General features: G+C 44.9%; 5 protein-coding genes across 16 annotated transcripts; 2 read left to right on the top strand and 3 right to left on the bottom strand.

The window, feature by feature from the left end:
• Positions 1–82,042: 82,042 nt before the first annotated feature.
• On the bottom strand, positions 82,043–99,295 carry LOC102915134 (uncharacterized). 9 transcript variants are annotated; one of them, XM_042273358.2, is made up of 6 exons: positions 99,157–99,251; positions 94,623–94,731; positions 93,268–93,319; positions 92,210–92,336; positions 89,701–89,799; positions 82,043–85,958 (listed from the first exon to the last, which is right to left on the bottom strand). In XM_042273358.2, the coding sequence occupies exons 3-6, from the start codon at positions 93,298–93,300 to the stop codon at positions 84,094–84,096; spliced, it is 2,124 nt and encodes a 707-aa protein (XP_042129292.1). In that variant the 5' UTR covers positions 93,301–93,319; positions 94,623–94,731; positions 99,157–99,251; the 3' UTR covers positions 82,043–84,093. The 9 variants fall into 9 exon arrangements, with proteins under 9 accessions (XP_042129292.1, XP_076430975.1, XP_042129289.1 ...); XM_076574860.1 differs by having other exon boundaries at positions 99,198–99,224; XM_042273355.2 differs by lacking the exon at positions 99,157–99,251 and adding an exon at positions 98,560–98,699.
• Positions 99,296–99,472: 177 nt separating this feature from the next.
• LOC143273971 (uncharacterized) lies at positions 99,473–119,504 on the bottom strand. 2 transcript variants are annotated; one of them, XM_076574900.1, is made up of 2 exons: positions 118,707–119,504; positions 99,473–99,576 (listed from the first exon to the last, which is right to left on the bottom strand). In XM_076574900.1, exon 1 carries the CDS (start codon positions 119,276–119,278, stop codon positions 118,784–118,786), a length of 495 nt encoding a protein of 164 aa, XP_076431015.1. In that variant the 5' UTR covers positions 119,279–119,504; the 3' UTR covers positions 99,473–99,576; positions 118,707–118,783. The 2 variants fall into 2 exon arrangements, with proteins under 2 accessions (XP_076431015.1, XP_076431011.1); XM_076574896.1 differs by lacking the exon at positions 99,473–99,576 and adding an exon at positions 101,862–103,922.
• On the top strand, positions 114,314–118,445 carry LOC143273977 (uncharacterized). The gene is made up of 2 exons (XM_076574904.1): positions 114,314–115,787; positions 116,489–118,445. Exons 1-2 carry the CDS (start codon positions 115,723–115,725, stop codon positions 116,742–116,744), a joined length of 321 nt encoding a protein of 106 aa, XP_076431019.1. The 5' UTR covers positions 114,314–115,722; the 3' UTR covers positions 116,745–118,445.
• A 38-nt stretch (positions 119,505–119,542) lies between the features above and the next one.
• Positions 119,543–136,069, top strand: Map3k10 (mitogen-activated protein kinase kinase kinase 10). 3 transcript variants are annotated; one of them, XR_013052309.1, is made up of 11 exons: positions 119,543–120,227; positions 123,575–123,755; positions 127,229–127,377; positions 127,716–127,891; positions 128,659–128,905; positions 130,900–131,016; positions 132,918–133,049; positions 133,322–133,475; positions 133,555–133,667; positions 133,938–134,618; positions 135,466–136,069. XR_013052309.1 is itself a non-coding variant. In XM_006995814.4 (10 exons), exons 1-10 carry the CDS (start codon positions 119,543–119,545, stop codon positions 135,786–135,788), a joined length of 2,826 nt encoding a protein of 941 aa, XP_006995876.1. In that variant the 3' UTR covers positions 135,789–136,069. The 3 variants fall into 3 exon arrangements, 2 of the variants coding, with proteins under 2 accessions (XP_006995876.1, XP_042129271.1); XM_006995814.4 differs by lacking the exon at positions 132,918–133,049; XM_042273337.2 differs by lacking the exon at positions 132,918–133,049 and having other exon boundaries at positions 130,900–131,031.
• Positions 136,070–136,180: 111 nt separating this feature from the next.
• On the bottom strand, positions 136,181–138,539 carry Ttc9b (tetratricopeptide repeat domain 9B). Its single transcript, XM_006995815.4, has 3 exons — positions 137,983–138,539; positions 137,267–137,449; positions 136,181–136,429 (listed from the first exon to the last, which is right to left on the bottom strand). The coding sequence occupies exons 1-3, from the start codon at positions 138,401–138,403 to the stop codon at positions 136,311–136,313; spliced, it is 723 nt and encodes a 240-aa protein (XP_006995877.1). The 5' UTR covers positions 138,404–138,539; the 3' UTR covers positions 136,181–136,310.
• Between the last annotated feature and the right edge of the window lie 3,414 nt (positions 138,540–141,953).

Genomic DNA, 141,953 nt, shown 5'->3' with positions numbered 1-141,953 from the left:
CTAGGTTGTTTCCAGGTTCTGGCTATTACAAATAGTGCTGCTATGAACATAGCTGAGCATGCATCTTTATGGTATGAATCAGCATTCCTTGGGTATATACCCAAGAGTGGGATGGCTGGATCTTGAGGTAGTTCAATTCCTAATTTTCTGAGAAACCGCCATACTGATTTCCACAGTGGTTGTACAAGTTTGCATTCCCACCAACAGTGGAGGAGTGTTCCCTTTGCTCCACATCCTCTCCAACATTTGACTGTCATTGGTGTTTTTGATCATAGCCATTCTGACAGGTGTAAGGTGGTATCTCAGAGTCATTTTGATTTGCATTTCTCTGATGATTAAGGATGTTGAACATTTCTTTAAATGTCTTTCAGCCATTTGTGATTCTTGTTTTGTGAATTCTCTGTTAGCTCTTTAGCCCATTTTTTAATTGGACTGTTCAGTATTTTGATGTCTAGTTTCTTGAGTTCTTTATATACTGTGGAGATCAATCCTCTGTCAGATGTGGGGTTGGTGAAGATCTTTTCCCATTCTGTTGGCTGTCTTTTTGTCTTATTGACTGTGTCTTTTGCCCTGCAAAAGCTTCTCAATTTTGAGAGGTCCCATTTATTAATTGTTGTGCTCAGGGTCTGTGCTGTTGGTGTTTTATTTAGGAAATGGTCTCCGGTGCCAATGCGTTCAAGAGTACTTCCTACTTTCTTTTCTATTAAGTTTAGTGTAGCTGGATTTATGTTGAGGTCTTTGATCCACTTGGACTTGAGTTTTGTGCATGGTGACAGATATGGATCTATTTGTAATCTTTTACATATTGAGATCCAGTTATGCCAGCACCATTTGTTGAAGATACTTTCTTTTTTCCATTGTATAGTTTTGGCTCCTTTGTCAAAAACCAGGTGTTCATATGTGCATGGATTAATGTCAGGGTCTTCAATTCGATTCCATTGGTCCGTATGTCGGTTTTTATACCAGTACCAAGCTGTTTATATTACTATAGCTCTATAGTAGAGTTTGAGGTCAGGGATGGTGATGCCTCCAGAGGTTGCTTTATCGTATAGGATTCATTTAGCTATCCTGGGTCTTTTGTTTTTCCATATGAAGTTGAATATTTTTCTTTCCAAGTCTGTGAAGAATTGTGTTGGGATTTTGATGGGGATTGCATTGAGTCTGTAGATTGCTTTTGGTAAGATTGCCATTTTTACTATGTTAATCCTACCTATCCATGAGCATGGGAGATCCTTCCATTTTCTGATATCTTCTTCAATTTCTTTCTTTAGAGATTTAAAGTTCTTGTCAAAAAGGTCCTTCACTTGTTTAGTTAGTGTTATCCCAAGGTATTTTATATTATTTGTGGCTATTGTAAATGGTGTTGTTTCTATGATTTCTTTCTCAGCCATTTTATCATTTGTGTATAGGAGGGCTACTGATTTTTTTGAGTTGATCTTGTATCCTGCTACTTTACTGAAGGAGTTTATCAGCTGTAGGAGTTCCCTGGTAGAGTTTTTGGGGTCACTTGTGTATACTATCATATCATCTGCAAATAGTGAAAGTTTGACTTCTTCCTTGCCAATTTGTATCCCTTTGATCTCCTTTTGTTGTCTTGTTGCTCTAGCTAGAACTTCTAGTACTATATTGAATAAATATGGGGAGAGTGGACAGCCTTGTCTTGTTCCTGATTTTAGTGGTATCGCTTTGAGTTTCTCTCCATTTAATTTGATGTTTGCTGTTGGCTTGCTATAAATTGCTTTTATTATGTTTAGAAATGTTCCTTGTATTCCTGATCTTTCTAAGACCTTTATCATGAAGGGGTGTTGGATTTGTCAAAGGCTTTTTCAGCATCTAAGGAGATGATCATGTGGTTTTTTTCTTTCAGTTTGTTTATATGGTGTGTTACATTGACTGATTTCCGTATGTTGAACCATCCTTGCATCCCTGGGATGAATCCTACTTGGTCGTGATGGATGATTGTTTTGATGTATTCTTGGATTCGGTTTGCCAATATTTTGTTGAGTATTTTTGCATCAATGTTCATGAGGGAGATTGGCCTGTAGTTCTCTTTCTTTATTGCATCTTTGTGTGGTTTGGGTATCAGGGTAATTGTAGCCTCATAAAAAGAGTTTGTTAGTGTTCCTTCTGTTTCTATTGTGTGGAACACTTTGAAGAGTATTGGTATTAGTTCTTCTTTGAAAGTCGGGTAGAATTCTGCACTGAAACCATCTGGTCCTGGACTTTTTTTTGGTTGGGAGAATTTTGATGACTGTTTCTATTTCTTTAGGGGTTATTGGCCTATTTAAATGGTTTATCTGGTCTTGATTTAATTTTGGTATGTGGTATTTATCCAGAAAATTGTCCATTTCTTCCTGGTTTTCCATTTTTGTGGAGTACAGGTTTTTGAAGTATGATCTGATGATTCTCTGGAGTTCCTCATTGTCTGTTGTTATGTCTCCATTTTCATTTCTGATTTTGTTAATTTGGGTGCTCTCTCTTTGCCTTTTGGTTAATTTGGTTAGGGGTTTGTCTATCTTGTTGATTTTTTCAAAGAACCAACTCTTTGTTTCATTGATTTTTTGTATTGTTCTCTTGTTTTCTATTTCGTTGATTTCAGCCCTCAATTTGATTATTTCCTGGTATCTATTTCTCCTGGGTGAATTTGTTTCTTTTTGTTCTTGAGCTTTCAGTTGTGCTGTTAATTCATTGGTATGGGATTGCTCCATCTTCTTTATGTGTGCATTTAGAGCTATGAATTTTCCTCTTAGCTCTGCTTTCATAGTGTCCCATAAGTTTGGGTATGTTGTACTTTCATTTTCATTGAATTCTAGGAAATCTTTAATTTCTTTCTTTATTTCTTCTTTGACCCATTGATGTTTCATGTGGGCATTATTCAGTTTCCATGAGTTTGTGGGTTTCTATAATTTTTGTAGTTGTTGAGGTCTAACTTTAAGGCATGGTGGTCTGATAAGATACAGGAAGTTATTCCAATTTTTTTGTATCTGTTGAGATTTGTTTTGTGGCCAAGCATGTGGTCAATTTTTGAGAAGGTTCCATGGGGTGCTGAGAAGAAGGTATATTCTTTTGTGTTAGGATGGAATGTTCTGTAGATATCTATTAAGTTCATTTGAGTCATAACATCTGTTAGGTCCTTTATTTCTTTGTTAAGTTTCAGTCTGGTAGATCTATCTTTTGGTGAGAGTGGTGTGTTAAAAATCTCCCACTACTAATGTGTGGGGTTTGATGTGCGTTTTAAACTTTAGAAGTGTTTCTTTTATGAATGTGGGTACTTTTTTATTTGGAGCATAAATGTTTAGAATCGAGACTTCATCTTGGTGGATTTTTCCTGTGATAAATATGTAATGTCCATCCTGATCTCTTTTGATTGATTTTAGTTTGAAGTCTATTTTATTAGATATTATGATAGCTACACCAGCTTGATTCTTAGGTCCATTTGCTTGGAAAGCCTTTTCCCAGCCCTTTACTCGGAGGTAGTGTCTGTCTTTGAAGTTAAGGTGTGTTTCTTGTATGCAGCAGATGGATGGTTCCTGTTTTCTTATCCATTCTGTTAGCCTGTGTCTTTTTATAGGTGAGTTGAGACCATTGATATTGATGGATTTTAATGTCCAGTGATTGTTAATTCCTGTTATTTTTTGTGGTTGTGTTGTGTTGTCCTTCTTTGGTGTATGTTGGTGTGGGATTATCTATTGCTTGATTTTTCATGGACGTGTTTAGCTTCTTTGGGTTGGATTTTCCCTTCTAGTGCTTTCTGTAGGGCTGGGTTTGTGGACAGGTATTGATTAAATCTGGTTTTATCCTGGAATATTTTGTTTACTCTGCCTGTGGTGATTGAGAGTTTTGCTGGGTATAATAATCTGGGTTGGCATCTGTGGTCTCTTAGTGTCTGCATCAGATTTGTCCAGGATCTTCTAGCTTTCATAGTCTCTATTGAGAAGTCTGGTGTTATTCTGATGGGTTTGCCTTTATATGTTACTTGGTCTTTTTCCTTTGCGGCTCCTAATATTTTTTCTTTGTTCTGTGTGTTTAGTGTTTTGATTATTATGTGGCGAGGGGATTTTTTTTTTTTTGATCCAGCCTATTCGGTGTTCTGTAAGCTTCTTATATCTTCATAGGTATTTCTTTCTTTAGGTTAGGAAAGTTTTGTTCTATGATTTTGTTGAATATATTTTCTGTGCCTTTGAGTTGGTATTCTTCTCCTTCTTCTATCCCTATTATTCTTAGGTTTGGTCTTTTCATGGTGTCCCAAATTTCCTGGATGTTTTGTGTTATGACTTTTTTGTCTTTAGTGTTTTCTTTGACTGATGAATCTATTTTCTCTATTGTGTCTTCAGTGTCAGAGATTCTCTGTTCCATCTCTTGCAATCGGTTGGTTATGCTTGTTTCTGTAGTTCCTGTTTGTTTAGTCAGAATTTCTATTTCCAGCATTCCCTCAGCATGTGTTTTCTTTATTGTCTCAAATTCATTTTTCAGATCTTGGAATGTTTCTTTCATCTGTTTAATTGCTTTTTCTTGGCTTTCTTTGATTTCTTACCATATTTTGTTCGTTTTTTCTTCCATTTCTTTAAGGGAGTTTTTTATTTCCTCTTTAAGGGAGTTTTTCATTACCTCTTTAAGGGAATGTTTTATTTCTTCTTTAAGGGCCTCTATCATCTTCTTAAAGTCGTTTTTTAGGGTTGATTTCTTCTGTTTCTTCTGTCATGGTATGTTCAGGTCTTGCAGGTGTAGAGTCACTAGGTTCTGATGTTGCCATATAGGTCTTTATGTTGTTGCCTGTATTTTTGCACTGGCGTCTACTCATGTCTTCCTCTGCTCAGTGCAGGTGGTGTCTGTGTCTGAGAGTGCCTCCCTTGTTCTAATTTTTAGTCTTGGTTCAGTAGGAGTTCTTGGTTAAATTGGTGCTATTGGGCTGTTTCTTCAGGGGCAGCTGATCTCAGTCAGTGAAGTATATACTTATGATTCTGGTGATCTGGTTTGGTGGCTGGGCAGCGCCTTCTTCTGTGTTCTCGGGTCACATTTTGTTCATTCGTTAACTCCTCAGCTGATCTTGTTTCTTCAGACATCAAACTGTAGGGATCTGAATCCTCTCCTGGATGCATTTTAGCTGAGCGGGGTGGTCTCACCAATACCTCCAAGTTGTTGGGTTTTGCAGGATCAGCAGCTGGGCTCTGGGTTGTCCTCAGACGGAGTGTTCAGATTTGTTCTGGTTCCGTCCCATGGAGATAGCTTCTTCCCTGGGTGTTGGGATTAAAGTCATCCCTGTTCCAAGCTCTTGATTAAGAGCTTGTTTTCACTAGCTCTTCAGCAGGTAATAGCTCAGTTTCTGGTCTTTATTGCAACTGTGTTTCGGCCACTGCCTGCTCAGCCTGCCTTCCTCTGCACCGGGCTTGTCTGCCTCTGCCCAGCCTTCCTGCCTCTGCGGGCTGCCACCGGGCCTGTCTACCTCTGAGGGCCGCCCCCGGGTCTACCTGCCCCTGCTGGCCGCCGCCGGGTCTACCTGCCTCTGCGGACTACCACCAGGCCTATCTGCCTCTGTGGGCTTCAGCCGGGCCTGTCTGTCTCTGCCGGCCGCCGCCGCGCCTGTCTGTCTCTGCTGGCCGCCGCCAGGCCTGTATGTTTCTGCCGGCCGCTGCTGCACCTGTCTACATCTGCGGGCCACCGCTCGGCCTGTATGTCTCTGCCGGCTGCCACTGGTTTAGGATTTATTCTGTCTCTTATGTAGTTTCTTGACTTGAATGCTTAACTTTTTAAAACTATGTCAATTACTCATGTACTGGGGACAGTGCTTTTATATTTGGGGCTAAAGTGCCAACAAAAACAAGGTTCCATTCAAAATGGTCTTGACTTCCTGCTTTCACTGAAGGGTATTATAACTGAGTCCAGCATCAGTTACACCACACAACTTGAATTCTGTTGACATTATTATGCTTTTCACTCAGAATTTCAATTTTTGCTAATGTTTGACCCAGTATGTAGTAGGTAGCTGTTCCAGCTTTGACCTGGAAGTACTACCCCCATTGAGGCTTCCGGTAACTGTCATGCCTATGAGGCGGGCCTGAGATGGGAGTCCTTAAGACCCGAGATCTGGATGTATGGCTCTCTTGGTTCCTGGACCCTGGATGCTGGATGTAGACCGAGCAGAGTTCTCGAGAGAACACCACTAGACTGCACTTCACCTCTCCTGGACCCTGTAATCTATCTCTTTACTTGTAAGTTACCCCACAAAATAAGCCTCCCTTTTAAGTATGTGGAGTTGCCTTAATACTCCCACCAGTACCAGTATTTAAGTATCCATATGTATAAATATTTGGAAGTAATAGAATCTCCATGTAGATTACTTATGCACAACAAACTAGACCTTTCCTTTCAGTGGACCTCTGGCAGTCACCACTTTACCCAAATGACCAAGCTTAATTTTATCGATAATGTGATAGCTGCCACCTAAACATTTCTGGACATGGTGCAACAAGATACACAATCTGCAATGACAAGATTGCTTTTGGTAAGATTGCCATTTTTACTATTAATCCTACCTATGTGTGAACATGGGAGATCTTTCCATTTTTCTGGTATCTTCTTCAATTTCTTTCTTCAAAGACTTAAAGTTCTTGTCATATAGATCTTTTATTTGTTTAATTAGAGTTACCCCCAAGATATTTTATATTATCAGTGGCTATTGTAAAGGTGATGTTTCTGTAATTTCTTTCTCAGTTTATTTATTATTTATATATATAGGAGGGTAACTGGTTTTTTTTATTCTTTTGCTGTGTTTGGGTGAAATGTTCTATAGATGTCTGTTAAGTCCATTTGAGTCGTAACATCTGTCAGTTCCCTTACTTCTCTGTTAAGTTTCTGTCTTGCAGACCTGTCCATTGGTGAGAGTGGGGTGTTGAAGTCTCTCACTATTAATGTATGGGGTTTGATATGTGATTTAAGCTTTATTAATGTTTCTTTTACAAATGTGGATGCCCTTGTATTTGGGACATAAATGTTCAGAATTGAGACTTTATCTTGATGAATTTTTTTCTGTGAGGAATATGAAATGTCCTTCTCCATCTCTTGTGAGTAATTTTAAGTTTGAAGTCTATTTTGTTACGTTTTAGGATAACTATACCAGCTTGCTTCTTAGGTCCATTTTATTGGAAAATCTTCCCAACCCTTTATTCTGAGGTAATATCTTTGAAGTTGAGCTGTGTTTCCTGTATGCAGTAGAAGGATAGATCCTGTTTTTTTATCCATTCTGTTAGCCTGTGTCTTTTTGTAGGTGAATTGAGTCCATTGATACATTGATATTAATGACCAGTGATTGTTAATGCCTAATATTTTATTGGTTTTGTTGGTGGTGGTGGTAATGTGTGTATTTTCCTTCTTTGGGTTTTGCTGGTATAAGATTATCTATTGCCAGTATTTTCATGGGTGGAGCTAACTTCCTTGGGTTGGAGTTTTCCTTCTGGTACTTTCTATCAGGCTGGATTTGTGGATAGGTATTGTTTAAAATTGTTTTTGTCATGGAATATCTTGTTTTCTCTGTCTATGGTGATTGAAAATTTTGTTGGGTATAGTAGTCTGAGCTAGCATCTGTGGTCTCTTAGTGTCTGCAAAATATCTGTCCTTCTGGCTTTCAGAGTCTCCATTGAGAAATCAGGTATCTGATAGGCCTGCCCTTATATGTTACTTCACCTTTTTCCTTTGCAATGCTTAATATTCATTCTTTATTCTGGATGCTTAATGTTTTGATTATTATGTGGTGAGGAGACTTTTTTTCTGATCCAGTCTGTAAGCTTCTTGTTTCTTCACAGGCATGTCCTTCTTTAGTTTGGAAAATTTTTCTTCTGTGATTTTGTTGAATATATTTTCTGTGCCTTTGAGCTGGTATTCTTCTCCTTCTTCTATCCCTATTATTCTTAGATTTGGTCTTTTCATGGTGTTCCAATTTTCCTAGATGTTATGTATTAAGAATTTTTTGGATTTACCATTTTCTTTCACTGATGAATCTATTTCCTCTATTGTATCTTCAACACTTTAGATTCTCTCTTCCATCTCTTGAATTCTGCTGGAGATTCTTGCATCTGCAGTTCCTTTTCACTTACCCAGATTTTTTTTTTAATATTTTATTTATTTATTATGTATACAGAAGAGGGCGCCAGATCTCATTACAGATGGTTGTGAGCCACCATGTGGGTGCTGGGAATTGAACTCGGAACCTCTGGAAGAGCAGCTGGTGCTCTTAACCTCTGAGCCATCTCTCCAGTCCCCCGGTACCCAGATTTTTAATTTTCAGAATTCCCTTGGTTTGTGTTTTCTTTATTACATCTATTTCAATTTTCAAGTCTTGAACTGTTTTCTTTACCTGTTTGATTGTTTTTTTTTCTTGGCTTTCTTGGCTTTCTCTAAGGGGTTTATTGATTTATTTCTTCCAAATTTTGTTTGTCTTTTCCTCTTTAAGGGCCTCTATCATCTTCATAAGGTTATTTTTAAGGTTGTTTTCTTCTGCCTCATCTGCACTGGGATGTTCAGGTCTTGCTGTTGTAGTTCCACTGGGTTCTGGTGGCACAATATTGCCCTTTACATTGTTGAATGTATTCTTACACGGGATGTACCCATCTCTTCTTACAACTGGTGTAGGTGGTGCTTGTGCCTATAAGATCTGCTGATGTTGCCAGAGAGTGCTGTTCACAGGGAGGAACTGGGGTAAGTGTGGTTGGGCAAAGAGGGGGTCTTGTGTGGAAGGAGTCCAGTGGGTGGCAGCAGTGGTGGTGCAGCTGCCTGCAGGTCTCTCATCTGCTGGCCTGCTGCTGCGGTCTGCACCAGAGTTGGGGCTGAGATGGGAGGAGGAGGAACACTGCCTCTGCCCTGTGTTATTAAAACATCTTAAATGCCATATTCTGTAGATCTCTGAAGTGTTTGAAGATAACATGTCTATCTAAAATATATTTCTGTTTGACCTTGAAAACATACCTAATATGACTACAAGTTTGATTGTAATAAGTGACTAACTATTAACTTGTATTTCTTTATATCCCAATTAGTTGATAATAATAATTTGCAAGGACTAGTAATTTGCATTACATTGTTAAATGAACTGTATAGATACAATACCTTGAACAAGATTAAAAATATATAGTATTTTCTAACAAATCAATCTCAAATTTGTATCAATATACAAAATTTGTATATAATATACAAAAATCCAATCCAATGTAAAATATTTAAGACTAATAGTTGCTTTTTAACATTAGATTCAGAAATTTACATTTTTATCTTATCACACCCATATCCTCCCCTTTCTCTTTCAGAGTAGATTCAATAATCTACCTCTTATCTATATCCTTTTTTCTTCTCTTTTTTTTCAAACAAGAACCCTGAATCTAATTTCCTTTCTTTAGATTTTTTTTTCCTGAACATTCACAATTAACAACTTGTAAACAACCATCCTAAACAATCACAACTATCGATACATAACCCACTGAATGACCAAAAACCACCCAACCCCACCTCTTGGGAATGTGGGCATCATGCTCTTAAAATTACTTCCTGCTGTCTGGGGGTGAAAGCATTTTTAGGGGATCCTGAAAAGAAATTTTTGGATTAAATGTCAAGTCCTGGGGGAGACAGCTGTATCATTTATTGTCAGGTCTCTGCATAATGGGAAAGTGCAGGGCTTGTCTCAACTCCTTGCTTGAATAGTCTGTGAGGCTGGATCATCTTGAAATTGTCCTGAGCAGTTCGTAATCCAGAGCTGATCTTTAGGTTGTGTTCATCAGCTTAATGGCATTATCATAGACCATGTGGAATCATCATTGTGGGATCCAAAAATCTTTTTAGAGACTTCAAAGATCGGATTGGATCAGATTATTCCTTTTCTTGGTAATTTTTCCAGGTAGTTCTTTCTTCTTTGATGATTATTCATCCAAAGGTCTTTAAATTCCTCAAGATGGTTGTTTTTATTTTCCTGAAAAGACAAAACCAAAACCCTTCCCCAACCCTAACTTTGGGGAGTTGATTCATGGTTTCTCTTTAAATTTTTGTTTGATTTTCTAAAGCTGTTCTATCATCCAGAGCAGTCTGGGTTTTTGTTTTTTTTTTTTTTTACAATAGGCATTGGGTACTTTAATTGCTCTAGGAAGGGGTTTCTTCCATCATGGCAGGAAAGGACTGAACCAAATTTGTCATGGGGGCCTCCAAGAGGCCCCTCAGGGAATTTCCTTATGGCAAAGGCAAAGGATTACCTTGTCTGTCCCTTGTTGATCTACATTCATTAGACCAGTGTCTGTCTTTGCCACACCTTCTGCATAATCCAGAAAAGAGGGGTGTTCTGTTGCCTTGTTCCTTGAAAAAACATTGTTTCTAGAAACATACTGTTTACAGTTCCTTTTTAGGTGAACTTGTTTACTGAAATTGAAACATCTGACATTACTATTTTTCTTCAAACTTCTGGAAATCATCTCTCATCAAGCATCATCATGGTCATGAGATTCAATATTCATTGTATCTCAGATCCATTCATCCAAGGGTGCTGATCTTGCCTTTAATGGCCTAATTACCCTTTTGCATTGTGCATTAGTATTTTCAAAAGCCAGAGATTCAATTATTATCTGTCTAGCTTCTGAATTTGGTATCACTGTTTATTGCTGAAGACAGCCTTTGTAAGAAATCCATGAAGGTTTATTTTGGGCCCTGTATAACTTTTATAAATGACTCAGTTTTCTTTCCTACTTCTTCAATTCTGTCCCAAGCATTCAAGGCTGCCATTTGGCATAAAGTCAGGCTGTGGTCATCATATAGAGATTGCCTTTCTACATTAGTGTAATCTCCCTCTCCAAGAAGTTGATCTTGGGAGATTTCCATACCTCTAGGCCTACTTCATTGTTGTTCAGTGGTCTTATCCTCATCGTTCCACCAGTCCTCCACTGAAATTGAGGGTCGGGCTCCCAGAGTGCTGTAATCAAGTCTCCCCAGTGTTGAGGGATGATTCTACTACAAGTTGACCACGAGTTTAACATCTGCTTCACAAACAGGGAATGCCTACCATATAAGACTATAGCATCTTCGAATCTCCTCAAATCTAGCATTGCACAGGAGTCTAGTCAGCTCTTACAGCGCCTTGAACATTTGGCATTTCCTGTAAGGTTACTGGATAGATTAAGGTTGGCTATTTGAAAGCCTTAGGCTGTTTCTCTGTAACCATATAATGCAATGTTGAGATTGGTTCACCTTTAAATTCCTCTGTCTGGGTCTGAATAGCCCCATGATCTGTTTTAACAGGTTTTTCTACAACTTTTATCTTAGCACTCATATTAACCAACTTTTTAAATGACAAAACAAAAATGATCAAACAAATAATATTTATAATTGACATTACATAAATCCCATCTACATTAATTATCCTCTCATTTAATTTTTCCATTTTCAGACTGTCAGTTGTATTATCAAACAGAGACCAAATTCCTTCCATTGTAAAAATGTTTCCCATTTTTTAATGTGGGAAAAAAAATCTCTTAACTAATTTCTTCCTTTAAGAAATCCCAGTTGTTGCCGGGCGGTGGTGGCGCACGCCTTTAATCCCAGCACTCGGGAGGCAGAGCCAGGCGGATCTCTGTGAGTTCGAGGCCAGCCTGGTCTCCAAAGTGAGTTCCAGGAAAGGCGCAAAGCTACACAGAGAAACCCTGTCTCGAAAAACCAAAAAAAAAAAAAAGAAATCCCAGTTGTTTCACCAAATCTGCCAACAATGGTGACTCAGATGTGAAACTGACTGCTTCTGCATAGAACAGTAGAAGTCCCAGCAGGTTTCAAGGCAGCTACCTACTAGCAGCCTGAGATGGGGATCCAGAGAGAGCCCACAACCCACCAGGCGAGAAGAAGCCAAAGATGCAGCCTCTGCATGGGGGAAGTGTGTGAAAGTGGCTAGCTCCTCTGCTTTGGGGACCCAAAAAATCCTATGGAATTTGCTACGGAGAGAAACTGTTCTTGCTATTTTCAGTCAGACAGACTCCTGACACAGCAGACAGACCGCTCACCTTGCAACCAGAGTTGCTGACCAGATGTCATGAGCCCATCATAAAAAGATTGCTGTATCAATTTAAAGTACACTGAACCACATCTGGAATTCCCCTAAGCAGGCTTAAAAGGGGCTGCTTTACCCTCTCCTGGGGTCAAAGCCGTTTTGGGGGGCCCCAAGCATGCTGGTTTTTCTTGAGAATAAATCTGCTTTCTGCAATTGCATATTGGGTATCTTCTGGTCATTTGGAGTGATCTAAGGACCCTACACTAGCCCCAATCAAATGTTTCCTTTATAAGAGTTGCTGTGGTCATCGTGTATCTTCACAGCAATAAAATCCTTAATGAAGACAAGAATTCTACATCTTGATCCAAAGGCAACAGAAAGTGAACTGAGACACTGGGGTGTGGCTTGAGCACATATGAGACCTCAAAGCCCACCTCCACAGTGACACACTTCCTCCAACAAGGCCACGCCCACTCCAGTAAAGCCACACCTCCTAATAGTGCCACTCTCTCTGTTTGCCATTTTCTTTCAAACCACCACACCATCAAAGCCCAGTTTACTAAATCAAGGAGTTTTATTGGGATTACTTACAGGAACAAAAATGACTCACAGACAGCTGCATCACCAAAGCCACCCCAGCACCAATGACAGCTCACAAAAGCTGGGAACCTGGAGCACACTGCACAGCCTGCAGGCAGCTCAGCAGGTTGGAGAATGTTCTTTCCAAGTGACTTAGTTGGGCAGATCAGCTGGATTCTGCTTCTTCTAGGCAGCTGGTCTTGTCTGAGTTTTCTTTGCAGCTTGGCTTGACTGAGAATGTCTCTTAACAGCTTAGCTTGTTTACTTTGGGAGGGAGGAAACCTAGTGAATCTGGTCGGTTTCAGGGACTTCCTGAAACCATTTTGAGTTGTTTACCTTCCTGCTTAAGGAGCTTCCCTACAGACTGAGATGTTTCTCCCAGCCTCTCTAACACTCCTTAACACCCAGTCACTCCCTTCTTTCCTGGACATTCTGCAGTGTCCTTAGACCCATGTAGGGCTACTCTGACCACTCCAGAAAGCCCCTCCCCACTTCCTCCACCACTGGTTCCAGCTGTGCCTCTCCAATAGCCCCTCCCTCATTCCTTACTCCAAAAAGCCCCCTCCTTTCAGCCCAGTGCTACCCCCCCCCCCTTCCTAGAGCCAAATTCTCCACTGTTTATAACCAAGTAAACTACAGTACAATTTAGGGCCTTGTGATAACACCTCCCTCCACCAACTGCCTTCAGTTAAACCTAATCATACAAGAACTGCAATATTCTGTAATGACAAAAACTTACCACATTTGTGGTCTATGGTTTATTTTCATGCTAAAAGATCTCCAATTAAATCTTCAACTTACACTTCAAGACTCAAACTTAACAGAGATAAAGCTACCAGTCCTACTCTTATAAAAGCTGCATTAGCTGGACCGTGGTAGCGCATGCCTTTAATCCTAGCACTCGGGAGGCAGAGCCAGGCGGATCTCTGTGAGTTCGAGGCCAGCCTGGACTACCAAGTGAGTTCCAGGAAAGGCACAAAGCTACACAGAGAAACCCTGTCTCAAAAAAAAAAAAGCTGCATTAACTTATTATAAATTGTTAAAGATAATTAAAACACAAAAATTAGTAATCAGTTACCTCATAAATAATTATATTCTTTAATATGTTCATAACTATACTTATAGTCATAGTTAATTATATAAAAGAGCTTTATTTGGCCATATATATATATATATTTTTCTTTTTCAAAATTAAGCCTTTTAAAACAAGCAACTAAAAACAAGCAAAATTTGTCTACTTTAGATTATACTTAATCGATAATGGTTCTCAAAATCCTCATAGATCTGATAAATATGGCATTTAAGATGTTCAATAAAAACTCACAGCTGGGTGGTGGTGCATGCCTTTAATGCCAGCACTTGGGAGACACAGGCAGATAGATCTCTAATTTGAGGCCATCCTGGTCTACAGAGCAAGTTTCAGGGCAGCCGGGGCTATACACAGAGAAACATTGTCTCAAAAACCAAACCAAACCAAAAACAAAAACTTCCCATAATAAGCAGAGCCACCTCCTAATAAGGAACTTTAAGATCTCCAAAAAAGACAGATGGAACCCTGTTCAGACAACTCCCCCTGGACTGTGGTAACGCTAGCCACTGGGAAAAACTGCCCCATGCCTCACCTGCCACCAGGAACCTGCACAAACTGTGGACATTTTAGATTAACTGCTGTACTTTACCTCGTCAAAGTAAGGTCAGTTTTCCCAAATTCTTCCTCTAAGGAAAAATTCACACCTGAGGCTGACCAGCCTAAGGCATGCAGCTCTTGGGAAAACTAAAGACTGACTACTGCTTCTGCAAAGAACCACGTAAGCCTCAAATGACTGTCTCAGTAAGTTGATGTCATTTTAATTGATATAACAATTAAATTATACTTCCTACTCAAACTTATCCTTCTCAGATCTCCGAGGCAATTGATGACTAACTGTAGCTTTAAAAGCAAACACCCAGCTGCCTGGTCAGTCTGATTCATACGTACAGTTTGCCTTGCTGACAGGCTTCACACTAACCAAAGATTGGAGTTTCCGAAGGTTATGACAGACAGACAAGTACATTATATAGGTCAAGAAGAGTAAATGGTACACGTTATGACAGTTCAAAAAAATGGGTTAAGGTCTAGAGATATAAAAGTTTAAGTAAGTTATGAAGGTTTGAGAAAGTCATTTATGGGTCTGAGAAAGTAATTTAAGGTATAAACATTTTTTCAGATTTCTTTCCTTCTCTCTATGCTACTGTTGGGGTCCCACTCACCCTCACCCATAGTCAGAAAACATAAACAGCCCTCCAGAGCCTTCCGGACTCCTCCTTTGCTCCCTTGTTCTCTCAGACTTCTCCCTTTTCCCTTACTAGGAAAGGATGCCCTCTTGAGAACTGACATGATTTCCAGAGGCTTGAAGAAAAATAAAAACATCAGGTGTTTTAATTGTGGCAAACAAGGTCACCTAAAAAGGGATTGTAAACAGGGCATTCCTAGAAATAATGTTTTTTTTTTCCCTAGGAATAATCCAAACAAAAGGTGTAGATTTAACCGTCTTGTTAAATAAGAAACACAGAGCCAAATATAGAGTTAAAAGCCAAGAGGTCAGAGCAATAGCTAAGAGCTAAAAACCTTATCATTCACTGCTGCTGCTATCCTACCTCTCTGCAAGAGAGCTACTTCCTGTGTGTTTGTCCTTTTTATTGACTTTCTATTCTGCCTTCTCATTGGTTGTAAACCCAACCACATGACCTCCTTGTCACTGCCTGTCTGTACAGACCTCCAGGTCTTCTATGGTTGGTATTGAGATTAAAGGCGTGTGTCTCCATGATGGCTGTATCCTTGACCACACAGAGATCCGCCTAGCTCTGCTTCCCAAGTGCTGGGATTAAAGATGTGCACCACCGCCACACAGCTTCTGCTAAGGATTGCTATTAGCTCTGACCCCCAGGCAACCTTTTTTTTATTAACATACAAATAAAAATCACATTTCAGTACAAATAAAATATCACCATAAAAAGGCCCCTCCCTTCTGGAGTACGCAATAGGTGTGGCAAAGGCAGACATTGGACCAGTGAATGCAGATCAACAAGGGACAAAAAGGGTAGCCCTTTATGTTAAGGAAATGCCTTGGGGGGGTTCTCTCACAGGCTCCCATGTCAAACGTGGTTCAATCATTCCCTATCACCATGGGGAAATTCCTCCCCAGACTAACTAAAAGATTAGATTTGAACAAGAGAGACCTCTTGATTAGAAGGGGTGGTAGTCTATCAGCCAGCATGACCATTCAATCTACACTAATTTATAAGACTAACAATTGCTTTTCACTTGATCAGATATAACCTGCCAAAAAGGAAACTCCCAAAAGTTAGGGTTGGGGCAGGGTTTTGTTTTTGTCTTTCCAGGAAAATAAAAACAACCATCTGGAGGAATTTAAAGACCTTTGGACAAATAAGCATCCAAAGAAGGGAGAACTATCCAGAAAAAACTTACCAACAAAAGGAATAATTTGACCTAATAAGATTTCTGAAGTCTCCAAAAAGATGATGGGATCCCATAATCATGATTCCACCTAGACTATGGTAAAACCACTAAGCTGACAAACACCACCTAAGGATCAGCTTTGGACTACAAACTGCTCTGGACAAATTCAAGGCGGCTGGTAGAGATGATCCAGCCTCATAAACTACTTCAGCCAGGACTTGAGACAAGCCTTACACTTTCTCATTACACAGAGACTGGACAACAATGATACAGCTAGCTCTCCCAGGACTTGACAATTAACCCATTTCCTTCAGGGTTCCCTAAAGATGCCATTGCCCCCAGACAGCAGGGAGTAGTTTTAAGAACATGACACCCACATTCCCAAGAGGTGAGGTGGGTGGCTTTTGGTCATTCAGTGGGTTATGGATATTTGTCATCATTTAGAGTGGTTGATTACAAGTTGTTATTGGTAATGGTCAGGAAAAAGATGAACAAAGGAGATTATATTCAGGGATCTTTTTCTAAAAAGACAAAGGGGGATATAGACATAGGATAAAAAGGCAGATTACTGAATCTACTTTTAAAAAGCAACTATTAGTTTAAAATATTTTACATTGACTTGGATTTTTGTATATTGGTACAAACTTGAGATTATTTTGTTATACTGCATATATGTTATGGAAATGATAGGATAAAAAGGGTAGATTATTGAATCTACTTTTAAAGCAAAAAAAAACACCAATTACTAGTTTTAAATATTTTACATTGGTATGGATTTTTGTATAATGATACAAATTTAAGTTTATTTTTGTTAGAACATACTATGTATACATTTCTACTCTTGTTCAAGGTATTGTACCTATTCAACAATGTAATATAAAATTCTAGTCCTTGAAAGTTATTATTACAAACTAGGATAATAAAGAAATACAGGTTAGTAGTTAGTCATCTATTACAATCAAACTTGTAGTCGGGTTAGGTATGAAACCTTTGTTTCAAAGTCAAGCAAAGATATATTTTAGATAGACAGGTGGTCTTCAACACTTCAGAGGTCTACAGAATATGGCATTTAAGGTGTTTTAATAACATAAGGTTCTTTTTTTTATGACAATGAGACATGTCTGCTCCTGGCAGCATTAATCTACTTCAAAGAAGACGATGGACATTGAAGAAACTCTATATGGAGTTTACTTTCTTTGTGGCAAATGTTAATCACTGGGCAAGAAACTGTCCTTGCCACAACTACTGTCCAAATTGGACAGGCAGGACAGAAAAGAAAGTGACTGCAGAACCTTGCCAAGTGGTACAGTCCTTCAAATTTCCTGCTTCACAGAAAAGTCTATCAGATATTCTAGGCCTTAGGCCAAAGATGGATGCCCCAACATTGCAGCAGAACCTTGGATGACTGTCCAGGCAGCCAGCAGTTTCTGTCATTTCTTATTTTTGAAAGTTGTTTGCTCTATACTTCCTGTTTACTCAGGTAATATTATATCCTTCTCAGGTCTCTGTTTTCCTTTTTAACAAATTCAGAAAAGACACTCACAAAAGAGGTGTAAATTGTATAAGGTTGAGAGACATAAAAAGATAGTTTTAGATTGGTAATGCAAGTTAGGATAGAAAGTGAATTAGGTACAACACTTTGGACTCACCAAGATAGAATAGCTAATGGAGTATTTTCTCTGAATTTGTCAAATGCTAATGGACTAGATATTGTTATTGTGATTACTGCCCATATATATTTGTATATAGTTGTACTTACTGTATATAGTTTTTCTATGTTAGTTAACAACTTTGCTTTTTGTTTAGACAAAAAGGGGGAAATGTGTGATATTTTGTTTGTGTTCTGACAAATAAAGGTTGCCTGGAGATCAGAGAGCAGTGCTAGCCACTAGTTAACCAAAGAGGTCAGGCAGTAGTGGCACACACCTTTAATCCCAGCACTTGGGAGGAGGAAGCAGGAAGATCAGGAGTTCAAAACCACCCTGGTCTACACGAGATTGAATCAGTCTAAAAGAGAAACAGAGCAGGAGGTGGTGACTCACACCTTTAATCTCAGCACTGGGGAGGTGGAGACAGGAATATAAGACATGTAGAGATAGGATCTGCCTTATTCTGTCTGAGGATTTGTAGAGACAGGATGCCCCCTTTGGTCTGAGATTTCATAGAAGTAAGAACTCTCTAGTGGCTGGCTGCTCTCCTTCTCTGATCTTTCGGCTTTCACCCTCAATATCTGACTCTAGGTTTTGATTGTTAAGGCTAATTAGGATCTTGTTCCATATGCTGGGAACTGAACCTGGGTCCTCTGCCAGAGCATGTCTTCTGTATCCCTCTCCCTCCCTCTCCACTCTCTTCCTCTCTCTCTCTCTCTCTTTGTTTTTCGAGACAGGGTTTCTCTGTGTAGCCTTGGCTGTCCTGGAACTTGCTCTGTAGATCAGGCTGGCCTTGAACTCAGAGAGATCCGCCTGGCTCTGCCTCCCGAGTGCTGGGATTAATGGCTTCCGGCACCTCTCAACAGCAGAACCATTGCTCCAGCCCTTCCCTGTTACTTGGAAGCAGAGAACCAGACTCATGCCAGTCACCAGTCGGCACCACGGACAGCACCACAGAGCGTGCTCGCTTTGGAGGGTGGGGCTGCAAGCTTGGCATATTGTCACAGAGCAGAGCTCACTTCAGGTTGTCCTTCTGACCTTCATGTGTGTACACGCTCACACACACTCATGAACACTGGGTGCTGGAGTCAGTAGCTCAGACTTCTTTGTTGTTTTTGAGACAGGACTTCTCTATATAGTCCTGATTTTCCTGGAACTTTCTGTGTTAACTATGTTAACTCACAGAGATCCGCCTGGCTCTGCCTCCCGAGTGCTGGGATTAAAGGCGTGTGCCACCACCACCCAGCCCACCTTATTTTTTTAAATTAACATCGTATTTGCAATTGTAACCATTTTTAAGTTCACAATTCAGTGGCATGAATTACATTCAATCTTTAGAAGAGTTGGTAGAAGAACAGTTAAATGCTCAGCATATTGAACAGTCAACCAGCCCTTGGAATTCTCCTGTATTTGTTATTAAAAAGAAATCTGGTAAATGGAGAATGGTAACAGACCTTAGAGCAGTTAACAAAGTAATTCAGCCAATGGGCTCTCTACAATCTGGAATTCCTTTGCCTACTCTGTTACCAAAAGGATGGCCTCTCATAGTTATTGATTTAAAAGACTGTTTCTTTTCAATACCCTTACAAGAAAAAGACAACTCTCTCTCGGGGAAGTTAGGAGCACTGCAGGAGGTAAGATTTTATCTCTGAGCTCTGACCTCTTGGCTTTCTCTTTTACATTGGCTCTGTGTTTCTTATTTTAACAAGATGATTGGTTACATCTACATTCAATATATTAATTACACTCATGATATTCATTAATTACACTCATGATATTAATTACATTTGTAGTATTCATTGATTACATTCACAGTATTCATTCAATAACTATATTTATAATATTCATTAATTACATTAATTGTATTGATTTATTACATTCATGATACTATGTCCTGATACAAAGTCCGTTTGTGGGGATTTTCCATCACACAAAACAGAAACTCTGTACTCTCTATATTCCTTACTTCTCCATCTTGAGGTAATGTCTAATCTTTCTGTCTCTATGAATTTGTATATTCTATATATTTCTTTTCTTTCTTTTTTTCCCCTCTGAGACAGGGTTTCTTCATGTAGTTTTGGTCCCTGTTCTGGATCTCGCTGGACCAGGCTGGCCTCGAACTCACAGAGATATACCTGCCTCTGCCTCCCAAGTCTGCCTCCCTCCTTTTAAAATCTGCTTTTATTTCCAATATATGTATCATATGTGTGTGTCTGTGTTGCTATGTGCTTGTGGCTGTGAATGTCTATGGACTCCAGAAGAAGGTGTTGGACAGTGCTCTTGAAGGACCCTAACCCTTCAGGCTTACACCCCCAAGCCTCAGGAAAAGAGAAACTTCAAGCACCAGGAAATGAGAAACTAAAAATCTAGTTCCAAGAGCAACCTGACTTAGCCATTGTTCAATCTCCCCTGCAACCATATAACAATGTAAAGCGATTTCTGTTAAGAGATGTGCTCAACTGTGACTGGGATAGTTGCAGGTGTTCCAGGAAGGACCACAGTGACCTGTGTGTAAACTCCACTCCTGCCCTGACACCCCCCTTGAGGTTTCAGGAAAAATGTACCTGTTGACGTAACTGTACCCCCTCTGTGATCACTCTGTACCCAGCCCATGATCTTGTGAAACGAAATTGTATGGGAATTGTAATCTTGTGGGTTTTGTGGGTTTTTCCATTATAAGCTCTCATGGGGCTGCAGTAAGATGCGGCTCTTGCTCTTGGGAGCAGGGTTTGCCCTTCTATACAGAAGCTTAATAAATCCTCATGCTATTGCATCAACTGGACTGGAGTCTGGGTTCTTGAGGCGCCCACTTGAGACCCTAAATTTTGGGGTCCAACACTCTTACTGAGCCTTCTTTCCAGCCCGCTGCCAGTCGACTTTGCAGTGGTCCCATGACCCTCAGTGGTAAAGGGATGCTTTGATAAACAAATAGTTCTTCAGCTGGATCTCCACATGAGGTCTAGCGGTCGTTCTTCCAAGCGTCTTCACAGACCAGTCCTGCCAGCTGGCAGGAGACCACCGTGGCTAGAGCCCATCAGAGTGGACCTATTGACAGTGCTCAGGCTTCCTCAGAGAATGAGGGGTTGGGGAAGACAGTGGACGCACCCTTGAGATGGCACCCGGTCCTCCCAGACAGTTGCCTGCCATTCTGCCCTAATTGTGGGTCCTCTGGGTCTCAGCAGGTCTAGGGTATACAGTGCCAAGTTAGTGGAAGTGAACTCCATCCATGGAGATCGGGGAAGCCATCATCCAGCTCGGCAAGACTTGGCCACGCTGCAGCTTCTGAAAGTGGCCCCTCACCCATCCTCTGTGCACATGCCTAATAAACTCACAGATTCCCCAGGTTGAATTCTGTTGGAATTGTAATTCGGTTCATTGCTGGGACCCTGCAGGTGGAATATCATAATGAGAAGCAAGCAGACCTCATAGCGGCCTGAAGGAATCAGGCTATGCCCTTCGCCACTCTCTCCCTGGGACAGGTGGTGCGCTGCCTTAATCCCAACACTTGGAGGCAGAGGCAAGCAGATCTCTGGGTTCCAGATGGTGGTCTACAGAGTGAGTTCCAGGTCACAGAGAAACCCTGACTCAAAAAAGAAACAAACAAAAAAAGTAACCTTCCTGTGGCTCACGGCTCATAATTTGTGATACCTAGTTCTCCATGCTTTATGTTGTGTATACTATGTTGAATTAAATCATATATGAAAAACCTCCCACCAGGCTCCCCAAAACTTAAAAAAGCCAGGTATTTCCTTTGGGGGAATCTCTGAGATGGCACTTTCCCCCATTCCTCTCACGTTGGCACACATGCTTTCTTATTTTCTTTTCTTTTCTTTTTCTTTCTTTTTTTTTTTTTTTTTCGAGACAGGGTTTCTATGTAGCTTTGCGCCTTTCCTAGATCTTGCTCCTTAGACTAGGCTGTCCTTGAACTCACAGAGATCCGCCTGCCTCTGCCTCCCGAGTGCTGGGATGAAAGGCGTGCGCCGCCACTGCCCGGCTTCCTATTGTCACTTTTAAAATATTATTATTATTTTTGTTTTGTTTTCAAGACCAGGTTCTCTGTATAGATTGGCTGTCCTGGAAGTCCCTCTGTAGACTGGGCTTGTGCACGAATCTCTAGATGGTCTTATTAGATACAAAACAAACCCAGAGCCAGGTATTGGGGTGAATGCTGAAAGACCAGAGACAGAACAAGACACAGGTAAAACTCAGCTTGCCAGCTCCTCAGCCGATCTTGTTTTCTCAAACTGGAAGCCTCTGTGTCCTCATCCAAATGGATCTCAGCTGAACTGCTGCTCAAAGCTTAGCAAGCCTAGTTCCTGGTCCTCACACGTTATATACCTTTCTGCTTTCTGCCATTGCTTCCTGGAATTAAAGGTGTATGTCACCATGCCTGGCGGTGTGCTACCATTTTCTGGCCTCTATGGTCTTTCTAGACTGTCCAGTGGCTGTTCTGTTCTCTGAACCCAGATAAATTTATTAGGGTGCACAGTATATTGGAGGACACGCTATCACCACACAGGCTGGCTTCGAAGACAGAGATCTGCCTGTCTCTGTCTCCCAAGTCCTAGGTTTAAAGTCAGGCACCACCACTGCCCAGCACTCTTGAGCACAGTGACTTTAAACTTTTAAACGTAAAGTTAGTCACCAACATACTGTTAGCCGTCGCTGTGGCTTTTTGCGGCCTGGATTTGTAACACTGGGTGTGGTTTCTTAGCTACATCACTAAGCTCTGAGGGTGGGGGGAGCTGGGGTGGGACAGGGGTGGTGCTGGAGAGGCAGAGGCAGGCAGAGCTCTGTGAGTTCAAGGCCAGCCTGATCCTCAGAACAAGTTCCAGGACAGCCAGGGCTACACAAAGAAGTCCTGTCTCCAAAACAAAACAGAAAGCAAAATGAAAAGATACGTCACTAAGCACACTGGAAACAAGAGAAAACAAACAAAAACCAGACAAACTGAGCCTCAAAGAAACTTTTTAAAAATGTACATGATACCAGACAGTGTTGCACACACCTTTAATCCCTTTAACCCCAGCGCTCTAGAGGCAGAGGCAGGCAGATCTCCGAATTTGAGATCAACTTGGGCTACAAGGAGAGTTCCAGGTCAGATAGGCTGCAAGGTGGGTCCCTGTCCCCAGTGAAGTTTTTTTCCTTTTTTTGAATATTTATTTGTTTCTTAACATCTTCTGCATTTAATCAGTCGTTTTTGGGAAAGGATTTCTCCACGTAACTCTGCTGGATCAAGCAGAGATCCATTCGCCTCTGCCTCCTGGATGTTGGGATTACGCGTGTGTCGCCCCGCCCACCTCTTTCTTTGAGAGGTCCTCACAGTATAAGAGCTCAGGCTACCTCACTCTGTAGGGCAGTCGCTCCTTGACCTTCCGTTTCTTGCCTCGGCGTCCCCAGTACAGCGATCACAGGCTGCCGCGCAAGGTTGTAGCTTGCTTTTGTGACTACCATTCTGGTTCTTCCCCAGTTTGAATTAATTTAGAGTTTACGTTTGTTTGACCGGCGTCCTGCTGAATAACCCAAGCGAAAGGAGTTCTGCAGAGCTTGCGCCCGAAAGGATTATCCCTCCCGGGTTAGAGAGAGTTTTGGAAGATGATTTTTTTTAAATTTCAATCCACTCCATCGCCGATGGCACAGTCTGGGATGGAATCTGCTGCTCCGAGGAACTGGATGTCAGGTGAGCCAAGTGCGGGGGCCTGGATTGGAACTAGGGTGCTGACGGCTATGGATGCTCCAAACGGGAGGTGTCCAACTTGGGGTCCACAGCTAGATCCCATCGGGGCCACGGATTCCTGTTTCTCCACGCCTTTCGTAACCTCTGCTTTCGTTGCCTCCTTTTATTTCTTTTGCCTTCTGAGGCACCCAGGGCGCGGCCCGTGCAAAGCCAGGGTTCTGCTGTGGAGCCACATACCCCAGCGTCGGTTCAAACATTTTAGTTAATTACAAGCATGTATCTGTGTGGGGGCGGTTTCAAGTGTTCCTGGAGGTCAGAAGAGGGTGAGGGAATCCCTTGTGAGCCAGAGGTCGTCAAACTGGACTCATTTGCAAGAGTAAAATGTGATCTATGCCGGTACCCTTAAAGTTAAAGGTAGTTGTGAACTGGCTGATGTGGTCGCTGGGAACAGAACTTGGGTCCTCTGTAAGAGCAGCAAGTGCTCTTAACCAAAGAGCCATCTTACAGCCCCATAAAATATTTTAAAAACACGTTTATTTAAAAATATATATTTATTTTTCCATTTCCTACACTACAATTTTAAAAACAATAGTAATATCCATTAGTATTGTACAAAATAACTAGTTTCATATTTTATACACATTGGATCATATTTATTTCCCTACTATGGTCTCCAAGACCCCTTACACCTCTTTCCTGTGGTGTCCCTGTTTCTTTCTTTCTTTCTTTCTTTCTTTCTTTCTTTCTTTCTTTCTTTCTTTCTTTCTTTCTTTCTTTCTCTCTCTCTCTCTCTCTCTCTCTCTCTCTCTCTCTCTCTCTCTCTCTCTCTCTTTCTTACTTTCTTTCTTTCTTTCTTTCTTTCTTTCTTTCTTTCTTTCTGTTATTCGAATCAGGGTTTCTCTGTGTAGCTTTGTGCTTTTCCTGGAACTCACTCTGCAGTCCAGGCTGGCCTGAAACTCACAGAGATCCACCTCCCGTTGTGCTGGGATGAAAGGCGTGCGCCACCACCGCCAGCTCTTCTTTCTTCTTTTTTCTAGCTTTTTTGTTTTGTTTAGTTTTTTTGTTTTTGTTTTTGTTTTTGTTCTGTTTTGTTTTTGAAGACAGGGTTTCTCTGTGTAGCTTTGCGCCTTCCCTGGATCTTGCTCTGTAGCCCAGGCTGGCCTGGAACTCACAGAAATCCCCTTGCCTCTACCTCCGGAGTGCTGGGATTAAAGGCGTGCGCCACCACCGCCCTGCTTTTCCGGTTTTTTGAGACGGGGGTTTCTCTGAGCAGTTAGGCTGGCCTCAAACTCCTAGAGACCCCCGTCTGCCTCCACTTCTCCAATTCTGAACTCAGGGGCCTGGGGATTTAGCTCAGTGGTAGAGAGCTTGCTTAGCAAGCACAAGGCCCTGGGTTCGATTCTCAGCTCAAAAAAAAAAAAAAATTCTGGATTCAAAGGCGTGTACCGTCACAGCAAAGCCTCTTTTTCTCTCTCATTTTTTCTTTTTCTTTTCTTCCTTCCTTTCTTTATTTCTTTCTTTCTTTATTTTTTTTTTAATTTGAGAGATGGTCTTTATGTAACAGTGGCTGTTCTGAAACTTGCTATGTAGACCAGGCTGGCCTCAAACTCACAGAGATCTGCCTACTTCTGTTTCCCCAGGGATTAACGGTGTGCACCACCACTGCCCACTTATTGATTATTACTTTTAGTTTAGTTTTTATCTTTACTTTCTCTAAGATATTTTTATTTTTAGTTTCTCTCTTCTGAGAGAAATGGTGTTTTTGTGCGTCTGGCTTATTTAGCTTAACCAAATCTTCTCTAGTTCCACTCAGTTGCCTGCACATGACACACTTCCCTCTCCCTTGTTCCCAAATAAAACTTCCCAATTTTTATTCAGTGTGATCAAGTTGAAAACCCAGCCTCATTTTCTTCATGCACCGACTAACTGATAGATCTAAGCTGATTCCAAGTCTTGGCTCAGTCAACAGGATGTTCAGGTAACTCTCTAGCATTCTGATGTAGATCCCTTCGGTGTATGCTGAGGAACGGCATGGCTGGATCATGTGGAAAGTCTAATACTGGGTCTATGGTGGTCACACTAATTTCCATTTCCATTGAGAATGACCCTTCTCAGAGTCCGCACCAGGATTTGTTCTCTCTCTGTCTCTCTCTCTCTCTGTGTCTCTCTCTGTCTCTCTCTCTGTCTCTCCCCCACCCCTTTCATTATTAGCTGATCCTGGTGACACACACCTTTAATTCCAATGTTTGGGAGGCAGAGGCAGGCAGATCTCTATGAATTCCAGGTCCTCCTGGTCTACAGTGGACCTGCCTCAAAAAACAACAAAAACTTGGAGTCTCAATATGTAACTTTCCTGACCTGGAACTCTGCTCTGTGTAGACTAGGCTGGCCTCAAACTCAGAGATCTACCTGCCTCTGCCTCCTGAGTGCTGGGGTTAAAGGCGTGCACCAGCACATGCCTGGCCAGATGGGTTTTCTAACCTCAAATGAATTGGATCTAGAGTGGGTCTTGTATCTCTAATAATCTAATTTAAAACTAAAAAATCCCTCACAGATGTGCCCATCTGCTTGAATTTTAGTTAATTCCAGATATAATCCAGTTGAAAACCAAGATGACCAGGCAGGGGGTCTCTGTAAGTTTGAGTCCAGCCTGGTCTACAGATCAAGTTCTAGGACAGCCAGAGTTACACAGAGAAACCATGTCCTGGAAAACAAAACAAACAAAAACCAACCAAAGGAAAAGTTTTAAAACCGAAGTGTTCTCGTCTCTTCCCCGTGCAGGACAGCCCCAGCGCGATCACCAGTACTGCACCATATTCACTCTGCAACAGATCAGGGGGCTGCAAGAAGCCTTCCGCAGCAACATGTTCCCGTCAGACGAGGAGACCCGGGAACTGGCTTTAAGGCTGCAGCTCAAGGAAGTGTTGGTGAAGGTTTGTGTGTCACGTGTGGCTCACCGAACTGAGGAGGAAGGGCTGTGTGAGGGCATTGGTGTCGTCACTTAAAGTTTAAAAAGTATTTTATTAATGTGTGTGTATGCATGCTTGTCTGTGTGTGCACCGAGTGTATGCCTGGTGCCTGAGGAGGCCACTTCAAAGAAGTTGCCGTATCCCATGGAGCCAGAGTTACAGGCGGTGAGTGCTGGGACCTGAACCTGAGTCCTCCGCAAGAGCACAAGTGCTGCCGTCTCTCCCGTCCCAGCCCTCTCTTTCCAGTTTGTTCGTTTGGTTGGTTAGTTTTGGTTTTTCAAGATTGTGTTTCTCTGTGTAGTCCTGGCTGTCCTGAAACTCTCTCTGTAGATCAGGCTGGTCACGAACAGAGATCTGCCTGCCTCTGCCTCCCCAGTGCTGGGATTAATGGAATGTGCTATCACCCCCTGGTGATGACCTTACCCTTTGGTGAAAGGACATCTCTCACATCTAAGGCTAGTCTCGACCTCCCGATCTTCCTGCCTCCACCTCCCAAAGTGCTGGGATTGATTATGGACATATGCCCCCCATGCCTGGTTTTCAAGCATACATTGGTATTACTTTATTCTTGAGACAGGGTCTCACTGGCTGACCTGGAACTTGCTGTTTAGCTCAGGCTGGTCCCAAATTTACAGAGTTACCTTTGCCTCCCAAATCCTGGGATTAAAGGTGAGGGCCTCCCTGCCTCATCTTCAATATATATATGATTTCTCTGTGGAACAGTCCTAGCTGTCCTAGGATTCACTTTGTAGACCAGGCTGGCCTGGAACTCACAGAGATCCACCTGCCTCTGCCTCCAAAGTACTGGGATTAAAGGCCTGTGCACCACCACTGCCCCTCTTACCTTCAATGTTTCTAATAGTTCCTGTTTATTGACAGTGGTATTATGCCGACATGGATGCTACTAGACACTGGGTGGTTTAATTTCCATGACTACTCACTTTATTTAGGTACGCTAAAGCTCCCCTACAAGAATGTAAATATAGCCGGGCGGTGGTGGCGCACGCCTTTAATCCCAGCACTTGGGAGGCAGAGCCAGGTGAATCTTTGTGAGTTCGAGGCCAGCCTGGGCTACCAAGTGAGCTCCAGGAAAGGCGCAAAGCTACACAGAGAAACCCTGTCTCGAAAAACCAAAAAAAAAAAAAAAAAAAAAAAAAAAAAGAATGTAAATATAATATCTGCAGTTTGAACCCAACCTTTCAGACTCCAGACCACGGGGCTAAATAAGGCAGATGCAAGTGGATCTCTGTGAATTCCAGGATAGCCTGATCTACACAGTGCCAGGACAGCACAGAGAAATCCTGTCTCAAAAAAATAAAATAAAGTAAAACCATATATATATATATGTATATATATATATATATATATAATGATGTATAGTATTATATATATGTATGTATTTAAAATACCTTTTAAGAAGATGAATTGTTTTTAAAAAGATCCCAAACCATCCTTTCTTCTTCTCAGATGTGGTTTAAAAAGGAGCAAGATGAACTTCAGACACAGCAGGAAAACCATCAGTGGAGTTCATCTCTGGCAGCATCCAGTCAGATCAAGCCAGAGAGAAGCACATCATCCAGCCAGCCAGTGAGAGAGATGTGTGCATCATCTAACCAGGCAATGAGAGAGATGAATGTGACATCCAACCAGGTAATGATAAAGTTGCCTTCATCATCCAGTCAGGCACCAATGGAGATGGCTGTGTCATCCAATCAGAGAACTACAGAGATGGGTGAGTCATCCAACCAGGCCATGACAGTGAGAAGAGCAGCATCCAACCAGGCCAAGACAGTGAGAAGCACATCATCCAGTCAGCCAATGAGAGAGATGTGTGCATCATCTAACCAGGCAATGAGAGAGATGAATGTGACATCCAACCAGGTAATGATAAAGTTGCCTTCATCATCCAGTCAGGCACCAATGGAGATGGCTGTGTCATCCAATCAGAGAACTACAGAGATGGGTGAGTCATCCAACCAGGCCATGACAGTGAGAAGAGCAGCATCCAACCAGGCCAAGACAGTGAGAAGCACATCATCCAGTCAGCCAATGAGAGAGATGTGTGCATCATCTAACCAGGCAATGAGAGAGATGAATGTGACATCCAACCAAGTAATGATAAAGTTGCCTTCATCATCCAGTCAGGCACCAATGGAGATGGCTGTGTCATCCAATCAGAGAACTACAGAGATGGGTGAGTCATCCAACCAGGCCAAGACAGTGAGAAGAGCAGCATCCAACCAGGCCAAGACAGTGAGAAGAGCAGCTTCCAACCAGGTCAAGAGAGTGAGAAGAGCAGCATCCAAGCAGACAATAATAGAGTCGGCTGCATCATCCAATCAGGCAACATTAGAGGTGGCTGCGTCATCCAACCAGGCCAAGAGAGTGAGAGGAGCATCATCCAAACAGTCCAAGAGAGTGGGAGGAGCATCATCCAACCAGGAAACTATGGAGATGGCTGCAACATCCAACCAGGGAACTATGGAGATGGCTGCAACATCCAACCAGGGAACTATGGAAATGGCTGCAACATCCAACCAGGCCAAGAGAGTGAGAGGAGCATCATCCAAACATTCCAAGAGAGTGAGAGGAGTATCATCCAACCAGGCCAAGAGAGTGAGAGGAGGATCATCCAACCAGGAAACTATGGAGATGGCTGCAACATCCAACCAGGGAACTATGGAGTTGGCTGCAACATCCATCCAGGCCAAGCCAGTAAGAGGAGTACCATGCAAGCAGGTGAAATCCCTGAAAGATGGTGAGATCTTGGCACCCAAGACTGACTATGCTCAGCTACTGAGTACCAGAGGCTCAGACAACAGTCACCAGGAATCACAGAAGAATTTTGGGCCAAAGCAACCAGAAGAGGTTGATATCTCTGAAGTGAAGTCCCTGGAGCATTCTGATCTTTTGGAGATCTACCAAACGTGCCTGGGGCTGGTCCAGCCTCCTTGGGCATCCAAAGACTTTGACATAGACACATTAGTGAAAATATATTCATTGCCTGGGGATGATGACCCCAAAAGCTTTGATAAGTATCTCTACCCAGGATTACCTGACTGAGGCAGAGGGGCTGGTATGACCTACAAACCCATCCATAGCTTTGAAGAAAGACCTGATATATATGTATACATATATACATTTTAAACTTTTTTAAGACATTAATGTTCGTATAGAGTACTAACTAATTCTAGAAAAAAAAAGGCTTCAATTATCTGCCTATACATGTCTTTGTGTTTGAGTCTTTTATCAGTTTTCTGCAGGAAATCAATACCAGGCCTAGCATCAACTGAAGTCTCCAGGAAGAAGATGGGGCTCCACAACAATAACAATTCCACTAGGACAGTAATAATACCACTAAACCGACAAACATCGTCTACAGATCAGCTTTGGACTACAAAGTGCTCAGAGCAATTTTGAGAGGGCTAGCTGAAAGGATCCAGTTTCAAAGACTACTTGAATAAAAACTTGAGATAAACTCTGAACTTTGGCATTATGCTCAAACTGGACAATGAAGGATATAGCAGCTACCTTTCCTTGAATTTGACAATTAACCCAAAATTTTTCTTTTCAGAATAAAGATTCCTTTGCCCATACCCAGTAGGAAGTAATTTTAAGAAAATGACGCCCACATTCCCAAGAGGTGGGATGGGAGGTTTTTGGTCATTTAATGAGTTTTGGATATTGTCATTATTTACAATGATTGATTACAAGTTGTTAATTGTTATTGGTCAGGAAAAAAGCTGAACAAGGAGATTAGATTCAGAGGTTTTGTTTAAAAAAAAAAAAGGAAAAAGGAGAATATAGATATGAGGTAGATCACTAAATCTACCCTGAGAAAAAAAGATAAAGAAATAATAAGATGAATGAGTAGATAATTGAATCTATTCTAAAAAGAAAAAGGGGAAGATATAAAAATGACAAAAGGTAGATTACTGAATCTATTATGAAAAGAAAAAAAGAATATGGATATGATAAGATAGAAAGGAAGATTATGGAATCTACTTTTAAAAAGGAATTACTTGTTTTAAATAGGATAAGTAATGAAAATTTTTTTGTCTGAGTTTATCAAATGTTACTGGACTGGACATTGTTAATATATTAATGGAGTTTTTGTCTGAAACTGTCAAATGTTAATGGACTAGACATCTTTAATGTAATCTTGACTGTGTATATTGTATATACTTACTGGATATAGTTTTCTTGTATTAGCTATAAGCATTTTTCAATTTTAGACAAAAAAAAAGGGGGGGAATGTGGTGGTATTGTGTTCCCTGAAATATTGTGCACGCTAATTAACTTATTGGGGTCAGAGACTGGAACAGCCACAATATTAAACAGAGAAGGACAGGCAGTGGTAACACAAGCCTTTAATCCTAACATTCCAGAGGCAGAAATCCCTCTGGATCTCTGAGTTCAAGGCCACATTGGAAACAGCCAGGCAGGGTGACACACGCCTTTAATCACAAGAAGTGAGCCTTTAATCCCAGGGAGTGATGGCAAAAACAGAAAGGCGTGAAGACCAGGAACTAGAAGCATTTGGCTGGTTAAGCATTCAGGCTTTCTAGCAGCAGTTCAGCTGAGAGCCATTGGGATGAGGACACAGAAGCTTCTGGTCTGAAGAAACAGGATCAGCTGAGGAACTGGCGAGGTGAGGTAGATGTGGCTTATTCTGCTTCTCTGATCTCCCAGGTCTCGGGAGGCAGAGGCAGGCAGATCTCTGTGAGTTCAAGGCCAGCCTGGGCTACAGAGTGAGTTCCAGGAAAGGCACAAAGCTACACAGAGAAACCCTGTCTTGAAAAAAAAAAAATGTTATTCCTGCCAGGCAGCGGTGGCGTATGCCTTTAGTGACAGAAGGCACCTGTGAGAACAACCAGATGTCACATGGAATGCTCAAACAAAGCCTTTGCAATAGCCACTAGACACCTGTTCAAATGGGTCAGGCTTGTCAATCGTAACTATAATCTCAACACTCAGGAGGAATTGCCAAGAGTCTGAGGCCATCCTGGGATAAACAGTGAATCCCTGTCTCAAATGAAGCAAAATAAATATGTACAAATAGCCAGATGCAGAAGTACACACCTGTAATGCCAGCACTCAGAAGGCTAGAGAAGGCTGAAAAAGTAAAGGCCAGCCTGGGCTACATGGTGAGACCCTGTCTCTCTCTCACACACACACAATTAGAAATAAAACAAATCTAAAAATATAATAAACTTTTAAAAATAGAACAAAATTGCAAATGTGGAGCTGAAAAGATAAAACTGAATCAAATGTTCTGGAGTTTGTGAACCCCTGGGAAAATTCAACCCAATTATAATTAAAGATTAATTGATTAGCTGCTAGCAGGATGAACCATCTCTGAGTCAAATTTGAGATTGCCATGAAGGAGGGGTATGGGGAAGGACTTTAAAAAGGGGAAACCACACAAAGACCTTCAATATCTGCAAGCAAGAAAAACTGTTCCATTCTGCCAAGTTAAGTGGTTAAGGCAACTCAAAACAACCTTTGGGTATCTGCATAAGCAAGTTACAGAAGGAAAAAAAGCAGTTAGTCATACTATAACAAGTAGCTAGTCATGGCTGTATATTTTTGGGTGCGGGCATTGGAGTCAGGGTTACCGGGAACTTACCTTCCAGGGACTGGAGTCAGAGACATGGTTGGTGGGTACCACCATAGATGCTTAGCATAAAATGGAACTTCTTTAGCCATAACTCAAGTTCTCTAGAGGAACCAATAGTAGAAATAACAAGAAAACGTTATTCAAACTTCAGGATAGCAATTACATAGTCTAAAAAGCCGAAGAGAAAAGAATGAGAAAAAATGAGCAAAGCCCCAAGCCTCCCCCGAAAAGTGTGGATATCATTTTGGAGAGCACATTCCATTATGGAGAGGAGAGGGAGAAATGAGCAACCCTAGCAATTTCAGAGACTGAAGCAGGAGGATTGCCCTGAGTTCAAGGTCAGTGTGGACTACATAGCAAGACCCCATCTCCCGGCCAGGCGGTGACTTTAATCCCAGCACTCGGATGGCAGAGGCAGGCAGATCTCTGTTAGTTCGAGGCCAGCCTGGGCTACAGAGTGAGTTCCAGGACAGGCTCCAAAGCTACACAGAGAAACCCTGTCTTGAGAAACCAAAACCAAAACAAACAAAGAGACCTCATCTCCCAAAGCATGATTTTAGAAGGTACAGTTGAAAATGCCCCTGATGGATGGAAGAGCTAATGGTTACAGCTACCTGCGAAGACCAAAGAGCTCCCCGCAGGAAGGCAACGGGGGGGGGGGGGGGGGGAGAGTGGGGATGGCTCAGGGGCTAGAGGCACTCGCTACTCTGGCAGAAGAACTGGGTTCGACTTCCTGTACTCTCGTGGTGTCTAAAAACTGTCTATAACTCCACTTCTAGGGCATCTGGTGCCCTCTTCTGGCCTCTGCAGCTACTCTGGAAGAGCAGCCTGTGCTCGTAGTCACTGAGCCATCTCTCCAGGCCCAGAATTGTGCAGATTTATCACATGTAATTGAGAAAATGCTCGTATCTGAAGTAAACATTTTAGCGGCAAACTGAGACATAATTCATCTGCTGTGACCTTCACTTTCGTAAGTCAGGCATAGTGCCCTATGTCTGTACTCCCAGCACTTGGGAAGCTGGTACAGGATGATTGTCATGAGTTCCAGATCAACTGGGATACAGAATGAAACCCCGTCTTACACACACACACACACACACACACACACACACACACACACACACACACACCACTGTGTATGTAGTTTTATCAGACAAGATTTCTCTGTGCAGCCCTGACTGTCCTGGAACTCACTCTGTAGACCAGGCTAGCCTCAAACTCAGAGATCCTCCTGCCTCTGCAGACGTTCATCACCACAGCCCAGCCTACAGCATACTTTTAAAATATGCAACTCAGTGGATGGAGAATGCCTCCATGGTAATAAGCATGAAGATTCAATTTCCATTTCCAGGACCCACATGAGGCAGCTCACAGCAGCTCACAACTCCAGCTCCGGGAGAGCTGATGCCTCTGGCCGCTGTGAGGTCACTGCTCCGTACCCACAAGCTACACACAAACATATACACATGACCAAATTAAAATAGATATTTTAAATGAAAGTGTACAGTTCAGGGCTGGGGCGGTGGTTTGGTATGTAGACTTCTTTCCATGCAAGCGTGAAGACCTGGGTTTGGACCCCCAGCTCCCCTATAAAATGTCAGACAGGCCTATAACCCCAGCACTGAGGAGGGGGAGGGTGAAGACAAAAAGAACCCAGAGGCTTGCTGCTTAGCCAGCCTAGCTGAGAGGGTGAGCTCCAGGTTCAGTGAGGACCATCTCCTGTCTACAAAAAAAAAGGGAGAGAGAAATAGGTACTCAATGTCAATTCAGTGCCAGCGTCCACATGCATACATACATCACACACACACACACAGAGAGAGAGAGAGAGAGAGAGAGAGAGAGAGAGAGAGAGAGAGAGAGAGAGAGAGACAGAGAGAGAGAGAGAGAGAGAGAGAGTAAATTCCAGATGTCCCAGAGTCTTGCAGCTGTCAGCAGTAATTCCAGATGTTGTCATCCTCTCCCACCACCCCCCACTTACCCAAAACAAACCCTGGATTCACTGAAGCAGTGACTCCCAACCCCCCAGCCTCAAAGCCACACATCCCTGTCTGGGTGGTTCTCCCCTGCCCTGCACATTTCACCTCAGTGAAACCACACAGTCTAGAGCTAGAGCATAAAATCCAATGACTTTATATGTGACACTTGCCAAGCCATAACCACCATGAACATCATGACTACTGTGGACATCTGAGAACTTTCTGGAACCTAAAGGTTTATATGTAGGTAATTCTCCCAAGAAGGAACCTCCAACTTCTGATATGGTGTCTGTTTTTAGCATTTTGTGAGACCTGTAACCAGCACTGGTGGAGCAGAGCTACAGCATAGGTCGTCTCTAACACCATCTATGCCAGAGAAAAGATGTGAAGAACCAAGTTCTAAAGCCATGAGCAAACACTTTTGTTCTCAAAAAGCTCCTGGAATCTTCTAGATCTCAAGTTTCATTGTGGAGAAACTATAAGAGATCAAACTTCAGATAATAATGTTTTTTCTTTTCTCCCCCCACAACTCAACCCAGTGGTTCTAAGGATGGAACCTACATTCTTTGTGCATGTAGGCAGGGGCTCTACCACTGAGCTACACCCCAGCCCCTCACTGGGGGATTCTAGGCAGGGGCTCTACCACTGAGCCACACCCCAGCCCCTCACTGGGGGATTCTAGGCAGGGGCTCTACCACTGAGCCACACCCCAGCCCCTCACTGGGGGATTCTAGGCAGGGGCTCTTCCACTGACCCACACCCCTGGCTCCTCACTGGGGGATTCTAGGCAGGGGCTCTACCATGAGGCAGAAGGATCATGAGTTGGAGGCCATATTAGACTTACACAGTATGATATTGTCCCAAGAAGGGCGGGATGGAGCTGAACATTCTCTGCAAACCTCCCAGCCTGCCCCCAGGCCAGGAAGCAATGTCAGCCAGCTGGGTGGAGTGGAAAACTGAAGATTAATTAATTGCCCTGTTTTTAAAAATGCCTTTAGGAATCCTTCATCATTTTTCTGTCTAATAACCAGGGCTGCCTAGGACCTTGGACAAGACCTTGGACAAGATGGCTGGGACGGGCCATCTTCTTAGGTGTCCATTTGCTCCCAGCCTCCATAAGTATGCGGAACATATGGTGCCATTGACAATCTCTGAAATGATCCCCCCCCTCTGTGTGTGTATGTGTGTGTGTGTGTGTACATGGTGAGCAAAAAATAAACATGTATGTCCATGTAAGTTCAGGCTAAGGTTCAGCCTGGGCTGAATCTTCCTCTTCAATAGCTCTCGATGCTGTCATTCGAGGCGAGGTCTCTCACTGAATCTAAAGGTCACCAATGCAGTTAGCCTAGCTTGCCAGCGGGCCTCAGATGTCCTCCTGACCCTACCCCCAAGCCGTGAGACCGCAGGCACAAGCCACACCTGGCTTTTTATAAGGGCCCTGGTACTTCAAACTCACATGCTCATGCTTGCAGAGCAAATTACCAAACAAGCCATTTCTCGGACCCTAGACATGGCATTCTGTTGTATTTTGTTTTGAGCTGTGGTGAGGACAGGACCCAGGGTCAGGCACTGCTACTGAATTACATATCCAGCCCTGATTTTTTGTTTTGTTTTGTTTGCTTGCTTGCTTGTTTGTTTTTGAGAATCAGTATCCCTGGCTTTTCTGTCTGGAACTCATGGTGATTCCTCTGCCTCAGCCTCCCAAGAGCTAAGATCATAAATATGCACCACCTGGCTCCCAGCCCTTGGACTGGTGGAGGGGGGGGGGGGTGTTAAAGGATTTATTTATTTTGTGTGCATGGGTCTTTTGCCTGCATGTATGTCTGAGCATCATGTGCATCCAGTGCCCTCAGAGTCCAGAAAAGAGAGTCAGATCTGGAGTTACAAATGCTTGTGAACTGCTATGTGTGTGCTGGGAATCCAACCAGGGTCTTCTACAAGAGCCAACAGTGCTCTTAACCACTGAACCATCTCTCCAGCCTAGAGAAACACCATCTGGCTTTGTAGCTCAAGTTGGCCTCAAACTGGTAATCCCACCTCCACTCCACATGCTAGGATTACAGCCAAGCTCCAGTCAGGTGTGATTGTCCTCATTCCGAAATCCTAATGGATCCCAAACAGCCCACAGACACCTAGCAGTATCTCAAGTCCCTCTTTTTCACTGCCCTTTGCTGGGGATGTCTTTTTGTATGCTGTGAATGTGTTGCTCTGATTGATAAAATGCTGATTGGCCAGTAGCCAGACAGGAAGTATAGTATAGGCAGGAGAAGAGAGAGGAGAATTCTGAGAACAGGAAGGCTGAGTCAGGAGACACTGCCAGCTGCCACCACCATGAGAAGCAAAATGTAAGGATACCAGTAAGCCACGAGCCACGTGGCAAGGTATAGATTTATAGAAATGGGTTAATTTAAGATATAACAACTTGATAGCAAGAAGCCTGCCACGACCATACAGTTTATAAGTAATATAAGTCTCTGTGTGTTTACTTGGGTCTGAGCGGCTGCAGGAGCCAGGTGGACACAGAAAAACTCCAACTACAGCCCTTAGATTATTATGGAACATTAAGAGGTGCTCTAGGGACATTTGGGGGAGCTCATCCTATTTCCTGGACCAGTGTTGCCCTTTGTCGCCTCCCAGTGGCTGCTTTTGCACACTGCAGATTTTCTAGCCCCATTCACTGAATGGTGATCATGGGTTCCCAAAACTAGCTAAGGAATCAGGACCAAGGTTAAGAATTTCAAAGAGAGAGAAGATGGATTCTATGAGCAAGTGCATCAGGATCATGATGGAGAAATCTGCAGAGTCGACCAAACAAAACTAGTGTGAACTCATGAAAGTTGGATCAATGGCTGTGGAGTCTGCATGGGACTGGACTAGGCCCTCTGCATGGAGAGACAATTGTGTAGCTTGATCTGTCCCCTGGCGATAGGATCAGAACCCATCCCTGGTGCATGAGCGGGCCCTTTGGAGCCCACTACCTATGATGGGACATCCCGTGCATGCAGCCTTGAGGCAGGGGGAAGGGCTTGGAATTGCCTCTACTGGATGTGCCTCCCCAAGGGAGGCTTTGACTTCTTGTAGGGGAGAATGGAGAGTTGGGTTGAAAGAGGGAGGGGGGGAGGGGGGAGGAGGGGAGAGGGGGTGTGTAAAATGAAAAATTTTTTTTTACTTTTTTTTTAATTACGCTCATGATATTCATTAATTACACTCATGATATTAATTACATTTGTAGTATTCATTGATTACATTCGTAGTATTCATTCAATAATTATATTTATGATATTCATTAATTGCATTAATTGTATTGATTTATTACACTCATGATATTATGTCCTGATACTACTGTCTGTTTGTGGGACTTTTCAATCACACAAAACAGAGATTCTGTACTTAGGAAATCACTGTTCTATATTCCTTTCTTCTCTGTCTTGAGATAATGTCTAATCTTTCTGTCTCTTTTAATTTGTATATTCTATATATTTCATGTAATACATTTCTATAGTATTTGTCCTTTTTTAATGTAAAAACATTTTTTGTACAACTGCAGGAGAAATAATACACAGATATCTTGAACATACTCCCAGTTTATAATTCAAAAGTCCAGGGTTATTTGAAACTGGAAAATATTTTCTCTGTAGAAAATAGTAAAAATGATAACATTTCCCAATAAGCCCTTTTAAGCCAAATGATAGCTGAATTATACATATAAATATTGATTAGATTCTGGGATACAGAAGAAACCTATCTTCATTTGTTCACAGAGCTATGTTTTACTTAAGTTGTGTAAGTGAGATTCCTATTCATTTTCCCCTTCACTGTTTGCTTTAGAGCAGACATTTTTCTATAGGCTAATCCATAATCTAAAAAGATTTTAGCTTCCTCTCCTGAAAGTATGGCCAGCATTTTCTTTCATTAGCTTGATACAGTACAAATTTTTATCCTAATAGTGAAATGTTTCACTAAAGCTTGTCCAGTGATTGGGCAAAACCAAAACTTATTATAAGCCACTGTCATCCTAGAGTTCCCCCTACTAGGTAGCCTCTCTGGATCTGTGGGTCGCAGTCTGATTGTCCTTTGCTTTATATCTAGTATCCACTTATGAGTGAGTACATACCATGTTTGTCCTTCTGAGTCTGGGTTACCTCACTCAGGATGATATTTTCTAGTTCCATCCATTTGCCTGCAAATTTCATGCTGTCATTGTTTTTTTCTGCTGAGTAGTACTCCATTGTGTATATGTACCATATTTTCTTAATCCATTCTTCAGGTGATGGACATTTAGGTTGTTTCCAGGTCCTGGCTATTACAAATAGTGCTGCTATGAACATAGTTGAGCATGCATCTTTGTGGTATGAATCAGCGTTCCTAGGGTATATGCCCAAGAGTAGTATGGCTGGGGTCTTTACGTAGATCGATTTTCTGAGAAACCGCCATACTGATTTCCACAGTGGTTGTACAAGTTTGCATTCCCACCAACAGTGGAGGAGTGTTCCCTTTGCTCCACATCCTCTCCAACATTGACTGTCATTAGTGTTTTTGATCATAGCCATTCTGACAGGTGTAAGGTGGTATCTCAGAGTCGTTTTGATTTGCATTTCTCTGATGACTAATGATGTTGAGCATTTCCTTAAATGTCTTTCAGCCGTTTGAGATTCTTGTTTTGTGAATTCTCTGTTTAGTTCTGTAGCCCATTTTTAATTGGATTGTTCTGTATTTTGATGTCTAGTTCCTTGAGTTCTTTATATACTGTGGAGATCATTCCTCTGTCAGATGTGGGGTTGGTGAAGATCTTTTCCCATTCTGTTGGCTGTCTTTTTGTCTTATTGTCCGTGTCTTTTGCCCTGCAAAAGCTTCTCAGTTTCAAGAGGTCCCATTTATTAATTGTTGCTCTCAGTGTCTGTGCTGCTGGTGTTATATTTAGGAAGTGATCTCCTGTGCCAATGCGTTCAAGAGTACTTCCTACTTTCTCTTCTATTAAGTTTAGTGTAACTGGATTTATGTTTAGGTCTTTGATCCACTTGGACTTGAGTTTTGTGCATGGTGACAGATATGGATCTATTTGTAATCTTTTACATATTGAGATCCAGTTATGCCAGCACCATTTGTATAGTTTTGGCTTCTTTGTCAAAAACCAGGTGTTCATATGTGCATGGATCAATGTCAGGGTCTTCAGTTCGATTCCATTGGTCTGTATGTCGGTTTTTATACCAGTACCAAGCTGCTTTTATTACTATAGCTCTATAGTAGAGCTTGAGGTCAGGGATGGTGATGCCTCCAAAGGTTGCTTTATCATACAGGACTCTTTTAGCTATCTTGGGTTTTTTGTTTTTCCATATGAAGTTGAGTATTTTTCTTTCCAAGTCTGTGAAGAATTGTGTTGGGATTTTGATGGGGATTGCATTGAGTCTGTAGATTGCTTTTGGTAAGATTGCCATTTTTACTATGTTAATCCTACCTATCCATGAGCATGGGAGATCCTTCCATTTTCTGATATCTTCTTCAATTTCTTTCTTTAGAGATTTAAAGTTCTTATCAAAAAGGTCCTTCACTTGTTTAGTTAGTGTTACCCCAAGGTATTTTATATTATTTGTGGCTATTGTAAAGGGTGATGTTTCTCTGACTTCTTTCTCAGCCCTTTTATCATTTGTGTATAGGAGAGCTACTGATTTTTTTGAGTTGATCTTGTATCCTGCCACTTTACTGAAGGAGTTTATTAGCTGTAAGAGTTCCCTCGTGGAATTTTTGGGGTCACTTGTGTATACTATCATATCATCTGCAAATAGTGAAAGTTTGACTTCTTCCTTTCCAATTTGTATCCCTTTGATCTCCTTTTGTTGTCTTGTTGCTCTAGCTAGAACTTCAAGTACTATATTGAATAAATATGGGGAGAGTGGACAGCCTTGTCTTGTTCCTGATTTTAGTGGTATCACTTTGAGTTTCTGTTTAATTTGATGGTGACTGTTGGCTTGCTGTAAATTGCCTTTATTATGTTTAGGTATATTCCCTGTATTCCTGATATCTCTAAGACCTTTATTATGAAGTGGTGTTGGATTTTGTCAAAGGCTTTTTCAGCATCTAATGAGATGATCATGTGGTTTTTTGGAAAGAATGATTTTAACCACTGGAGTCTTTAAAAAATGTTATTTAATAGATGATATCAGGAGTTAATGGGAACAGTCTAGGAACAGGGAATGAAGTAGAAGCATAGAAACCTGCAGCTCCCTCATTTCTAACTGTGCCAATACCCTAAGAAGTTAAGGGAGATGGATGTAAGGACAAGGGACAAACAGTGCCAACTATTAAAAGTAAGTTTCTGAGTTACGTTGCCTATAGGATAAATGGAAAAACCTGATATCTCCTCAGAGGAGATAGAGTAGTACAGAATGTAGAATGGATTAATCCAGCTTTTGCTGGTGAGTTGATTGTGAGAACCCAGACCCTACTAGACGTAAATATTAACCACAAGAGACAAAACTGTCTTTCACCCTGCATGATGCTGTATCCACATGTGCTACCCACTGGGCACACTGCTGTACCTGTAGGTGTGCCTAATTAGAGAACTGCCTTTGTAGCTTGCAAGATGGCTTATGCTTCTAACAGTAGAGAAATAGACAAAAAAGGTAATGGCTGCCAGTGGGAGAATTGGGGGATGGAAGAGGAAAGAAGCTAGGAACTAACTGGTAATTATTGTAACCATTTTTAGACACTTAGGGAAGCAAAAATGATTATAAAACTGTTCAAGCAAACCACTGAAACTGTCTAAGTAAAGACAGCCCAGGCTACCTGGGGCCACTGCTTGAACAACAGGTGTGCTGGGAGCGATCTCGGTCGGTGGATGGGTCCTGCAGAGGATGCATGGGGTCGGCGGGAGAAGGAAGTGGGCCAGGCCATGGTGCTCGGGAGAATCTTGCAGCCTGACTGACTAGGAGTCAGAGTGTTTATTTATACAGAATTTAGTTAGCAGGGATACATTCATGATGTTCCAAAACATAGATCATATCATTTTTGATTTGGACATGTGTTTCACTTCCTTTTGCTCATCTTTTAGTCATCATTAATAAACTATCACAAAACAGAGTTATCATTTCCAATCATTTCCCCTCAAGTTTTGACATCATTAATAAACAGAGTTATCATCCTTACTCATAAACCCCATAGCCCAATTTTTGAGAATCTAGAGGCATATGACAGCCTGTGCTCAGGCTGGTTGCTTTGGTTGCTTCAAGGACACTAAACCAAAACAAAATCCTCAACCACCCTGGGCATTTTGCCATGTCTCAATCAGTGTATTATTAACTCTTAGTGGTCAGAGTGCCCAGGAAAAATCCTCAGGCTAAAGCTGCTGAAGTTATTACTCAAATTCTGCCATAATATAATAAATGTTCACATTTATATCTTTATAGAAATTGTCTATATGTTTAATTCTGACATTCTGTTGTTCCTTGGTCATATGACATTATAGTGGCTCTGCATGAGCTAACTTCTAAGAGACGGAGGTCCTGATACCTCATACTTTTATCATCTTTCCACTCCATACTTCGCTCTTCAGTACATCTCTGTGTAGGGCAGAGTTGTATGCCACGTAATTGTCTGAGTGTACAGTGGGAAGAGGCTTGTAATCTGAACTGTGGGCAATTCCTCTAGCCCACTGAATCTTGTTGACCTTTTTAAGTTTACTTTGTTTTGAATGCTAGTGAGCTGTCTCAAAGTCTGAGTGCTTCCAGCTCTGGAAGAGGGCCCTGGTACACTTCGCGGCATCCACAAGATGGCTCACAGTTGCCTATAAATTCAATTCCAGAGGATCTGATGGCCTCTGTGGACACTGGAACACACAGGCACATTCACAGACACAGAGACAATAACTGCTAGCTAGCTGTCAGGGCTTTTGTCTGAGGAGAACCATTGCGGGCCTCCGTTTTCTCAGGTAAAAGCTCTTGGGGCTGGCTGTGTCCATCCCGTGGCTGTGTCCAGTAGAGTAAGAGCAATGTCTCAGCAATAACTGACCTGTGCCCACAGGGAGTCTTGGAAGCATCCTAATTTCCTATCCCCATCATTATTCTCATGGAGATATTAGTCACCATCACCAAGGTCTGGACCAGAGGGACCCCCCACATGTCCTGTTTGCAAGGCTGCTGAGCTCACTTACCCAGCACCTTCCTGTCGCTTGTGGCTTAGCTCTTGGGACAGAGGACAGCTTGGAACACAATTTCAAATTTCAGAAACCTCAATTATCAGGGCTCCTAGTTGTATAGCTGATATCTATTTATTTAAATAGGGTCTCATTATGTAGCCCTGGCTGTCCTGGAACTTTGTAAGTAGACCAAACTGGCTTGGAATGCACAGAGATTCCTGTGTCTCTGCCTCTCAAGTGCTGGGATTAGGAGTGTGTGCTTCCATGCTTGGCTATCAGATTTAATTTTGAGACATGGTAGCATGTATTGCAGGCTGACTTAAAAATTTCAATGTTGGTGAGGCTGGCCTGAAACTATTTCTCCTATATCCACCCCCAAAATACTGGGATGGGAGGCACACACCACCATACCCAGTTTTGTGGCTTTCCTTGGGTTCATTGCCACTGTCAACAATGGCCAAATATGAGCCCAATCTTCCAGAACTGTCTGTTCCTAGGTGTTCTCAGCAGCCGGGTTGTTGCATTTCAGCAGCTCCTGGTTCTCATGACTCCTGACTTCTCAGTACAAACCAACACCTGTAGTGTGGTGAGCATCAGTGTCAAATGCTTAATTCATGTGCTGCTTTCACCTTGAATACCAGATCTTCCTGGCTAAGAGTGGTTCTTCTGGTTTCACTAGGGTCAGGAGCAACCAAAAACTTTTTTTTATTAAAGAACAACACTCAACTTCATATGGAAAAACAAAAAACCCAGGATAGCTAAAAGAATCCTGTACAATAAAGCAACCTCTGGAGTCATTGCCATCCCTGACTTCAAGCTCTTAAAATTACTTCCTGCTGGGTATGGGCAAAGGTATCTTTATTCTGAAAAGAAAAATTTTGGGTTAATTGTCAAATTCAAGGAAAGGTAGCTATATCCTTCGTCCAGTTTGAGCATAATGCCAAAGTTCAGGGTTTATCTCAAGTCCTTATTCATCTCAATTAGCCCTCTCAAAATTGCTCTGAGCACTTTGTAGTCCAAAGCTGATCTGTAGACGATGTTTGTCAGTTTAGTGGTATTATTATTGTCCAAGTGGAATTGTTGTTGTTGTGGGGCCCCATCTTCTTCCTGGAGACTTCAGTTGATGCTAGGCCTGGTCGTGATTTCCTGCAGAAAACTGATAAAAGACTCAAACACAAAGACATGTATAGGCAGATAATTGAAGCCTTTTTTTCTAGAATTAGTTAGTACTCTATACGACCATTAATGTCTTAACAAAGTTTAAAATGTATATATCAGGTCTTTCTTCAAAGCTATGGATGGGTTTGTAGGTCATCCCAGCCCCTCTGCCTCAGTCAGGTAATCCTGGATAGAGATACTTATCAAAGCTTTTGGGGTCATCATCCCCAGGCAATGCATACATTTTCACTAATGTGTCTGTGTCAAAGTCTTTGGATGCCCAAGGAGGCTGGACCGGCCCCAGGCACGTTTGGTAGATCTCCAAAAGCTCAGAATGCTCCAGGGACTTCACTGCTGAGATACCAGCCTCTTTTGGTTGCTTTGGCCCAAAATTCTTCTGTGATTCCTGGCGACTGTTGTCTGAGCCTCTGGTACTCAGTAGCTGATCATAGTCAGTCTTGGGTGCCAAGATCTCACCATCTTTCAGGGATTTCACCTGCTTGCATGGTGCTCCTCTTACTGGCTTGGCCTGGATGGATGTTGCAGCCAACTCCATAGTTCCCTGGTTGGATGATGCAGCCATCTCCATAGTTCCCTGCTTGGATTCTGCTCTTCTCACTGTCTTGACCTGGTTGGATGATGCTCCTCTCACTCTCTTGGCCTGGTTGGATGATGCAGCCACCTCTAATGTTGCCTGATTGGATAATGCAGCCACCTCTAATGTTGCCTGATTGGATGATGCAGCCACCTCTAATGTTGCCTGATTGGATGATGCAGCCGACTCTATTATTGTCTGCTTGGATGCTGCTCTTCTCACTGTCTTGACTTGGTTGGATGCTGCTCTTCTCACTGTCTTGGCCTGGTTGGATGACTCACCCATCTCTGTAGTTCTCTGATTGGATGACACAGCCATCTCCACTGGTGCCTGACTGGATGATGAAGGCAACTTTATCATTACCTGGTTGGATGTCACATTCATCTCTCTCATTGCCTGGTTAGATGATGCACACATCTCTCTCATTGGCTGACTGGATGATGTGCTTCTCTCTGGCTTGATCTGCCTGGATGATATGCTTCTCTCTGGCTTGATCTGACTGGATGATGTGCTTCTCTCTGGCTTGATCTGCCTGGATGATGTGCTTCTCTCTGGCTTGATCTGACTGGATGATGTGCTTCTCTCTGGCTTGATCTGACTGGATGATGTGCTTCTCTCTGGCTTGATCTGCCTGGATGATGTGCTTCTCTCTGGCTTGATCTGCCTGGATGATGTGCTTCTCTCTGGCTTGATCTGCCTGGATGATGTGCTTCTCTCTGGCTTGATCTGACTGGATGATGTGCTTCTCTCTGGCTTGATCTGACTGGATGATGTGCTTCTCTCTGGCTTGATCTGACTGGATGATGTGCTTCTCTCTGGCTTGATCTGACTGGATGATGTGCTTCTCTCTGGCTTGATCTGACTGGATGATGTGCTTCTCTCTGGCTTGATCTGACTGGATGATGTGCTTCTCTCTGGCTTGATCTGACTGGATGATGTGCTTCTCTCTGGCTTGATCTGACTGGATGCTGCCAGAGATGAACTCCACTGATGGTTTTCCTGCTGTGTCTGAAATTTGTCTTGCTCCTTTTTAAACCATATCTTAGAAGAAGAAGGGATGGTTTGGGATCTTTTTAAAAACAATTCATCTTTTTAAAATATTTTAAATATATATATTACACTATACATCATAATATATATATTGTGTTTTATTTTCTTTTATTTTTTTGAGACAGGATTTCTCTGTGCTGTCCTGGCACTGTGTAGATCAGGCTATCCTGGAATTCACAGAGATCCACTTGCATCTGCCTTATTTAGCCCCGTGTGGTCTGGAGTCTGAAAGGCTTGGGTTCAAACTGCAGATATTATATTTACATTCTTGTAAGGGAGCCTTAGTGTACCTAAATAAAGTGAGTAGTCATGAAAATTAAACCACCCAGTGTCTAGCATCCATGTCTGGATAATACCACTGTCAATAAACAGGAACTATTAGAAACATTGAAGGTAAGAGGGGCAGTGGTGGTGCACAGGCCTTTAATCCCAGTACTTTGGAGGCAGAGGCAGGTGGATCTCTGTGAGTTCCAGGCCAGCCTGGTCTACAAAGAGAATCCCAGGACAGCTAGGACTGTTCCACAGAGAAATCATATATATATTGAAGATGAGGCAGGGAGGCCCTCACCTTTAATCCCAGGATTTGGGAGGCAAAGGTAACTCTGTAAATTTGGGACCAGCCTGAGCTAAACAGCAAGTTCCAGGTCAGCCAGTGAGACCCTGTCTCAAGAATAAAGTAATACCAATGTATGCTTGAAAACCAGGCATGGGGGGCATATGTCCATAATCAATCCCAGCACTTTGGGAGGTGGAGGCAGGAAGATCGGGAGGTCGAGACTAGCCTTAGATGTGAGAGATGTCCTTTCACCAAAGGGTAAGGTCATCACCAGGGGGTGATAGCACATTCCATTAATCCCAGCACTGGGGAGGCAGAGGCAGGCAGATCTCTGTTCAAGACCAGCCTGATCTACAGAGAGAGTTTCAGGACAGCCAGGACTACACAGAGAAACACAATCTTGAAAAACCAAAACTAACCAACCAAACGAACAAACTGGAAAGAGAGGGCTGGGACGGGAGAGACGGCAGCACTTGTGCTCTTGCGGAGGACTCAGGTTCAGGTCCCAGCACTCACCGCCTGTAACTCTGGCTCCATGGGATACGGCAACTTCTTTGAAGTGGCCTCCTCAGGCACCAGGCATACACTCGGTGCACACACAGACAAGCATGCATACACACACATTAATAAAATACTTTTTAAACTTTAAGTGACAACACCAATGCCCTCATGCAGCCCTTCCTCCTCAGTTCGGTGAGCCACACGTGACACACAAACCTTCACCAACACTTCCTTGAGCTGCAGCCTTAAAGCCAGTTCCCGGGTCTCCTCGTCTGACGGGAACATGTTGCTGCGGAAGGCTTCTTGCAGCCCCCTGATCTGTTGCAGAGTGAATATGGTGCAGTACTGGTGATCGCGCTGGGGCTGTCCTGCATGGGAAGAGACGAGAACACTTCGGTTTTAAAACTTTTCCTTTGGTTGGTTTTTGTTTGTTTGTCTGTTTTGTTTCCAGGACATGGTTTCTCTGTGTAACTCTGGCTGTCCTAGAACTTGATCTGTAGACCAGGCTGGAATCAAACTTACAGAGACCTGTGGTGATATTGTGTTCCCCAAAATATTGTGTACCTTAATAAACTTATCTGGGGTCAGAGAACAGAAAAGCCACTAGTTAGGCAGTGATAGCACACACCTTTAATCCTAGCACTCCAGAGGCAGAAATCCCTCTGGATCTCTGTGAGTTCAAGGCCACATTGGAAAAAGCCAAGCATGGTGACACACGCCTTTAATCCCAGGGAGTGATGGTAGAAAGCAGAAAGATATATAAGGCGTGAGGACCAGAAACTAGCAGCATTTGGCTGGTTAAGCATGTGGCTGGTTAAGCTTCAGGCTTTCCAGCAGCACAGTTCAGCTGAGACCCATTGGGATGAGGACACAGAAGCTTCCAGTCTGAGGAAACAAGACCACCTGAGAAGTTGACCAGGTGAGGTTAGCTGTGGCTTGTTCTGTCTCTCTGATCTACCAGCATGGACCCCAATAACTCACCTCGGGTTTGATTTTATTAATAAGAACTTTTAAGATTCCTGCTATATCTGGCGCCCAACGTTCGTCTTATGAATTCATGAAAAAGCTGTTTGCCTGTGACCTTGTGAGCCCCAGCTCAGGCCCAAGCTACACTCAGCCAGTTGTGGCACACGCCGGTAGGATTTGCTGAAGGAGGCAGAGGCAGTGGGATCCCGAGTTTGAGCCAGCCTAGGAGGCTTGGGAGAAGCTTTGGCCCAGACTGAACCACAAACAGTGGTGTAACCATGGAAACAGTGGCTACTGCTCCACATTGCCAGCTCCTTCTCATCCTGTTGTGACTGCGGTGATGCTGCTACCTGGGACGAAGGATTTACTGCTGCTGGTTCAGAGAAGAATTGCCAGGACCATCGTGTTACAAGAAAGCGTCGACAAAGGTCAGTTTGGAAAAGTTTGGCAAGAAAAATGGTGGGGAGAAATTGCTGTGAAGATTTTCTGTTCTAGGGAAGAACGTTCATGGTTCCAGAGACAGAAATTTATCAGACTGTGATTGCTCCAAACCACAGAGGAGGCAAAAAAAAAAAAAAGTCTGCATGGAACCATGACCACACCTAACAGCAACTTTGAAATCTTCAAAAGGACTATGGTAAAGCCATTAAGCTGATTAACACCACGGAAAGATCTGCTTTGGACTACAAACTGCTTAGGCCAATTTTGAGATGACTAGCTGAGATGATCCAGCCTGACAGACTACTTGAACAAAGACTTGAAACAAGCTCTGAACTTTCCTTTTATGCAGAGACTGGACAAATGATACAGGACTTGACAATTAACCCAAAAATTTTCTTTTCAAGATTCCCTAAAGATATCTTCACCCCTAGAAATCAAAAAGAAAAAGAGAATAAGATATGAGATAGATCATTGAATCTACTCTGAGAAAAAAGGTAAAGAAATAATAGGATAAATAGGTAGATCATTGAATCTACACTGAAGAAAAAGAGGAAGATATAAAAATGACAAAAGGTAGACTACTGAATGTATTATGAAAAGAAAAAAGAGAATATGGATATGACAAGATAAAAAGGGAGATTATGGAATCTACTTTTAAAAAGGAACTACTTGTTTTAAATAAGATAAGTAATGAAAATTTTTTGGTCTGAGATTATCAGATGTTACTGGACTGGACATTGTTAATATATATAATGGAGTTTTTATCTGAATCTGTCAAATGTTAATGGACTAGACATCATTAATGTAATTTTTGGCTGTATATATTGTATATACTTATTGGATAGTTTTTCTTGTATTAGTTATAAGCTTTCTTTAATTTTGGACAAAAAGAGAGGAAATGTGGTGATATTTTGTTCCCCAAAATATCGTGTACCTTAATAAACTTATCTGGGGTCAGAGAACAGAAAAGCCACTAGTTAGGTAGTGATAGCATACACCTTTAATCCTAGCATTCCAGAGACAGAAATCCCTCTGAATCTCTGTGAGTTCAAGGACACATTGGAAAAAGCCAAGCATGGTGACACACGCCTTTAATCCCAGGGAGTGATGGTAGAAAGCAGAAAGATATATAAGGCGTGAGGACCAGAAACTAGCAGCATTTGGCTGGTTAAGCATGTAGCTGGTTAAGCTTCAGGCTTTCCAGCAGCAGTTCAGCTGAGAGCCATTGAAATGAGGACACAGAAGCTTCCAGTCTGAGGAAACAAGACCACCTGAGAAGTTGACCAGGTGAGGTTAGCTGTGGCTTGTTCTGTCTCTCTGATCTACCAGCATGGACCCCAATAACTCACCTCGGGTTTGATTTTATTAATAAGAACTTTTAAGATTCCTGCTACAGAGACCCCCTGCCTCTGCCTCCTCCTCCCAAGTGCTGGGATCAAAGGCAAGCATCACCACCACCAAGCACATTTTAAAAATTCTTAAATTATAGTTATTTATTTGTCCTATGTGTGTGCATACACATACCACGGCACACACGTAGAGGTCAGGAGACACGACGCAGGAGTTGGTTCTCTGTCAACCATGTGAGTCCCAAGGACTGAACTTGGCTCACCAGGCTTGGTGGCAGCACATTGACTCACACGCTGTCTCGGCAGAGCATGGTGATACATGCCAATAACCTCAGCACTTGGGAGGCCAGGCAGGCATATCAAAGGATATATATGACCAATAATCCAATGAAAAAGTATTCAACATCTCTAGCCATCAGAAAAACACAAATAAAAACTGCAACAATGGGATGGAGAGATGGCCCGGTGGTTACCAATGCCTACTTGTCCTTGTGGAGGACCAGAGTTCAGTTTGTAGCCCTGACTGGGTAACTCCTACTGTCTGCCTTTTTCCAGCCTCCGAGATCACCTGCACAAACACACTTATGTACAGACATGCATATTAACATAGTTAAAAAATAAAGAAGCAGAGCCGCAGAGAGGTAAACACTGTGCCAACTGAGCTATTTTCTGCTCTCGCATAGGACCCCAGTTTGGATCCTTGCACTGACATGGTGGCTCCCAATCATCCATGGCTCTGGGTGCAGAGGATCTGATGTGCCCTATGGTGATATTTTATTTGTGCTGAAATGTGATTTTACTTGTATGTTAATAAACGAAGTTACCTGGGGGTCAGAGCTAATAGCAAGCCATAGCAGAAGTCTGGTTGTGGTAGCACACACCCTTAATCCCTGATCACATGACAGGCAGATCTCTGTGTGTTCAAGGATACAGCCAGTATGGAGACACACACCTTTAATCTCAATACCAGCCATAGAAGACCTGGAGGTCTGTATAGACAGGCAGTGACGAGGACGTCATGTGGTTAGTTTTACAACCAATGAGATGGCAGAACAGAAAGTCAATAAAAAGACAGATACACAGGAAGTAGGTCTCTTTCTCAGGGGAAGGACAGCAGCGGCAGTGAAGGGTAAGAATGGGTTTTTAGTCTCAGCTCTTAGCTACTGCTCTGACCTCTTGGGCTTTTAACTCTGCATTTGGCTCTGTGTTTCTTATTTAAGAAGACCATTACAGCTACAGCGCCCTGATCTCCTTGAGCATTTCACAAACACAGGTGTAGGCAAACACTCTGTACAGAAAGGTGACTGGTCATCTTGGTTTTCAACTGGATTATATCTGGAATTAACTAAAATTCAAGCAGATGGGCACATCTGTGAGGGATTTTTTAGTTTTAAATTAGATTATTAGAGATACAAGACCCACTCTAGATCCAATTCATTTGAGGTTAGAAAACCCATCTGGCCAGGCATGTGCTGGCGCACGCCTTTAACCCCAGCACTCAGGAGGCAGAGGCAGGTAGATCTCTGAGTTTGAGGCCAGCCTAGTCTACACAGAGCAGAGTTCCAGGTCAGGAAAGTTACATATTGAGACTCCAAGTTTTTGTTGTTTTTTGAGGCAGGTCCACTGTAGACCAGGAGGACCTGGAATTCATAGAGATCTGCCTGCCTCTGCCTCCCAAACATTGGAATTAAAGGTGTGTGTCACCAGGATCAGCTAATAATGAAAGGGGTGGGGGAGAGACAGAGAGAGAGACAGAGAGAGACACAGAGAGAGAGAGAGACAGAGAGAGAACAAATCCTGGTGCGGACTCTGAGAAGGGTCATTCTCAATAGAAATGGAAATTAGTGTGACCACCATAGACCCAGTATTAGACTTTCCACATGATCCAGCCATGCCGTTCCTCAGCATACACCGAAGGGATCTACATCAGAATGCTAGAGAGTTACCTGAACATCCTGTTGACTGAGCCAAGACTTGGAATTAGCTTAGATCTATCAGTTAGTCGGTGCATGAAGAAAATGAGGCTGGGTTTTCAACTTGATCACACTGAATAAAAACTGGGAAGTTTTATTTGGGAACAAGGGAGAGGGAAGTGTGTCATGTGCAGGCAACTGAGTGGAACTAGAGAAGATTTGGTTCAGCTAAATAAGCCAGACGCACAAAAACACCATTTCTCTCAGAAGAGAGAAACTAAAAATAAAAATATCTGGCCGGGCGGTGGTGGCACACGCCCTTAATCCCAGCACTCGGGAGGCAGAGGCAGGCGGATCTCTGTGAGTTCGAGGCCAGCCTGGGCTACAGAGTGAGTTCCAGGAAAGGCGCAAAGCTACACAGAGAAACCCTGTCTTGAAAAACCAAAAATAAAATAAAATAAATAAAATAAAATAAAAATATCTTAGAGAAAGTAAAGATAAAAACTAAACTAAAAGTAATGATCAATAAGTGGGCAGTGGTGGTGCACGCCTTTAATCCCAGCACTCGGGAAACAGAAGTAGGCACATCTCTGTGAGTTTGAGGCCAGCCTGGTCTACATAGCAAGTTTCAGAACAGCCACTGTTACATAAAGACCATCTCTCAAATTAAAAAAAAAAAAATAAAGAAAGAAATAAAGAAAGGAAGGAAGAAAAGAAAAAGAAAAAATGAGAGAGAGAAAAAGAGGCTTTGTTGTGATGGTATTCGCCTTTGAATCCAGAATTTTTTTGGAGCTGAGGATCTAACCCAGGGCCTCGCGCTTGCTAGGCAAGCTCTCTACCACTGAACTAAATCCCCAAGCCCCTGAGTCCAGAATTGGAGAAGCGGAGGCAGACGGGGGTCTCTAGGAGTTTGAGGCCAGCCTGACTACTCAGAGAAACCCTGTCTCAAAAAACCGGAAAAGCCGGGCAGTGGTGGCGCACGCCTTTAATCCCAGCACTCGGGAGACAGAGGCAGGCGGATCTCTTGTGTGTTCCAGGGTAGCCTGGGCTACAGAGCAAGATCCAGGAAAGGCACAAAGCTACACAGAGAAACCCTGTCTTCAAAAACAAAACAAAAAATAAATAAATAAATAAACAAAACAAAAAAGCTGGAAAAAAAGAAGAAAGAAGAGCCGGGCGGTGGTGGCGCACGCCTTTCATCCCAGCACAACGGGAGGCAGAGGCAGACGGATCTCTGTGAGTTTCAGGCCAGCCTGGACTGCAGAGTGAGTTCCAGGAAAGGCTCAAAGATACACAGAGAAACCCTGATTTGAATAACAACAACAACAACAAAAAAAAAAAGGAAAAAAGAAAAAGAAAAAAAAAGAAAGAAAGAAAGAAGGGAACGGGGACACCACAGGAAAGAGGTGGAAGGGGTCTTGGAGACCATAGTAGGGAAATAAATATGATCCAATGTGTATAAAATATGAAACTAGTTATTTTGTACAATACTAATGGATATTACTATTGTTTTTAAAATTGTAGTGTAGGAAATGGAAAAATAAATATATATTTTTAAATAAACGTGTTTTTAAAATATTTTATGGGGCTGTAAGATGGCTCTTTGGTTAAGAGCACTTGCTGCTCTTACAGAGGACCCAAGTTCTGTTCCCAGCGACCACATCAGCCAGTTCACAACTACCTTTAACTTTAAGGGTACCGGCATAGATCACATTTTACTCTTGCAAATGAGTCCAGTTTGACGACCTCTGGCTCACAAGGGATTCCCTCACCCTCTTCTGGCCTCCAGGAACACTTGAAACCCCCCACACACAGATACATGCTTGTAATTAACTAAAATGTTTGAACTGACGCTGGGGTATGTGGCTCCACAGCAGAACCCTGGCTTTGCACGGGCCGCGCCCTGGGTGCCTCAGAAGGCAAAAGAAATAAAAGGAGGCAACGAAAGCAGAGGTTACGAAAGGCGTGGAGAAACAGGAATCCGTGGCCCCGATGGGATCTAGCTGTGGACCCCAAGTTGGACACCTCCCGTTTGGAGCATCCATAGCCGTCAGCACCCTAGTTCCAATCCAGGCCCCCGCACTTGGCTCACCTGACATCCAGTTCCTCGGAGCAGCAGATTCCATCCCAGACTGTGCCATCAGCGATGGAGTGGATTGAAATTTAAAAAAAATCATCTTCCAAAACTCTCTCTAACCCGGGAGGGATAATCCTTTCGGGCGCAAGCTCTGCAGAACTCCTTTCGCTTGGGTTATTCAGCAGGACGCCGGTCAAACAAACGTAAACTCTAAATTAATTCAAACTGTGGAAGAACCAGAATGGTAGTCACAAAAGCAAGCTACAACCTTGCGCGGCAGCCTGTGATCGCTGTACTGGGGATGCCGAGGCAAGAAACGGAAGGTCAAGGAGCGACTGCCCTACAGAGTGAGGTAGCCTGAGCTCTTATACTGTGAGGACCTCTCAAAGAAAGAGGTGGGCGGGGCGACACACGCGTAATCCCAACATCCAGGAGGCAGAGGCGAATGGATCTCTGCTTGATCCAGCAGAGTTACGTGGAGAAATCCTTTCCCAAAAACGACTGATTAAATGCAGAAAATGTTAAGAAACAAATAAATATTCAAAAAAAGGAAAAAAACTTCACTGGGGACAGGGACCCACCTTGCAGCCTATCTGACCTGGAACTCTCCTTGTAGCCCAAGTTGATCTCAAATTCAGAGATCTGCCTGCCTCTGCCTCTAGAGCGCTGGGGTTAAAGGGATTAAAGGTGTGTGCAACACTGTCTGGTATGATGTACATTTTTTTGTTTTGTTTTGTTTTCTTTATTTTATTTTACAATACCATTTAGTTCTACTTGTCAGCCACGGGTTCCCCTATTCTCCCCCCTCCCACCTCCTCCCCTTACCCCCAGCCTACCCCCAATTCCCACCTCCTCCAGGGCAAATCCTCCCCGAGGACTGCGATCAACCTGGTAGACTCAGTCCAGGCAGGTCCAGTCCCCTCCTCCCAGACTGAGCCAAGTGTCCCTGCATAAGCTCCAGGTTTCAAACAGCCAACTCATGCAATGAGCACAGGACTCGGTCCCACTGCCTAGTTGCCTCCCAAACTGATCAAGGCAATCAACTGTCTCACCTATTCAGAGGGCCTGATCCAGCTGGCAGCCCCTCAGCCTTTGGTTCATAGTTCATGTGTTTCCATTCATTTGGCTATTTTTTTCAATAATTGAGTAAAACCGAAATTTATTATAAGCCACAGTCGTCCTAGGGACCTCCATGCTATATATATAGCCTCCAAGGTTCTATGGGTTGTGGTCTGATTGTTCTTTATTTTATATCTAGAATCCACTTATGAGTGAGTACATACCATGACTGTCTTTCTGGGTTTGGGTTACCTCACTCAGGATGATTTTTTCTAGTTCCATCCATTTGCCTGCAAATTTCATGCTTTCATTGTTTTTCTCTGCTGAGTAGTACTCCATTGTGTATATGTACCACATTTTTTTCATCCATCCTTCCGTTGATGGGCATCTAGGTTGTTTCCAGGTTCTGGCTATTACAAATAGTGCTGCTATGAACATAGCTGAGCATGCATCTTTATGGTATGAATCAGCATTCCTTGGGTATATACCCAAGAGTGGGATGGCTGGATCTTGAGGTAGTTCAATTCCTAATTTTCTGAGAAACCGCCATACTGATTTCCACAGTGGTTGTACAAGTTTGCATTCCCACCAACAGTGGAGGAGTGTTCCCTTTGCTCCACATCCTCTCCAACATTTGACTGTCATTGGTGTTTTTGATCATAGCCATTCTGACAGGTGTAAGGTGGTATCTCAGAGTCGTTTTGATTTGCATTTCTCTGATGATTAAGGATGTTGAACATTTCTTTAAATGTCTTTCAGCCATTTGTGATTCTTGTTTTGTGAATTCTCTGTTAGCTCTTTAGCCCATTTTTTAATTGGACTGTTCAGTATTTTGATGTCTAGTTTCTTGAGTTCTTTATATACTGTGGAGATCAATCCTCTGTCAGATGTGGGGTTGGTGAAGATCTTTTCCCATTCTGTTGGCTGTCTTTTTGTCTTATTGACTGTGTCTTTTGCCCTGCAAAAGCTTCTCAATTTTGAGAGGTCCCATTTATTAATTGTTGTGCTCAGGGTCTGTGCTGTTGGTGTTTTATTTAGGAAATGGTCTCCGGTGCCAATGCGTTCAAGAGTACTTCCTACTTTCTTTTCTATTAAGTTTAGTGTAGCTGGATTTATGTTGAGGTCTTTGATCCACTTGGACTTGAGTTTTGTGCATGGTGACAGATATGGATCTATTTGTAATCTTTTACATATTGAGATCCAGTTATGCCAGCACCATTTGTTGAAGATACTTTCTTTTTTCCATTGTATAGTTTTGGCTCCTTTGTCAAAAACCAGGTGTTCATATGTGCATGGATTAATGTCAGGGTCTTCAATTCGATTCCATTGGTCCGTATGTCTGTTTTTATACCAGTACCAAGCTGTTTATATTACTATAGCTCTATAGTAGAGTTTGAGGTCAGGGATGGTGATGCCTCCAGAGGTTGCTTTATCATATAGGATTCTTTTAGCTATCCTGGGTCTTTTGTTTTTCCATATGAAGTTGAATATTTTTCTTTCCAAGTCTGTGAAGAATTGTGTTGGGATTTTGATGGGGATTGCATTGAGTCTGTAGATTGCTTTTGGTAAGATTGCCATTTTTACTATGTTAATCCTACCTATCGATGAGCATGGGAGATCCTTCCATTTTCTGATATCTTCTTCAATTTCTTTCTTTAGAGATTTAAAGTTCTTGTCAAAAAGGTCCTTCACTTGTTTAGTTAGTGTTATCCCAAGGTATTTTATATTATTTGTGGCTATTTTAAATGGTGTTGTTTCTATGATTTCTTTCTCAGCCATTTTATCATTTGTGTATAGGAGGGCTACTGATTTTCTTGAGTTGATCTTGTATCCTGCTACTTTACTGAAGGAGTTTATCAGCTGTAGGAGTTCCCTGGTAGAGTTTTTGGGGTCACTTGTGTATACTATCATATCATCTGCAAATAGTGAAAGTTTGACTTTTTCCTTTCCAATTTGTATCCCTTTGATTTCCTTTTGTTGTCTTGTTGCTCTAGCTAGAACTTCTAGTACTATATTGAATAAATATGGGGAGAGTGGACAGCCTTGTCTTGTTCCTGATTTTAGTGGTATCACTTTGAGTTTCTCTCCATTTAATTTGATGTTTGCTGTTGGCTTGCTATAAATTGCTTTTATTATGTTTAGAAATGTTCCTTGTATTCCTGATCTTTCTAAGACCTTTATCATGAAGTGGTGTTGGATTTTGTCAAAGGCTTTTTCAGCATCTAAGGAGATGATCATGTGGTTTTTTTTCTTTCAGTTTTTTTATATGGTGTGTTACATTGACTGATTTCCGTATGTTGAACCATCCTTGCATCCCTGGGATGAATCCTACTTGGTCATGATGGATGATTGTTTTGATGTATTCTTGGATTCGGTTTGCCAATATTTTGTTGAGTATTTTTGCATCAATGTTCATGAGGGAGATTGGCCTGTAGTTCTCTTTCTTTATTGCATCTTTGTGTGGTTTGGGTATCAGGGTAATTGTAGCCTCATAAAAAGAGTTTGTTAGTGTTCCTTCTGTTTCTATTGTGTGGAACACTTTGAAGAGTATTGGTATTAGTTCTTCTTTGAAAGTCTGGTAGAATTCTGCACTGAAACCATCTGGTCCTGGACTTTTTTTTGGTTGGGAGAATTTTGATGACTGTTTCTATTTCTTTAGCGGTTATTGGTCTATTTAAATGGTTTATCTGGTCTTGATTTAATTTTGGTATGTGGTATTTATCCAGAAAATTGTCCATTTCTTCCTGGTTTTCCATTTTTGTGGAGTACAGGTTTTTGAAGTATGATCTGGTGATTCTCTGGAGTTCCTCATTGTCTGTTGTTATGTCTCCATTTTCATTTCTGATTTTGTTAATTTGGGTGCTCTCTCTTTGCCTTTTGGTTAATTTGGTTAGGGGTTTGTCTATCTTGTTGATTTTTTCAAAGAACCAACTCTTTGTTTCATTGATTTTTTGTATTGTTCTCTTGTTTTCTATTTCGTTGATTTCAGCCCTCAATTTGATTATTTCCTGGCATCTATTTCTCCTGGGTGAGTTTGTTTCTTTTTGTTCTTGAGCTTTCAGTTGTGCTGTTAAGTCATTGGTATGGGATTGCTCCATCTTCTTTATGTGTGCATTTAGAGCTATGAATTTTCCTCTTAGCTCTGCTTTCATAGTGTCCCATAAGTTTGGGTATGTTGTACTTTCATTTTCATTGAATTCTAGGAAATCTTTAATTTCTTTCTTTATTTCTTCCTTGACCCATTGATGTTTCATGTGGGCATTATTCAGTTTCCATGAGTTTGTGGGTTTTCTATAATTTTTGTTGTTGTTGAGGTCTAACTTTAAGGCATGGTGGTCTGATAAGATACAGGAAGTTATTCCAATTTTTTTGTATCTGTTGAGATTTGTTTTGTGTCCAAGCATGTGGTCAATTTTTGAGAAGGTTCCATGGGGTGCTGAGATGAAGGTATATTCTTTTGTGTTAGGATGGAATGTTCTGTAGATATCTATTAAGTCCATTTGAGTCATAACATCTGTTAGGTCCTTTATTTCTTTGTTAAGTTTCAGTCTGGTAGATCTATCTTTTGGTGAGAGTGGTGTGTTAAAAATCTCCCACTACTAATGTGTGGGGTTTGATGTGCGTTTTAAACTTTAGAAGTGTTTCTTTTATGAATGTGGATACTTTTTTATTTGGAGCATAAATGTTTAGAATCGAGACTTCATCTTGGTGGATTTTTCCTGTGATAAATATGTAATGTCCATCCTAATCTCTTTTGATTGATTTTAGTTTGAAGTCTATTTTATTAGATATTATGATAGCTACACCAGCTTGATTCTTAGGTCCATTTGCTTGGAAAGCCTTTTCCCAGCCCTTTACTCGGAGGTAGTGTCTGTCTTTGAAGTTAAGGTGTGTTTCTTGTATGCAGCAGATGGATGGGTCCTGTTTTCTTATCCATTCTGTTAGCCTGTGTCTTTTTATAGGTGAGTTGAGACCATTGATATTGATGGATATTAATGTCCAGTGATTGTTAATTCCTGTTATTTTTTGTGGTTGTGTTGTGTTGTCCTTCTTTGGTGTATGTTGGTGTGGGATTATCTATTGCTTGATTTTTCATGGACGTGTTTAGCTTCTTTGGGTTGGATTTTCCCTTCTAGTGCTTTCTGTAGGGCTGGGTTTGTGGACAGGTATTGATTAAATCTGGTTTTATCCTGGAATATTTTGTTTACTCTGCCTGTGGTGATTGAGAGTTTTGCTGGGTATAATAATCTGGGTTGGCATCTGTGGTCTCTTAGTGTCTGCATCAGATTTGTCCAGGATCTTCTAGCTTTCATAGTCTCTATTGAGAAGTCTGGTGTTATTCTGATGGGTTTGCCTTTATATGTTACTTGGTCTTTTTCCTTTGCGGCTCCTAATATTTTTTCTTTGTTCTGTGTGTTTAGTGTTTTGATTATTATGTGGCGAGGGGATTTTTTTTTTTTTTTGATCCAGCCTATTCGGTGTTCTGTAAGCTTCTTGTATCTTCATAGGTATTTCTTTCTTTAGGTTAGGAAAGTTTTGTTCTATGATTTTGTTGAATATATTTTCTGTGCCTTTGAGTTGGTATTCTTCTCCTTCTTCTATCCCTATTATTCTTAGGTTTGGTCTTTTCATGGTGTCCCAAATTTCCTGGATGTTTTGTGTTATGACTTTTTTGTCTTTAGTGTTTTCTTTGACTGATGAATCTATTTTCTCTATTGTGTCTTCAGTGTCAGAGATTCTCTGTTCCATCTCTTGCAATCGGTTGGTTATGCTTGTTTCTGTAGTTCCTGTTTGTTTAGTCAGAATTTCTATTTCCAGCATTCCCTCAGCATGTGTTTTCTTTATTGTCTCAAATTCATTTTTCAGATCTTGGAATGTTTCTTTCATCTGTTTAATTGCTTTTTCTTGGCTTTCTTTGATTTCTTCCCATTTTTTGTTCGTTTTTTCTTCCATTTCTTTAAGGGAGTTTTTTATTTCCTCTTTAAGGGAGTTTTTCATTACCTCTTTAAGGGAATGTTTTATTTCTTCTTTAAGGGCCTCTATCATCTTCTTAAAGTCGTTTTTTAGGGTTGATTTCTTCTGTTTCTTCTGTCATGGTATGTTCAGGTCTTGCAGGTGTAGAGTCACTAGGTTCTGATGTTGCCATATAGGTCTTTATGTTGTTGCCTGTATTTTTGCACTGGCGTCTACTCATGTCTTCCTCTGCTCAGTGCAGGTGGTGTCTGTGTCTGAGAGTGCCTCCCTTGTTCTAATTTTTAGTCTTGGTTCAGTAGGAGTTCTTGGTTAAATTGGTGCTATTGGGCTGTTTCTTCAGGGGCAGCTGATCTCAGTCGGTGAAGTATATACTTATGATTCTGGTGATCTGGTTTGGTGGCTGGGCAGCGCCTTCTTCTGTGTTCTCAGGTCACATTTTGTTCATTCGTTAACTCCTCAGCTGATCTTGTTTCTTCAGACATCAAACTGTAGGGATCTGAATCCTCTCCTGGATGCATTTTAGCTGAGCGGGGTGGTCTCACCAATACCTCCAAGTTGTTGGGTTTTGCAGGATCAGCAGCTGGGCCCTGGGTTGTCCTCAGACGGAGTGTTCAGATTTGTTCTGGTTCCGTCCCATGGAGATAGCTTCTTCCCTGGGTGTTGGGATTAAAGTCATCCCTGTTCCAAGCTCTTGATTAAGAGCTTGTTTTCACTAGCTCTTCAGCAGGTAATAGCTCAGTTTCTGGTCTTTATTGCAACTGTGTTTCGGCCACTGCCTGCTCAACCTGCCTTCCTCTGCACCGGGCTTGTCTGCCTCTGCCCAGCCTTCCTGCCTCTGCGGGCTGCCACCGGGCCTGTCTACCTCTGAGGGCCGCCCCCGGGCCTACCTGCCCCTGCTGGCCGCCGCCAGGTCTACCTGCCTCTGCGGACTGCCACCAGGCCTATCTGCCTCTGTGGGCTGCAGCCGGGCCTGTGTGTCTCTGCCGGCCGCCGCCAGGCCTGTATGTTTCTGCCGGCTGCCACTGGTTTAGGATTTATTCTGTCTCTTATGTAGTTTCTTGACTTGAATGCTTAACTTTTTAAAACTATGTCAATTACTCATGTACTGGGGACAGTGCTTTTATATTTGGGGCTAAAGTGCCAACAAAAACAAGGTTCCATTCAAAATGGTCTTGACTTCCTGCTTTCGCTGAAGGGTATTATAACTGAGTCCAGCATCAGTTACACCACACAACTTGAATTCTGTTGACATTATTATGCTTTTCACTCAGAATTTCAATTTTTGTTAATGTTTGACCCAGTATGTAGTAGGTAGCTGTTCCAGCTTTGACCTGGAAGTACTACCCCCATTGAGGCTTCCGGTAACTGTCATGCCTATGAGGCGGGCCTGAGATGGGAGTCCTTAAGACCCGAGATCTGGATGTATGGCTCTCTTGGTTCCTGGATCCTGGATGCTGGATGTAGACCGAGCAGAGTTCTCGAGAGAACACCACTAGACTGCACTTCACCTCTCCTGGACCCTGTAATCTATCTCTTTACTTGTAAGTTACCCCACAAAATAAGCTTCCCTTTTAAGTATGTGGAGTTTCCTTAATACTCCCACCAGTACCAGTATTTAAGTATCCATATGTATAAATATTTGGAAGTAATAGAATCTCCATGTAGATTACTTATGCACAACAAACTAGACCTTTCCTTTCAGTGGACCTCTGGCAGTCACCACTTTACCCAAATGACCAAGCTTAATTTTATCGATAATGTGATAGCTGCCACCTAAACATTTCTGGACATGGTGCAACAAGATACACAATCTGCAATGACAAGATTGCTTTTGGTAAGATTGCCATTTTTACTGTTAATCCTACCTATGTGTGAACATGGGAGATCTTTCCATTTTTCTGGTATCTTCTTCAATTTCTTTCTTCAAAGACTTAAAGTTCTTGTCATATAGATCTTTTATTTGTTTAATTAGAGTTACCCCCAAGATATTTTATATTATCAGTGGCTATTGTAAAGGTGATGTTTCTGTAATTTCTTTCTCAGTTTATTTATTATTTATATATATAGGAGGGTAACTGGTTTTTTTTATTCTTTTGCTGTGTTTGGGTGAAATGTTCTATAGATGTCTGTTAAGTCCATTTGAGTCGTAACATCTGTCAGTTCCCTTACTTCTCTGTTAAGTTTCTGTCCTGCAGACCTGTCCATTGGTGAGAGTGGGGTGTTGAAGTCTCTCACTATTAATGTATGGGGTTTGATATGTGATTTAAGCTTTATTAATGTTTCTTTTACAAATGTGGATGCCCTTGTATTTGGGACATAAATGTTCAGAATTGAGACTTCATCTTGATGAATTTTTTTCTGTTCGGAATATGAAATGTCCTTCTCCATCTCTTGTGAGTAATTTTAAGTTTGAAGTCTATTTTGTTACGTTTTAGGATAACTATACCAGCTTGCTTCTTAGGTCCATTTTATTGGAAAATCTTCCCAACCCTTTATTCTGAGGTAATATCTTTGAAGTTGAACTGTGTTTCTTGTATGCAGTAGAAGGATAGATCCTGTTTTTTTATCCATTCTGTTAGCCTGTGTCTTTTTGTAGGTGAATTGAGTCCATTGATACATTGATATTAATGACCAGTGATTGTTAATGCCAAATATTTTATTGGTTTTGTTGTTGGTGGTGGTAATGTGTGTATTTTCCTTCTTTGGGTTTTGCTGGTATAAGATTATCTATTGCCGGTATTTTCATGGGTGGAGCTAACTTCCTTGGGTTGGAGTTTTCCTTCTGGTACTTTCTATCAGGCTGGATTTGTGGATAGGTATTGTTTAAAATTGTTTTTGTCATGGAATATCTTGTTTTCTCTGTCTATGGTGATTGAAAATTTTGTTGGGTATAGTAGTCTGAGCTAGCATCTGTGGTCTCTTAGTGTCTGCAAAATATCTGTCCTTCTGGCTTTCAGAGTCTCCATTGAGAAATCAGGTATCTGATAGGCCTGCCCTTATATGTTACTTCACCTTTTTCCTTTGCAATGCTTAATATTCATTCTTTATTCTGGATGCTTAATGTTTTGATTATTATGTGGTGAGGAGACTTTTTTTCTGATCCAGTCTGTAAGCTTCTTGTATCTTCATAGGCATGTCCTTCTTTAGTTTGGAAAAGTTTTCTTCTGTGATTTTGTTGAATATATTTTCTGTGTCTTTGAGCTGGTATTCTTCTCCTTCTTCTATCCCTATTATTCTTAGATTTGGTCTTTTCATGGTGTTCCAATTTTCCTAGATGTTATGTATTAAGAATTTTTTGGATTTACCATTTTCTTTCACTGATGAATCTATTTCCTCTATTGTATCTTCAACACTTTAGATTCTCTCTTCCATCTCTTGAATTCTGCTGGAGATTCTTGCATCTGCAGTTCCTTTTCACTTACCCAGATTTTTTTTTAATATTTTATTTATTTATTATGTATACAGAAGAGGGCGCCAGATCTCATTACAGATGGTTGTGAGCCACCATGTGGGTGCTGGGAATTGAACTCGGAACCTCTGGAAGAGCAGCTGGTGCTCTTAACCTCTGAGCCATCTCTCCAGTCCCCCGGTACCCAGATTTTTAATTTTCAGAATTCCCTTGGTTTGTGTTTTCTTTATTACATCTATTTCAATTTTCAAGTCTTGAGCTGTTTTCTTTACCTGTTTGATTGTTTTTTTTCTTGGCTTTCTTGGCTTTCTCTAAGGGATTTATTGATTTATTTCTTCCAAATTTTGTTTGTCTTTTCCTCTTTAAGGGCCTCTATCATCTTCATAAGGTTATTTTTAAGGTTGTTTTCTTCTGCCTCATCTGCACTGGGATGTTCAAGTCTTGCTGTTGTAGTTCCACTGGATTCTGGTGGCACAATATTGCCCTTTACATTGTTGAATGTATTCTTACACGGGCATGTACCCATCTCTTCTTACAACTGGTGTAGGTGGTGCTTGTGCCTATAAGATCTGCTGATGTTGCCAGAGAGTGCTGCTCACAGGGAGGAACTGGGGTAAGTGTGGTTGGGCAAAGAGGGGGTCTTGTGTGGAAGGAGTCCAGTGGGTGGCAGCAGTGGTGGTGCAGCTGCCTGCAGGTCTCTCATCTGCTGGCCTGCTGCTGCGGTCTGCACCAGAGCAGTGGGATTCCACCAGAGTTGGGGCTGAGATGGGAGGAGGAGGAGGAACACTGCCTCTGCCCTTCGGCTTAGGGCCCGGAGGTTGGGGCAGTTCAGCTGGGAGACCAGTCACTCACCTGTTCTTCCAACTGTTGTGGGTGGCACTTGTGTATATAGGGTCTGCTGACTTTGTGGGAGAGGACTGTTCTGAGGGAGGATGGTGGGGTAGGTGGGGGTGGGGGTAGAGTGGGTCTTGTAGGAACTGAGTCCAGTGGGTGGCAGCGGTGGGGGTGCAGTAGGTCTCTCACCTGCTTGCTGGCTGCTCAGGTCTTCCCAGTTTCTTAAAGTTTTTATCTCCCTTGAAAAAAGGCTGATGTGCCTGTTGTTTAGATCTTAGATGGTCTTGTAATAAAAAAAAAAAACTCGGAGCCAGATATTGGGGTGAAAGCTGAAAGATCAAAAAAACAGATCAAGCTACAGCCAACCTCATTTGCCAACTCGTCAGCTGATCCTATTTCCATGAATCCTCAGACTAAAAGCCTCTGAGTTCTCACCCAAAAGGGTCTCATTTGAACTGCCTTTTTCCTATCTCCTCATGCCTTATATACCTTTCTCTGCTCAGCTGTGTGACTTCCTGGGGTTAAATGCATGTGTGCTTCCCAGTACTGGGATTAAAAATGTGTGCCATGACTGCCTGTCTCTGTTTCCAGTGTGGCCTTGAACTCACAGAGATCCAGATGAATCTCTGCCTCTCGAGTGATAGGATTAAGGGTATGTGCCACCACTGCCTGACCTCTATGTCTAATCTAGTGGCTGGCTCTGTCCTCTGATCTTCAGGTAAGTTTACTAGGGTTCACAATATAGCACCACATTTCCCCTTTTCTGTCTAAAATAATAAAAGGTTATAACTAATATTAAAGAAAATATATACAATGAGTACAATAAGTATACACAATATATACAGTCATGAATTACATTGATGGTGTCCAGTCCATCAACATTTGACAAATTCAAAGAAAATATTCCATTATTTATCCTATTTTGGTGAGTCCCAAATGTACCTAATTGACTTTCTATCCTAACTTGTATTACCAACACAAAGCTATCTTTTGATGTCTTTTAATCTTATACACTTCTAAAAAACTCTTTAGTGAGTTTCTTTTCTGAATTTGTTATCAAGGAAAACTAAAACTATCTAATCTTCAACTCAGTCAGAGACCTGAGAAGGAAGTAATATTAACTGAGTAAACAGGAAGTGCAAACAATCGACTTCCAAAAAAATGTGAAAAATGACAGAAACAGCTGGCTGCCTGGACAGTCACCCAAGATTTTTCTGCAATGTTGGGACATCATCTTCTGCCTACAGGCCTAGCATATCTGACAGACTCATCTGTGAAGCAGGATTTTCTGAAGGGCCTTCCTACTTTGTCTTGGCAAGGTCTGGCAGTCCTTTCTTTTGTGTCCTGCTTGTCAACTTTGGACAGCAGACTGTCAGCAGCTGAGGCAAGGGCACTTTCTTGCCCCGTGGCTAACATTTGCCACAGTGAAAGTAAACTGCATATGGAGTTTCTTCAATGCCCATCATCTGCTCTGAAGTAGATTGGTGCTGCCAAGAGCAGACATGTCTCATTGTCATAAAAAAAATCTGTGCTATTAAAACATCTTAAATGCCATATTCTGTAGATCTCTAAAGTGTTTGAAGATGACATGTCTATCTAAAATATATTTCTGTTTGACCTTGAAAACATACCTAATATGACTGCAAGTTTGATTGTAGTAAGTGACTAACTACTAACTTTATTTCTTTATATCCTAATTAGTTGATAATAATAATTTGCAAGGACTAGTAATTTGCATTACATTGTTAAATGAACTGTATAGATACAATACCTTGAACAAGATTAAAAGTATATATAGTATTTTCTAACAAATCAATCTCAAATTTGTATCAATATACAAAATTTGTATATAATATACAAAAATCCAATCCAATGTAAAATATTTAAAACTAATAGTTGCTTTTTAACATTAGATTCAGAAATCTACATTTTTATCTTATCACACCCATATCCTCCCCTTTCTCTTTCAAAGTAGATTCAATAATCTACCTCTTATCTATATCCTTTTTTCTTCTCTTTTTTTTCAAACAAGAACCCTGAATCTAATTTCCTTTCTTTAGATTTTTTTCCTGAACATTCACAATAACAACTTGTAAACAACCATCCTAAACAATCACAATTATCCATAACCCACTGAATGACCAAAAACCACCCAACCCCACCTCTTGGGAATGTGGGCATCATGTTCTTAAAATTACTTCCTGCTGTCTGGGGGTGAAAGCATTTTTAGGGGACCCTAAAAAGAAATTTTTGGATTAAATGTCAAGTCCTAGGGGAGACAGCTGTATCATTTATTGTCAGGTCTCTGCATAATGGGAAAGTGCAGGGCTTGTCTCAACTCCTTGCTTGAATAGTCTGTGAGGCTGGATCATCTTGAAATTGTCCTGAGCAGTTCGTAATCCAAAGCTGATCTTTAGGTTGTGTTCATCAGCTTAATGGCATTATCATAGTCCATGTGGAATCATCATTGTGGGATCCGAAAATCTTTTTAAAGACTTCAAAGATCGCATTGGATCAGATTATTCCTTTTCTTGGTAATTTTTCCACGTAGTTCTTTCTTCTTTGATGCTTATTCATCCAAAGGTCTTTAAATTCCTCAAGATGGTTGTTTTTATTTTCCTGAAAAGACAAAAACAAAACCCTTCCCCAACCCTAACTTTGGGGAGTTGATTCATGGTTTCTCTTTAAATTTTTGTTTTATTTTCTAAAGCTGTTCTATCATCCAGAGCAGTCTTTTTTTTTTTTTTTTTTTTTTTTTTTTTTTTTTTTTTTTTTACAATAGGCATTGGGTACTTTAATTGCTCTAGGAAGGGGTTTCTTCCATCATGGCAGGAAAGGACTGAACCAAATTTGTCATGGGGGCCTCCAAGAGGCCCCTCAGGGAATTTCCTTATGGCAAAGGCAAAGGATTACCTTGTCTGTCCCTTGTTGATCTACATTCATTAGTCCAGTGTCTGTCTTTGCCACACCTTCTGCATAATCCAGAAGAGAGGGGTGTTCTGTTGCCATTGTTCCTTGAAAAAACATTGTTTCTAGAAACACACTGTTTACAGTCCCTTTTTTAGGTGAACTTGTTTACTGAAATTGAAACATCCGACATTACTATTTTTCTTCAAACTTCTGGAAATCATCTCTCATCAAGCATCATCATGGTCATGAGATTCAATATTCATTGTATCTCAGATCCATTCATCCAAGGGTGCTGATCTTGCCTTTAACGGCCTAATTACCCTTTTGCATTGTGCATTAGTATTTTCAAAAGCCAGAGATTCAATTATTATGTATCTAGCTTCTGAATTTGGTATCACTGTTTATTGCTGAAGACAGCCTTTGTAAGAAATCCATGAAGGTTTATTTTGGGCCCTGTATAACTCTTAGAAATGACTCAGTTTTCTTTCCTACTTCTTCAATTCTGTCCCAAGCATTCAAGGCTGCCATTTGGCATAAAGCCAGGGTGAGGTCATCATATAGAGATTGCCTTTCTACATTAGCATAATCTCTCTCTCCAAGGAGTTGGTCTTGGGAGATTTCCATACCTCTAGCCCTACTTCATTGTTGTTCAGTGGTCTTAGCCTCATCTTTCCACCAGGTCCTCCACTGAAATTGAGGGTCAGGCTCCCAGAGTGCTGTAATCAAGTCTTCCCAGTGTTGAGGGATGATTCTATTACAAGTTGACCACGAGTTTAACATCTGCTTCACAAACAGGGAATGCCTACCATATAAGACTATAGCATCTTCGAATCTCCTCAAATCTAACATTGCACAGGAGTCCAGTCAGCTCTTACACCGCCTTGAACATTTGGCATTTCCTGTAAGGCTACTGGATAGATTAAGGTTGGCTATTTGAAAGCCTTAGGCTGTTTCTCTGTAACCATATAATGCAATGTTGAGATTGGTTCACCTTTAAATTCCTCTGTCTGGGTCTGAATAGCCCCATGATCTGTTTTAACAGGTTTTTCTACAACTTTTATCTTAGCACTCATATTAACCAACTTTTTAAATGACAAAACAAAAATGATCAAACAAATAATATTTATAATTGACATTACATAAATCCCATCTACATTAATTATCCTCTCATTTAATTTTTTCCATTTTCAGACTGTCAGTTGTATTATCAAACAGAGACCAAATTCCTTCCATTGTAAAAATGTTTCCCATTTTTTAATGTGGGAAAAAAATCTCTTAACTAATTTCTTCCTTTAAGAAATCCCAGTTGTTTCACCAAATCTGCCAACAATGGTGACTCAGATGTGAAACTGACTGCTTCTGCATAGAACAGTAGAAGTCCCAGCAGGTTTCAAGGCAGCTGCCTACTAGCAGCCTGAGATGGGGATCCAGAGAGAGCCCACAACCCACCAGGCGAGAAGAAGCCAAAGATGCAGCCTCTGCATGGGGGAAGTGTGTGAAAGTGGCTAGCTCCTCTGCTTTGGGGACCCAAAAAATCCTATGGAATTTGCTACGGAGAGGCTGCAACAAAAACGTAGCCAGCAGGTTCAGGCATCCAGCCCAGCCAGGGTGGAGATTCCAGCCATGAGCAGCTCAGGCCTGAGCCCAGTCCTGCAAGGCAACAGGCAAGTGGCTTTTTAGTGAATTCATGACCAAATTTGGATGCTAGATGTTGTTTGAATCTCAGATGGTCTTTTAATAAAAAAAACCCAGAGCCTGATATTTGGGTGAAAGCTAAGAGATCAGAGAAGCAGAGCAAGCCACAGCCAACCTCACTTGCCAACTTCTCAGCCAGTTCTGTCTCCACGAATCCTGACTGAAAGCCTCTGAGTCCTCACCCAAAAGGGTCTCACTTGAACTGGCTTTTTCCTATCTACTCATGACTTATATACCTTTCTCTGTCCAGGCATGTCACTTCTTGGGATTAAAGGCATGTGTGCTTTCCAGTACTGGGATTAAAAATGTGTGCCATGACTGCTTGTCTCTGTTTCCAGTGTGGCCTTGAACTCACAGAGATCCAGATGGATCTCTGCCTCCCGAGTGATAGGATTAAGGGTGTGTGCCACCACTACCTGACTTCTATGTGTAATCTAGTGGCTGGCTCTGTCCTCTGATCCTCAGGCAAGTTTATTGGGGTACACAATATATCACATGTGCCTATGGCTGTTAAGCCAGTTTGTGCCAGCTCCAACCAGGAATAGAAGGAGGACAGGCACATTCTTTTGTCATTTGTGGTCCAGGGTCCCTATTAAAATATCTTTTCCCAGGTTGGAGATTTAGTTCAGTGGTAGAGCACTTGCCTAGCAAGCGCAAGGCCCTGGGTTCAATCCTCAGCTCAAAAAAAAAAAAAAAAATTAGAAAAAAATGTCTTTCCCCTTCTTCACCATTATTTACGTATGTACTAAGATCCATAAAAGGTGTTTCTCAGTTTGGAAAGCATCAGAAGAGGCACATTTAGTCAAACCCTTTTTACATGCCCACTAAGTAGTCTCATAGACTCAGTAACATTGCTCTTGTCCAGAAGTGTTAACCCATAAGGCAGAACAGCAGGCATTAGAATAAGGGATGTGCCTAGGTTAAAGGTTTTGGATATTAGACAGGTTCCAGGCCCTTGTAATTCATCTGCAGGGAACCATGGAGTTGGCCTGGCCTACCGGCCTTGAGAGGCATGTGTCATACGTTTTTCAGGTTAGAGTCCATGGCTCCTGGGGCACTGCATGCCTTTTAGTTCATGGGAGAATGATACACTCTCTTGGGCTGTGAAGCATTCAGGCCACTTTGTGTTTCTCTGTATGTTCCCTTGGAAGTCAAGGAAGTATTGAAGCTTGACAGGACAGTTTGTCTTAGACATTAATATCATGTGCCTTCTAAAGTTTCCAAACATCATTGTATCTTGGCAGCTACAATTGTATTGATCCTGGCAATCACCATTATATTCTGTTTCTGATAAAGGCATAAAATATGGTTGCTCTCAATAAAATTGTCACAGCCTTAGTCTTACTGTGCCTCCCGCCAACTGGCCTGGTGTCATTCCTAACAGCTCCATCAGGTAACCTTGGCCCAGTAAGTAAGCATGGACACTTATAGTCCTCTAATGTTAATTTGGGCTGTAAAGTCACAATGAGTTTTGTCAGTCAAGGGGCTGACAGTCTGGTTAGTTCCTATCCCTATGTAGTATGGTGACTGGGGCCATCTTAGTTAGGGTTTCTATTGCTGTGAAGAGACACCATGGCCAGAGCAACTCTTATAAAGGAAAAATATTTAATTGTGGTGGGTTGCTTACAGTTTCAGAGGTTCACTCATTATCATCATGAAAGGGTACATGGTGGTGCACAGGCAGACATGGTGCTGAAGTAGTCGCTAAGAGTCCTACATCTTTCAGGCAATAGGAAGTTGACTGAGACACTGGGTGGTATCCTAAGCATAGGAAAACTCAAAGCCTGCCTCTACAGTGGCATACTTCCTCCAACAAAGCCACACCTCCTAATAGTGCTGTTCCTTATGAGATTATGGGTACAACTACATTCAAACTACCACAGGGGGTCTAAGCATAACAAGCAATCCTGACTGATTTCTAGTTGGGAATGATTAACTAAGTGGTGGGCCTTGCCAAAAGTAGAAAATAGGGATGGAGATCCTTCAACTTCCTAGAGAGTGGGAGTTGGGACTGTGACTTGGAATGTGTTAAATGAGGTAGTTTCTTTAGAGGGAAGAGTTGATTGGAGCTTTTGTATGAGTAGGAGATCTTTGTTAGAACCCAAAGGACTGGGGACCAAGAAGAGAGGGACATTTAGTCTAGATAGAAAATATATCCCGTGTCTATTCCTATGGCATAGAGTATGAGTAACCAGGTTTTCCCCATTTCCCATATGCCAGAATTTTTTTTGATGTTGTTGGCAGTGGAGGATAGCAACTCATAGGGGACACTAAATAGCCTCTGGTAGGGCCAAGATTTTCTCTGTTTTTAACATCCTTTTCCCCATCAGTGAGAAGCCTTCTTTTGTTGGTATTGTTTGTTTCTTTGGTTGGTTGGTTGGTTTTTGTTTTGTTTTGTTTTTGTTATTCTTTGTAGCTTTGGAGCCTTGAACTCACTCTGTAGACCAGGCTGGCCTCAAACTCACATAATCCACTGCCTCCTGAGTGCTGGGATTAAAGGTATATGATACCACTGTCCAGTTCTTTTGTTGTTTTTAACAAAATCTCAATCATCTGATTTTACCAATAAAGGCTCTAGAGTCAGATACTGGGGTGAAAACCTGCTAGCTCAGAGAGGCAGAGAAAGCACCTGACTGACCTTCCTCCTCTGCTGATGTCCCAGAAAGAGCTTTCTCCTACACCATCTCAAGCAAAGCTCTTCCAACTCAACGTTCTTCTTTTCTACTTCCTCTGCATCTCTCTATCCATCCTTTTGACTCCCTCCTACTTTCTATGGTTACTTCCTGTCAATTGGTTGCATGTTCCACTTCTTTTTTTGTTGTGATATATATTTTTTATTTTACAATACCATTCAGTTCTACATATCAGCCATGGGTTCCCCTATTCTCCCCCCTCCAACACCCTCCCCTTACCCCCAGCCCACCCTCCATTCCCACCTCCTCCAGGACAAGTCCTCCCCTGAGGACTGTGATCAACTTGGTAGACTCAGTCCAGGGAGGTCCAGTCCCTTCCTCCCAGACTAAGCCAAGTGTCCCTGCATAAGTTCCAGGTTTCAAACAGCCAACTCATGCAATGAGCACGGTGCCTCCCAAACTGATCAAGCCAATCAACTGTCTCACCTATTCAGAGGGCCTGATCCAGCTGGGAGCCCCTCAGCCTTTGGTTCATAGTTCATGTGTTTCCATTCATTTGGCTAATTTTTTTTAATAATTGAGTAAAACTGAAATTTATTATATGCCACAGTCATCCTAGGGACCTCCATGCTATATATATAGCCTCTATGGTTCTATGGGTTGTGGTCTGATTGTTCTTTATTTTATATCTAGAATCCACCAATGAGTGAGTACATACCATGACTGTCTTTCTGGGTTTGGGTTACCTCACTCAGGATGATTTTTTTCTAGTTCCATCCATTTGCCTGCAAATTTCATGCTTTCATTGTTTTTCTCTGCTGAGTAGTACTCCATTGTGTATATGTACCACATTTTTTTCATCCATTCTTCCATTGATGGGCATCTAGGTTGTTTCCAGGTTCTGGCTATTACAAATAGTGCTGCTATGAACATAGCTGAGCATGTATCTTTATGGTATGAATCAGCATTCCTTGGGTATATGCCCAAGAGTGGGATGGCTGGGTCTTGAGGTACTTCGATTCCTAATTTTCTGAGAAACCACCATACTGATTTCCACAGTGGTTGTACAAGTTTACATTCCCACCAACAGTGGAGGAGTGTTCCCTTTGCTCCACATCCTCTCCAACATTGGTTGTCATTGGTGTTTTTGATCGTAGCCATTCTAACAGGTGTAAGATGGTATCTCAGAGTCATTTTGATTTGCATTTCTCTGATGATTAAGGATGTTGAGCATTTCTTTAAATGTCTTTCAGCCATTTGTAGTTCTTGTTTTGTGAATTCTCTGTTTAGCTCTTTAGCCCATTTTTTAATTGGACTGCTCAGTGCTTTGATGTCTAGTTTCTTGAGTTCTTTATATATTGTGGAGATCAATCCTCTGTCAGATGTGGGGTTGGTGAAGATCTTTTCCCAATCTGTTGGCTGTCTTTTTGTCTTATTGACTGTGTCTTTTGCCCTGCAAAAGCTTCTCAGTTTCGAGAGGTCCCATTTATTAATTGTTGTGCTCAGGGTCTGTGATGTCGGTGTTTTATTTAGGAAATGGTCTCCGGTGCCAATGCGTTCAAGAGTGCTTCCTATTTTCTTTTCTATTAAGTTTAGTGTAACTGGATTTATGTTTAGGTCTTTGATCCACTTGGACTTGAGTTTTGTGCATGGTGACAGATATGGATCTATTTGTAATCTTTTACATATTGACATCCAGTTATGCCAGCACCATTTGTTGAAGATACTTTCTTTGTTCCATTGTATAGTTTTGGCTCCTTTGTCAAAAACCAGGTGTTCATATGTGCATGGATTAATGTCAGGGTCTTCAATTCGATTCCATTGGTCCGTATGTCTGTTTTTATACCAGTACCAAGCTGTTTTTATTACTATAGCTCTATAGTCGAGTCTGAGGTCAGGGATGGTGATGCCTCCAAGGGTTGCTTTATAGTATAGGATTCATTTAGCTATCCTGGGTCTTTTGTTTTTCCATATAAAGTTGAGTATTTTTCTCTCCAAGTCTGTGAAGAATTGTGTTTGGATTTTGATGGGTATTGCATTGAATCTGTAGATTGCTTTTGGTAAGATTGCCATTTTTACTATGTTAATCCTGCCTATCCATGAGCATGGGAGATCCTTCCATTTTCTGATATCTTCTTCAATTTCTTTCTTTAGAGATTTAAAGTTCTTATCAAAAAGGTCTTTCACTTGTTTAGTTAGTGTTATCCCAAGGTATTTTATATTATTTGTGGCTATTGTAAAGGGTGATGTTTCTCTGACTTCTTTCTCAGCCCTTTTATCATTTGTGTATAGGAGGGCTACTGATTTTTTTGAGTTGATCTTGTATCCTGCCACTTTACTGAAGGAGTTTATCAGCTGTAGAAGTTCCCTGGTAGAGTTTTGGGGGTCACTTATGTATACTATCATATCATCTGCAAATAGTGAAAGTTTGACTTCTTCCTTGCCAATTTGTATCCCTTTGATCTCCTTTTGTTGTCTTATTGCTCTAGCTAGAACTTCTAGTACTATATTGAATAAATATGGGGAGAGTGGACAGCCTTGTCTTGTTCCTGAATTTAGTGGTGTCACTTTGAGTTTCTCTCCATTTAATTTGATGTTTGCTATTGGCTTGCTATAAATTGCTTTTATTATGTTTAGAAATGTTCCTTGTATTCCTGATCTTTCTAAGACCTTTATCATGAAGGGGTGTTGGATTTTGTCAAAGGCTTTTTCAGCATCTAAGGAGATGATCATGTGGTTTTTTTCTTTCAGTTTGTTTATATGGTGTATTACATTGACTGATTTCCGTATGTTGAACCATCCTTGCATCCCTGGGATGAATCCTACTTGGTCATGATGGATGATTGTTTTGATGTATTCTTGGATTCGGTTTGCCAATATTTTGTTGAGTATTTTTGCATCAATGTTCATGAGGGAGATTGGTCTGTAGTTCTCTTTCTTTGTTGCATCTTTGTGTGGTTTGGGTATCAGGGTAATTGTAGCCTCATAAAAAGAGTTTGTTAGTGTTCCTTCTGTTTCTATTGTGTGGAACACTTTGAAGAGTATTGGTATTAGTTCTTCTTTGAAAGTCTGGTAGAATTCTGCACTGAAACCATCTGGTCCTGGGCTTTTTTTGGTTGGGAGACTTTTGATGACTGTTTCTATTTCTTTAGCGGTTATTGGTCTATTTAAATGGTTTATCTGGTCTTGATTTAATTTTGGTATGTGGTATTTATCCAGAAAATTGTCCATTTCTTCCTGGTTTTCCATTTTTGTGGAGTACAGGTTTTTGAAGTATGATCTGATGATTCTCTGGATTTCCTCATTGTCTGTTGTTATGTCTCTCTTTTCATTTCTGATTTTGTGAATTTGGGTGCTCTCTCTTTGCCTTTTGGTTAATTTGGCTAGTGGTTTGTCTATCTTGTTGATTTTTTCAAAGAACCAACTCTTTGTTTCATTGATTTTTTGTATTGTTCTCTTGTTTTCTATTTCGTTGATTTCAGCCCTCAATTTGATTATTTCCTGGCGTCTATTTCTCCTGGGTGAGTTTGTTTCTTTTTGTTCTAGAGCTTTCAGTTGTGCTGTTAATTCATTGGTATGGGATTGCTCCATCTTCTTTATGTGTGCATTTAGAGCTATGAATTTTCCTCTTAGCACTGCTTTCATAGTGTCCCATAAGTTTGGGTATGTTGTACTTTCATTTTCATTGAATTCTAGGAACTCTTTAATTTCTGTCTTTATTTCTTCCTTGACCCATTGATGTTTCAGGTGGGCATTATTCAGTTTCCATGAGTTTGTGGGTTTTCTATAATTTTTGTTGTTATTGAGTTCTAACTTTAAGGCATGGTGGTCTGATAAGATACAGGAGGTTATTCCAATTTTTTTGTATCTGTTGAGATTTGTTTTGTGTCCAAGCATGTGGTCAATTTTTGAGAAGGTTCCATGGGGTACTGAGAAGAAGATATATTCTTTTGTGTTAGGATGGAATGTTCTGTAGATATCTATTAGGTCCATTTGAGTCATAACATCTGTTAGGTCCTTTATTTCTTTGTTAAGTTTCAGTCTGGTAGATCTATCTTTTGGTGAGAGTGGTGTGTTAAAATCTCCCACTACTAATGGGTGGGGTTTGATGTGCGTTTTAAACTTTAGTAGTGTTTCTTTTATGAATGTGGGTGCTTTTGTATTTGGAGCATAAATGTTTAGAATCGAGACTTCATCTTGGTGGATTTTTCCCGTGATGAATATGTAATGTCCATCCTGGTCTCTTTTGATTGATTTTAGTTTGAAGTCTATTTTATTAGATATTAGGATAGCTACACCAGTTTGTTTCGTAGGTCCATTTGCTTGGAAAACCTTTTCCCAGCCCTTTACTGGGAGGTAGTGTCTGTCTTTGGAGTTGAGGTGTGTTTCTTGTATACAGCATATGGATGGGTCCTGTTTTCTTATCCATTCTGTTAGCCTGTGTCTTTTTATAGGTGAGTTGAGACCATTGATATTGATGGATATTAATGACCAGTGATTGTTAATTCCTGTTATTTTTTTTTTGGTTGTGTTGTGTTGTCCTTCTGTGGTGTATGTTGGTGTAGGATTATCTATTGCTTGATTTTTCATGGATGTGTTTAACTTCTTTGGGTTGAATTTTCCCTTCTAGTGCTTTCTGTAGGGCTGGGTTTGTGGACAGGTATTGATTAAATCTGGTTTTATCCTGGAATATTTTGTTTACTCCGCCTATGGTGATTGAGAGTTTTGCTGGGTATAATAGTCTGGGTTGGCATCTGTGGTCTCTTAGTGTCTGCATGAGGTTTGTCCATGATCTTCTAGCTTTCATAGTCTCTATTGAGTAGTCTGGTGTTATTCTGATGGGTTTGCCTTTATATGTTACTTGGTCCTTTTCCTTTGCAGCTCTTAATATTTTTTCTTTATTCTGTGTGTTTAGTGTTTTGATTATTATGTGGCGAGGGGACTTTTTTTTTTTTTGATCCAGCCTATTTGGTGTTCTGTAAGCTTCTTGTATCTTCATAGGTATTTCTTTCTTTAGGTTAGGAAAGTTTTGTTCTATGATTTTGTTGAATATATTTTCTGTGCCTTTGAGTTGGTATTCTTCTCCTTCTTCTATCCCTATTATTCTTAGGTTTGGTCTTTTCATGGTGTCCCAAATTTCCTGGATGTTTTGTGTTAGGACTTTTTTGTCTTTAGTGTTTTCTTTGACTGACGAATCTATTTTCTCTATCGTGTCTTCAGTGTCAGAGATTCTCTGTTCCATCTCTTGCAATCGGTTGGTTATGCTTGTTTCTGTAGTTCCTGTTCGTTTAGTCAGGATTTCTATTTCCAGCATTCCCTCAGCATGTGTTTTCTTTATTGTCTCAAATTCATTTTTCAGATCTTGGAATGTTTCTTTCATCTGTTTAATTGCTTTTTCTTGGCTTTCTTTGATTTCTTCCCATTTTTTGTTCGTTTTTTCTTCCATTTCTTTAAGGGAGTTTTTTATTTCCTCTTTAATGGAGTTTTTATTTCCTCTTTAAGGGAAGTTTTTATTTCCTCTTTAAGGGAGTTTTTTATTTCCTCTTTAAGGAAAGTTTTTATTTCCTCTTTAAGGTAGTTTTTCATTTCCTCTTTAAGGAAAGTTTTTATTTCCTCATTGAGGAAATGTTTTATTTCTTCTTTAAGGGCCTCTATCATCTTCTTAAAGTCATTTTTAGGGTTGATTTCTTCTGTTTCTTCTGTCATGGTATGTTTAGGTCTTGCAGGTGTAGAATCACTAGGTTCTGATGTTGCCATATAGGTCTTTATGTTGTTGCCTGTATTTTTGCACTGGCATCTACTCAACTCTTCCTCTGTGCGGTGCAGCTGGTGTCTGTGTCTGAGAGTGCCTCTCTTGTTCTAATTTTTAGTCTTGGTTTAGTAGGGGTTCTTGGTTAAATTGGTGCTATTGGGCTATTTCTTCAGGGGCAGCTGATTTCGATCGGTGAATTATATACTTATGATTCTGGTGATCTGGTTTGGTGTCTGGGTAGCGCCTTCTTCTGTGTTCCCAGGTCACGTTTTGTTCATTTGTCAACTCCTCAGCTGATCTTGTTTCTTCAGACTTTAAACTGTAGGCATCTGAATCCTCTCCCAAATGGGTTTCAGCTGAGCAGGGTAGTCTCACCAACACCTCCAAGTTGTTGGGTTTCACAGGATCAGCAGCTGGGCCCTGGGTTGTCCTCAGACGGAGTGTTCAGATTCGTTCTGGTTCTGACCCACGGAGATAGCTTCTTCCCCAGATGTTGGGGTTAGGGGCGTCCCTGTTCCAAGCTGCGTCTGCTTGTCTCCATCCCTGGGCCTGTCTACCTCTGCGGTCCGCCGCCGGGCCTGTATGTCCCTGTCAGCTGCCGCTGGGTCTGTCTGCCTCTGGGGGCTACCACCGGGCCTGAATGTCTCTGCCGGCTGCAGCCGGGACTGAATGTCCCTGTTGGCCGCTGCCGCCGGGCCTGTTTACCTCAGCGGGCCGCCGCTGGGCCTGAGTGTCTCTGCCGGCTGCCGCCGGGCCTGAATATCCATGTCGGCTGCCGCCGCTGGACCCGTCTACCTCCACGGGCTGCCGCCACAGGCCTACCTGCGTCTGCTTGTCTCTACCGCCGGGCCTGTCTACCTCTGTGGACCGCCGCTGGGCCTGAATGTCTCTGCTGGCTGCCACTGGGCCTGAATGTCCCTGTCGGCTGCCGCCGCTGGGCCCGTCTACCTCAGCGGGCTGCTGCTGGGCCCGTCTACCTCCGCGGGCCACCGCCGCAGGCCTACCTGCGTCTGCTTGTCTCTACCGCCGGGCCTGTCTACCTCTGTGGACCACCGCTGGGCCTGCATGTTCCACTTCTTGACCTATGGAATGCTGTTTTTATTTAATCCTGTTTACAATAAACAGAAAGTTCTTGGATTAAAGGTGTGTGCTAGGGTTGAAGCACACCACAACTAGAAACATATTTTTCCAGTATATAACACAATATCAGGGTTTATAGTGTGATAAAATATCCTGAAACACTCTTTCTCTAGATAGTATTGTGGATATGCATGGTAGTAAGAGTATAGAAAGTATCTGTCTATATGGTGGTGGGTTTTCCTTTTGTCCATCTGAGAGTCTGGGTACCATCTATCTGTTCTGTTCTTTGGGCTGAGGTACCTGAGCCTTAATCATTTCAATTGAAATAACTATTGTAGCCAACACATACCTGCTTTCATCTTTAATGAAACTTCTTGCATCTGGGTAGAGCCCTGCATCAAAATCTTTCAGGGGAAGTCATCTCAAGACAGTAATGGATGAGCACCTACAGGTCACCATCAGGCAAAAGGGTAGCAAGATTATGGCCATGGGTTTTTCAAACTAGACATGAGGGTGGTCCAGTAGGGCCTAGGAGTGGGTTATGCAGGCAATAGATATCCAGCATTCTGGTCTTCCTCAGAGAAAGGCCTCAACTGCTCAGGGTGCTATAAGGATAAGATAACTCTTAGTCTTAGTGTTGGCATCTGAAGAATGGCAGCAATCCTACTCTGAGAAAGGTTCCTTTTGCCTCCTCTTATCAGGTATCCACTGATGTAAAAAGTGGGGCTTTCTGAGGTGACATTGTAGCCTCTGGTCTATAACTCTTACAATAGTCTTTACATGGTCCTTTTATAATCTATTTTAGTTTGAGTCTAGGAGGATTGAAGCATGAATCTAATTGGTCTTATCAATAAAACTGGGAGTCAGATATTTGGGTAAAAGCTGAAAGATCAGAGAAGCAAAGGAGCACCCACATTCACCTCTTACCTTTCTGACTCCTGAGACTGAAAAGGGCCAAGCTCCTGTCTCTGCCCTACCCTATCACTTCCTCTTTCTGCCCAGCCATATCACTTCCTGTCTCCTGTCTGGACAGAACTCCAGACCTCTATAGTTAACTAGTGGCTAGCTCCACCCTCTGATCTTCAGGCAAGCTTTATTTGTCAGAACACAAACAAAATATCACAACAGAGGAGGTCATCTATATATTATGAGAGTATGGCCCAGGAAACCTTTGATGGAAGGGCAAGAGCTCAGCACTTAGTGCCTCATCAAACAGGAAAAATCTTAAATCCTTGGGGCAACCTAGTCCAGGTAAGTTGTCCTCTGTAACCTCCCTTGAGTCAGTCACTTTAAAAACAAATATGAGTTGACTCAGCTCTGCCAATGGGAGGCTGAAGAATGCATCTTTCAGGTTCAAAACAGTGTACACCTGTTTCTCTGGAGGAATCAGACTCATGGGAGTGTATGGGTTTGCAGGCATGGGATAGGTAGATGGTTTCTCCCCTCTTATTCCTTTTCCTCAGATGTTGGATGGGCTCCCAGGTTTCTTCACAGGCAGGAGAGGTGTGTGCCAAGTCCATCTCTCTAAGACAGGCAATATGGACTGCAATTTCCCTTTCTGTTTTGAGGTTCATTGGGTGCTGTGGGATGTCTTTCTGTATGCTGTGGATATTTGTTGCTCTGATTGGTTGATAAATAAAATGCTGATTGGCCAGTAGCCAGGCAAGAAGCATAGGCAGGGCAAGCAGAAAGACGAATTCTAGGAAGAGGAAGGCTGAGTCAGGAGTCACCAGCCAGACACAGAGGAATCAAGATGACAAGGCAGAACTGAGAAAAGGTACCAAGACACATGGCTAAACCTAGATAAGAAATATGGGTTAATTTAAGTATAAGAGCTAATCAGTAATAAGCTTGAGCTAATAACCGAGCAGTTATAAATAATATTAAGCCTTTGAATGATTATTCTATAAGCAGGCCACAGGACTGCAGGGGCTTGGCGGGATGGAGAAACCTTCCAACTATTATTGGGTATTGTTTAATCTGGTCAGGGGGAGCTGAACTGGTTAGTAAAACTTGGTGTTGGGCCAGTCCTGGGGAGTTGGTTTCTGCCTTCACCAATAAAATTCGTTAGTGGATTCTGTCATGTTTCGTGACATTTCCTCGCAGGGTAAGAGCGCCGTCAAATAACTAACAGTAATAACCAAGCCCTTATGCTTTTGGTCTCATCTTCATTCTCTGTTCCTTCGTCCTCCATCTACCCTTCCTGGCTCCTTACCCCGGCCCTGATAAACTCTACAAGAGATCTGCTTTACCCTATACAGAATCTCTATCTTCCTCTCTTCGCTCTGGCATAAAGAAAGGGGATGGTCTGAGCTCCATTTGCACAAGAAGCAAAGCTATGCATCTACAGCCTGCTTGTCTCCTAGGCTCAGCAGGGGAATTATCTAGAGGTTCAGCAGATCTGAGAAGCTGAACTGTTTGCCAAATGGTCTAGCAATATATGGGCCCACAAGAAATTCATAGCAAGACGCTGCTGAATATTAAGACTGTATAACACCAAATATTCCATGATAAATGGCTTCCCATTTGACAGACCCTTGGTCAGTCATAGTCTAGCTTTAATACACAGCTGAATCTCCATAATATATTCTTGGGGTCCACAAGATTGTGAGACCTGGTGGAGCCAAAAGGGTTTGAGTCCCCAACAAGAATGCACAGGTATTAAGCTGGGAGGCAGGAGGTCCAGAGCTTTTCTGTGAAACAGACATCATATCTGTCCTCATCTGCAAAACTCATTTGGCCCACGGTGGCTAATGCTGACCATAGCTGCCAGCATTGTCATAGCAAAAGCAGCAGCCATTGCTGCACCCACAGTCACTGTGTAAAGGGGGCCCAGGACACAGGTCTGCATGCAACACTGAGGGAAGTCATCCCAGGGGTGGCAGATGCTGGCTACAATCCCTGAGAGAATCACTCCCTCTTTCATTTTAGATCTCTCTCTCCTATCATCAGAGCTGACAGAGACACACATAGTAAAGACAACCAGGCATGGTCACCACACATTCATACACCTGAACGGACCCGCTGAGTTTGAATGTTTAACTCATGGACACTGGATCAGCAGCCACATCCAGCCTTTCCTGTTTCCTAAACTGAAGGTGCCTTAATCAGACTTACCTCCAGAGGTGACAGACCAGGAGACTTTCTAATTTGTTTCCTTTTAGGGTAGAGGTGTCAGACTCTTCCCAAGTGTTAGGCAGTGACTGATCAAGGGGAGTCCTGGGGACCTGGAAAGTCTTCACATTACACACTCCCTTGACCTAAACATGGTTCCCTGGTCTGAAGGTCTCTGAGGTCCCTAGGGTCTTGATGTTTGGTCTCTAGAGATGTCCAGAAATGTATGATTATCCACCAGGGAAGACTATTCTGAGGAGGGTTTAAGCCAATAGAAAGTCTTCATTAGCTAGCCAGTAACTACACTGGTGTTCTGGATCCCAGTGTATCCATCCCCAAGCCTTTCTCAAGGTGAGCTTTTAAGCACCAGAACAATATCCTGGGTTGACATAGTTTAGTTAACATGAATAGTTCTCCAGAAGTAGAATTACAAAAGCCAAAAAGCAAGGTTACTACATTTAGAGACTTTCCCATAACTATGCTCTTCAATGGATTAGGTTTTTGTTTTGGCAAATAGTACTATGTGCTGTGTCTATGGCATGAATGGTACTTTCATCATGGAGTGGATTGTACTCAGGTCTAGGGGCCTGTTACAACAATCATCTAGGGTTTTTTTTTTTGTTGTTGTTTTTCTGTTTGTTTTCTATATCTTAGCTGAAACTTAGGGCATTGGGGTCCTTGAAGTGGCAATGCCCATGCTCATGTCAGCAACACACATTCATTCAAGACTGCATCCACTCCTTACACACTCACTTAAGGCTTCTTATACTCCTCATGTTCAACACTATTGGTAAAACTGGATTTCCTCCAGTGAGAGTGCTTGTCTCCCTAAGATTTCTTGACAAATTGTAACCAGCAAGACAAAGCTTGTGAATATATTGCTTCTTCAATAACTGATACCACAGAAACACACACATCTATCTCTTTCCACATTGCACATACATGACCACACAGCATCCTGTAACATACACATGTCCATTTATGCTTCCATGTAACACAAACATGAACATAGAGTATCTTGCAAGGTGATATCTTCCCTTCAATTTATTTATGTTGGTGGTGTAATGGCTATTCTTGGTTGTCAGCTTGACTATATCTGGAATGAACTACAATGGAACACATACCTGTGAGACATTTTCTGCTTGAAGTGGGTGAATCCACTTCTAGTCCAGATCTTTGAGGTAGGAAGACACTTTATTTTTTGGTTTTTCTAGACAGGGTTTCTCTGTAAAACAGTCCTGCCTGTCCTGAAACTCACTTTGTAGACTGTTGTGGAATATTATTTTTAAATGCATTACATTCATCTATGTTGTAGAATATTTGTTTAATGATACAAAAATATGTTGCATTCTTTTATGTTGCATTTGTTTAACTCTGTGAAGCTGTGTTACTTTGCCTGTCTAGAACACCTGATTGTTCTAATAAAGAGCTGAGTGCCCAATAGCTAGGCAGGAGAAGGGATAGGCAGGGCTGGCAGGCAAAGAGAATAAATAGGAGAAATCTAGGAAGAGAAGACCAAGGAACAAAAACAGGAGGAGAGGAGGACATCAGGGGCCAGCCACCCATCTACACAGCAAGCCATGGAATAAGAAGGAAAGATATACAGAAACAAAGAAAGATAAAAGCCCAGAGGCAAAAGGTTGATTAGGATAATTTAAGTTAGGAAAAGCTTGCAAGAAATAAGTCAAGCTAATACCAGGCATCTATAAGTAAGAATAAGCCTGCATGTGTTTATTTGCAAGCTGCATGGCGGGCCACCCAAAGACCAAAGAGTGAAAAAAAACAACTACAGTAGAGACCAGGCTGGGTTTAAATGCTAGGATTAACTTACACCACCACCTTCCAGCAAATTTTGGTTATTTTTGTTAATGTTTTATGGGGAGGTCACCAAAGAAGACCACTCAGATAGAGTTTATAGTCAAATGAAACTCTTTATTCCAGCCAGCTTGGACTACACTCTGGTAGTGGGGAACCCAAGTGTAGCCCCAAGCATATAGAGCAAGAAGATATTAAAAGCAAAAACAATATCCTGTTATCTTGCTCAGCAGATGCAGGAGGAGGTTTTGCCCAAGCAGGCAGGTTAACAGAAGCCAAAATAAGTAGTTAGCTGCAGGGGGACATGCAAGCAGTTTAACAGAAGCCAGGATAAATAAGCTGGGGAGTCACAATCTCTAGTTCTGAGAACACAGTTCTGTAGTTTTCCATGAGATTCTCCATCAGAAGTCAAATTCTATCCACCCCTAAAATGGATTCAGCAAGACTATGCAATGGAGGTGACTTTGTACTATCTTGCCCTGTCACAAATGTATAGTTTATATTAATGATGAACCAAGAGCATAAATTACAAGGAAAAACTTTTGAAATTTTTATGTATTTATTGAACACCTTTAAAAAGTACTTATTCATCAACAGCTGTGTTTTTAACTTCTTCACACAAATACTTAAGGAATTCTCAACAAAAATACTTTCATGTACATTTTCAGGCATCAGATTTTATCCAGAATGAAGTTATTTAAATTGAATAGTGAAGGAATAAGGCTTTTCTAAACTATCTGCAATAAAATTTGTCTTTCTTATCAGTTACATTCCAGGCAATAAAAGCAAGAACACTGTAAAAGTCATTTTACAGAACATGGGCATGAACCAAATACTCTTCAAGGATTTTATATCTATTGTACTGTTTCCAAAACTTTTGTTTGGTACTGTGCTTGCCATTAACAAATTAGGCAGAAAGTAAACATTGTGCCTATTATCACAGGAGCCATGGGATATTAATGGTGACAAGGAAGGTACCTCAGATAAACCTAGTCCCAATAACTACTCTCCCTAAGCTGACTGTCCTGGGTGAATAGTGTTTGACAAATTAAGTTTATACAATTAACAAGATGAGAGTAATCAAAAACATAATGGCCAACATTGTCTGACATTCTCAATAGAGTATCATCTCTGAACAACAGACTCCCCACACTCTGATTCTCTAAGGGTTTCTTGGCATCAAGAGTATGAATACTCGCCAGGCGGCGGCGGCGGCGGCGGCGGCGGCGGCGGCGGCGGCGGCGGCGCACGCCTTTAATCCCAGCACTCGGGAGGCAGAGGCAGACGGATCTCTGTGAGTTCGAGGCCAGCCTGGGCTACCAAGTGAGTTCCAGGAAAGGCGCAAAACTACACAGAGAAATCCTGTCTTGAAGAAAAAAAAAAAAAAAAAGAGTATGAATACTCCTGGGGGGTGGGAGGAGGGCAGAGGTGGGATCTGTGGGTGATATGTAGAGTAGAAAATTTCTTAATAAAGAAAAATCAAAAACAAAAACAAAAAAACAAAACAACAACAAAAGAGTATGAATACTCTGATGTTGACCAAATCTGAGGGCAGACTAAAGTTCTTCCCATATTCTTTTTAGTCACAGTCTTGCCAATGAGTCCTCCAATGTTCAGTAAAATTTCCATACAAAGGCTTGTCCACTTTCTTTACATGCATAGGACTCCTGATGATGATAGATTTTCTGATGTTGTGTAGGCTCACCATTTACAATAAAGGTTTTCCCACATTCCTCATATTCACAGGGTTTCAGACATATAAGGACTCTCTGATGAGCTTTAAGAGCTGAGCTAATTCTATAAATGTTCCCATATTCCTTGCATTTATAGCATTGCACACCAGCATGGATTCCTTTACATTGAAGAAGGCCTGAGCTCAAACTGAATGTCTTTCCACATTCTTTACACTGATAAGAGTTTCATACCAGTATAAATTCACCACTGTGCAGTAAAGGCTGAATTAAATCTAAACATTTTCCCACATTTCTTACATTCATAGGGTTGCTTACCATTATGAATTCTCTAATACATAGCTAGCTTAGAATTACTGAAGGCCTTTCCACATTCCTTACATCAGAAGGCTTATTAATATGAATATTGGCATGTTAAATGAAGTCTGATTTTCAACTAATGGACTTCACACATTCTTAACATTGGTAAGTTTTCTCACCAGTGTGAATTCTTTGATGTACTTTAAGATCTCCACCACGAGAAAAGTACTTCCCACATTCTTTACATTCATAAGGATTCTTGCCAGTATGAATTCTAAAATGTCCAAGAAATTGGTAATGATATTGAAAGGCTTCCCCACATTCCTTACATTGAAAGGGCTTCTCACCAGTATGGATTCTCTCATGAATTCTAAGGCCTGTACCACGAATAAAGCCCTTTCCACATTCCTTGCACTGAAAAGGTTTCACATCAGTATGAATTCTCTGATGTTGAGTAAGTTGGTACTGAAGTCTGAAGGCTGACCCACACTGCTCACATTCAAATGATTTCTCTCCAGTATGAATGCTCTGGTGCCGAGTGAGCTGTGCCAGAACAGTGAAGGCCTTTCCACATTCTGTGCATTGAAAGGGTCTCTCACCAGAATGAATTTTCTGATGTTGCATAAGGTTTGAACGACGATTAAAGGCTTTCCCACACTCATTACATTCATATGGTTTCACACCGGCATGAATAATCCTATGTTCAACAAGGCTGGAGACACGCTTGAAGGACTTCCCACATTCCTCACATTCAAAAGGTGTTTGACCTGTATGAATGGTTTTATGGTAATTAAGTTGGCTGGAAAAATGAAAGGCCTTTCCACATTCTTTACATTCAAAAGGTCTCTCACCACTATGAAATCTCTGATGTCGAATGAGATGTATATTAAGTCTAAAGACTTTCCCACATTCCTTACATTCAAACGGTTTCTTTCCAGTGTGAATACTCTGATGCTCAGTAAAATTCGAACGGCGACGGAAGTATTTCCCACATTCATTGCACTGATAGGGTTTCACATCAGTATGGATTCTCTGATGCTCACTAAGTTGGTACTTTCGTCTGAAGGCTGACCCACACAGCTTGCACTTGAAAGGTTTCTCATCAGTGTGAGTTTTTTTATGCTCAGAAAGATATAGGTGAAGCCTAAAAGCCTTCCCACATACATTACATTCAAAGGGCTTCTCACTAGTATGAATACTCTGGTGTCTTGCAAGGTATGAGCCACTACTGAATATCTTGCCACACTGCTCACATTCAAATGATTTCTCTCCAGTGTGAATGTTCTGGTGCCGAGTGAGCTGTGCCAGAACAGTGAAGGCCTTTCCACATTCCTTACACTGAAAGGGTCTCTCACCAGAATGAATTTTCTGATGTTGCATGAGGTTTGAACGACGATTAAAGGCTTTCCCACACACGTTACATTCATATGGTTTCACACCAGCATGAATAATCCTATGTTGAAAAAGAGTCGAGACACGATTAAAGGACTTTCCACATTCCTCACATTCAAATGGTTTTGTACCTGTATGAATGGTTTTATGGTACTTAAGCAGGTTGGGAAGGTGAAAGGCCTTTCCACATTCATCACATTCAAAAGGTCTCTCATCACTGTGAGATTTCTGATGTCTTGTAAGTTGTTGGTGGAGTCTGAAGGCCTTCCCACATTCCTTACATTGATAGGGTTTCTCTCCAGTATGAATACTTAGATGCTGAATAAGATTTGAACGACAACCAAAGTATTTCCCACACTCATTACATTCATATGCTTTTTCTATATTGTGAGTAAGAGTATGGCAGGTGTAAGTAGGCAGTTTTTCCTTGTTATTAATCTTTTGATCAGCATCTCCATCTTGATATCCCTGTAATCTCTTGAATGTACTGTACTTGAGGCCATTACTAAAACTGGAGCCCTGGAGGTCAAAATTTTTACTTAATTGCTTTATGCTCTGTGTGGGTAAATTTATATCATAAGTATGATTTTCTGGAGATATATTTTCAGTGTTATAACATGACTCCAAATCTAAAAGAAAAGGAGAAAGCAAGAATACATTATTTTTCTGAAACACACACACACACACACACACACACACACACACACACAAAATCCACGACATGAATGGCCAGACTCTAATGGTATCATTTTCTGATAAGCTGAACAGGAACAAGGAGGGCAGCAATAATGAAAGCAGAACAGGTTGGAAATGAAAAGGCATGTTTGCTTAACAAGATTATAACTAACTGTAGTGAAAATTTTTACATGCTTCTTTACGTATTACTAGAAACACATACCCTTCAGTGAAGGTTTTTGAACCTGTGGGGACATAAAAGCCAACCCTAAAATGAGAATTTATAATAATCTGTCAGGTTTTAAGAAAACTGGTCTGGACTTAGAATTCTTTTTGTTTTGTTTTGTTTTTGAGACAGGTTTTCTCTGTGTAGCCAGAGCGGTCCTGAAACTCCCTCTGTAGACCACACTAGCCTCAAACTCAGAGATCCATCTTCCTCTGCCTCCTGAGTGCTCCTATTAAAGGTATGCGCCACCAACTCCTGCCCTAGACTTGGGATTCTTAAAAATTAAAGTGGGTAACAATCTGGGGTGGTACTGGTACACAACTGTAATTCCACCAACAAGGAGCCATAGGTAACAGAGTAATGAACTCCGGGCCAGCTTGGACTAGACAGACACTGTCTGAGAAAAACAAAAAGAAAATAAAAAGAAAAAAGGGGGAGATAATTCATTAAAAATTTTAAGAACCCTAATGATCTCCAGCCAGGGAAACAGGTAAGCTAAGTACAGATATTTACCTAGCCCTCCTCTCCTCCAAATCCAATTTCCTAGTCTCACCCCTAGCTTTGCAGCAGACCACTTGCTGTGGACTCCCCTTCCTTCCTGCCCTGATCTCCATCCAGTCAATCACACAGTCTACACCTCTAAACTTCCTTCTCCCCACTCACTGCTTTATCCCAAACCCCAATCCAACAGGCATTCTCTGGAAACCACTTATAAGTGGATATTAACAATGAAATCAATTAAATAACCAAGCTAAAATCTGTAGACCCACAGGCCTTAGGTATAGAGTAAGACACTAAGGGGACACATAGATCTCATTAGAAAAAAGAAACAGGATAGTAATGGATGGATGGGAGTGGGCCTGGGAATGATCAAATGGGGAGAGAAAGGAGGGAGTGGAGTGATGGAGAAAATATGAGGAGAGTCAGCTAAAATCAAGGGCCATTTAAGGGGTAGTATGGAACTCTAATAAAACAGAGGCTTTCTAAAATATATACATATAAGAAGGTGATCTAACTGAAATTCCAAATAATGGGGAGACAGAGACTCGCTTGACCATCTCATCACCAAATGAGCTTCCAGAGCTTCCAATACCAGTGTTTGGTTACATCTAATTGAGTTGCTGGCCAAAAGGGCACCATGGGAACAAAAAACAAAAAACAAAACAAAACCAAAAACAACAACAACAACAACAAAAAACCCTCAGACTGTTGCTAAGACTACAGACTGTTGTCCACAAACTGAAAGCAAGGCCCATTGCTGAAGACAACATCTATCAACTTATTGAACATAGAGAAGTAAAGCTGTTGCTAACATTGAGCCTTCACCCTATGTGTTGTAGAATATTATTTTAATATGTGTTACATTTGTTTATGCTGTAGGACATGTGTTTAATGATGCAAAGATGTGTTGCATTCTTTTATGTTGCATTTGTTTAACTCTGTGAAGCTGTGTTACTGTATCTGTCTAAAACACCTGATGGTCTAATAAAGAGCTAAATGGTCAATAGCAAGACAGGAGAAAGAATAGGCTGGGCTGGCAAGGAGAGAATAAAAAGGAGAAATCTGGAAGGAGCACAAAAGGAGAAAGAGCAAGAGAACAAGGAGAGGAGAACGCTAGGGGCCAGCCACCAAGCCACATAGCCAGCCATGGAGTAAGAATGAAAGTAAGATTTACAGAAGAAAAGGGAAAAGCCTAGAAGCAAAATGTAGATGGGTTAATTTAAATTAAGCAAGCTCTCAAGAAACAAGCCAAGCTAAGGCCAGGCATTTAAAATAAAGAATAAGCCTCCATGTGTGATTTATTTGGGGGCTGGGTGGTGGGCCCCTAAAGAGCCCATAGAGTAAAAACAACCAACAATACCTATGTTCCAATGTCTTTGGTACAGGAAGATACTCTATACACTACCAAAAGAGAAACATAAACACCAAGCCACCCACAAACCCTTGGAGTGACAATAGAGTGCTGCCTACAAGAATTGCTAGGGCCACGGTGGCATAAAGCTTGTGGGAGTAACCAATCAATATATGATTTGACTTCAGGGTCATCCATGAGATGAAACCCATTTCCGACACTGGATGAGTGACCAAGAACCAGAGACTAGACAGCACAGGGACCAAGAGTAAAACCAAATACTACTGTTCTCAAACACAAAAAGAAAAATGAAGCAATAAAATGGGTCCTAATGGCATCCTGCTATACTTATAGATCAGTGTCTTGCTCAGCCATCATCAGAGGAGCTTCCTTATGCAGCAGCTGGGAACAAATGCAGAGACCCACAGCCAGACACTATGCAGAGAATGAGACCTTAGGATGTCAGCCCTAAAAAGCGTGTTTCCATCAAACCTCTCCTCTCAGGGAACTCTGTGGAGGAAAGAAACAGTGTAAAATCTAGAGAGATAGAAGACATCAAGAAAACAAGAACCTGCCGGGCAGTGGTGGCGCACGCCTTTAATCCCAGCACTCGGGAGGCAGAGGCAGGCGGATCTCTGTGAGTTCGAGGCCAGCCTGGTCTCCAAAGCGAGTTCCAGGAAAGGCGCAAAGCTACACAGAGAAACCCTGTCTCGAAAAACCAAAAAAAAAAAAAAAAAAAAAAAAAGAAAACAAGAACCTCTAAATCAACATGATCAAAGTTCTCATGAGCTCACAGAGACTGAGGCAGCATGCATGAGGCCTGCACCATCCAACCTGCACCAGGTCCTTTGTGCATAAACTTATTATGGCCTCCAGCATAGTGTGTATGGGATTATGAATGTGCAAACAAGTTCATCTCTGTTTCTTGTTCCTTCTCTTGGGTAATGTCTCTTCTGTTTGTTTTGTCCAACTCCAATGTGTTAGTTTTTGTTTAGTCTGTTTTATTATATTATATTTTATCATTATCCCTTAGAAGCATGGTTGTTTTCTAAGAAGAGAGAAATGGAGTGGATCCAGATAGAAGGTGAAGTGGGAAGGAACTGGGAGTAACATCACACCTTGATTAGCGTGACTAGGAAGATACACAATTAAAACATTTGCTATGCCTCACTGTGTTCCTGCATTCACTGGTGTTCAAAGTGTCTTATCATTGGATCAGTGGTTAAGGACACTGACTGCTCTTCCAGAGGACCTGGGTTCCAGTACCAGCAGCCACCTGTAACTCCAGCCCCAGGGGATCTGATATTCTCTTATGGCATCTTTGGGAACCTGCACACCTGTGTGCACACACACACCCAATAAGGTATGTTTAAAATGGTAGAATGGGTAACTGCTCCAGTAAGAGGGAAGAAGGTGAGGACAACTTAGCGAGTCATGAACTAGAAGCCCTGTGACAGCCTTTGCTATGACCTTGACTTCCTTCCCAGGTCTCAGGCATGTTCTTCCACAGGCCTTGGCGAGTGGAAGAAAGTGTGTCAACCCAGTGTCAGCCATGAGGCGACTCTCCGACCACATGCTGTGCCTGGCAATGCTGGAGACCTGCCTTCCTCTTACTCACCTGGGCTGGGCCTGTCTGTTTCTTCCTTCACAACCATCCAGGGCTCTCTCTCCTGCTCTAATAAGGCGATCAGATCGGGTTTGGAAACGGAACTTCCCACTTAAAAGAAAGAAGAAATGACACGTAGAGACATTTTAAACTCGGTCCCTCTAGTTATCCCAGGATGACCTGGAACTCAATATGATGACCAGGCTGTCCTGGAACTTCTTTGATCTGCCTGCCCCTGCCTCCCAAATGCTGGGATTAAAGGTGTGTGCCACCATGAGCTGCCTGTGTATATTTTGAAAACTACAGACTTATTTATTATGAAGGTCTATACAGTTTGGCATGGTGGACCATGCCTGTTAGCTCAGCAGGTGGGGAATGAGCCGTGCCAATCTGGGCTGCAGAGCAAGACCCTTGTCTTGGAAAACCAGATAAAATACTCTAAGAGACAAAATAATTCTGAGGAAAGACTTCAGAGGAGAACCTGGGTGAGAAACCAGCTGTTGCAGAAAAGGGTTTAATCTCATTTAAATGCAGATAAGGGCTTGTCACTGAAGGGGAAAGTACATATAGTGGGGGAACATGAACCCTTAGGCTACACTGTCTAGTGTAAACCCCTTCTGTGCAATTCACCAATAATGCCATTTATTTATGCAAGCCCCGTAAGATTCTATGCTTAATGTTCCCATCTTAAAAACTGAATATGGAGTCAGGCATGGTGGCACACCCCTTTATTCCCAGCACTGGGGAGTCACAGGCAGGCAGATCTCTGTGATTTCTGGGCTAGCATGGTCTACAAATCCAGTTCCAGGACAGCTAGGGTTGTTACACACAGAAACGCTGTCTCAAAAAAACAAACAAACAAAAAACCTGGGCCTGGTGGCACACACATGTAATCACAACACTTGAGAAGTAGAAGCAGGAGATGAGAAGTTCAAAGACAGCTTTAGTTTCATACACATCCAAAGTTCCTCTAGGCTACATGAGACATGGTCTCAAAAAAAGAAATTAATAATAATGATAATGATAATAATAATAATAATTTAGATTGAGTTGCTAATATCTATTAGGTAGGGTTGATACTAAGATTAAACACTACATTCAAATACTTTGAACACTATCTTACTTACAGTAACACAAAATCATTATTTTTTAAATTTCCATTTATTTACACAGTCATTCTGGGGATGGAACTAGGGTTTGAGCATGCTGGGCAAGTGCTCTACTCTCTACTACTGAGTTCAAGTCCCACTGTTAGCACTATTGTTATTTATGCTGCCTTCTTTCACATGTACACCTCATTCTTACAAATTTACTCAATGAAAAAGACAAATTTACAGCCTGAAACTTCCACAACAAAGCAGGTAAAGGAAGTGTTTGTTGGAAACAGAATGCGTCCACTTCTGTTTTAAGTAGATTCTGCTGATTCATTATGAAGTAAATGATAAAACTTCTTTTGTGTAAGCGTATAGTGTATGCATAGTTCAGGAAGGCGTGGGCACAGTGTATGTAGGTATGCATACATGCAGGTGAGTACAGGTCAAAGACTGATGTGAGGTGTCATCTTTGATTGCTCCCCACTTTGGTTCCTGAGACAGCATCTCTCTCTGAACCCAGAGCTCATTGAGAGGATCTCCAAGGTGTGGACAAAAAGCAGGTGCTTCGGCCAGGCGGTGGTGGCGCACGCCTTTAATCCCAGCACTCGGGAGGCAGAGCCAGGCGGATCTCTGTGAGTTCGAGGCCAGCCTGAACTACCAAGTGAGTTCCAGGAAAAGGCGCAAAGCTACACAGAGAAACCCTGTCTCGAAAAACCAAAAAAAAAAAAAAAAAAAAAAAAAAGCAGGTGCTTCATGAAGCTCCTGTTTTCAACCAAGGAAATCTCACAATATTCCTTTGGGAAGGAGGAGGAACTCAGCTACCTCTTTAAAATTCTATTGACTTAAATTTATTTTATTTTATATATATGTAAGTGTCTGTCTGCATGTACATCTGAGCACCACATGCAGGCATGATGACCATGGAGACCAGAAGAGGGTATCAGATCCCCTGGACCTGAGAGTTATACCATCTTATGGTGGTAGGAATTGAACCCAAGCCCTCTAAAAGAACAATCAGTTCTCTTATCAGTCAAGATACCTCTCTAGCCCCTAATTACATTTATTTATGTATGTATGTATGTATGTATTTATGTATTTATTTCGTTTCTTTGTTTTGTTTGAAACAAGGTGTATGTATGTATGTATGTATTTATGTATCTATCTATTTATTTCGTTTCTTTGTTTTGTTTGAAACAAGGCCTTACTCTGTACACTAGGCTAGTCTGGAACTCACTATGTATCTGAAGGTGACTTAGAACTCACAGCAATCATCCTGCTTCAGCCTTCTGAGTAAAGGAATGACAGACAGGGGCCACCAAGCCCAGCTTCAGCTACCACAGAAAAATGGCCCTGTCTTTTCATTCAGAGTGAGGAAAGCCAACAGTGTAGAGAGCATATCCCCCTTTCACGGGGACAGATGGCCTTACCCACTGTGACGAGGTTGCTGTAGGTCTCCAACATCATGTCCCTGTATAAGACCCTCTGAGTAGCATCCAGGCAGGCCCACTCCTCCTGAGAGAAGTCAACAGCCACATCTCTGAATGTCACTGACCCCTGAAACCACAAACACAAGTAGAGTGAAATTGGGGAAGCATTCAAGATGGAAAATCAGAAGTGAAAGGACTCAAGAACAGGAAGAAGATATGGAAATGTTCAAAGTACCTGACTGCAGAAGCTCCCCCAGTAAAGGATGACAGTACGCACCCTACACATCTAATAAATGTGCATTTCCATTCCAATCACACCCTTCAAGTTACAGACCAGAAGAGAGAAATGTCACCCGGGTTCAGTGTAAACTACCTAAGAAATAGTGTGAGTCCTTGAGTTTATTATGGTATCAGATGATATCAGTAAGATTTTTTTTTTTGTCACAATAATGATTTTTGCAACTATGTAAGAGTCTGTAAACTATGTAAGGGTTCATATTACTGGCATATTAACAAAAGCTTTCAAGGTGAACAGTGTGTCTCAGGTCTTCCTGGACTCTGGAGACGACAGTCCCCTCCCAATCACAGCCTGGATGACCTTTCCCTCTCATCACTGAACTCTCTTAAAGCCCCTCAAGCAGGTCATCTCATCACACACATGCACCAAGGCCATTCACTCTCAAACCCTGTGTCATCAGCCTGAAAACACCGAAGATGTCGATCAGGATTCCCAGTGCAGTCAAAGGAGACCATCACCTCAACGGTCTGAAACCCCCAAAGACCCCGCTTCCCTGTGGACTGTCACCTCCTCTGCAACGACAGTCCTCCCTGACCACAGACCAAGCAGAAAGCAGATGTGCAGGGATGCATTCAAAGAAAACTCCAGAACCAGCAGGAAAGAGCCCCAGACAGAAGTGCTCTGGTCTTCCAACCCTCACTGTAATGGGGCAGACTGGGCTGGGGGATTTCAGGTCCTTGGGAAGCTTCACAAGAGGAAGACAGCAAACACTCACCTAACCTGAAAGTCACCCTATGTAAAGAGACAAAGGTCAACTTACACAGACCATGTCTTGAGAACTAGAGCTGGCCATCCTTCTTCAGGATCCTCCCCTGGGGGACAAAAAGAAAGCCTTTCAGTGGATTGTGACTTGATGTTCCCAGACTGACTTAGGTCAGCATGATTTCATCGACTACTTTTATATCTCAAACATCCCCCCACACACACTCCTCTCCCACTGCTCATAGCCTCCCCCACACAAATTAGAAGCAGACAGGAGTCTACACAAAGACGATTCTGTCCTAACCCCAGACAATGCATTGCATGAGGGCTCAGTGTGGATGTGCAGAGCATAAGCATGACTGTCTTTAGTTCCTCCAGAAGATGCCAGCAGAAGGGATCCCATCTTCCATCCTGAGATCCAGCTAGCCCTAGACTGGGCCCCTCCTTCTACTGTAAGCAGCTCTTCCTACTGGAATCCCATCTTTCAGGGCTGACAGGGGTAACAGCATCCAAACTGTAACTCCTTTGAAAACTCAGGGCTGAGTGAGGCACAGCAAGCTTGGCTGGAGGGTCTGCAGCTGCAATCCTCAGGCAGCGTTCAGCATCCCGGACCCACTTTGAGTGAATAGGATAGTACACCATGGAACACTTTCCTGAGTGCTTTCCCTCAGATATGATTATGGCTTCCATTGTATCAATTAAATTATATTCTTTATGAAGATTATGAGATTACACGCATGCACCACCATGCCTAACTCTCAAGTATATCTGATAATCTTAGGAAACTATACATTTTTGTCTCCCCACAAAATTCATATACAAATATTCTTTCTTTATCTTTCCTTCCCTCTTGACTCTGGATACAGCAGGCTAGCTAGCCTTCCAGGAATTCTCTTGTCTCCCCCTCCCATCTTGCAGTAGGAGGGCTGGGATTAGAGACATGCACTGCTGCATCTGGCATTGCATAGTTTCACGCTTGCAAGCACTGTACCCACTGAGCCATCACCCCAGCCCACATTTATACATGTCTGTGATGGTTCAGGGTGTGACCTCATGACATTTATGACTGCCTTTGTTTCATGAAGCTTGTGATCCTGAAGGCCATAGATAAAAGTGTAATTAGTCTGCTGCATCTAATATAGCATAGGTCTATGTTGCCAGCATTGGAGAGGCAGAGGCATGAGGCTTCTTCAAAGTCAACATGAGTTCCAGAATAGCCTCTCTAGTCAGTGATGCTGGCAAAACTGAATATTAACATTCAGGAGAATGACATTAGACCTTCAGTCACACTGTAAAAACACAAGTAACAAAAGGAAAATGGACAAATCAAACTAAAAACTTTACACAGCAGAAGAAACAATCAGGAGAAGAGGGATAATGTAGGGCATGGGAGAGAATATTTGCAAACTGTACCTCTGACAAGGAGTTAACATCTAAACTCCTTCACAGCAAAGGACGCAGAAAATTCAGAAACAGGAGAACACGGAAATAGACATTTTCCCACACGGAACATCAATGTGGCCTATTAGAGGTACATGAAAATTAAGCATCAGAGAGATACACATTAAAATCACAATGAGAAGCCTCCTCATGCTTGATCAGAGTGTCAATTACAGGATGGGGGTGGGGCAGCTAGAGAGATAGATGGCCCAGTGGTTTAGAGTACTTAATACTCTTGCAGAGGATGTAGGTTCATTTTCCAACACCCACATGGTAGCTCACAACCAACCTTAACTCCAATTTCAGGGGATTTGACACCCTCTTCTGGCCTCCTCAGGTACCAGGCACGGACAAGGTGCAAATATATTCATTTAGGCAAAACACTCACAAATATTAAAGAAAATGAACTAAATAAATTTTTTAAAGCGACCATTATCAGCAAGAAAGCATAATGAGTACAATGAGGAGGAAAAATGCACATTACTGGAGGAAATGTAAATTAATACAGTCATCATTAGAAACAATACCGTGGATTCTCAAACAATTAAATAGAGCTGTCACATGATCCATCAATCCCGCTACTGAGTAAGGACATACAAGGGAAATAAATCAGTACCTCAAAGAGACATTTACACTCTCACATTTATTCCAGAATAATTTACACATCTGTGATATACCATCCTATCAAAGGATGAATGGACAAAGCAAATCCAGAATGAGGTTCACGGACACAGTGCAACAATATCCTACCATTTACTACATGGGTGAACATGGAGGAACACAAGGGAAATAAGCTAAAGACACAAAGACAAATGGTGGGGCTGGAGAGATGGCTCAGAGGCTAAGAGCTGGGATGGCTTTTCCAGAGGTCCGGAGTTCAGTTCCCTGACAGTTCACAATGCCTGTAACTCCAGCTCCAGTGGATCTTTTACATCTGGTCTCCGAGGGCACCTGTGCTCATGTACGTATAATCCCATACAGAACTTAGAATAAAAATAATTAATCTTAACAAAAAGACAAACACCCACCATCTCACTCATGCTGAATCTGAAAATGTTCTATCACAAGAACAAGTTAAATGGTGGGTAATGGGGGTGTGAATGGCTGAGGTAATGGAGTGAGTGGCTGAGGTAATGGAGGTGTGAGTGGCTGAGGTAATGGAGGTGTGAGTGGCTGAGGTAATAGAGGTGTGAGTGGCTGAGGTAGTGGGGGTGTGAGTGGCTGAAGTAATGGGGGTGTGAGTGGCTGAGGTAATGGAGGTGTGAGTGGCTGAGGTAATGGAGGTTGAGTGGCTGAGATAATGGAGGTATGAGTGGTTGAGGTAATGGAGGTGTGAGTGGCTGAGGTAATGGAGGTGTGAGTGGCTGAGGTAATGGAGGTGTGAGTGGCTGAGGTAATGGAGGTGTGAGTGGCTGAGGTAATGGAGGTGTGAGTGGCTGAGGTAATGGAGGTGTTGAGTGGCTGAGAGAATGGAGGTGTGAGTGGTTGAGGTAATGGAGGTGTGAGTGGCTGAGGTAATGGAGTGTGAGTGGCTGAGGTAATGGAGGTGTGAGTGGCTGAGGTAATGGAGGTGTGAGTGGCTGAGGTAATGGAGGTGTGAGTGGCTGAGGTAATGGGGGTGTGAGTGGCTGAGGGAATGAGGGTTGAGTGGCTGAGGTAATGGAGGTTGAGTGGCTGAGGAAATGGGGGTTGAGTGGCTGAGGTAATGGAGGTTGAGTGGCTGAGGAAATGGGGGTGTGAGTGGCTGAGGTAATGGAGGTTGAGTGGCTGAGATAATGGAGGTATGAGTGGTTGAGGTAATGGAGGTGTGAGTGGTTGAGGTAATGGAGGTGTGAGTGGCTGAGGTAATGGAGGTGTGAGTGGCTGAGGTAATGGAGGTGTGAGTGGCTGAGGTAATGGAGGTGTGAGTGGCTGAGGTAATGGAGGTGTGAGTACTAGCTGAGGTAAGGGAGGTGTGAGTGGCTGAGGTAATGAGGTGTGAGTGGCTGAGGTAATGGAGGTTGAGTGGCTGAGATAATGGGGTGTGAGTGGCTGAGGTAATGGAGTGTGAGTGGCTGAGGCGGGATGTGCAGCATCATGGTTGAGAATGGGAGATGTAGATCCATAAGGGAGTTGGGAAGATGCTGATCAAGAACTACACAAGTTCAGCTCCACAACACAAGCTCCAGATACATCATGCAACACAGTGACTATGATTAATGGTTCTGAAAGACTCAGAGAGTAGACATTAAGTGTGCTCACTAAAACATGTGACAGGTAGATTGAGACATCCCAAAGGACATAAAGAACTCCACATACTTTAAAAAATACAAGAAACGTCATCCAACTGGTGTGGTGATATATACTGTGCACACTAATAAAACTTGCCTAAGGATCAGAGGACAGAGTCAGACACTAGATTAGACACAGAGACCAGACAGTGGTGGCACACACCCTTAATCTTATCCCTCAGGAGGCAGAGATCTGTCTGGGTTCAAGGCCACACTGGGAACACAGCCAGGCAGTGGTGGCACATGCCTTTAATCCCCGGAAGTGACAACAGGGTGGAGAAAGGTATATAAGGCGTGAGGAAACAGGAACTAAAGCAATTCAGCTGAGACCCTTTCAGGTGAGGACTCAAAGGCTTTCAGTCTGAGGAAACAGGATCCATTGGATGAGGAGTTGGCAAGGTGAGGTTGGCTGTGGCTTGCTCTGCTTCTCTGATCTTTCAGATTTCACGCTGTAGGTTTTTTAATTAAAAGACCATTTAAGATTCGAACAACAAGTTGTGTGGGGGAGGGGTGGGGGTGAGGGGGGTTGCACGCCTTTAAACCTGGCACTCAGGAGACAGACATAGGCAGATCTCTGTGAGTTCCGGGACAGCATGGTCTACAAATCGAGTTCCAGGACAGTCAGGACTATTACAAAGAGAAACTCTATCTTGAAAAACAAAACAAAACAAAAAAATTTCATCTCAATATTTAAACAAATTCTGCTCTACTACATTCACTTTCTTTTACTTCTTACTTTTGAGACAGGGTCTCACTGTGTTCCCCAGCTAGCCTGGAACTCGATATGCGGACTAAGGTGACCATGAATTCACAAACATTCTCCTGCTTCTGCCTCTCCAGTGCTGAGATTTAAAGTAAAAACCATAAAGTCTAGCTTTTTTCTTTTGATTCATTTTCATAAAAATACAGCGAGTAATCACATTTTTTTTAACACTCCTTCGTACTACAGAAAACTGAAGAGAATGAACCGAAAATGACCACACAAAGCAACAACAAGAACACATCAGGCCCTTACTGTATGGCTGGCACTGCACTAACAGGCTTTACTACGGTCATTCTGAAGTACATGACAAGGCTAGAGATCTGGAAAAAGAAAGAACTTAGACTCCAACCCGGACACACAGATCCACATCTCCACATTCAACCACAGCACTGCACGTCTGGATCTGGCCAATATTACCCGTTTCCACACACAAATACCCTGAAAATTACTAGTTCTCAAAGATGCCAAATTTTGTGCCATCACTTTCCCACTCCTGAAATCCTCAGGAGTGAACAAAAATCACCTACCACCTCCATTCTTCCCCTGCTTGGAAAGGAAGGCCTTTAAAGTTCAAAGGCCACCTGATATGCGATGTCATCGAAATGGTTATCGATTTACCAAATCGGGGTTTGAAAGCGCTAACGCTAACCTCTGGAGGTTCCTATCTATCTTGGGCAAATGGAGTGATTGTAGAGAGAAGACGTCAAGGATCTCTGAACCGATTATGTGAATATTAAGTGGAAAGGGAGGGGACAATGTAAGTTAAGGGCCACAGTGGCGGAGCTATCAATTTACATCTTCCTCCTTCACTTACTGACAGTTCTATATTCTGAAACTACAACCTCGTTCCTCAAACAGGAAGAAAGAGCAAACTCACTCTCGAATCCTAGAAGTGCAGCAATAACGTTCGCATTCTTCTCCAGGCCCTCATCTGAGTAACGCGGACTCGGGGAGCCCGGGCAAGCAGGAGATCCCAGGCTGTGCATCCGAGCGAGCGCTCTCCTCACTTCCCACCACACTCCCGATGGCCAGAGCTCTGAGAAAGTTATGGACTCCACAAGCAGCTGCCCGCCTAGGCGACCCTCGGAGGCGCTTCCGGCCTCAAACGCTCGCCCCAAGCTCCAGTCCGGACCTCAGGGGAAGCTTCCCTCAGACTCCGTCCCTGACCTCTCGTCACTGAAGCCTGGTCCTCTTCTTCAGCCCTGTGGCCCTGAGAGAAAGCAGGAGCAGAGAGCGACTGGCAGGGACCCAGACAATGCAGAGAGCTCGAGGTGTCCACACACACGCGCGCACACACACACACACGTGTACACACACGCACGGACACACACGTGTACACACGCACACACACACACACGGACACACACTCACACTCGCAGCCGCACCACCGTCCCCACACACTCACACACTTCACCATCCGCTCACCCCACATCACCGTCCACACCCACACCCAGCCCGCTGGCTCCCGCCTTACTCAGTGGAGAATTACGCTAACCAGAGACTTCTTCCTCCTACCAGAAAGTTCTGACTGTCCACCGTAGCTCAGCGAGGACACCGGAAGTTGATGGGGTATGTTCGGCGCGGTGGCTCCTGGGAAATGTAGTCCCGGTGTCCAGAACTCCCGGAAGCCCAGCGCTCCAAGGTTCAGGGAAATCCCAGCATGCACTTGGGCAGCCCATCTGGGACTCCGCCCAGTGGCTTGTGGGAGTTCCCACCGGGGTGCGCGCTTAAAGGGGAGGCTCCCGGTGCGATCAAAAGTCACTTCCGGGGGCTGGAGAGGTGGCTCAGTGGTGAAGAGCACTGGCTGTTCTTCCAGAGGTCCTGAGTTCAATTCCCAGCGACCACGTGGTGGCTCACAGCCATCTGTAATGAGCTCTGTCGCGCAGGCAGAACACTGTATACATAATAAATAAATCTTTTAAAAAAAGTACTTCCGGGTTCCATGGTCACTTACTCTCTTATGGGGTGTACAGAGGAGCCTAAATTGAGAGTGCAGAATTGGAATAAAATCAGGTTGAGACGTTACTGCTTGATTACGCTTTCCCTGAGACCCACTGCAGAAGGATTCCACCTCTCTGTACGATGGTAGGGACTATGATACATTTCAAAGGACTGGACTAAAGTATTGATTGGACAGGCAGGTTACATCAGAGATTTCCGAGAGTCAGAAGTTCTGGACCCGTCCAGGGTTGGTTCACTGTCCCTGTTACCTAGATAGGAAAGTGTTACTGAGGGCCACATCGGTATGTGACAACAGAACTGTGTCTGTGTTGAAGGATGAATGATTAACATGTGAAGGTATCCTAAACAAATACAAAAGAACGCTTCGTGTTTGTAGGAAAAATCTACCTTTGTGGTAACTCGACACTGTTGAACTGTGAGACCAAAATGAGCCATCTTAGAAATAAGACCAAAATGCTTCCACCCAAAAACTAAGGCCTAAGATTTCTCCTTTTAGGAACAGGCCATTAGTTACTGAAACCACAGTTCAGATTCCAGAAACCAGGAAGTGTAAAAGTACAGAGTCACAAGATAGTCACAAGGTAATGCCTGCCAGACTATGGAGTGTCCTCTCCCTGGTTTCCAAGGTAACTGACCACAGAAATGCCTCCATCTGAGGGCAGCCAATGAGAAATGGTGGCGGGCAACCACTCCCTTAGAAGTAATTTCTAAAAGTCACTAGAAGCAAGCCAATCAGAATTGTACCCGTACTAGCACCCCTAAATGATGTAACCTTGAGATTTTTCCCTTTAAAAGCTGAGCTTGCAGATAGGTGGGCACTTCCTCCAGCCTCCACTGCGTTGGATGTATTGGACAAAGTCCCTGCCTAGGCTTGTATATGCAGAATTAAACCTTGCTTTTGCATTCCGGCATGCTCGTCTTTGGTGGTCTCTCTGCGGGTCACGATCTGGGCACAACAGAACTTTCAAGGTCACTTTTGTTGTTTACATTTACACAGAATTTTTGGTCATTCCAGAACGTGATAGGAAACAAATTTCAAGACAACGAGGTCCCTAATAAGACCACTAGTTGTATCAAGTGAATTAGATTAGATTAGATTTGAAAACAAGTCCAACCCAGCCATGTGTTTACAGAAAGTACGTTAAAGATTAAAGTGACCATCCTCACAATAGTCAAAAGAAGACTTAAGTCAATTTTAAAAATTGAGGAGGATGGGGGACAAAGAACATTGCCAGTGATAATAAAGAGGGCAATTCGGGCCGGAGAGATGGCTTAGTAGTTAAGAGCATTGATTGCTCTTCCAGAGGTCCTGAGTTCATTTCCCAGCAACCACATGGTGGCTCACAACCATCTGTAATGAGATCAGATTCCTTATTCTGGTGTATATATAAAATATACGAATAAATAAATCTTTAAAAATAAAAAGAGGGCAATTCATCTAGTGAAAATAAACTTGGCTGGTATGGTAGCACATGCTTTTATTCCAGGCAATGGGGAGGCAGAGACAGGTGGGCGTCTGTGAGATGGAGGCCAGCTAGGAGGAGCTCAGTTGGGACTGTATAGTGAAACTGTATCTAAATACTGAAATAACCTCGTCATGTACTCCTAATGGCATAGCTTCAAAGATGAAGGGGGGAAACTTGCTAGAGCATTAAGGAATGACAGCCAAATCCACCATCACATTGAAATTTTTTCAATCTCAGTTGATGGAACAAACCCAGAAAAGTAACAGAGCACAGCTGAACTGGACGGCATATCAACTGTGAGTGCTGTGAGAATCAAAATGGAGACAGTTAAACTTTAATGGAGTATCTTGAAGGGAGAGCTTTCATGTATACATACCTATGGCAAGATTATTTCTATACTCCTTTAAAGGCCATAAAAGTGTACAAGGCCCACATGACCTTACACACAAAAGATACTTCTGTGAGTACATCTGTTGGCTAAGCTTCTTTTCTTTTTTTTTTTTTCTTTTTCTTTTTCTTTTTTTTGTTTTTGGTTTTTCGAGACAGGGTTTCTCTGTGTAGCTTTGCGCCTTTCCTGGAACTCACTTTGGAGACCAGGCTGGCCTCGAACTCACAGAGATCCGCCTGCCTCTGCCTCCCAAGTGCTGGGACTAAAGGCGTGCGCCACCACCGCCCAGCAAAATGGCAGATCAGAGTGATTCTTTTTTTTTTTTTTTTTTTTTTTGCTTCTTTTCAACTATAGATTGATGTCATTTTATCATTGCTTCTTGTAGCCAAGGATGTTTCAGAACAACTTCTCTTTCCTACACTTCACCTTTACAAGCCCTAGCTTTCTTGACCTCCCTAAATTAGCAGGTGCTCTATTGAACAACTGCTATATTGCAGTCTTCTGATTGTTCCTGAATTGTTGTAAGACATCTACTCATCTTTTTAACAAAATTGACACAACCCACTTGGTCTCATATTTATGCAACACTCTTCCTAATGACAAGAGAATTCTTACATGCAGGGAATGTTTACTGACAGAGCTATATTCTGAGCTATAAAACAAGTCTCAATAAATTTAAAGAAATCGAAGTCATACACAACATGTTGTTTGACAAATGGAATAAAAGTAAAAATAGAGGACAGATAACTATATAATAATGCACTAATTCTCTTGTTCCTAGCACAAAATAACTGAAAAGAACTGAAGGAAGAAATTTTTTGTTTTTCTCTGGGTTCTAGGGTTCACCCCATCACAGCAAAAGGAAGTCATTGTGATGGGAGCTTGGAGTTGCCGGTCACACTGCATCTGCAGTAGCAAGCAGAGAGTGACATGTTCATTTTAGCTAGCTTTCTAATTTTTATGTAATCTAGGATCCCACTTTCAGGTGTATCTCCTCATCTCAATTAACCTTCCATAGATAATCCTTTAGAGACACCTCCAGAGGCTAATTTATCTCAATGAGCCTCACAGTCATGGCTAGAGGTTAACTTGTCTCAATGATCCTCACAGTCATGACTAGAGGCTAATTCATCTCAATGATCCTCACAGTCATGGCTAGAGGCTAACTTTTCTCAATGATCCCTCACAGTCATGACTTGAGGCTAACTTACCACAATGATCCCTCACAGTCATGGCTAGAGGTTAACTTGTCTCAATGATCCCTCAGAGTCATGACTAGAGGCTAACTTTTCTCAATGATCCCTCACAGTCATGACTAGAGGTTAACTTGTCTCAGTGATCCTCACAGTAGTCATGGCTAGAGGCTAACTTTTCTCAATGATCCCTCACAGTCATGACTAGAGGATAACTTACCACAATGATCCCTCACAGTCATGGCTAGAGGCTAACTTACCACAATGATCCCTCACAGTCATGGCTAGAGGCTAACTTACCACAATGATCCCTCACAGTCATGACTAGAGGATAACTTACCACAATGATCCCTCACAGTCATGGCTAGAGGATAACTTATCTCAATGATCCCTCACAGACATGCCCATGTTAAGCCCGAGTCACAAGCCTCCAACCAGACCACCAAGGAGCCGACTTCCATACAAAAATGTAAGATTTTTTTATTCAAGCAGCCCAGGTAGGGACTTTGTCTGACACTCTGTTACAGGGAGTGAAGGGGGAAGCCCTGAGGACTTATTACAAGGGGTTTATATATGAAAAGTTAACATGCAATGGGTTACATACCATTGGACGAGGGGGTGGGGGTGAGGTAGTTCTTTGAATTACTGGCTGAACTATGAGGGTGAAGTTACTAATGGCTAACAGGATGTAGGGTATCTACAGAGACATAAACTGTTTACTCCCTATATCTTGTTTTCGTTGAACCCAGGATATATACATTCAGATTTATTGTTCCGGTCCTATTTTCACATGAGTTCAATCTCTGGTCAGTTGAGTCCATTATTCCCCATATCCTGTTTGCTGAGTCCAGATTATATAGATTTATTGTCACATGAGTTCAATATCTAGTCAGCTCTGGGTTCATTTATGGATGAGCAGATACCTTTAGATGGGTGGGGGGGAGTTCTTAAGAGGGCTACTGATTTTCCCCTTCATCCACAGCATTATTTCTTTGGTGATTCTAGATCTTGTTAAGTTGACAATCAGTATTAACTATTTACACCGTATCTTAGTTAGGGTTTCTATTGCTGTGAAGAGACACCATGACCACAGCAACTCTTATAAAGGAAAACATTTAATGAGGTGTCTTACATGTTCAGTGCTTTAGTCCATTATTGTCATGGTGGGAAGCATGGCAGCATGCAGGCAGAAATGGTGCTGGAGAAGGAGCTGAGAATTCTATATCTGAATCTGCAGGCAACAGAAGGAGAAACTGTGAGCTACACTAGGCATGGCTTGAGCATAGGAGACCTCAAAGACACACTTCTTCCAACAAGGCCACACTTTCTAATAGTGCCACTCCTTATAAGGGCCATTTTCTTTCAAAACACCATACCAAGATACTAGAAACTTGAAAGTGTATGACTGAAATAACTGAAATTATATAATGTTTGAATCATCCCTTTGGGGAATGTAATTTTATGTTATACTCCAAAGGATAAAAATAACACCTGTGAGCATTGTCAGACCAAAATAAAGCCACTTATGTCAGACTCTGGGTAGATGGAACCTGCAGTCATGAAGGGAGGCTGTAAGCATGTGTTGAGAAATGCCTCCTGTCCCTGCCACCTTCCTGATGGATCCGCACTTCACAGCCACCCTCTTCTAGATCCATTTTGTGTGAGTGAGTGAGCCACCCCTCTCCACAATGAAGACTGACTTCCATTCTCTGTGTGGATCTTACATGGGTTTTTTGTTTTGTTTTGTTTTGTTTTGTTTTGTTTTGTTTTTTTGGTTTTGTTTGATTTGATTTGATTTGGTCTCATTCGGATTGCTTTGGTTTTTTGGGAGGGGATGTTTGTTTGTTTGTTTGTTTGTTTGTTTGAGATGAGGTTTCTTTGTATGGTCCTGGCTATCCTGGAACCTGCTCAGTAGACGTTGCTGGACTGAAATTCAGAAATCTGCTCCCTGTTTCTCGAGTACTGGAATTAAAGTCATGCATCACAGCCTGGCTGTATCTTATGTTTTAAATGTCAGAAATCAAGCTAATGAATTATGCTCACTGTAGTATGAGCCTGGGTTGCTCCCTTTCCTCACCATCAATGCTGAACTCTCTTTGAATCCCATGAAGTTCTGAATGGCCTGTGATAATAGCATTGATTGAGTAAGTGCTGTTCATCCCCCTCTCCTTTTTTAATTTTTCATGTGTGTATAGTGTGCGTGTTTACATATGTGTGGGGAGTGGTGTGCATGCAGATGTGCACAAGTAAAGAACAGTCAGACAAAAAAAATCACAAAACAATGCAAAATAAAACAAAAAGTTCACAAAAATACCATTGAATTCACTTTGTTTTGGCCAGATATTACTGGGCATGTGGACTGCCCTGGGGTATGGTTGGTATATACAATGAGACTCCATTTTTCCTTTGAGACTGATTTTTCCTTTGGCAGCAGGTATCAATGTTGAGACTTGTCTTGCTTGAACCTATGCAGGCCATGTGTGTAGTGCATGGACTCTGTGAGTTGACAGGTCTGTCAGTCCTGTTGTGTCTGGAGGACACTGTTGACTTGGGGCCACAACCATCCCTCTGGCTCTTACAGTCCTTCTGCCTCCTCTCCTGCATAGATCCATGAGCCCTGAGGGTTTCCCGTGTTTTTGTTTGCTTATTTTGCTTTTCTTTCCCAGGCTAGCCTGGAAGTCATTTTGTGTAACCCAGGCTTGCCTTTAATTTCTGCCTTTAATTTAATTCTCCTACCTCAGCCTCTCAGATTCTGGAATTAGAGGCAAAAGCCACCACACCTAGCTTCGAACTTTAAAAGAAAGGGGTCTCTGGATTGTATTTGCGTCCAGAACTTTTCTTCTAGACACTAGACCCCTCGGGGCTCTGTTGCTGCTGCTGCTGGACCAAAGGCAGAGTCAGGTGCATCATCCCAAGTCCCCACATTTTAACTCTCAGTGTCCTGTGCCCCAGCCCCTGTAGGGAGTACAGGAAAATTTTCCTTCCAGTCACTTCTGGCAGCATCCTGGGGCAGGCTCTGGAAACGCAGTTAACTTGGACAATGATGAGAAAAAGTCAGCCAGGCATGGTGGTGCACGCCTTTAATCCCAGCACTTGGGAAGCAGAGGCATATGGATCTCTGAGTTCAAGGCCAGCCTGGTCTACAGAGTGAGTTCCAGGATAGTCAGGGCTACACAGAGAAACCTTGTCTTGAAAGACAAAAACAAAAGCAAAATAAAAAAAAAGTTGTCAGGAGACGTTTCTTGTAGACCTTGTCACTGAGAGCAGAAATAACACAATGATCACAGGTCCAGAGAGAGACAAAGTTGGGGAAGCAGTACCTATAACCGAGGGCTCATCATTCCCTCCAGTGATGAGTCTGGTAGCCCAGGTCTGGCTGCCTGGAACAGAGCTGTGTTCAGACTTGAGGTGGAGCATGCTTGCAACCCCAATGCTGGGGAGGTGGAGGCAGTAGTACCTATAGCTCAAAGTCACCCTCAGCTACATAACAAATTAGAGGATAGCCTGCATTACATGAGTTATAACTCTGAAGGAAGGAAAGAGAGAAAGGAAGAGAGAGAGATACTTAAAAACAAATGGACAGACAGACAGAGGAACAGTCTGGAAAGGAAATGGGTAAACACCCAGAGATGAGCATCTTCCCAATATCCTGACCACAGTGCATCTCAGAAGGCTCGGTAGGAGTCCCAGTAGTGCCTGGCCCTGATGCGATGCTCCAGAAAGTTCTCCATCATGGCAGAGTCTCTTCTTAGCAATTCACCTGCAGTGTCTCCTTGATTTCTTCCCTATAATTAATGCCTCTGGATTCTTTGATTTGTTCTTAGACATTTTTTTGTTGTTTTTTCAGACAGGGTTTCTCTGTGTAGCCCTGGCTGTCCTGGAACTCACTCTGTAGACCAGGCTGGCCTTGAACTCACAGAGATCCACCTGCCTCTGCCTCCTGAGTTCTGGGACTAAAGGCATGGGCTACCACCACTGGGTATTCTTAGACATTCTTAAGTCATGTAATCAACACAAAGTAGGAAGAATTGTAGGGCTGGTGCACAGAATATCTCTTCATTTTTTTTATTATATTTATTTGTGTGTGTGTGTGTGTGTGTGTGTGTGTGTGTGTGTGTGTGTGTGTGCATGCTAGAGAGATGCACCAGCAGTTGAGAACACTGGCTGCTCTTCCAGAGGTCCCGGGTTCAATTCCCAGAATACTCATGATGGCTCACAACCAACTGTAACTCCAGTTCAGAAGATCCAAAACCTCTTCAGGCCTCTGTAGGCACAAGGCATGATTGTGGCCCACAGACATACATGCAGGCAAAACATCCACACACTACAAACTATTTTTAAAGAATTTAGTTATAAAAAAATGACAGTGACAATTCTATTGTATATATCCAGAGAAACTCTCTTGTCCCTCTTTGTCTCCAGCTGCTGAGGGATGGTATCATTGGATAGTGTGGCCATCCTCACTCAGACTGGAATAGGGATCCTGGGAACTCTTCCCTTGGGTGTCCCTCATGTGTCATTGTAGGTGGGCTTTGAGGTCTCAGATACTCGAGCCAGGCCAGTGACTCATACATGGTCTCTTCCTGTTGCCTAGGGATCTGAATATAGAACTCTCAGTTCCTTCTCCAGCACCATGTCTGCCTGCATGCTGCTGTGTTTCCTGCCATGATGATCATGGACTGTATCTCTGAAACTGTGAGCCAGCCCCAATTAAATGTTTTATAACAGTTGCCATGGTCATGATGTCTCTTCACAGCAATAGAAACTCAACTAAGACACATGGATTGAGGTCATGGGAGCAAATTACCAACCATCTTGTGTTGGTCTCTGGCCAAGAGTCAGTACTGTCTTCCAGGGGTGGGAATCAGAGCCTCATATGGGGATCTTTTAGAATCAGTCAAGCTACCTGATGCCTGGAGATCTGGTCAATGTCTTTGACCAAATTAACCCAGATAAGTTACTCTTGAATACTTGACCCATTTAAAATGTGTGAGATGTCAACTGATTGGAGCAATGGGATTTTTCCATTTTAATTCTAGGAATTTGCTGTTTCATATGATGGTCGCCAGGTGGCAATAGGAGTCCAGGGATAAAAGCAAAGAGAAGGTGGTTCATTGCCCTCAGTTGTTCACAACCCCATCTGCATGCATTACGAATATCATCAAGGGAAACAAAAGGAAGGGGGGAGGAGGGAGAGAGGAGGAAGAGGAGGAGATGGTAAAGGTCCCCCCAACTCCAGCAAGAGAGAAGAAAGGTGGGGGTAGGGGATGATCAAGGTTTTTTGTTTTTTTGTTTTTTCCCAGAACTAGGCAACTTTGCTCTGAAGTTCATTTTAAGTTCAATAGGCAAATCATGGGGGAAAATGAAGAAAATTAAAAGCAGCAAACAAGGTAGCTCTGCCAGAGATAAAAGCAATAGAAATGGGGCGGTGAGATGGCTCAGCAGGAAAAGGGGCTTGCAGCCAAGCCCGACAGCTAAGCTCCATCCCTGGCACCCGCGTGGGGGAGCGGAAAGCACAATCCAGGAAGTTGTCCCCTGATCTCCACATATGGATGAGGTACATGGATACACACACAGGGACACAGAGAGAGAGAGAGACAGACAGACAGACAGACAGACCTGCTTCTAAAAAGGAGCCAGACATAGTGGGGCTCACCCACCTGTAATCTCAGCACTCAGAGATACAAAGCAAAAAAAAAAAAAAGCAGGATTTTGAGGCTGGCCTAGGCTAAGCAGACTCCCCAAAAACTTCAAATAATAACAACAGTAATAACAAATTCAAAGTAAAAATAAAGCGAAACATGAAAAGAATCTATTAAAAGTGGGCATAATACATGAGAACTCACACACAAAGATATGTAAACATTCTGTATAAGTACCTACTTATGCATAATGAAAGAAGCACAATTTAGCTGGGTATGGAAATGCCTGCAATCCCAGCATCCCAGAGCTGGGAAGATGGAGGCAGGAGACACAGGAGTTCAGGGCCAGCCTGACCTACAGAGTGAGACTTGTCTCAAAAAGAAAAAGGAAAAGAAAATAAAGGGAAAGAAAAGAAAAGAAAAGAAAAAAGAAAAGAAAGGAAAAGGAAAGAAAAGAAAAAGGTGGGGCTGGGGAGATGGCTCAGCATTTAAGAGTGCGCATGCTCTTACAGAGGACCTCAGTTGGGTTTCTAGCACTCATATTGCATGGCTCACAACTACCTGTAACTTCACATCTTGGAAATCTAGTGTTATCTTCTAGAATCTGTAAGCACCTGCATTCGTGTGCAAAGACCCACACACATAAACACACATACACATAATTAAGAAATAAAAATAACTATTTCCTAAGCCGGGCGTGGTGGCACATGCCTTTAATTCCAGCACTCGGGAGGAAGAGGCAGGTGGATCTCTGTGAGTTTGAAGCCAGCCTGGTCTACAGAGGGAGATCCAGGAAAGCCAGGGCTGCTACACAGAGAAACCCTGTCTCGAAAAAGAGACAGATAGATAGATAGATAGATAGATAGATAGATAGATAGATAGATAGATAGATAGATAGATAGATAGATGATAGATAATTTCCTAAAGGAGGGAGGCAGGTGTGGTGGTGTGGTGTATACCTTTAATCCTAGGCAGATCTCTGTGTGTTCAAGGTCAGTCTACTCTACAGAAAGAGCTTTGGGCCAGCCAGGGCTATATAGTGAGACCCTGTCTCAAAAGAAAAAAAGGAGGGCTGGAGAGATGGCTCAGTGGTTAAGAGCACTGACTGCTCTTCCAGAGGACCCAGGTTCAATTCCCAGCACCCACATGGCGGCTCACAATAGGATCTGATACCCTCTTCTGTCATGCATGCATATATGCAAATAGAGCACTCATATACATAAATAAATCTTAAATTAAAAAAAAAAGGAGAGAGAAGGAAGGAGAGAAGGTAAAGATTTTCCTGACACCCCACTTGTCTTGTCACCTGAGCCCAGCAAAACCCCTGATGTTGGATGACGCTGCGGGCAAAGCCATGGGGAAGGGACTCTGCATCCGTCCCAACTCCCTGCTGCCACAGTGAGAGAAACCACACACCTTAAGGGGGTGCCAACCAGCCTGATTTACTCATGACATGTTGTGCATAAGTATCAAAATGTCACACTGTGGTTGGGGAGTAACTCAGTGGTAGAGCCCCTGCCTAGAATCCCCCAGAGAGGGGCTGGGGTGTGGCTCAGTGGTAGAGCCCCTGCCTAGAATCCCCCAGTGAGGGGCTGGGGGTGTGACTCAGTGGTAGAGCCCCTGCCTAGAATCCCCCAGTGAGGGGCTGGGGGTGTGGCTCAGTGGTAGAGCCCCTGCCTAGAATCCCCCAGTGAGGGGCTGGGGTGTGGCTCAGTGGTAGAACAAGGCCCTGGGTATCATCCCCTACACCAATACATGGAGCAGAGGGGGCTGAAGTCAGCCCCTCGTTTGTTTTTGTGGAGAGAAGGGCTGAGGCTGGGCGAGCTGGGAGGAGTGTCTGGGAGGAGTGTCTGTCTGGGAGGAGTGTCTGGGTGGCAGGCAGATCCTATTTTTGATTTGGTCGTGGTTCTGAGTGGTTCACCTTAAAATAACACAATTCGGGTTTTTGCCGAATTTCAAGAATCCCTATTTTAAGAACTTCCTGGGTTTGCTTTAACAAAGAAAGACTTGGCTTGTTACTTTTATCCTTTTTATAATTTATTCTAAATTTCATTTTATGTGCATGGGTGCTTTTTCTGTATGTGTGTCTGTGTGAGGGTGGTGGATCCCCTGGAACTGGAGTTACAGACAGTTGTGAGCTGCCACATGGGTGCTGGGAATTGAACTCAGGTCCTCTGGAAGATCAGCCAGTGCTCTTAACCACTGAGCCATCTCTTCACCCCCTTAACTTGTTTTTTTAGAGGAAGATTTTTGTTCCTTGAATCAGGATCTCATACACCAGCACAGGCTAATCTTGAACTCACATGTAGTCCAGGCTGGCCTCTAACTTGCAGCAAATCTCCTGCCTCAGCCTGGCAAGTGCTGGGATTACAGGTGTGAGCCCCCATGTCTACCTGGAGGGTTTTACTTTTGAAACCAGTCTCTAATAGAGTAGAAGCAAGGATTTGTTGCTGGGAAGCACTCTTCACCGCCAAGCCATGTCTCCAGCCTGCAGTGTAGGTGTGAATGAAGCCATGTTTACTGTTAGTGAGCTTCTGACATTCCATCTACTTCCCCAGAATGGCATGATTTCTCTTCTTCTTTGCGTCTGAATACATGTGATGATGTGGATGGTGCACATGTTCCTTATCCATCCTCCCCATGACAGGCATGCCAGCTGGCCCCACAATTTGGCTTTCATGAGTAGCGCTGTACATGTGTGCCCTCTCTCAGCCCTGCTATGTGCCTAGGAGTGTAATCGAGTACGCGGTACTTCTAATTCCGGGGGTTTTGTAGGCTCTCCATGTTCTGCATGTCCTAACCAACATCTTCCACCCACAGCATTTGTTGTTTTCTCTCCTTCCTTCCTCCCTTCATGCCATGGCTTCTCTCAACGATGGGCTACAATGTGGAAGTGTAATCCCAATAAACCCTGTCCTCTCCAGTTTCCTTTTGGTCATGGTGTTTCATTGCAACAACAGAAACCTTAACCAAGAGAAAACTTCTTAACTGAAAAACCCTTAACAAATTAGGAACAAAGCAGTGCACTGTTCTCAACGTGTGGGTCATGACCCCTTTGACAAATCTCTATCACCAAAAATATTTACATTACGACTCATAACAGCAGCAAAATTACAATTATGAAGTAGCAACAAAAATAATTTTATGGCTGGGGGTCACCACAACATGCGGAACTGGATTAAAGGGTCACAGCATTAGGGAGGCCGAGAACCACTGCAATAGAGCATAATAAATTAAACAAAGGAAGGCTGGGATAAAGCTTGGTGGTGGAACACATGCCTGTAATCCACTAGTGAGGGACTGGGTGTGGCTCAGTAGTATAGCCCCTGCCTAGAATCCCCCAGTGAGGGGCTGGGGGTGTGGCTCAGTGGTAGAGCCCCTGCCTAGAATCCCCCAGTGAGGGGCTGGGGTGTGGCTCAGTGGTAGAGCCCCTGCCTAGAATCCCACAGTGAGGGGCTGGGGTGTGGCTCAGTGGTAGAACCCCTGCCTAGAATCCCCCAGTGAGGGGTTAGGGGTGTGGCTCAGAGGTAGAGCCCCTACCTAGAATCCCCCAGTGAGGGGCTGGGGTGTGGCTCAGTAATAGAGCCCCTGCCTAGAACCCCCAGTGAGGGGCTGGGGGTGTGGCTCAGTGGTAGAGCTCTGCCTAGAACCCCCAGTGAGGGGCTGGGGGTGTGGCTCAGTGGTAGAGCCCCTACCTAGAATCCCCCAGTGAGGGGCTGGGGGCGTGGCTCAGTGGTAGAGCCCCTGCCTAGAACCCCCAGTGAGGGGCTGGGGATGTGGCTCAGTGGTAGAGCCCCTACCTAGAACTCCCAGTGAGGGGCTGGGGTGTGACTCAGTGATAGAGCCCCTGCCTAGAACCCCCAGTGAGGGGCTGAGGTATGGCTCAGTCGTGGAGCCCCTGCCTAGAATCCCCCAGTGAGGGGCCGGAGTGTGGCTCAGTGGTAGAGCCCCTACCTAGAACTCCCAGTGAGGGGCTGGGGATATGACTCAGTGGTAGAGCCCCTGCCTAGAATCCACCAATGAGGGGCTAGAGGTGTGGCTCAGCAACAACACCCTTGTCTAGAACCCACCAGAGAGGGGTTGAGAGTTGGCTCAGTGATAGAGCAAAAGAGATCTATGGAATTGACAAATTCCATCCCTATCCACCCCATTCCCATGAAAGGATCCACTAAGATCTAAAACCAAGCAAGGTTCCTTTCCTCAAGCCTAGGTCCCTGCTTGGAGACAGCCTGTTCCAACCACCCACGTTTCATTGACTGTGAATCACCCCTGAGGGTTAGTAAACAGACTAACGATGTCAGCCTACCCCAGCATGTTGGCTATTGTGCAGTTTTCATAAGACGTTAATGTCCTAAGGCATCATGGGCAAGCAACTCACAGTTAAAGGGCCAGTCTTAGAATAAAAGATTTGTAACTGGGCATGGTGGCCAAGCCTTCAATCCCAGCACTCAGAAGACAGATACAGGCAGATCTCTTGAGTTTGAGCCCAGCCTGGTCTACACAGCAATTTCCAGGACAGCCAGGGCTAGGCTATAGAGACCCTGTCTCAAAAAATAAAAAAATAAAAAAATCTGTGTATGTGTATGCACGAACATGGGCACAAATGTGTATGTCTGTGCATGTGTGTGTGTGTCTGTGCAAGTGTGTGTTCAATGCCAACCAAAATGCACATGTAGAAGAGGACAAGTTGCAGGAGTCAGTTCTCTCCTTCCACCATATGGGCTCTGGAGTCAAACTCTTGCTTGAGCATCTCCCCAGCCAACAAGCATTCTTGATGGAGCACTGGTTTCCCTGAGTGACAGCCAGGAGACTTCTTAGCCAACTACAGGAGTTGTGTCACTTCCTGTGATCTTTCAGCAGCAGTCTATCAGAACGCAGCCATGAGGTTAATTAAAATCAATCAATTAATTAATTAACCTATTAAAAGTCTCCTCTTCCCTCCTCTCTCCAGAGCTTCAGACTAGGAGCATCAAACTGGAAAGACCCAGAATCCCGCCCCTTAATGTTTATGGTTCTTGAACAAGCCACTGACATTCCACACGACTCAGTCTGTGAAGTCCATACGTGGAAAGGAGGCGTTTTATACACATGGTGCTGGGGAAAAGTTAGAAAACGCATAGGCAGGTAGAGAAAGCAGAAATGGGCTTCCTGCCAGGGTAGCTTCCTTTCTCGTGAGAAAGGCTAGGCAGAAACGGCCTGCTCAGGGACACATATCTAGGCAGGATGATACGATGGGAGGACCCAGCAGTCTTATAAAATACCTTGAACAGACTCCCAACACAGAGCCTGCCTCAATAACGACACACACACACACACACACACACACACACACACACACACACACACACACACACTCTTTTGTCTCCCTCAGACAGTCAATTCTTTGCCTGTCCCACAAGTGAACTCAGCTAACTCCAGAATCTCAATTACTAATGTAGGGGCTGCAAAGACGGATCAGCGCTGTAGAACAAATAAATACTGCTTTTGCAGAGAACCTGAATTTGGGTTCCCAGCACCCACATGGGGCGATTCACAACTGCCTGGGACTGAAGGTTTGGGCACATGAATGTACACACACACACATACACACACACACACACACACACACACACACACACACACACACACACACACACGGGAGGGGGAAAGAGGGAGGGAGAGAGAATTTAAAAATAAAATCAGTGGCAGTTTGTTTTGATGATTTGTTTGTTGTTTTTTTAACTGCCTTTGATTCTTGCTTTGCCATTCATAATTTAGCAATCTTGGACAAGCGACTTCGTGTCTCTGGGTCACCTGTAAACGAGGCTTTTCGTGAAGATCTAATGACATCATTTGAACAAAACCTTCCGCGCAATCCCCCAAACTGAAGCTCACTCACTATAGGAGACAGGGGAGTCTGGACAAGTTCTGACTGCAGAGACAGGTGATCGAAGAGCCAGTGAGGCAAGCAGATGTGGCTGTGAAATCTCCAGGACAGTGAAAGACCCCCGCTCCATTATGAGGATATGGGGCGTTGGGCCGATGTTATGCCCCCCCAATAACTTGGCCTTAGAAACGCCATTCTGCAGGAATCAGAAAAACAGGAGTTCACAGCTGTGACTAACTAGCCAGCCGGCCTTGGAAGAAAAAGATAACTATGGCCAGCCATCGGGCCTAAGATAGAGGGGATAATTGGGTCAGCGGCCTTGGGAGTAAGACAGTTGATATTTTATGGCGGGCCCCTGGCCTTGAAGAATAAGCAGCTGGCCTGGACAAGGCCAAATCAGCCACACACAAGCGACCCCAAGTTCACCCTGGCCTTCTTTGAAACAACCAATAGGGACCCTGTAACTATGCTTCTCGCTTCTGTAACCGCGCCTCTGCCCCTGGGATCCCATAAAAAGTCCCCCTTGCCCTAGGAAGGCGCGCAAGTCCTCCAAGAGACTTCGCCCCAGGTACCTGGTCTAAATAAACCCTCTTGCTTTTGCATCTGATCTGTGGTTTCGGTGTGTTCCTTGGGTTTGGGGTCTCTCCCGGAGGAAGATCTCTGCCTGGGGTCTTTCATTTGGTGGCCCGTACGGGGATTGAGACCCCTCCCTGAAACCACCGACCCACCATCAGGAGGTAAGCCGGCCGGCCTTGATTTATGTCATCCCTGTCCAGTCTGAGGGTTGTCTGTTTGTCTGAATGTTAAATGTTGTTTGTTTGTCTCCGCGCCTGCGTCTGATAATCTGTCTGTGTCAGTGGATCTGAAAGAGGAGGCCGACGGGCCTGGACTTCGCCGCTGAACCCTGGGAGACGTCCCAGGGGAATCTGGAACCCTGGAAGAAGTTCCACGGTTCATCTGAAGACCCCTCCGGGGGCACAGTTTAAAGACCCCTGCGGGGGCACGGTTTAAAGACCCCTCTGGGGGCACGGTTTTTCTGGTTTTGCTTTCGGTTTGGAACCGAAGCCGCGCAGCGAATGTTAGTCTTATTTATATTGGTCTGTCGTTTTTTGTTTTCTGTTTAACCGTTCTCCTCCTAGAAACAGCCATAGGACAGACTGTCACCACCCCCTTGAGCCTCATGCTTAAACACTGGTCAGACGTAAAGACACGAGCCAACAACGAAGGAGTCGTAATCAAAAAAAAAAAAAAATAGATCACTCTTTGCGAGGCCGATTAGGTTAAAATAGATGTAAGATGACCTCGTCAGGAAACCTTTAACCTCAGTCTTATTTCACAGGTGGAGGGAAAAGTTTTTGCTTCCAGTCCCCATGGCCACCCGGACCAGGTCCCATACATTGCCATGTGGAGACTCCTGACAACAGAACCTCCCCCATGGGTTAAGCCGTTTCTCTTCCCCTCAGCCCCCCCCCCCCCGACAGCGCCGGAGGGACCGGCGGCTCCTGCAGCGGCCCCAGCGGAGGATGAGTTTCCTGCTTCCTCCCCAATTGCCGGTCGCCTACGAGGAAGGCGGGACAAACCAGCGAAGGTAGGGAACACCTATATCTCTATCGCCAGTTGCTCTTAGCTGGTCTCCAAGGGACTCTAGGCCCCCTACCGATTCGGCTCAGGTTACCAGAAAGAGACGCCGGCAGCGAGTTTTTAAAAAGACTTAGAGAGACACGGAGGGAGAGGAAAAACAAACAAAAAAAGTCCTGGCCACTGTAATGTCTCAGGGACAGGTCAGAGAGGGAGTTAGGAAGTTAGGACGGGAGATCAAAAAAGGACACTGCTTGACAAAGACAAAGTGCTTACTGTAAACAGAGAGGACATTGGGCTCGTGACTGATCAAAAAAAGCCTCAAGGGTCTCGGAGACCTAAGTCAAGGGTCCTCAATCTGGAAGATTGAGAAGGTCACGGCCAGGAGCGCCCCCCCCCCAGCCCAGGCTAACTCTCAAGATGGGGGGGCAGCCAATGACCTTCCTAGTGGACACCGGGGCTCAACATTCAGTCCTGACCCATACCGGAAGCTCTCTCAGTGACCGCACAGCTTTGGTCCAGGGGGCCACAGGTAACAGGAGGTATCAAAGGAATGCTGGTACAGAGACTGGGGCCATAAAAGCCCGGTAGCTGCAGGATGGCCCGCCCCCTGTCTGCGCGGGGTAGCCGCTATTGCTGTTTTGCTCAAGGATGCAGGGAAACTGACTTTGGGACAGCCATTAACTGTGTTATCCTCCCATGCGGTGAAAGCTCTGGTCCAGCAGCCCCCAGATCGAGTGGTGTGCAGACCAGTTGTCTCCCTCAACCCCGCAACCCTGCTGCCTGGTATACGAATGGGAGCAGCTTCCTCCAAGAAGAAGAACGGAGGGCCGGAGCAGCCGTCACCACCGAATCGGAGATAGTTTGGACCTCACCACTGCCACCTGGAACATCGGCCCAAAAGGCAGAGCTGATCGCGCTGACCCAGGCCCTCCGGATGGCGGAAGCCCGGAGGACCAGGAACTAACAAAAGAAAATGGGGGCGAAATGGAGCCCCGAGCGACAAGCTTACATCATAGATGGACAGAGGCCTTGCCTACCAAGAAAAGGACCGCTAACGTGGTAACCAAAAAAACTCCTAGATGACATCTTTCCCAGGTATGAAATACCCCAGATATTGGGGTCAGACAATGGGCCCGCCTTTGTCTCCCAGGTAAGTCAGGAGGTGGCCAGGCTACTGGGGATCGATTGGAAACTTCATTGTGCATACAGCCCCCAGAGCTCAGGACAGGTAAAACGTACAAATAAAACCATTAAGGAGACTTTAACCAAATTAACGCTTGCAACTGGCACTAGAGATTGGGTGCTCCTACTCCCCCTAGCCCTTTACCGAGCCCGGAACACTCCTGGGCCTCATGGCCTAACCCCGTTCGAGATCATGTATGGGGCTCCCCCACCAATTGTAAATTTCCTTTACTCTGATATCTCCTCTTTTGCCACTAGCCCTCCAACTGATACAAAAGACGGTGTAAAAACCCCTGCCTGCCGGGAGCAACTGAACCGCCCGGTGGTGCCTCACTCATTCAAGATTGGGGACTCTGTCTGGGTCCGACGCCATCAATCTAGGAACCTAGAGCCGAGGTTGACGGGACAGCGGCTTGGGTCCACACGTCGCATGTAAAGGCTGCCAAGGAACCCGACGAAGCTGAGGGCACCGAGACATCTAGTTCAACGCTCTCCAAACCCACTAAAGATAAGACTCACCCGGGGGTCCCCTTGATCCCCCTAATAGTCCTCCTGACATAAGGAGGGACATCACCAGAGAGCCTATTTCCCTGACGCTGGCCCTGTTACTGGAAAAAAATTACCATGGGCGGAATAGCTGCTGGGTAGATACAGGACTGCAGCCCTTATAGAGACCGGCCAATTCAGACAGCTCCAAGTAGCCATGCTCAACAGAAAAGATTTAAAAGATAGTTCCAAAGGTCACCATGGTTTACGACCCTTGTCTCCACCATTATGGGCCCCCTAATCGTCCTCCTGCTCATTTTATTGTTTGGGTCATACATCCTCAACAGATTGGTGCAATTCATCAAGGATAAGGTTTCTGTTGCCCAGGCTTTGATCCTAACCCAACAATATCAGAGGCTCAGACAGTCAGAGATAGAGCTAACCCCTTATTCTCCATCCTAAAATGAAAGATTTCATTTGGTACAAAAGAAAATGGGGGAATGAAAGACCCCCGCTCCATTATGAGGATATGGGGCGTTGGGCCGATGTTATGCCCCCCCAATAACTTGGCCTTAGAAACGCCATTCTGCAGGAATCAGAAAAACAGGAGTTCACAGCTGTGACTAACTAGCCAGCCGGCCTTGGAAGAAAAAGATAACTATGGCCAGCCATCGGGCCTAAGATAGAGGGGATAATTGGGTCAGCGGCCTTGGGAGTAAGACAGTTGATATTTTATGGCGGGCCCCTGGCCTTGAAGAATAAGCAGCTGGCCTGGACAAGGCCAAATCAGCCACACACAAGCGACCCCAAGTTCACCCTGGCCTTCTTTGAAACAACCAATAGGGACCCTGTAACTATGCTTCTCGCTTCTGTAACCGCGCCTCTGTCCCTGGGATCCCATAAAAAGTCCCCCTTGCCCTAGGAAGGCGCGCAAGTCCTCCAAGAGACTTCGCCCCAGGTACCTGGTCTAAATAAACCCTCTTGCTTTTGCATCTGATCTGTGGTTTCGGTGTGTTCCTTGGGTTTGGGGTCTCTCCCGGAGGAAGATCTCTGCCTGGGGTCTTTCAACAGAATACCTCGCCGGCCAACCTCCCCTTGCCCACAGAGGTACCAGACAAGCCTGGAGCCCAAACTTCCAACAGCCACCTCCACCTCCCTGAAGCTTGAGGTTTCATGCAGCGCAATGTTCCAAGAACGGACTACATTTCCCAGCATGCGTTTCCAGTTAGGGCCCCAAGAGACTACCCATCCCGCGAACCTTAATCGAACCGCTTTAGGAGTTCCGGGCCGGAATCGCCATTCATTCAGCTCCTATGTTTCTCTTGGCTGAACGTGTCAGTCACCGTCAACCCCAGCCCGAGCCTGGCTCCTGCAGGGTCTGTGGGAAGCGTTGGTGCCTTCTAGGAGACAGGGTCTAAGGCCGCAGAGCTGTGTGGCCCGGGACGAACCCAAGGCCTCGCAGCCTGGGACTACATCTCCCAGGCGGCATCGCGGCGGCGGCCGCGACACGTCACTGGACACCGCCAAGAGCCCCGGGGGGGAGAGGGACTTGGGGGGCCGACCGGGAGCCGGCTGAGGAGGATGGGGGCCACCCGCCCGTCCCTCGCGTGAGGAGGCCGAGGGGCGCGCCACCCCATCCCGGGGCGGCCGCCCCCCGGGGCGCCGCCATCCCCGCCCGGCCCTGCGGTCGTGGCTGGGGATGCGGAGCCGGGGGCCGCCGGTGGAGCTGCGCGGGGTGAGAGGCGCGGGGAGGGGCGGCCGCTGGCTGCCCTCGGCCGCGGCCTCCGCCGGCGGGCCCCGCTCAACCCGGCCCTCCTTGCGCCCTGACATCCGTGGTGACGGGTGAACCTGTCGCCTCTCCTGCACAGCCGCAGCCCAGGGGACGCTCCTGTCCTTTGAGAAAGGTTTTTGGGTTTTTTTTTTTTTTTACTTCCCGCACCCCGGTTCCGGCGGAGGCCCTCCGCCAGCCATGGTCCCCAGGAGGCCCCCGGGGTCTGCAGGGGCTGCCTGCCACCCCGGCCTCCCCGCCCCGCGCTCAGCATCCCGCGGGCAGCCTGCGTGAAGCGGCCTCCCGCAGCCCCCGGCCCCTCCCCCATGGAGGAGGAGGAGGAGGGGGCGGCGGCCAGAGAGTGGGGCGCGACCCCCGCGGGGCCGGTGTGGACCGCCGTCTTCGACTACGAGGCGGTGGGCGACGAGGAGCTGACCCTGCGGAGAGGCGACCGCGTCCAGGTGCTTTCCCAGGACTGTGCGGTGTCCGGAGATGAGGGCTGGTGGACGGGGCAGCTGCCGAGCGGCCGTGTGGGCGTCTTCCCCAGCAACTACGTGGCCCCCGCCGCACCCGCCGCACCCACAGGCCTCCAGCTGCCCCAGGAGATCCCCTTCCACGAGCTGCAGCTGGAGGAGATCATCGGTGTGGGGGGCTTTGGCAAGGTCTATCGGGCCCTGTGGCGCGGCGAGGAAGTAGCGGTCAAGGCCGCCCGGCTGGACCCTGAGCGGGACCCGGCAGTGACAGCAGAGCAGGTGCGCCAGGAGGCCCGGCTCTTCGGAGCCCTTCAGCACCCCAACATCATTGCCCTGAGGGGCGCCTGCCTCAGCCCCCCAAACCTCTGCCTGGTGATGGAGTATGCTCGGGGAGGTGCATTGAGCAGGGTGCTGGCAGGTCGCCGGGTGCCTCCTCATGTGCTGGTCAACTGGGCCGTGCAGGTGGCTCGGGGCATGAACTATCTTCACAATGATGCCCCTGTGCCCATCATTCACCGGGACCTCAAGTCCATCAACAGTAAGTGGTATCCTCTCTTCCGCTGAACCTTGTGAGGCCAAGCCCAGGTGGTTGGAAACGGCAAGGGACACCAGATGGCACTGTGCATGGGGCAAGTAGGGGTGGCTATAAACTGTCAGGGCAGGGGAGGGGGCTTTGGCTCTACTAAGAAGAAAAAGGAGGCTCAGAAAGGTTGAAAAATAGACTGTCTTCCTGGCTGTAGTCGCAGTGGGTCAATGAGTGTGTATCCGTGAACTACGACAGGCCCCGTGTTCACTGCCACTTGCAGAGCCCTGTCCTCATGATACCTCCCACCTGACCATGGCATCAGAGTCGTCTACCAGGCAGAAATAAACAGAACCTAGCTTAGTTGGGGCCAGGGTTTCACAAGCCTGTCACTATTAACATTCGTGGTCTGTCATTGGTGGGAGGGTTGTCCTGTGCATTTTAGGTTGTTTAGTGGCGTCTGCGTCCCTGCTCCCAACTATCAAAACCAAAAATGTCTCCAAACACTGCCTAATGTCCCGCAGAGATGGGCATGGAGTGGGACAAGTCACTCACCTGAAAACCACTGTTGAAATGCTGCTGGTTCTCCAAGGCAAACTGGACTGATGAAAGGGTTGGGAAGTGTGGCTGATACAAAAGCTACCAGGCTGCCCTGCCAATCAACGGGTTCTACAAAACTGATTGGTTGGTTGAATCAGCAATGGGCCAAGTAGACAGGAAGGGTCCCTAGAAATGTATCTAGACCAAAAAGCATCTCAAGGCATCAGCAAACATTAATGGAGCCGCTAGTAAGTTAGGCCCACTCCAAGCACCAAGACATGATGGTTTCTTTCCCAGATAGTCCTCGTAGATGAGACATTACTTTCATCCATTCTGGGTCATTCTGGTGTGCTGTGAGCTAGGTTTATACAACTGGGGAAACTTCACCTCCCTAGCTCTCCCATCCTTGCTGAACCCCATTCCATCCCCATCATCTTTATTTTTTAAATCGATGGCCTCATGATTGCATTTGGTATTGACAAGGCCAGATCATGTGCAGGAGGGTTCCACAGCAAATGGGGCCAGTATGTTCCCCGCCCTCAAGTGGGTCATACTTAAGCCAGGAATGTGAGGATCCTCCCTTTGGCAATTGCTTTCTACCTGTTGGTTTATATTTTCATGTTTGTTTGAATCCACTCATCTTTTTGTAAGCTTGTTGCCATGTTACCAACTGCAACCTTAAGCCCCTAGAATTGCGGGCTGAGTGGTCCTCATCTCCTGTGCCTGGCATTCAGAGAGTACACATGGGTACAGTGACCGTGTGCCCATGACTCCCTGGCCCATGCCCAGTCGGTATGCTTGGATGTGTCAGTCAGTGCTGACCACAGTGATGCTGCATAGCAAACCACCCCAAGACTCCAGCGTGTAAATCAGCTGCTTGCTGCTCCTAGAGCTGCACAGGAGCAAAGTGGTTCAGCGGGCTTGGGTAGAAGGACTCTGCTCCCATGGTTTCCTGCCTCCTCTGGACCAGCGGGTACTGAAAGCATGGTATCATGGTGGCACAGCAGTTCTAGAGGCCAAGACTGGACCAGGGCCTTCCTGCAGGCTAGGCTTGGAACTGACCTGTCGTGTTCATTTCATTCTTTTGGTATTTTGAAACAAAGTCTTGCTATATAGTTCAGGTTGGCCTCCAACATATTATCCTCCTGCCTCAGGCTCCCAAGTTCTGGGATTATAGGCATGTGCCACCACACCCAACAGTGTCTGCCTTTTCCTTTAAAGGTGTGTGTGTGTGTGTGTGTGTGTGTGTGTGTGTGTGTGTGTGTGTGTTTTAAATTATGTGTATATGTGAGTTTATACACATGAGTGCAGGGGCCAGAAGAGGGTGTTGGATCCTCTGAAGCTAGGGTTCCAGGTAATTGTGTGGGTCCTCTACAGGATCAGTGCATGCTCTTAACCACTGAGCCATCTCTCCAGCCCCAACAGTTATTTTTAAATGTGTGTGTGTGTGTGTATGTGTGTGTGTGTGTGTGTGTGTGTGTGTGTGTATGAATATGTGTGTGTGTGTGAGTGCAGGTTTCTGTGGAATCCATCAGAACCTCTGGAGTTGAAGTTACAGGTGGTTGTAAGCTGTCTCGTGAGGGTGATGGGAATCCAATTCAGGTCCTCTGCAAAAACAGTACACACTATTTTTTTTTTTTTTTTTTTTTGGTCAGTCAGCTTGTTTATTAAACCAATCATAGTGACATATATTCTCACAGTGTACAGAAAGATTATTCCACAGCATATATGTTTATATAATATATATAATCAACAGATTGTAACCAGTTTTCAACAACCTGGAAAAACAAAGGGGTCTGGGAAAGACTTTTTTTAGCATCACGTGTGCAGAGATGTGTGTTCTGATCCAGGAGTGAGTCCACTTCTGACACACCATCTCACTCAGTTCCATGTGTAAAACCTGGTGACGAGCTCGAGGCACTTTGGGGTGCTGGGTGGGAATGACCGCCCTTTCGGAGCTGATAACCCTGCAGAGCTCCCCCTACTCTCTTAGCTGTCATGGCCCCAGTCCCAAGAGTCATGAAGGAGCCTCTTTAGGGGAGCCTGAGGGTAACAGGACCTGGTACTGTGCAGGGCTGGAAGAACCACCAAGAAAAACACAGGCAGTATTGCAGCCAGGTTCAAGGTTCTTGCGTCTGCCCCGCCCCATCATCTTTTCCTGTAGCCTCCGCTGAGGGCGAGGATGGCTTTGCTTGGTCCACAGCAGCACGCACGCACTCGGTGACTCAAGCAGAAATGGAGACGCTGCCTGCGTGCTGAGGCTGCTTCAGGGACTCAGGGAAGGCAGCCCAGCTCTAGGGACAGGCTAGAAGAGGACTTTTGCAGAAGAGAGCAGCGGGAAGGCCACGAGGGGGTGTGGGCTAGGGTCGCTTCTGCCAGTCTGCCGAGGAGCCAGACAGTGCAGGCAAGCGCTCTGTGTTCTGCGGACACTCTGGTCCCAGAGCAGCTGGAGCGCTGGAGGAGGATGCCAGCTTCCTGCTGGTGGATGCTCCAGCCTGAGGGGCTGAGGAGAGACCAGCTGGCCTGGGGGGCTGGGCATGAGGGCATCAGACTTAGAGAAGGACCCCAGCAAGCTGGAGCCAGGGGGTGATGCGGACAGTACACACTCCTAATGGCTGAGCCGTCTCTTCATCCCCTCTCTTTTTTTCGGCCACCTGAGGGTTAGAAGCAAGGAGGCACTTCTGGTGTCCGGAAGGAACTGGTGGCAGGAAGGGACTGTGCCGAGTGGACCTGTAAGCTATTGAAGGGGAAGAGGAAGGCAGAGGACTGGGACACCTACAGCCTGGCAGGTCTTGGTGACTCACCCTTCTTCCAACCCGCAGTCCTGATCCTGGAGGCCATTGAGAACCATAACCTCGCTGACACGGTGCTCAAGATCACAGACTTCGGCCTTGCCCGAGAGTGGCACAAGACGACCAAAATGAGTGCCGCGGGGACCTACGCCTGGATGGCCCCCGAGGTTATCCGCCTCTCCCTCTTCTCCAAAAGCAGCGATGTCTGGAGGTGCTGAGAGGCTGGCGGGTGTCCTCAGGGAGGCGGGAGGAGGAGCCGGTGGGAGGGACATCTGTGGGAGACCAGTGGCCAAGCAGTTTAGTGTTCCTGCGACTGAGGCAGGTCCTGAGGAAGGATTTGCACCTGAATAAAAATTTCAGAAGAAATAGATGTTAGCACTAAAGGGCTCCTTAAACATCATCTACCACAGCCATTGAATTGGGAAGGTGAGGACCCGGACGCAGCCATTCATTCTAGCTACACAGCTGTCTTGGGACACAACCATCAGCAAACAGAGAACCCTGCCTGGTAGCATAGGTCTAATATCCCATCTTCTCAGGAGGCTGAGGCAGGATAATTGCAAGTCCAATGCCCACCTGGACAACTTAGTGGGAGCTTGTCTCAAAATCAAAATAAAAAGAGGTTAGTGAATGTGGCTCAGTGGTAGAGCACAAGTTGGAATCCTCCAGTGAGGGGCTGGGGGTGTGGCTCAGTGGTAGAGCCCCTGCCTAGAATCCCCCAGTGAGGGGTTGGGGTGTGACTCAGTGGTAGAGCCCCTGCCTAGAATCCCCCAGTGAGGGGCTGGGGTGTGGCTCAGTGGTAGAGCATCTGCCTAGAATCCCCCAGTGAGGGGCTGGGGTGTGGCTCAGTGGTAGAGCCACTGCCTAGAATCCCCCAGTGAGGGGCTGGGGTGTGGCTCAGGGAGAGCCCCTGCCTAGAATCCCCCAGTGAGGGGCTGGGGTGTGGCTCAGTGGTAGAGCCTCTGCCTAGAATCCCCCAGTGAGGGGCTGGGATGTGGCTCAGGGAGAGCCCCTGCCTAGAGTCCCCCAGTGAGGGGCTGGGGGTGTGGCTCAGTGGTAGAGCCACTGCCTAGAATCCCCCAGTGAGGGGCTGGGGTGTGGCTCAGGGAGAGCCTACTTTGCATAGCTTGCTGAAGTGCCCTAAATGCAATCCTCAGTAACACAACCCTCAGGGTTAGTAACAAGACATTAAAAGAAAACTGTAAAATGGGGGCCTAAGAAGACAGTTCACTCAGTAAAATGTTTTTCATGCAAGCATGACAGCCCGAGTTTGACCCCCAGCACTCACTCACATGAAAGCTGGCCGTGTAGATATGCTGGTAACCCCAGCAGCACTGGGGAGACAGACAGGGGTCCCTGTGGCTTGCAGTCTAACCTGATCCATGAGCTGCAGATCTCAGTGAAAGACCCTATCTCGAAAAACAAAACCAGGACCCCAAGCACAGTGGCTCACGCCCTTAATCCCAGCACTTGGGAAGCAGAGGCAGGCTGATCTCTGAATTCGAGGCCAGCCTGGTCTACAGAGTGAGTTCCAGGACTATATATAGAGAGACTCTGTCTCAAAAACAAACAAACAAAAATAACAAAGCAAACAAAAAACCCAGGTGGGCAGCTCCTGAGAATGACAGCTAAGGTTTACCCCAGGCCTCCATGTGCACACACATGTGCATACAGGCCCATACAAGAACAGTCACAAACACAACACAAAACCTTTAAAGAATTGCTAGGTATAGTATTGCACACCTTTAATCTTAGCATCAGGCTACACAGGCAGGTAGATGGATCTATGTAAGTGTAAACCAGCCTCGTCTACATAGCCTGTTCCAGGCCAGATACATAGTGAGACCTTGTCTTTTGAAAAAAAAAAAAAAAGAAAAGAAAAGAGAATTGTGAAATAATTGTAAAGATGAGGAAAGTATTTGTGTGTGAAGATGTAGGGGTGGACATGGAGGCACCTCTGTGTCCCAGGACCACTGTGGTGAGCTGAGTTCTAAGGGACAAGGAGCCAGCTAGACAATCTGGGTACCACAAAGGAGATGCTAGGGTGAGAGTTCCAGAATATGGAACTGCAGCAGAGCAAGAAGGGGCTGAGGAAGGAACCTGTGGCTGAGGGGCACCCGGGGTGTGACTCTTAGGTGCAGTGTATGCCAGCCGTTGGGACAGTTACAAATACATGGTCTCGCTGGAGCCACACCCTGGTGTCTCCACTGACTGTCAGTTACCAGTTAGGTTGCAAGTTCTTCAAGGCACCAAGTGATGTGCTTGGGGCAGAGCCAAATCAGACAGGAGTCGCACTGGCTCTCTAGCACAGCCTCTGTTTGGTGCGGGTCTAGACACCTTTGTATGTGTTGCCGAACCTTTGGAAAGCCCGGGTGATATGGTGCCCCAGCCTCACAGGCACCTTCTGGCTGGGTTCCTGAGTTAGGTGGTAGTGTCACAGGTCAGGACACCAGGTGGCCATGTCTCCCAGCCATCAGAAAGCAGTAGCACTCCTCAGTCAGAGTAACAATCAAAACTTACCCCTAAAGGATTCCAGGGACATGGGGGTGGGGCCTCATGCTACCCCCTCTTGAAAACGAGAATGGTCGCTTGAGTTCCAGGCTTTATACCCACATTCCAACCAGAAAGAAGGAGGGGGACGGAGGTACCCCTTGCCATTAAGGATGGCAAGATGGGATCATGCCAGTGCCTCCTGCCTTGACGCTTTGTAAGGATGACTAAGCCTGCCTAGCACAGTGCCTGGTCTGGAATAAGTGCTTTATACATGGGAAATAATCGTAACTTGTGTTGACAGCTAAACCTGCAGGGACACAGGTAAGGGGTCAAGGAAGGCTTTCTGGCAGGGCGGAGGGAAACCTCAGTTGAGACATGAAGGACAAGTTAACACACACGAAGGGACAGGTGTTCTTGACCAAAGCGACAGCGTGTACAAAGGCCAAGGTTTGGAAGAGCCTGGCTGTTGAGAGGCAACACTGACAGGTCATCAGGTCGGCGCTCAGCGTCTGTGCTTCCGGTTCTTAAAGTTTGGGGTCTTCATGGCCGTCCAGGGAGCTCTAGGTCAGCCTTGGCTGTGCTGAGACCATGTTGCATTGGAGGTGGAGGAAGAAGAGGCGGAGTCTGCTGCTCTGCTGGGACGGATGCTGGGGCTGGGGCCAGCTCAGTGTCTGAGTGCTTGCCTAGTACGTCTGAGGTCCTAGAGTCAATCCTCAGTGGGTAAAGATGTTTGCTGCCGAGATTGACAACCTGAGTTCAATCCCTGGGACCTACATGGTAGGAGAGAACCAGCTCCTGCAAGTTGTCCTCTGACCTCCATGTGTGAGCCAACCCCCCCCCCCCCAATAAAGCAGTTTTCAAAGAGACAAGTAAGTGATGACTTCATTAGAAATGTGGCTCTGGGTGCCACTTTCAATCCCAGCACTCAGGAGGCAGGGGCAGGTGGATCTCTGAGTTCGAGGCCAGGCTGGTCGACATAGTGAGTTCCAGGCCAGCTAGGACTACAAGGACTCTGTCTCTTTAAAAAAAATAGATAGATAGACAGACAGACAGACACATAGACACATAGATGAGGTCAAATTAGGCTCTTGTGGCCTTACCCGCTGGGCTGGAAGTAGGGCAAGGGAGGGCTGGAGCAGCAGAGACAAGTGGGGTGGCCTGTGGCATCATCCTCCCTCTCCCCGCTTGCAGCTTCGGGGTGCTGCTCTGGGAGCTGCTGACCGGGGAGGTCCCCTACCGAGAAATCGACGCCTTGGCCGTGGCTTACGGTGTGGCTATGAACAAGCTGACGCTACCCATCCCCTCCACGTGCCCCGAGCCCTTTGCCCGCCTACTGGAGGGTGAGCCAGGGCCCCGTGGAGAGGGTAGGCTCAGCTTTGGGGACAGGGTCCCATGGGCCACACCTCTCCCCTTTATGCCATCCTTGTATTCCAGTGGGCTTAGGAATGGGGGAGAAGGCTCTGGAACACAGGGGGCCTATGGATGTCATCCCCATCATCGCTTCCATGGCTCCCAGACCCATGTGAGCACCTGAGGGCATCTGACACTGGTTCCTGTCTGACCCTGGATCCCTCCCCATTGTTCCCATGGCATGTTGACAGGAACTTAGCTAAGCCTTGAGTGTCAGTGCTGACTCTCACCCCATTTCCTTCCCCTCCCCCTCCCCTCCCCACCCCAGAATGCTGGGACCCAGACCCTCATGGGCGACCAGATTTTGGCAGCATCCTGAAGCAGCTGGAAGTCATTGAACAGTCAGCCCTGTTCCAGATGCCGCTGGAGTCCTTCCATTCGCTGCAGGAAGACTGGAAGCTGGAGATCCAGCACATGTTCGATGACCTTCGGACCAAGGAGAAGGTAAAGGCGGGAGACAAGGCTGGGGTGGAGCAGGCCTATCCCGGCTCTGAGGCCTTGAGCAGCTCAGAATCCCGGTTCCCTGAAAGCCCCACCCCTTCGGGGTCCATGCAGCGTGTTTGCATGCTAAGAAAAGACAGCTTCCTGTCGGTGGACTAATAGGAAAAAGGCCCCGTGTGCTGAAAGGCTTTCAGGTGATCCTGCATGCTGTCTGGGATTGGCTCTAAGTACGCTAGCAAAAACTGAGAGGGTCAAGAAGAGAAGAGGGACGAACTTGCGAGGTGTAGGTGACTGTTGACATGAGATGACATGAGACGGGAGTAGGGTGCTGTTGTCTGCTTTGGGGCCTATTTGAAGTTTTCCACTACTCTGCTTTTGTGGGTGCTTGTTTACCAAAGGACAGTTTACTTAAACTGGGGAGCTGAGAGCTGGAAAGGGGGTTAGGGTATAGCTCGGGTGCAGAGGGCTTGCCTAGTACACTCAAAACCCAGGGTTCCAGCACAGCGCAGCACGAAGCCGGCGTGGTGGTGCATGTTGCGCTCCACTAGGTAGTGAGGTGAGGACCAGCCTAGGTTACATGAAACCCTTGTCTCAAAAAACAAAGCAAGCAAGAAAGAAGAAAAAGCACCCCTTTTGGCGCTGACTCAGTCCCCTGCCCTGACTCTCACCTTAGCTAGTACAAAGCCTGGTGCCCACAAGACCCAACTGTCCTGGGACCAGGACGGCCCTCAGCAGCCAGGCCCCGCCCTCAGACCCGTCCCTCCCTCCAGGAGTTGCGCAGCCGGGAAGAGGAGCTCCTGCGAGCCGCGCAGGAGCAGCGTTTTCAGGAGGAGCAGCTGCGGCGACGGGAGCAGGAGCTGGCGGAGCGGGAGATGGACATCGTAGAACGCGAGCTGCACCTGCTCATGAGCCAACTGAGCCAGGAGAAGCCCAGGGTCCGCAAACGCAAGGGCAACTTCAAGCGCAGCCGCTTGCTCAAGCTGCGGGAAGGCAGCAGCCACATCAGCCTGCCCTCCGGTACCACCCGGTCCCCTGAGCGCCCCCCAGAACCTTCTGGGGGGCTATGTCTCCACAGAGGGTTGCTTGATTTGTTTGAACAATTATCTGAGCCAGGGCATCGTACATGCTAGGCAAGTTTGTTTTTCCACCGGGCTAAACCCTCAGCACCTTAAAGTGGTTTTCTTTCTTTCTTTTTTCTGTTGCAAATGTAACACATAGAGAATATGACCCAAAAAGCCGGGGCTGGGGGCTCACACTTGTCATCCCAGCATCTGTCCTGAGACTGAGGCAGGAGGACCACCACGAGCTCAAAGCCAGGCTGGGCCACCCTGCTTAAGGGTTGAGACTCTGTCTCAAAAAGAAAACAAAAGACTGATTCCCTACCTGACACCCATGTGACTGAAGTTAAAAATCACAGAGCCAGGCTGGACACAGCACCGGCCAGTGGAGATATAGCCCACGTGCATAACATTCTGGCAGCCACGTAACGTGAAAAGAAGCCAGGCATGGTGGAGGCAGGAGGATTAGGAGTTCAAGACCATCTTCCTGCATAACAAATTCGAAATCAGTTTAGGCTACATATGACCCTGTCTCAAATCACGACATAAAGAAACGATGGGACAGAACTGTTTTATTCAGCCCAATATATCTATATAAGCGATACCAAAACCCACAAGATGTTACTTTCTTGTTTTCACACTGAATCATTGAGATCCAATGTGTTTTATATTTATAGCACATCTTGGTCTGGGTGTTAAGTTTCCAGGTCAGGCATGATGGTGCCTGCCTATAATACCAGCACTGGGGACGCAGAGGCAGATGATTGATATGAGGACAGCTTGGGAAGTAGTGTTCAGGGCCAGTCTGAGCCACATAGCAAGTCCTTATCCAGAAACTAAACCAGTTCTGGGGTTTGGGCTCAGAGAGGGCCTGGGGGCGTGGTTCAGTGGTAGAGCACTTGCCTAACATCCTAACAGGTGCAAAGCCCTGAGTTACATCCCCAGCACCACTACCCTCCAAATTGATCTGGAGGCCTGGGCATGTAGTTCAATGGTTAGGTACTTGCCTAGCATGCAAAGCTCCTGGGCTTGCACATATTCCCCTGGCACTTGTAGCATGAATTCTAATTGGTCTTAATAATAAAATCCCAGAGTCAGATATCAGGGTGAAAGCTGAAAGATTAGAGAAGCAGAGCAGCCGGCCGCTAGAAAGACTTCTTACCTCTAGGAATCGAGACTGAAAGGGGCCAAGCTCCTGTCTCCACCCTGCCTTATCACTTCCTCTCTCCACCCAGCCATATCACTTTCTCTTTCCTCCTCCCAAGTGCTGGGATTAAGGGCGTGCACCTCCCAAGTACTGGGATCAAAGGCATGAGATCCCAAGTACTGGGATCAAAGGCATGAGATCCCAAGTGCTGGGATTAAAGGTGTGTGCCACCACTGCCTGGCCTCTATGGCTAACTAGTGGCTTAGCTCCGCACTCTGATCTCCAGGCAGGCTTTATTTGTTGGCGCACAAACAAAATATCACCACAGGCACTGCAAATATTCATCTATTTTTTATGTATAGTAAGATTTTATAAAAAGCAAGAAGTTGATGAAAGTAGACCCACCTGGCTAGTCTGTCCAACATGCTCCAGTGCCTCCGACAACCAAATGTGGTAGCTTCCTTAAACTTAGTCTCAAGTAAATATTAAACTTCACTCCCTCTGTTGCCCCAAGCACTCCCTGGTCATGTAGAACTTAACTGCTGCTGTGGTGGACTTCCAGGCCTGGATTCTTGGTCAGACACAGTTAGATTTTGAACCTCCCTAAGTGAAGAGCCTGAGAATCTCCATTTCCAAGAGAGTTCCAGCTGCTCTGGTGCTGATGGGTCTGGGACCTTCGAGGTCCAGTGCATTAGCAGTGATGGTGCCCCATGCCCTCTGCCGCCCTTCTCTCTACCTCTGCAGAGGGAGTTTCTCTTTGTGTACCGCGATACCGTTTACTTAGGAATGCCTCTTTATTCCTTCAGGATTTGAACATAAGATCACCGTCCAGGCCTCTCCCACCCTGGACAAGAGGAAAGGATCCGATGGGGCCAGCCCTCCTGCCAGCCCCAGCATCATCCCCCGGTTGAGGGCCATTCGCTGTGAGTATACACAAGGTCTGCACAGTGGCTCAGCAAGCCCTCTCAGTACATTGCTGGCATTCCTGGTTCTCTTGGGGCAACAGGTAACAAATATATCAATAACCAGTGTCATTTCTAGGGAGGGAGTGGAGGATAAGACATTGGTGCTGGGAGTATCCTGTACTTAGCACAGTACGAGGCCTTATAGTCTGTCCTCAGCACCAAAAATAGAGAGGTGGGGAGTGTATCAGGGTTCCCCATAGAGATCACATCAGTAGACTTTATGACCATATATTCTAGAGGGTTTGGCCAGAGTTATAGACCCTGGGGTAGACGACCGTTCTGCAAGCTGAAGGCACAGGAAGTGCAGCTCTACATCACACCCGTGTCCAAAGTCAAGAGGACTCAAGTCCCCAAGCAGGACCCCTCCGCCTCTTTGTTGTGTTTGGGCCTGGAGTAGCGTCCCCCCCCCCCCCCCCGCCCCGTCATGGAAGAAGGTGGATCCTCTGCCCTGTCCTTTCATGCTCATCTCTCCCAGAACCACTCTTGCACACCTAGAAACAGAAGTTTAGCAGCATTCTGGGCATCCTCAGGCCAGGAAAGTGGGTGTCACAGAGAGGCTGAGGCCACACATCTGGGGGCCTGAGGTGAGGTCTGACAGGGCCTGTAGTGGTTAAGAATGAGTATCCCCCCTCCCCGGGGGGTGGGGGGACGGTGCCCCTGGCAGGAGGGACAGCAAAGACCAGGCTAGGGACGAGAGTGGCGTGGATCCAGTCTAGAGGCCAGCTTGGTAGAGCAAGTAAGGGGAGAAATAGTCTATGGAAAGGGGGTGCAGGGCCAGAACATACAGCCCTGGAGACACAAAGAACCTGGTTTTTTACATTTTATTATTTTAAAAAAGATGTTTTTATTATTTTTTTTTCTTGTGGATGGGTGTTTTGCCACGTGCATGCAGTTCCTGCAGAAGCCAGAAGAGGGAGTGAGATTTCCCCCTGGAACTGGAGTTACAGATGGCCTTAAGCTGTCTTGTGGGTGCTGACACCCAAACCCGGGTCCTCTGAGAGGGCAGCAAGTGTTCCTAACCCCTGAGCTGTCTCTCCAGCCCTGATTTTTTTTTTAATATTTGGCAGTGCCCAAGGCCTCATGTGTATAAAGCATGTATTCCACAAATGAGCTTTGCCCTTGGTGCTGTGTGTGTGTATGAATTTGTGGGTGTATGAATTTGTGGGTGTATAGTTATGCCTATGTCCAGTTATGCATAGGCATAAGATGGGAAATGGGGGACTTACCTTCAAAGTTGACTTGAGGATAAATATTACCTAAAGCCAGTTCATGCTGGATCAGCCGTTCTGTTCTTCATGTACCCAGATACTTGGGGGCACACTTGAATGGGAACCATCCAGATTTGATTGTTGCCAGGGGTGGAGAAGTCTACGCCATTTAAAGATGGGAAGTACATGTAGCCTGGCATAGGTTGGGGGTCTGGGGGTCTGGGTTGCTAGGTGCATTGTTTGGGGGGGGTGCATAATACATGCAGGTGAAGGAGCAGGGCTGCGGGTGCATCAGTACGAGGGGGTGTGCAGAACCCAATCAGATGTGATCCCAAACTGCTAAACTTGTCCCTTCGGTTGCCTGCCTCAGGGTCTCATGTAGCCCAGGCTGGCCTGGAACTTACTGTATAGCTAAGGATGACCTTGAACTCTTGAACTCCTGGTCCTCCCTCCTTCACCTCCCTGGTTCTGAATTATAGGCACGTGCCACCATGCCCAGTTTATGTGGTGCTGGAGGGCAACCCCAGGGCTTCATGTGTAAGAGGCAAACACTCTACAAACTGCGCTTCATCCTCAGCCTTTTTTTTTTTGTTGTAAGACAGTCTCACCTTGTCTTCCAGCATAGTCTATAAGTTGTTGTTTTTATTACAGTTACTTCTTTATGTGTATGCAAGTGGGTGGGTGCACTTGTGCATGGCATGGATGTGAAGATCAGGGGACGACGTGGTGGGAATCAGGCCTCTTTCCATCAGAGAGCCACACGATAGGAGCTAGGAGAACCAGGTGAATTCAGGAGCATGGAGGAAGAGAACCACAGTCTGTAGAGCTCAGGGCCGTGCTAACCAGAATGAAGTGGAGGCCTGGGTAGGAGTGAGGACAGGGGTTCAGGAGTGGGGGGAAGCACTGAGAGGATCCAGTTGCCTGGTTGGGTTGGGGCCCTGACAGCAGTGGAGCATTGGGGAAGGCCTTACAGCAGGGGGGGGGGGGCTGTCAGAAAGGTCCCCTGGGCTGCCAGGGGCCTCTCCGAGGCTCATGTATCGCTTGTCTCCACCCAGTGACCCCCATGGACTGTGGCGGCAGCAGTGGCAGTGGAACATGGAGCCGAAGTGGGCCGCCAAAGAAAGAAGAACTGGTTGGGGGCAAGAAGAAGGGCAGGACATGGGGCCCCAGTTCCACTTTGCAGAAGGAGCGGGCTGGAGGAGAGGAGAGGTATGGATGTCCAGCAGCCCGCCTGCCCCTGTGGCTGCCGGACCTGTGCCCTGACCCCATCTCCCTGTGCCCTCTGCAGGCTCAAGGCCCTGGGGGAAGGAAGCAAGCAGTGGTCCTCAAGCGCCCCAAACCTGGGCAAATCCCCCAAGCACACCCCCATGGCCCCAGGCTTTGCGAGCCTCAATGAGATGGGTAAGAGAGTGTGGGTGCTCGGGGGAGTGGCGGGACATCACCCAGGCCTAGGTAAGACATGCCCCGAAGAGCAGCAGCAACTTCCCTGCTGGGGGTGGCGCTCGTTTTCAGAAGCAAGGCTTTGGGGAGAGAGATTTGAAGATGCCACTTAGTGGCATCTGGGGAGTGGGGGTCTGTTTTCGGAGGTCATTGGGGAAGTCCTTGGCACCAGTTCTGGGGGAAGGTGAGGAAAGGCGGGGTCAGCCGAGTGATGGACCTCTCCGGTTGCAGAAGAGTTTGCGGAGGCAGATGAAGGCAACAGCGTGCCCCCTTCCCCCTACTCCACCCCGTCCTACCTCAAGGTGCCTCTACCCGCCGAGCCCTCTCCTTGCGCGCAGGCGCCCTGGGAGCCGCCGGCTGCGACCCCCTCCCGGCCAGGACACGGAGCTCGTAGGCGCTGCGACCTGGCGCTGCTGGGCTGCGCCACGCTCCTGGGCGCCGTGGGCCTGGGCGCCAATGTGGCCGAGGCGCGTGCTGGGGACGGTGAGGAGCAGCGGCGCTGGCTGGACGGCCTCTTCTTCCCGCGTCCTGGCCGCTTCCCTCGGGGTCTAAGCCCGACCGGGCGCCCCGGGAGTCGCCACGAGGACACAGCCCCCGGCCTGGGCCTGGCGCCCTCGGCCACCCTGGTGTCACTGTCTTCTGTGTCCGATTGCAACTCTACGCGCTCCTTGTTGCGCTCCGACAGCGACGAGGCTGCGCCCGCCGTGCCCTCCCCGCCGCCCTCTCCCCCCGCGTCCTCACCCAGCACTAACCCCCTTGTGGACGTGGAGCTGGAGAGCTTCAAGAAGGACCCCCGCCAATCGCTCACGCCCACCCACGTCACGGCCGCGCACGCTGTGAGCCGGGGACACAGGCGGACACCATCGGACGGGGCGCTGAGGCAGCGAGAGCCCCTGGAGCTCACTCGGCACGGTGAGTGAGGACTGTACGAGCCACCCTTCACAGGCCACTGCCTGTGTCTCCTTTGGAGCATGGGGAAGGAGCGTCTGCGTCCTCCGCCCTCATTGCTGGGGGCGTTGTGGGGCTTGAGATGCCTGCGAAGGTAAATTGGAGGGGACAGTATAATGCCTACAAGGGCCGAGTAGGTGACTTGATGGCGACTGGAAGCATAGGTAGCTGTCAGCACTATCCTCTGTCCACTTGTCTCTACCAATATGACGACGGCAAGGTCAGGAATCACTGTGCCCTGCCAGTGCCGGGCTCTGCTGTACAGCTACTGTGGTCAGATTTGAATCTCTCTGCCCGGCAAGGTTTTGATCAGAGATGAAGGCACGAGCTGGTGGCACACACCGGTGAAGCCAGCACTCAGGTCATCCTGGTCTACATACTAGGTTTGAGACTAGCCTTGGCTACATGAGACCCTGTCCCAAAGCGGGGAAAACTGAGCTGGGGATGTAGCTCCTTTGGTAGAGTGATTGCCTAACATGCGGGGTTTGGTTCCCAGCACCACAGAAAGCTGGGTGTTTGCACACACCTGAAACCCCAGCACTGGGGGCGGAGGCAGAAAATTCAGGAGGAGTTTAAGGTCATTCTCTGCTACATAGAGTTCCAGGCTAGCCTGTTGCAAAAGCCCAAGAAGACCATCTTCCAGATGAATGAGCCGTTGGAGGCTGTGAGGACCTATTCAAGGTCCAAGTGCAGGGCTCCTAACGGCTATGGCCTTACTAGGAAACAGGCACGGCGAGATCTTCCGAGGTCGGGTGTCGGCTTAGAAATGGCCTTTACCCAACCCCTCATCCATGTGATCCTCTTTCCCTAGGTCCTCGAGACCCCCTTGATTTCCCTCGACTGCCCGACCCTCAGGCCTTGTTCCCCACCCGTCGCAGGCCCCTGGAGTTCCCTGGCCGTCCCACCACCCTCACCTTTGCCCCAAGACCCCGGCCAGCTGCCAGCCGCCCCCGTCTGGACCCCTGGAAACTGGTCTCCTTTGGCCGGACACTCAGCATCTCGCCTCCCAGCAGGCCAGACACTCCAGAGAGCCCTGGCCCCCCCAGTGTGCAGCCCACACTGCTGGACATGGACATGGAGGGCCAGAGCCAGGACAACACAGTGCCCCTGTGTGGGACCTATGGCTCTCACTGAGACCTGCCCGCCACCACCCGCCTGGGCAGCCATGAATGTAGCGCCCCAGGCCCCGCCACAGCCCACCATGCCCCAAGGTGGGGGAGGCCCTGGGCAGGATACTCACTCTATTTATTGGGGAAGGGGGGAGGGGAGGACACTTAATTTATTCCTTTGTACCCCAGGGGGTGGAGCTCTGAGCCCAACCTGCTGAGGGAGAGGGTGGGCAGGGATACTCAGGGACAGGACATTGTGGGGGATTTGGCACAAAAGGCAACATTAAAGGTAACCCCTGCCCCCTACCAAGCTTGGCTGTGTGTGCTTCCCCAGCCTGGGCCACAGTGGGACACCCTACACCCCACGATTCCTCCCCAGACCTCTGGGTTTCTGAGAAAGAGCCGGCATGGGGCCCCTGCCTCGTTCCCACAATAACACCACACAAGGAGACACCAGTGAGGGCGCTTTACCAGTAAGTAAACACATGAGCCAGGGGGAGTCGCCTGCTGAGGTCGGAGGGAACAAGGCAGAGGCTGCCCTTTGACCTCAGCCCATGACATCGCTGCGAGCTGGGCCTCCAGCCCCACTGTCGCTGTCTTGCCGCGGGAGGCTGCAGCGGTTCATCTTCAGCTGGGTCAGCTGGATGTAGCGGAGAACGTTGGTGTCTGCAGGGGAGGTACCGGAATGTGACCTGGGTGTCCTGGGACGGGGCAATGGCCTCCTGACCTCGCTCACAGTCAGTGCTCCACCCTCAGCACCTCAGCTGTATCCAGCCACTCAGAGACACTTCACACTTGCTGCCTCACGCGTGCAGCACCCTACCAGGAGAGGCTCCTGTCACACCTCCACGCACCCCCAGTGACAACTGTTCTCACCAAACCACTTCCGGGAAAGCTAATCTTGCCTCTTTGATCCCACAGCCCTGCATTCAGCACCTGCTGTGTTCCCTCCCTCCTCCTCCCCCTCCTCCTCCCCCTCCTCCTCCTCCTCCTCCTCGACGCGTGTCATGTCTACACATGGGTACCCTGAGTGATCTCCTCAAGGGCGGAGAACAAGAGGTCTGAGCAAGAGTGGAGGGCAGGAGGTGGCGGAGGAGCAGCTGACTGACCGGGAGGGAGTGAAGGAAGACGAGTGTGGGCCAGAAGTAGCCAAGGCAGTCATAGGTGAGCAGACGCTGAGATGGGGGTGTAGCTAGTCGGTGGAGCCTTTGCCTGGCGCTCAGGAGGCCCTGGGCTCAGTTCCCAGTACTGCAAACGTTAGAACTGGCTGGGTAAATGTCAGAGGACCAGCGTGAGGAGACCTTTGGTGAAGGTGATGGATGACGGATGGTGTGTGAAGAGTCTTGGGTGACTGGAGAGAGGCTGTCCAGAGCTGACCACAGCACTTCCCTGGGGCGGTTCTGTGCCCTGCTCCTCCTGCCTCGGGTTTCCTCTGCTCTAACCCCTTGCCCAGCCCCGCCCAGCCCAGCCCCGCCCCGCCCCGCCCCGCCCCCTGCCACTCACCTGTGGGCTCCCGGCTTCGGGCCTCCTGCAGGTAGCGCAGCGCACGCGCGTAGTCACCCAGGTGGTAGAAGGCAATGCCGGCGCGATAGGTGGCCTTGAAGTTGCCCTGCTGTTTCTCCAGCACCTTGAGACAGTACTCGCGCACACGCTCATAGTTCACCAGCTCCGACTGCAGGAGGCAAGCTGCGGGGGTGCGGAGACCCTGTACTCTCAGACACTGCCTGAACCCCCAGACTTATGTGACCCCAAGTAACCCGGCCGCTTCCCCTGGGCTGATTGCTCCGGCCACCAGGGGACGCCAATCTGAGAGCTCGCTAGCATAGACTCGATCTGCGCCGCCGCTAGAGGGCGCAGGGCAGACAAGTCTAAAGCAATTAGCTGGAGGTTTCCCAAACAATTGCAGAAATGAGGGACCAAGAACCAAATAGCCGTGCAGAGTAAGCCTTTCTAACCTTAGGGAGAATAAGTCAGGAGAGTGGGGCTCTGAAGACCAAGGCTAAAGCGCTTGCTTCCTCCATCCCAGAAGCCCTGTTCATCTACTCCCAACTCTTGTTCTCATTAAGTTCTGAAGTCTCCCCCGTCAGACCACAGCCCTGATTCCTTCAGCCTCCAGCCACCACCCTCAGGCCCTAAGGCCTCCTGATTGCCCCTTACCACCCACCCGTCTCTCACCCGTGTCCTCTGTGTCCCCCTTCGCTCCCCCGACGGCCCCGTACCGGTGAGGGAGTCGTAACATTCAACCTCTGTGTTCTCCACCAGGCGCCGCTGCTCCTCGCTGAGACGGGCTGGCCCCGGGCTGGCGGCGGGTCCGGGGGAGGGGGCGGGCAGGCCGCCAGGGCGGGCCCCCTGAGCTGCCTTCAGCTGCAGCAGTGCCCGGTGGTACTTGCCGATGGCTTCTCGGAACTTCTTCTCTCGGTAGCAACGCTGACCCTCCGCCTTGAACGCCACGGCGGCCCGCAGGCTGCTGTCGAGCGCCGCGGCCAGGCCCCCAGACGGCTCTGGGGCAGGACCCGGCCGAGCTGAGCCATGGCGAGGCGCTGAGCCCGGGCCCGGGGGAGAGAGGGCGGGAGGCGGGCGAGGTGGAGGCTCCGGGGCAGCGCTGAGCATCAGCACCGGGGACAGCGCGCCGCGCTGCATTGTGGGAAACTCCTTCGGCCGCCGCTGCAGCTACCGCATCGCCCCCCGCGGGGCCGGTCCCCACCCTTTCTCCGCCCCCGCATCTCTGGCTGCCATCTCCGGCTGCCCCCTATGGGTCTAGAGAAGCCCCTCCAGACTCCCCCTCTCTCATCCTCAAATCAGCCCGGGGTCGGGTTGTTCTGGCACCTCTCCCTTGTCCCCACAGTCCTAACCCTCCCCACCCGACTGCATGCTCTCCCCGAGATTTCTAGAAGAAAAGGCTGAGCAGGCAGACATCGGTTTCGTGGAAAGCTGGTTTTCAGCCCACCAGTCATTTGGCGTGTTGGCTAAGAACACAGGATAGGGAGTCAAGCTGCCCGGATTCAAATCCCTATTGGTTTTTCACTACTGTACGATTTGGACAGTCCTCTCAAATTACCTGTAGTTCTGTAGTGCGGAATAATAGTGCACACCTTGGAATCGAGTCTTTACTTATGTAACAAACAAACAGCCATTGCTCGGTTTCTGTTCTGGGGGCTGCGGGGCCATGATAAAACAGAAGCTGAGCGGGGTGGCACCTGCCTATATCACACTCGGACATCTGAAGCAGGAGGATGGAAAGTTTGAGGTTAACCTGACCTACAGAGAGAATTCCAGACCAGGCATGGGCTACAAAGAAAAGGGTGGAAGTGGTAAAGAGAAGGGAAGAAGAGGGAGGAGGAGGAAGAAGAGTTATTTAGTTTCTGTCCCCATCTCCTAGGTCCGCAGTTTAGTGGAGAGACAGACCAGTGACAGCCCAGAGTGAGTGATCCTGGGAAGCTCAGGAGAAGGGTCATGGCTAAGATGGAGACGCCCAGAGAAGACTTCTGCCCTGGGGTGAAGTGGTACTGGGGACTTCCTGGAGGACGGGCAACTCTGCAACCAGAGCAATCTGCCCCTTGCCTTCATTCACGTCCAGAAAAGCCAGCGAGAAGGTGACAGGTCCCCGCTGACAGCCCAGAACCACCAGCACGATCAGGACAGCCAAGGGAACGCGGCTGGGTGGCAGGGGCAGAGCATGCCTGTATCCCCAGCACTCGGGAGGCAGAGGCAGGCAGAACTCTGTGATTTCCGGGCCAGCCTGGTCTACAGAATGGGTTCCAGGCCAGCCAGAGCTCACAGTGAGGCCCTGACTGAAAAAAAGAAAGAAGAAAGGAAAGCAATCCTTTAGTTAGAGGCCAGCAACAAAGCTCAGAGCATGAAAGCACTAACCACAAAACCCAAGACCACTTGAGTTCTATCCCTGGAACCAACTCCTGAAAGTGGTCACCTGACTTCTCCCTACACGTTGTAGTACGTGTATGTGCACACACACACAAGTCAATTTAAAGTCCTTTCATTAGATTATTATATGGATTTCTTCTCCAGGATATGTATATGCAGCCACCACCCCCAACCCCACCACCCCAAATAAAACCAAAAACCAAAAAACAAGCCCACTATTTGCTGAGGGTGACCTTGTACTTCAGATCCTTCTGTCTCTACTTTTCCAGTGTTGGCATTACAGATACATATCCCCATGTCTGGAGTTTGTGCAGTGTTGGAGACTGAATCCAAGGCTTCGTGTGTGGCCGACCAACACTCTCCCAACTAGCCACATCCCAGCCCTCAAATAGGAAAGACTTTCACAAACTGATGGCCTGCATATGTGGTGTGTTGGGTTTCTACAATCAAAAATATCAAACTGGGGCACTCAAGAGACAAAGGCAGGTGGATTTCTGAGTTCAAGGCCAGCCTGGTCTACAGAGCGAGTTCCAGGACAGCTAGGGCTATACAGAGAAACCCCATCTTGGGGAGAAAAAATCGAATTAGGGGCTCAAGAGAAGGCTCCAGGCTCTGCGTTTGCAGAGAACTCGGGTTGTTCCCAGCCCCCACACAGTGGCTCACAGTCACATGTAACTTCAGTTCCAGGGGATCCAGTGCCCTCTTCCGGCCTCCAAGAGCACCTGTACTTACATGGTGCACACAAACTCACTCAGACACATACAAATAAATCTTTTTAAACATACTGAATTAAGCTGGGCATGGTGGTGCACACCTTTAATCCCAGCACTTGGGAGGCAGAGGCAGGCAGATCTCTGAGTTCTAGGCCAGCCTGGTCTACAGAGTGAGTTCCAGGACAGCAAGGGCTACACAGAGAAACCCTGTCTCAAAACAAAAACAAAACCCCCACCATATTGAATGAACCAAGATGATACATGCTTGTAATCCCAGTACCTGGGGGTCTAAGGCAAAAGAACTGGGAATCTGTGGGCAGCCTGCGCTACTTAGCAAGACCCTATATCACATATAGAAGATGCATAAATATATGGTATATGTGTACATACATGTGTATTAGTTGACAGCATATTGAGGTGTTCCTGGAATCCTAGATTTTCAGTCAGTTGAACAAAGTCTGTAAAGTCAGCAACCAGTCCGAGACAGTGTTCTTAGAAACAGGGCAAGCCCAGTTTACCCACCTTTCCCATCCTTGGCAGTGTCTTCCCACCTCTGAAAGGATACCAGTTTTTTTCAAGAGCAGCCCTGGGGAAGCCAGCTAGCGCCCCCTAGCGGAAGAGTTTAGAACTTGCCTCTTCCTTTCCGTAAAAGATTTGCTGAGATTGTCCAATCAGAGGACAAGAGGTCTCAGGATACAACCAATCAGAATCGAGTGCGGGGCTGAAATTCGACCAACGTGGATGGAGAGCTCTCTAAATAAACTCCTTTTATTGAATAAAAAAAACGAACAAGGCACTTTGGGGTTTTTGTTTTTGTAGGGCTGGGTTCTGGGAGGTGCGGGCTGAGGGCTGCAGAACAAGCGATTGGTGACCAGGCTAGTGCCTTGGCGCTGGGGCCGAACGTGCTCGAGAAAGACAGCCGCACCGTCGGGCGCCAGCAGGGGCTCCAGTTCCAGGGGGCTGCATGGAGAAAATCAAGAAAGTGAGGCAGGGAAGGGAGCTAGAAGTTTGAGCTAAGAAGACAGATTGACATAGGTTCCTGAAGCTGGAGGGATGGCTGGGGACAGACCTTACAAAACCGTGACACCTTATTCTTCTCTAAAGATGCGGCTAGAGGGGGGCAGAACCCAAAGGGGAGGTAAAGAGGAACTGAGCATGGACACTTACTCTGTCCAGTCCCTCCACCAGAGGGACACAGCTGGGAAAAAAGAGAGGGCTGCAGGGGGCTTCCAGCTTGTGCCATTAAAGCCACACCCCAGCCCCTCACTGGGGGATTCTAGGCAGGGGCTCTACCACTGAGCCACACCCCCTGCAAATCACTAGGGGATTCTAAGGAAGAGCACCATGAAGCTAGGTTGAGAATCACCAAGAATGCAAAAACACCCTCAGAGAAAGCCATATGGATCGCTAAAACTAGACAGACAAGACACCTCATTTTCACCCACTCAGAAAAATAAACAAGTGTTGCCTCTATAATTTTCTCTTATTCTCATAGAGATGACAAGGGCAGAAACTAGGGAGGTGGGATCTCCAAGGGCACAAGACATCTGCCAAGACATCACCTGCAAATCACTGGGCCAGGCCTGTAGCCCACC

Source organism: Peromyscus maniculatus, chromosome 1 (assembly GCF_049852395.1).
Source record: "Peromyscus maniculatus bairdii isolate BWxNUB_F1_BW_parent chromosome 1, HU_Pman_BW_mat_3.1, whole genome shotgun sequence".
Taxonomy (NCBI): Eukaryota; Metazoa; Chordata; class Mammalia; order Rodentia; family Cricetidae; genus Peromyscus; species Peromyscus maniculatus.
The sequence above is the reverse complement of the archived record's forward strand: the minus strand, read 5'-3'. Positions and strand labels throughout refer to the sequence as shown.

What these genes read in the sequence shown, in the direction of transcription:
- LOC143273977 (XM_076574904.1), top strand. Translation starts at nt 115,723, where the DNA reads ATGAGTTTCCTGCTTCCTCCCCAATTGCCGGTCGCCTACGAGGAAGGC. An exon ending in GGCGGGACAAACCAGCGAAG is followed by an intron (nt 115,788 to 116,488) that starts GTAGGGAACACC and finishes ATGCGGTGAAAG; the next exon opens with CTCTGGTCCAGCAGCCCCCA.
- LOC102915134 (XM_015989242.3), bottom strand. Translation starts at nt 93,300, where the DNA reads ATGGCCAGCTCTAGTTCTCAAGACATGGTCTGT. An exon ending in GTTCTCAAGACATGGTCTGT is followed by an intron (nt 92,337 to 93,267) that starts GTAAGTTGACCT and finishes TTGTGGTTTCAG; the next exon opens with GGGTCAGTGACATTCAGAGA. An exon ending in CAGCAACCTCGTCACAGTGG is followed by an intron (nt 89,800 to 92,209) that starts GTAAGGCCATCT and finishes CTTTCTTTTAAG; the next exon opens with TGGGAAGTTCCGTTTCCAAA.
- LOC143273971 (XM_076574900.1), bottom strand. Translation starts at nt 119,278, where the DNA reads ATGTCAGGGCGCAAGGAGGGCCGGGTTGAGCGGGGCCCGCCGGCGGAG.
- Ttc9b (XM_006995815.4), bottom strand. Translation starts at nt 138,403, where the DNA reads ATGCAGCGCGGCGCGCTGTCCCCGGTGCTGATGCTCAGCGCTGCCCCG. An exon ending in ATGTTACGACTCCCTCACCG is followed by an intron (nt 137,450 to 137,982) that starts GTACGGGGCCGT and finishes GCACCCCCGCAG; the next exon opens with CTTGCCTCCTGCAGTCGGAG. An exon ending in CCGAAGCCGGGAGCCCACAG is followed by an intron (nt 136,430 to 137,266) that starts GTGAGTGGCAGG and finishes CCTCCCCTGCAG; the next exon opens with ACACCAACGTTCTCCGCTAC.
- Map3k10 (XM_042273337.2), top strand. Translation starts at nt 119,543, where the DNA reads ATGGAGGAGGAGGAGGAGGGGGCGGCGGCCAGAGAGTGGGGCGCGACC. An exon ending in AAAAGCAGCGATGTCTGGAG is followed by an intron (nt 123,756 to 127,228) that starts GTGCTGAGAGGC and finishes CCCCGCTTGCAG; the next exon opens with CTTCGGGGTGCTGCTCTGGG. An exon ending in CCTGGAGCTCACTCGGCACG is followed by an intron (nt 134,619 to 135,465) that starts GTGAGTGAGGAC and finishes CTCTTTCCCTAG; the next exon opens with GTCCTCGAGACCCCCTTGAT.